This window comes from Cibotium barometz, chromosome 8 (genome assembly GCF_041138505.1).
Source record: "Cibotium barometz isolate CiBa-2024 chromosome 8, ASM4113850v1, whole genome shotgun sequence".
NCBI lineage: Eukaryota > Viridiplantae > Streptophyta > Polypodiopsida > Cyatheales > Cibotiaceae > Cibotium > Cibotium barometz.
In genome coordinates, this window is record NC_141053.1 from 58,191,295 (window position 1) to 58,297,331 (window position 106,037).

The 106,037-nt window shown below is 43.8% G+C and overlaps 1 protein-coding gene across 2 annotated transcripts; it reads right to left on the bottom strand.

Moving 5' to 3' along the window:
* Window positions 1-30,744: 30,744 nt before the first annotated feature.
* LOC147636475 (RAF-like serine/threonine-protein kinase PRAF) lies at window positions 30,745-105,518 on the bottom strand. 2 transcript variants are annotated; one of them, XM_086801919.1, is made up of 10 exons: window positions 104,891-105,518; window positions 104,086-104,525; window positions 100,688-103,975; window positions 100,493-100,600; window positions 67,401-67,553; window positions 67,121-67,284; window positions 66,874-67,021; window positions 31,533-31,655; window positions 31,333-31,420; window positions 30,745-31,209 (listed from the first exon to the last, which is right to left on the bottom strand). In XM_086801919.1, exons 2-10 carry the CDS (start codon window positions 104,470-104,472, stop codon window positions 31,007-31,009), a joined length of 4,662 nt encoding a protein of 1,553 aa, XP_086658045.1. In that variant the 5' UTR covers window positions 104,473-104,525; window positions 104,891-105,518; the 3' UTR covers window positions 30,745-31,006. The 2 variants fall into 2 exon arrangements, with proteins under 2 accessions (XP_086658045.1, XP_086658044.1); XM_086801918.1 differs by having other exon boundaries at window positions 104,910-105,514.
* Between the last annotated feature and the right edge of the window lie 519 nt (window positions 105,519-106,037).

The window sequence follows — 106,037 nt, forward strand, 5'->3', positions numbered from 1 at the left end:
CCATCCTTTGGAAATGACGCCTGATGCATTTTACCAAGAATACACCCCACATACATGTCTAGTAGGGGTCTCAAGAGTTGGCAACTCAGACACCATATCATGCCTTTGAAGGCATAACAAACTGCCATAATTTAGATGGCCTAATCGTGCATGCCATAATTCTCCATCACTTATAGCACGAGTAGAGACTGAGCAAGCATCATGCTGCAACTTCTCAAATACACCCATCTTATATAGGCCATGAAACAAGGTACCTGAGGTAATGATAGAATAACCATCATTTCTATCCTGAATTGTATATTTGTAATCCACAAATTTCAACGTCAAGAATGACAAGGCTAAGCCTGAAACTGACAACAAGTTCTTCTTAATGCCTGGCACATATAAAAATTTAGAAAGAGTAAATACGCCCCCATTTACAGCAAAAATGAGCACAACTTTACCAACTCCTTTGACAAGATATGAGGAGAAATTTGCACATGTGACGGTTCCTGCACCTGGGACAAATTCGAGAGATGAGAACAATTTTTTTTGTGAATTAATGTGTTTACTAGCACCACTATCAAAGTACCAACAAGCATCCGATTCTTCCACTGACATGCATACATCATGAATAGAAGGGTCATAACTGCAATAATGTACAGTCTATGCCCAATCATCTTGAGAAAACCTTATAGATTCCTTCTTCTCTGCACTTGGTGTAGATGCATCAGCCACCACAGCCATACCCGATTCTTTCTTTTTCTCCTTATCTAGCGTTTTCTTGCACTCATTTATGTAGTGCCCTAGTTTCCTACAGTAGTGACACTTGCCCTTCTTTTTTGGCTTATCACCTTCTTTCTCTGCATCCTTACTTGAGGATTCTGATTTTGGCTTATGGCCACCATGCGAAGAAGCTCTACCGTTATCTTGGCAACAAAATCTTGGTCACCAACTCACATAACAGATCTGTTTTGCCTAGACTACTCTTCTTGCAAGAGTACTGAAACCAGCTCATCAAATGTAAGGGCATTTGGATTTCCCTTCATCATGAGTCTAAGGATAGAGACAAAACTTTGATAAGAATCCGGCAATGCATTGAGAACTGTGGGCACCAATGTACTATTAGGATATATCTCATCCACACTAGCAAGCTGCTCCTTAAAATCTTTGATTTTGGTCAAGAAGTCGTCCATTGAGTCTCCCTCATTCATGTACTCAGACTCCACTTATTTGCGCAGATATGCAACACGTGCTTCATTGCGCACCTGGTATAATGCAGCAAGTGCGTTCCATGCCTGTTTTGAAGTCTTACACACGACCGAATATGAGAAAAAATGCTTCGCTTCACAGAAAGAGCAAGCAATGCATGTGACTTTGCACATCGCTTCCATCCCATCTCGTTTGAGCAGCAGTGGGAGGTACTGGTGGTGTATGTGGAGGAGTCACATCTGTATTAGATTCTACTTCAGATGTACCTATAGCACCTAGTTGCACTGGTAGTTGTGAAACAGGATGAGTTTCACTACCACTGACCACATTCCAAAGGCCTTTAGCAACTAGTACGTGCCTCATCATAGGGGACCACAATGGGTAGTTAGTCCCATCAAGTTTATCCTCAACAGATAACATGTTGAATACATCACTACTGCCAGCCATGACTTTCTACCAAATGTAAAATCTTTCAACACATTGCAAGTACTTAGTATATCACTGAATGCAACCGTGGATGGCTACCAACTGACTGAATCACCTGTAAAGTGTATGAAAGATAACACAGAGTAGAGAATAGAGTGTTGCTGGCAAAAGTATGATTGGCAAAAGTATGATTGGTGAATCACCTGTAAAGTGTATGAAAGATAACACAGAGTAGAGAATAGAGTGTTGCTGGCAAAAGTATGATTGGTCCATGTTGTTGAAGACACTGTAGATGCTGCTGCACACCAAATCTTTACCGCTACACTGCCTAAACACCCAAAATCAAGCAAAACCAATCCAAAATGATGCCTCTCCAGAACGTCTGCAAGAACCTTGCGATGCCCAAATCACGTCGCGGAACCAGAAAACGTTGTATACTTCGTATACATCACACTATAGTATATACCTTCTTCTCCTAATAGGGTATCTCAATCGGAGATAGAAAAACAGGGTCGTGAAGAGGGAGGCAGACTACAAGGTCAAGTGTCAAGGAAGCTAACTCTGATACCAATTGTTGGAATTAGGGTTAGGGTTGCAACAATGCACACACACAAGATAAAGAAGCTTGAGAGCACACAAACTCACTAGATTAGAATGAACAAATGAGTGCCAGCAGAGCAGATACAAAAGATAAGTACACATCCCAAGATGAGTAGATAAGAGAGTGTACATACGCACAAGGGAAAAAACCTCCTAGGCGAGGAAAAAAGTACCCCGGCGGTCCTAAGTGTGTTCACACACATCACTACCATATAATGTTACGCATACATACATACATACATACATACATACATATATACATACATACATATATATATATACATGCATACATACATACATATATACGTACATACATACATATACATATATACATATATATATATACATACATACATATATACATATATATACATACGTACATACATACATATATATATATATACGTACATACATACATATACATATATACATATATATATATACATACATACATATATATACATACATACATACATACATGCATACATACATACATACATACATATATATATATATATATGTGTGTGTGTGTGTGTGTGTGTGTGTGTGTGTGTGTGTGTATATGATATGTTTCCCTAAAATAAAAAATTAAAATAAATTTTTCAAGGTACATTAGGAATCAATTAAAAGTGATTTAAAAGACCTTAGCCTAAGGGTTAAGATTTTTAAAAAAAATTTGGATTATGGTCCAATTAAGGTTCCTATGGACCAATAAGATTAATCCAAGTGTTGGGATGAGATAAATCCAATGAATAAAAGAAAATACCCAAAAATGAGTAAATACCCGCATAAGATGAAGAGTTGACTGAGTACAAGATTTATTAGTTAAAAATTATGAAATATTATTTAAAAAATGAGAGATTTTAGAGTAATCATACAATTTTGACACCTTGGTAAGGGAAGGGGGAGCCTTCAAGGAGGCACCTATTTCACACATGTGAATGAGTTTTAAACTCAAAAATATTAAGATATTTTTATCTCTCCTCTCTCTTGGATCAAACACCAAATAAAAAAGGGAGCAAAACTGGTCCAAATTCAGCCAAACTAAAGCTGAAAAATTCTAGAACTTAGTTGGACTCAGTTAGTTGCCTCCCTCACCTATAAGTAGACCCTCATTCTTTTGTATTCTCATCTGTGAACTAGACCATGCTAATATTACATTAGATTAAGCATATTTTCTTTTATCCCCTAAAAATCCTCTACATTTTGGAGAGATCGGAGCTTCTCTCTCTCTTCAACCTTCCTTGGAGTTTTCCTCAACATACTAACCAATTGATTGGTTGGGGGCCTCTCCTAAGAATAGAGAATCAAGCAAAACAAGAGGTAAGATGTGACTTTATGGTTTTTTCTTAATCTTCTAAATGTTTTTCACTTCTCGACCCCTCTCAAGCTTGAGAAGTATTAAATTGAATGGTTTTTCAATGCAAATGAAGCTCTCTAATGAATTTTAATGATTAATCACATAAAGTTTACATTTATGCTTAATTTAGGATGTTTTTTATGTATATCTCTCTCTCCCCCAAGAATGGTCATTCCTATGACCAATTCTATATTCAAATGATGCTTCTCATGGAACAATTCCTAATTCTAAAAGCAAACTCTATGCTAGTCAAGCTAGAGGCCAAAGAAATGGCTTTTTAATGCTTTTATGTTACTTAAATTATGATAAACTTAGGAATTAAGTCCATAAATTGGATATTGGTTGAAATGATAGTTATTCTATCATAGTGTATTACTAAGTTTTATGCTTTTCAAAATTATTGAAAATTTTCAGTAATAGCAGCGAAGCTATGGTAATATTTTTAAAAATTAACACATAAATCATTTTTATGCATAATGTGAAAAGAGGACTTCCTACCATATTCTAGGATTAGTCATCCTATGTTAAATGAATAATTCTCATCATATCCATGAAAATTTATTTTTTAATATTTATGCATAAATAGTTAATTAGAGAAAAAGAGAAACTTTTAGTAATTTCATTTTTTATGATAAAAGAGAAATTCCCATGATAATGGAGATCCATGTATTCCAATGGAGAAAGAGAAAATTTGGAATACTAAAATAATGGATATTTTATTTAAAATTAAAGAAGAATTTTAGATAAATTATTTTTATGCATGAAAAAATTAAATGATGAAAGAGAAATTTCCATCATAATTGGAATTCAATCATTTAAATGGAAAAGTGAAATTCTTGTCATATTTGGATTAATGGATATTTTTATTCAATTTTAAGAGAAATTTTAATTAAATTTATTTTTATGCATAGAAAAAATTTAAATAATGAAAGAGGAATTTCCATCATATTTAGAATTCAATCATTTAAATGGAAAAAGTGGAATTCTTCTCATATTAGGATTAATGGATATTTTTATGTAATTTTTAAGAGAAATTTTAGTTAAAATTATTTTATGCATGAATAGATTTAAATGATGAAAGAGGAATTCTCATCATATTTGAAATTCAATCATTTAAATGGAAAAAGAAGAATTTTTGGTATATTTGGAATATTGAATATTTTTATTTAATTTAAAGAGAAATTTTAGATAGATTTAAGTTATGATAAAAGAGGAATTCCCATGACAATTGGATTGCACTCATTAAATGAGAAAAAGAGAAATTTCAAGCTTATTAAAAAAAATAGATATTGGTATTTAGTTAAAAGAAAATTTTTATGATATTTAAGAAAAGAAAGATTTGAATTAATTTTAGGTGTCAAAAGATGAATTTTCTCCATAATTCTACCTAGGGAATTAAGGTTGAGAAATTAAATGGTAGAAAGAATATCTTTAGATATTTTATGTGGCTAAATCACTAAATTGGTATTTACCCAAAAGTAGATGTTTATATGAAGAAAATCCTTGCTAGAACTAATCTGAATGATTAGACTACGAGAGGGATGGACAGTAAACCTACTTGTCCATCTCTCGATTTGAATCAAGCAAAAACTTCGTGACCAATTCCAGTTCCTAAATACAAAGAATAGACCACCTTTGAATTAAACTAGTTTTCCTTTGACCGAAATCAGCAAGAATCTAGTTGGACAATCAGTCAAACGATGGGTAGATTATCCTAATGTGAGAGATCAAGGATTAATCATCCTATGTTAAATGAATAATTCTCATCATATCCATGGAAGATTAATTTTTAATATTTATGCATAAATAGTTAATTAGAGAAAAAGATAAATTTTTAATAATTTTATTTTTATGATAAAAGAGAAATTTCCATGATAATGGAGATCCATGTATTCCAATGGAGAAAGAGAAAATTTAGAATACTAAAATAATAGATATTTTATTTAAAATTAAAGAAAAAAATTAGATAAATTATTTTTATGCATGAAAAAGCTAAATGATGAAAGAGAAATTTCCATCATAATTGGAATTCAATCATTTCAATGGAAAAAGTGGAATTCTTGTCATATTTTGATTAATGGATATTTTTATTCAATTTTAAGAGAAATTTTCATTAAATTTATTTTTATGCATAGGAAAAATTTAAATGATAAAAGAGGAATTCCCATCATATTTGGAATTCAATCATTTAAATGGAAAAAGTGAAATTCTTGTCATATTAGTAGTAATGGATATTTTTATGTAATTTTTAAAAGAAATTTTAGTTTAAATTATTTTATGCATGAATAGATTTAAATGATGAAAGAGGAATTCCCATCATATTTGGACTTCAATCATTTAAATGGAAAAAGAAGAATTTTCGGCATATTTGGAATATTAAATATTTTTATTTAATTTAAAGTGGAATTTTAGATAGATTTAAGTTATGATAAAAGAGGAATTCCCATGACAATTGGATTGCACTCATTAAATGAGAAAAATAGGAATTTCAAGCTTATTCAAAAAAAAAAGATATTGGTATTTAGTTAAAAGAAAATTTTTATGATGTTTAAGAAAAGAAAGATTTGAATTAATTTTAGGTGTCAAAAGATGAATTTTCTCCATAATTCTACCTAGGAAATTAAGGTTGAAAAATTAAATGGTAGAAAGAATATCTTTAGATATTTTATGTGGCTAAATCACTAAATTGGTATTTACCCAAAAGTAGATGTTTATATAAAGAAAATTCTTATTAGAACTAATCCGAATGATTAGACTACGAGAGGGATGGACAGTAAACCTACTTGTCCATCTCTCGATCTGAATCAAGCAAAAACTTTGTGACCAATTCCAGTTCTTGAATACAAAGAATAGACCACCATTGAATTAAACTAGTTTTCCTTTGACCGAAATCACCAAGAATCTAGTTGGACAATCAGTCAAATGATGGGTAGATTACCCTGATGAGAGATCAAGGATTCTCATTATGAAATTGGAAAATTAAGAAAAAAGGGGTTTTTGTGGAACCAATCTCAAATTGGAAATTTTACTTGCATAGAACCTCTGTTTTCATTTAAAGGATTGTTTTACGCCAGAATGGTAAAGGAAGCATTTGGCATGTGTTTTACTAAGAGGAGGTTCGTTGTGCAACAGCTGGCAAGGAGTCATCGAGGGACGTCGGTCGCGGCAAAGCCTGCCGAGGTCTTGACCAGCCTCGGTACGGTTAAAATGGTGCGCTTCCAGTATACGATGGACGAGGACCGACGAAGCAGTCCTTGAGTGAAGCGCTAGGACACCTAAGGAGGATCCTAGAGGGTTTTGACCAGGTGATGCTGCACGGGCTCGTGGTTGCTAGGACACCCATGCGTGCGTCGAGAAAGATTCGGATGGATTAAAAGAAAAGATTTTTGTGAATCAAATTTTGATACTAGATCTCGTTGGTTGGCCAGCTGGTCTTCAATGGAGAGTCCAAAGGACACATTTTGTAATACAATGGACTCAGAATTTTGGAGGATGATGATCAGTAATATTATGATTTCTATTGCAGGATTGTTTTAAAGCCAGCCGAATTTGTTATAAATGGCAATTTCATATTGGGTGTGTACATGGTATGCCTACCTTAATTTTTGCATGAATCGCCAGCTAGGGGACCTGGGAACTCTTTTCCTCGATACTCGGGCAAAACACAACCAAATCTTTATAAAGGAATCCCACCAATACAGCGGTCGGGTGGTTGGCTAACCCATATGGATCAGAGGATTCCTGCGAAACAATTAAGATGCGATTAGTTACGTTAGTTAGATTAAGTCTTGAGAAGACCTTGTTTTGTGGGAAGGAATCAATGGTTGTGCCTCATTAAAGGAGGAAAAAAGCGATGATTCCATGGACCAAGTACAAGTCTCTTCTTGATCTGACCATGTGACTTTAGGTTCGGTCAAATCAGTTTAGCTAGTTAAGACTTTGACGTTAGAGTAATTCCCCCGTTAAGAAGATTTTCCCATGGCGGAATCGCCCGTGCCTTCCGAGCAAGGGGAGTTTTTTCGAGCTCGGTTTTCAAAGGAACCGCCCGGGCTAGTCTCTCGTCCGGACATCCACGGGCGAGGCCCTGAGTGTGGATCCCCGCCCCGCGTGGGAGGTCGATGCTGCTTCCGTCGCGCCGGTGCCCCCACAGGGGGATCTCATATATATATATATATATATATATATATATATATATATATATATATATATATATATATATATATATATATATATTATATACATACATACATACATACATGTATGTATGTATGTATGTATATACATACATACAGATTTATATATATACATATATACATACAGATACATATATATGCATATATATATATATATATATATATATACAGATATATACATACATGCATACATGTATATATATATATATATATATATATATATATATATATATATATACAGATATATACATATATATATGTATGTATTTTTTGTATATATATATATATATATATAAACAGATATATACATACATACATACATATATATACATACATACATACATATATATACATGTGTGTGTGTGTGTGTGTGTGTGTGTGTGTGTGTGTGTGTGTGTGTATGTATATCTATGTATGTATGTATGTGTATATAAATATATCTATATATATAGTGACACACATAATCACACATAGTACATGACACGCACACACATACACAGACACACATGCACACATGCACACACACGCTTGAGCATGCACACACATACATGTGTATGCACATACACAAATACACACTCATACACTGCACACATGTACAGGCACACAAAGACATTCACACACCACATACGTATAGGTACACACATGTAGACATGCACACATAGATACGCGCACACAGAATTACACGCACATGCACACATGCACACATACATATAAAGATGCACACGTATGTACATGCAAAAGTGCATGACACGTGAATACAAAATTGACACACAGCCACGTGCATGTATGTACACACAGTGGTGCACATGCACATGAAAGGTGTGTATGCATGTGTTTGTGAGCGAGAGCGAGAGAGAGAGAGAGAGAGAGAGAGAGAGAGAGAGAGAGAGAGAGAGGTTTCTATGTGTGAGAGAGTGTGTGAGATGGGGTGCGAGAAGAGCAACAATGCATGTGCATGTGCATGTATGTGTGAGAGATGTGGTGCAAGAAGAGCAACAATGCATGTGCATGTGCATGTATGAGAGATGTGTGTGTGTGTGCAAGAGAGAGAGAGAGAGAGAGAGAGAGAGAGAGAGAGAGTTCATGTGCATGTGCATGTGTATGTGTTTGTGTTTGTGTGAGAAGAGAGAGAAGGTGCTTGCATGCGTGTGCATGAGAGATTGAGCGTATGTTTGTGAGAATGACACACATGTACACATTCACATACATGCATACACGTTGTAAGAGGAGCTTAGAGCTCAAAACAAACATGAATGTGGAAATATCTAATGTACATTAAGAGGGTGACCAGTGAATCCTAGGTGGTAGGGATAGCATGCCAAAACGAGGAGCATAAGCACAGGTGCCAAAAAAATAAGAATAGAAAGTGTATGGACGATTGAGGGAGCCGACACAATTGTTCCAAAAGGCGACGGGCAAAAAGGGGGTATTGAGATAATTTACGGGGATAGACAAGTTGACAGAGAGGAGAAGGAAGGGAAGCAGGAGTGAGCAAAGTGTGAAGGATCTACAAAGGAGAGACTAGCTCTGCAGACGGAGGGAATTCTAGTTTTCAAAAGTTGTAGAATTGGAGTGTAGGTGGAATTGGTTAAATTAGTGCAGTTGAGCTAGAATTGGGTAAATCAGTGCAGTTGAGGTGGAATTGGGTAAATCAGTGCAGTTGAGGTGGAATTGGGTAAATCAGAGCAGAGAAGGCGCAAAGGTCTAGAGAATCAGATAGGATATGTGTCCCTAATGATTTCTGTGAGGCAACTCTGTTAAAGACATGGTTTAGTTCAATTTATCTTCAATTATTGTTGCTATCAATTCATCTTCAATTGTTGCTGGTGTCAATCAACTATGTGCGGATTTGTGTCTGTTTGGGAAGGACACGTGGTTTGTAGTTGTAAATTCACCGCAGCTCGTATTCGTGAGATGAGTGAAGCTGATGATTGGGAGAGTAATAGCTGGAGCTTACCTATAAAAACCCCAAGTTTTTTTAGTGTGTTCATCTGATATATTTGAACCCATTGTCTTAGGGGTGTTGAGATAGTCTATCTTTGTTTTGGTGAAGAAATCATAGTGTTCAAAACTTTTATCTGTGTCGTGATTGATGAGAATTTGAGATATGAAGCTTGGTTTGAGTTTTTTCAATTGTCTTTGATGAGATAGAGTAATTATGAAGGTATGTCTAACGTCTAGGAAGTTAGTGCTATCTCATAATTGAAGCAGTCATCTTCTGTTAATAGAAAATAGTTAGATAGGGTCAATAGAGTTTCAGCTCTACAAGCAGCTATGTGTCTAGGGGGTCAGCTATTGAGGTAAAAGGGTTGTTTTGATCCTTTTGAATTCAAGAAAAGTTATTTTGAGTTGAGTGTGACAATGAGAAGCCAGATAGAAGTCAGATGGGTTTATGGGCAAATTAATCATTCTAGATCAGATGTGAGTTCATTGTGGTGGTCAGTTGGATGTCTATAGAGATGTATCTTTGTGTGATTTGAGTGTTTAGAGGTGTTAGAGGACTCAAAGCTAAGAAAGTTTGCTCCAATTGAGTCAGCCGTCAGCGATCAACAATCAGTGGTCAGATCAGCCAATAGTAAGTCATTTGTGGGTAGTAGCAGAAAGTCTTTGAAGTCATATCTTCATGCAATTAGGACAACCTAAAGGCTAGGAGAATTCGGTGGACATAAAAGAGAAAGTCCCTGATCCATGTAGGGCTTCTGAGTCGATTGGTTCTATATCCGAAAAGCAGAATCGGTAATAGTCAAGACCATTTGGATTAATGTCGGCAGAAGGCCCACATAGCATAAGGGGATGTTTAGCGTGGTTCTAGGGTTGAGAGATTGAGGCTAGCTAGGCCAGGAGGACAATAAGAGAGCAAGAAGGACGCATATTGGGATTTGATTTTGCGCCAGTCATCCAAGCTAGTTTACGGGTAGCTAGGGTAGTCTAGAGTTGATATGGTGTTAGCGAAGGAGAGTCGAAAGGTTCTAAGAAGTTCAAGATCAAGTGTTTGTATTTATTTGTCTCACTGGAGGATACTCTGGAGGTCATATAGATGTGTTTCTATTTGGAATCTACTACAGGAATCTGTTTTAAACTACAATTAGAATTTGATCATTTTTGAGCCAGACTTCTAAAGTAGTTTTCAGTCAGTTTTTCTATAAACAGGAGGTCAGAAAAGGATCAAGGAGGACTCACTTCGGACTGGAAACAAAAGGAGGATTTCGGAGGTAGTTTTCTGTCATTTCTGTATCAACTAAGGTGAATTCAGGTCGGCAAAGGAATGTTGACAAGTGTTATGGAGTTTTGAAGCTATTTTTTGAAGTGTGTTGATGTTGATGGATATTTTTTTGCCTGGGGTCATCAGTTAGTGTCTAATTCGGGAGACAGTCAATATCTGATCTGTCTGTTAGTTGTTGGGAGAGATTTAGGTCAGCTACTTGTTAGCTAGGGTTAGCTGAGGAATTTAGGCTAAAGATCAAAAGTCTTGGATGTTTGATCTGACCAGGGAGGACAATTGGAGGTAACATCCAAGTCAGACTGAAAGGGTAGAGGTGTTCATTTGTGTTAGCCAAAGGTCAAAGGATAGAGTCTAAGCTGATTGGGGTGCGTTTAGAGCTGGGATCCTAGTGTCTCCAAGTTCTGATCCTCTTACATTTTCTTCTTGTGTGTCTGTTGGTGGTGCTATAGAGGCTATCACCTAGCCACCACACATGCTTTGGTGCCCCCACTAAGGACCAGAAAGCTCTTGCTTAAGGCTTTAATTTGCAAGTTGGAGATCACTTGTAGATCAACTCAAGACTTATGGGTTGATCTTGCTTATGATGTTTTCAGAGGTGAGAGAGGGGAAGATGTTACCCAGCTCCTAAAAGGAGGGTTTGCTGACAGCATTGAGAAATAACAAAGATAATGAAGTGTATAAAGTTCGGATGATAGGATTGCTTCTCGAGGGGGCAACTAGATAATGGTATGAAGATGTGCTAACAGAGGAACAAAGGGGTAATTGGGATTATTTGAGAAATGCATTAAGGAGGAAGTATGGGTGGACCAAAAGTCCAGAGGAGCTTTAGAAGGAGCTCAGCAGGCTGTACCAAGGGGAGGAAGAGGAAATTGCTGCTTTTGTAAACAAATTTGAAGGAGTTTGGAGGAAAATAGTGAGGGTTTTGGGAGAGAATCAGATACCTCCCGATTTCTTGAAGAAGGATAGATTCATAGGACTGATGTACGGGGTTATCAAGGATAAAGTTGAACTGAGAGACCCCGATACCTATGCTGAGGAAGTCGGGCTTGCATCAAAACAATGGAAGAAGAGGGTGCAGAGGCAGGATCTGGCCCGTAAAGAAAGAGAGTCAGGTTTGTCAACATGGTACTTGTGGACATGCTGTTGAGCCATAGCCGGTTGAAGTTCATGTAGAAAGAGATCATTGTGCTGAGATTCCCAAGGCAGTAGAGGTCGGAGAAAGAGGTCAAGAAGGACTACATCAGGAAATCCAGAGGCTAATTGAGCAAATTGGGAATTTGGACCTTGTTGTGCAAGGTATTCATCAGAATCAGCTCCAGAGACCACAAGGAGAGACCACTAAGAAATAGAATGGAGAACTTCCAGTGTTTTAGCTGTGGGGAGAGGGGGCATATTGCTCCATAGTGTACCCAGCGAAGGAGGGAGCTAGGAGGAGTACACCCAATAATTCAAAGGCCTGAAGGAAACAGAGGAGTAGGAAATATGGAGATGAATAATGGGAACCAAGGGCTAGTACTACAAGGGCAGGTACCACCTCAAGGCCCTTTAGAAAATGTACATATGCTTGAGACCATTGAAGAAGAAGAGGAGGAAGATGAGGCTGACATGTTAGCTAACAAGAGAACAAGGTTGCAGAGATCTGAGTCAGAGGGAGTTGGTAAAGAAACAAGGGTAAAAAAAGAAAAGAGAAAAAGGGAAGGCACCCATGGAGAAGACAAATTCCAGTAATAAGCAAGGGAGAGTTAGAGCCAGGAGGAAAATTGGGATGGATGACTTTCAGCTAGGAGAAGGGGAATCCCCTTACATTCTCCTGTTAGATGTGAAGAATAAGAAGGTAGACATTACTTATGGTCAGCTTTTGCAGAAGGCAGTGGCATAAGTTGTCTAGTGTCAGAAGGGACACCCCAAGCTAATGTAGTTTAGCTGAGCAGAGTGTCTGACATTCTGCCTATAGTAGATGTCTCGATTTAGGACAAAAAAGTAAGCAAAATGTATATATATGGTGGAGCCCAGGTGTGTGTTATGACTGTAAGATTCCTCCTCAGCCTCAATAATGAATAAGCTTTTACCTCAATCCCCTGTAATCATTTCCTATTTAAGAATGCAAGAAAATATTATTTTTCCTTATTTTTGCCTAGAGAGAAGAAAAATTCTAGAGAGAGATAATTCAATATTGAGATATTTTTGGATATAAAAATTCTCCTAATGTCTAAAATATAATTCCTTGAAACAGAAATTCAAAATAAATTCTCTAATGTGCATTAGGAATCAATTAAAAATATGTATTAAAGACCTTAGCCTAAGGGTCCAGATTTTCAGAATTTTTTAAGGTTCCTATGGGCCAATAGGATTAATCCAAGTGTTGGGATGTCCAAATGTTGGGATGAGATAAATCCAAAGAATAAAAGAAAATACCCAAAAATGACTAAATGCTCACATAAGATGAAGAGTTGACTGAGTACAAGGTTTATTAGTTAAAAATTAAGAGATATTAGTTAAAAAATGAGATATTTAGAGGAAATGATGCATTTTTGACACCTCAGTAAGGAGAGAATGCCACATCAAGGAGGCACCTTTTTCTGATTACTTGAGTTTTTTAATCCAAAAAATAGTATATTTTTCTCTCTTCTCTCTCCTGGATTAAACTGGATCAAAAAGGGAGCCAAACTGGTCCAAATCTTGTCCAAATTGAGTCAAACTGAAGGTCGAAAGCTCTAGAACCTAGTTGAACTTGATTAGAGGCCTCCCTCACCTATAAATAGACCCTCATTCCTTTGTATTCTCATCTTTGAGCTATACCATGCTAGTATTACATTAAAATAATCATATTTTCTATTATCCCTTAAATTTCCTCTTCTTTTGGGGAGCTTGGAGCTTCTCTCTCTCTTCAACAACTCTTGGAGTTCTCTTCTCCTCTTGCTAACCAATTGATTGGTTAGGGGCTTCACTACTAAGGAAAGAATAAAGCCAATCTTAGAGGTAAGAATGATTTTTATGGTTTTTTCTAATTTTTTCTCAATGACTTTCTTCTTATCAACCCCTCTCAAGCTTGAGAAGCTTTCTAAATGATTGTTTTAATTCAAATCAAGCTTTCCCTAAGAGTCTTAATGTTTAATTAAGAGAAAGTTAATCTTTATGCTTACTTGTAATGCTTTCTTTAAACAAATCTCTCTCTCTCTCAAAAGAATAGTCATCTCTATGGCTAATCCTTTAACAAAAGAATGTTTCTCAAGGATAATCTCTTATTTCAAAACTAAACTCTAGGCTTGATGAGCTAGAGATTAAGAAAATGATATTTTCATGATTTTGTGCTATTAAAATAATGGTTAATTCTTTTAGATTGTTTATGAGTAGTTAAAAACTACTTTAACTCATTCTAAATGAGAAATGGATTATCCTAACAAATTGGGAAAAGAGGAATGTTGAAATTAGCTTAATCTAGTGAGATAATCATAATTATGTTTATAATTATGGTTAAAATCATGATTTAAATTCATAGTTTAAGTTTAATCTTAAAAGTAGAACTTCTATCATATTTTAATTACAAGCTTTTATTCTTTAGGAAATTTGAAAATTATCAAGAATATCAACGAAGCTATGGTAAAATTTTAAAAAAAATACATATCTTATTTTTATGCATAATACTAAAAGAGGAACTCCTACCATATTGTAGGTTTAGAAATTTTAAGTAAAAAGAATGATTTTGACCATATTTATGAAAGAATACTTTTTTGTATTTATGCATAATTATTTAATTAAAAAAAAGAGAAATTTATGATAAATTTATTTTATGCATAAGAATTTTTAAATGATAAAAGAGGAATTCCCATGACATTCAAAATTCAATCATTTAAATGCAAAAAGAGGAATTTTTGGCGTATTCGAAATAATGGATATTTTTATTTGATTTAAAAAGAGAAAATTTTGATAAATTTATTTTATGCATAAGAATTTTTAAATGATAAAAGAGAAATTCCCATGACATTCGGAATTCAATCATTTAAATGCAAAAAGGGGGGGGAGGGGAATTTTGGCATATTAAAAAAAAGAGATATTTGTAGTTAATTAAAAAGAGAAAATTTCATGGTATTTTAAGTAGAAAAAGGGTCTAAATTAATTTTGATAAAGAGAAAATTTCACCATGATTCCACCTAAAAAATTAGGGTATATTAATGTTGATAATTAAATTGGTGGAAATAATATTCTTAGATATTTTTATGTGGATAAATCACCAAATTGATATATATCCAAAATTGGATTAGTGGAATAAGAGTATTTTTATAAAAACCCGATATTCTCGTATAAGACTATTTCTTAATTCTATTGTGGTTTTAGGAAGGAATGAAATTCATAAAGTTAGAATTTTCCTAACGATTAGTTCAGTAGATTTTTATATGAAGAAAATCCTTAGGAATCAAAGTTAGAAGTAAACCGAATAATTTTGGTTAGACCACGACTGTGAGAATGGCGGCCAGTAAACTACTTGCCCATCTCTCGAATCTGAATCAAGCAAAAACCTCGTAACCAATTCCAAATCTTGACACAAAGAATAGAGTACCGTTGAATTAGTGTAGTTTTCCTTTAACTGAAATCACCAAGAATCAAGTTGGAAGTTCAGTCAAATGATGGGTAGATTACTCTCTGATGAGAGATCAATGATTCTCATTAAGAAAATTTGGATTATGGGAAAAGGGTTTTGTGGCATCAAACTTAAACTGAGAATACTACTTGCATAGAACCTTTATTTTTTTAAAGGATTGTTTTACGCCAGAATGCTAGAGGAAGCATTTGGTATGTGATTAACTAAGGAGAGACTCGTTGCAACAGTTGGCGGGGAGTCGTCCAGGGACGTCGCTTGCGCGGCAAAGCCTGCCGAGGTCTTGACCAGCCTCGGCATGGTTAAAATGGTGCGCTTCCGGTAGATGGGCAAGGACTAATGAAGCGGTCCCTAAGTGAAGTGCTAGGACACCTAAGTAGGATCCTAGAGGGTTCTGACTAGGTGATGCACGGGCTCGCGGTTGCTAGGACAACCATGCATACGTCGAGAAAGATACGAATGAACTGAAGGGAATTACTTTTGTGAAGTGAATTTTGATATTGAATCTCATTTGGTTGACCATATTAGGGGAATTTTGGACTCCACTTTGGGCCCTCTAAGAAGTGCCAACTAAGCTTAGAGAGAGATAATCTAAAAAGCCTAAAAAATAAGGTGAAATTAATTTTGGTGTATTTTCTCTTGGCATTTTCTTGAGATACAAAAGATATATTTATATTCTTAAATGCACATGAAAATGATAGAATATTGCCAGTTCTTGAAGTCTTCAATCTGTTCATGTACTATATGTACTACGTGAATTGGTCAATTCTCCAAGTTTAATAGCTTATATCTCAAAATCTCTACGTACAAGCCGAAATAGAATATTTCTTGAAATTTTAACCAAGGATCATCCAAAAATAGTTCGAGTTCCCTCCCTGCAAGAAATTTCACCTAAATTTTTGAAGGTTTTCGACTTCCCTCCCTGCAAGAAACTTTACCTCAAATTTCGAACGTTTTACATATCAAAGTTTGTAGGTATTGGTACCTTCAAAATCAAGGTTTTTCTTGCAAATTAGTTAGACTCTTTACTTCTTTTTACTATTTTGGCACCTTTCTCTTTCCATTCAGATTTTTATACTAATCAAGAGCAAGGAGGAACACAGAGAGAATCAAGAGGATGGCAGAGGGATCAAGAGCAAGGAGGAATACAGAGAAAAGAGACATTTACAACCTGCACATCGAGCTTGAACATGAATATGAACCTCTAAGTAAGAGAAATAAACCTAATACGTTGTGTACTGCTTCTAAAGAAATGTTAAGGATGCAAGGGAAGAAAAACATAAATTTATGGATTGATGGGAGGTTATATCCAAAAGACCCTTTTACAAACTCCACACCCCCATTTAGGAATACGACATCTTTGCTTAACTTTGTTGGAGATGGCTATAATGGGCAACTAGGATATACACATCATTTGGAAGCAACAAGCAATGTTCTTAAATTAGAAAGAGATTTGTTTGAGAAGGAGAACATTCATTTGAAGAAAACCATGGAGCATTGTGTGCAGAAGTTATTAAGCAATAAGGAAACCATTTCAGGGCTTGAAAAATAAATGTCTAAATTAAGACATAAGCAAACCTCATTAGGTCTCCGTAGATGACAAAAAAACTAAGGGATATTGAGCAAATGAAACTAGGAGGTGGCGGCATCAAGAAGAGAATACATGCAATCAAGTAAGCTCCTTTCTATTAACTGGTTTATTGTTTCTATTGTGATATTTTATGAATAGCAATCATTATTGCATATGTTCGTGTATATCAATTTTTGCATTTCAATATGATATCAGATCATTATTGCACCCTGATATAAAGAATCAACGACAGAACCTTCTGGTGCACATTTAAGTCTTCTTTTAGATCGCCAGTATGCAGAAGCACTGATGAACGAGAAGAAATATAAGAAGGTCTCAGAAAAGCAAATAGATGACTTTTTCAAAGAGAATCAACTCAATCCACATGACATCCAGGCAATACTTGATGAGGCTGGTATATCACACAGAGGGTACTCAGCCATTTATAAGACTTTGCAAGAAAAGATGAAGGATTCTAGTATGAAAGGATCATTATTGCCAAATCCTTCTTTGATAAAAAAAATGTGTAAACAAGTAAACGAAGAGGTACTGCAAGCACTAGGAACCCCATTTCATATGAAAGGATCATTATTGCCAAATCCTTCTTTGATAAAAAAAATGTGTAAACAAGTAAACGAAGAGGTACTGCAAGCACTAGGAACCCCATTTCATATTGAAGACACCTATGCTGCACCAACAGGAGATGTGGTCTACAATAGATATAATAATATTTTCTACAACTTGGAGGCCTTACAATCATATGCTGTTCAATTGTTTGAAGTTACTCCTGAAGAATGTGATGGTGTCCTCAAATTTGTGCTAAAGCTTGATGAGTGTCAAATTGTGAAGAAGAGAAAGTTAGAAAGGGTTACCATCACACTGATGAACAGGGCACTTGATATATCTATTCTAAAAGATGATCCTAGATGGTTTAGTGTTCAATCTGAAAACAATATATTATCGTTGGGATTGTTTGAGGTAAAATTTATTAGACTCAGATATGTTTGTGAAAAAAGAATTACATATAAAAAACACTAATGGGTGTTGCATTCCTATGTTTCTTATGTATTACAAGTAGAATCAAAGAATTTTGACGTGGAAACATCTCACCATTACACTATACCTTCAAGCAACAAAACCATATGGTTTCAAGCCATTATATTCTATGTTTTTCACCCCTAGTTTACTAGCCCTAGTTTACTGGCCTTAGTTTACTGGCCTTAGTTTACTTTATCCGACGGTCCAAAAAAGGTGTCGCGATTTTAATCAATGCCATCCATTGATATCACCTGACAAGGGTCTTTAAGACCCCGTGGCACTTAGTCCTGAGGCATCCTCACCCCAACTCATCCCTTGAATTACAGGAGCTAAAGGTACTCTTCATAACTGGGACGTTCGGGTCCAAAGCATCCAAAATTCCTCTTCAGTACCACATTTGTGACCCCCATGACTTCTCTGCTTTTGTGCGATGCCCTGTTGTGAGCATAAAGCAAGGAGAAATCTTGAACCATGTACCAAAGTATTGCCTTTTAACACTATCCTCCTCAAAGTTCATCCGGATTCTTAAGGTAGATTCAATGCACCATTTGCAGTATGTTGCATCAGGCCAAATCTATCTAGAAGGGCTATTGATTGAGGGTTGTTTTGGTAAGAGAACTCGATTCCCCACTACCAAAAACACCTTGCTAAACTTCAAAGAGTGGGATGGCTCCACTACCTCTAAACAAGCCTTGTCTGCTTCTTTGCCTTTTGCAGATCTGCCAAGGCCATGGATGGCTTGCCAAATTATGTAATTTCCCTCTTAGCCAGGTCCCTCTTAGCAATCAAGGATTGTTCACTACCTCTGAACAATCCTTGTCTGCTTCTTTGGAAGGTAGGGATGGACATCATTCCTCTAAGGGATGCGGCTGCTTGTGGAGCCACACATCCCCACCTCATGTACTTGGGGAAAATCCATCGAGTCTATGGTGTCCATAGCTCAAAAAGACTGGAAGCTTACAAAAAGGGCTCTGGTATATGGAGCCCAAAAATCAAGTCAAAAGACATGCTTGACGCTCTCTCTCTCTCTCTCTCTCTCTCTCTCTCTCTCTCTCTCTCTCTCTCTCTCTCTCTCTCTCTCTCTCTCTCTCTCTCTCTCTCTCTCTCACACACACACACACACACACACACACGCGCGCGCGCGCGCACGCACGCGGGTACGGTCAAAAAATAATATTTTTCTCTCTAGTGAAAAAAATAGCTAGTTTCTCTACTGGAAAATTAGCATCTTAAACCTGTCTTATAACTAAATTTTGTAAAATACTAAGTGGTGAATTCAAGGGTAGACAATGTTGGTCGCTTTTTTAAAATTCTAACTGGTTTTTAAACACTAATGGTCGGTTGTTTTCTAACACTGCACGCACATTAAAAAAACACTTTCTCTAATCAATGAAAAAAAGGAGAGAATTATCCTTGGCCAGGTTTCTCACTAGAAAATTAGAATCCTAACCAAGATTGTAATTAAAATTGGCCAGGTTTCTCACTAGAAAATTAGAATCCTAACCAAGATTGTAATTAAAATTGGTAAAATTCTAACCGATAATTTCAAGACTAGATTCAATGTTGGCCAGTTTTTGGAAATTTCAATGGACTTCTTTTCACTAAAGGTTGATTTTTTTAACTCCGACGCACACATTAATTAGGCCCCCATTCACACTTCTCTGGAGACCAAGAGGGTATTGAAGGTGGCCATCAAGGGGGGGTGGTGTTCACACAACCTCATAGCCAGCACATAAAGCTCTTAGCTTATAATTTTTTATGATTAGTCTAATGGTTCAAATAGTTGTAGCCTATAGGGGTCTCAACTCTCTATGCACGTTCAACACTCCCTTTAGCTCGCGCCTCGCCATATTTTATGTAGCATGTTCAGGACCCGGGTGTGTCTGACTTCGTGAGGCCAAAATGTTTTCTTGAAAATGTTGGTCGTCTATGTGTAAACAGAGCCAATCAATACATGCCATCTTAGCACATGACCCTTTTGGGAAGTTGGCTACCGCCTTGTGTGAACCGGGCCTTAGTTTTACCTAGTGCAAAAGCAACTTGAAGATTCTGAACAAAAATCTATTATAATGCTTGGATTTATATCTAAAGTGCCTTTTTTTCCCACAGGGGCAGTCCCAACTTAGTAGACATCGATAGTTGGTTGAGTCCCGAAGGGTTGGCAAATGAGTCCCTCCCGGGATTACCCCAAAGGGTCCACAGAGCAGTAGCCTAATAAATAGTTCGTACAGTTCTTCAAGGAGGAAATGAATCTAGGTTACTTCCCCACAAGCATTACAAACACATTACCACAAGGGGGTATCACCCTTTCTAATAATTAGCCAATTTGCGGGCACCATATCCGATCAGGCAAGAGCCACGTGGACCTATGCGCCTATGATGCTTCGACAAGAGCCTGCTGTGACAATAGCGTCACAGGGAGGAGTCACTTCACAGAGCAAGGGAAAGGGCAAGAGCCACAACCACTATGAACACCCCAAGGAGCATTGGCGTGTCCCTCACGAAGAGGCTAGATTGGACTTGGACTTACAAACTTTCGGTTGAGAGAAAGACTTTACCACCACACCAACTCCATGCGAGACAACCAAAAAAAAAAAGATGCCTTTTTTTTAGTTAGGATGAATTTCAAAAAAAGAAACTTTCTTTCATGTAAATTTCATCACTAGGATTCTAAAGGGCCTATTGCAACTTTCTGTAGTTCTTAAATTAATGGTTGTGATTTACAACTAAAATGCCCTTTTCAATCAAGTCCCTAGATTTTGGGGCAAGGCAACATCATGCATAGCCACTTCCTTTGCCTAGTTTCTAGCTATTAATCTTCTAACATGTAGCCGAGTATACAAAAAGGCCTCCAAAATGGCATCCCACCCTTTGAGCTACAAAGAACCTAAATTTGAGCTTACTCATGTTCAAAGTCTTTCAAAGAAGCTACAATCTATCTTCCCTTTGTACTAAGGTAAACTGCACCATCAACAAACTAGGAGGTGTCAAGTAGCACCCCCCATTGCCATTTGACAATTAATGTCATTCTCGTGTTGTTTTGGCCCTTCATTGCTTCTTACTTGGATTTTTAAATGGTTTGTTCTCCACAAAAGTATGGTACAACATCAAGGAGTCAAGGTGGATACACCAAAAGTTCATACACTCAAGATATGAAGCACGGTGTCCAAATCTATAACTTGGACGGGCGCTCGTAAATGGTCCGATGGAATACTTATGGCGATTTTCGCTTCAAGAGCGTGTGGTAGTAAGTTATGATGAAGTCCCAAGTGATGTACTTCATGGATATATTATGAGAGTGGTCATTGTAATAGCATTAGGCCTCTTATGAGACTAAAATGCTCGGCCGGCCACAGTTTAAATGAGTGTGAACACTTATGGCCATGTATATAAGTGAATATCTCTCATATACGAAGAACTCTCCCATTGTGCAATAGAGTCTTGCTCTTGTTAATCTCTCTCTAATGCATGCTAGTGAGTATGTGTTAGTGAAGGGAGGTGAGAGAGGAGGCGTAGTGCAACGCGGCGGTATGATAATGCCCGCAGGTGGCATAGTAGAATTGCTTCTCAAGGAGTTGTGGGAGCTTGGAGACCTCAAGGGTTACGAGCTCGCCCAATGGAAAGATCCTCACGACAGTGGTAATCTTCTTGTTGGATGTGTTTCAAGGGGGGTTTGGGTGAGCCATAACAATGGCTTTGCTCCTTGAACAATGGGAATAGGGTGTTTGACCACCTCCGGGTGGTACACCCATCATGTCAGTGTATTTCCAACAAGCAACACAGTCCTAGAACTCTGTGAGTAGGTCAATGAGGTCTTTTTCTTCTTTTGGAGATAGGTCTTGATGTATATCAAATTTGGATCTTCCTCAAGTCCCACTAGGTTGACCTCCTTAACTTCCCCCAATTGTCCACCGTAAGACATTCTAGGCTTCCCATTAGGGGTCCTCTTTGCCTTCTCAAAATGTAAAAAGCCGTCGTCGCCCACGTTATATGTTTTGAAGTGGTCCCATGTTTAGTTCTGTGGTGTTATTTGTGGTGGTTGAGCAAAAGGTCCACCACTCATGGAATGAGTTTTCCATGTTCATAGGTTTACCTTGAGGGTTTCATTGATCAGTGTCCCAATCATGGACCATTTTGGTTTCTCTCATTTATGTCTGGAGGGGGATCTATGTTCTCCTCTTTTGGGCCCTGACATAGTCATGTTGTCCCCTAGCAAGTTTCATCTCCCCATGGAGTCCCATTAATGTGTGGAGGGGTGCCAAGTTTCCCTCTTTCAAGGCCTAATGCCCCATAAAAACAAGAGCGGGGTCTGGCACCCTGCCATAGTCAAATAGGGTTCGATGAGTGTGAAACTAAAAATTTTGTGGTTTTGCATAATTTGTAGAGAATTTTGAAAATTGAAATATTTCTTGTGCTTAAAACATACCCTTTACCCTAATTTTGACTGGTCATATGCATATGTTCCTTTGATAGTAATAAAATTAGCAAAAATTAACTTTTGGGGGGGTTGTTTTGTTCTTCCAACATACAACACTTTCAAAGGCGTAATTTTTGCTCGGCACTGTGATTATAATATATCTACACCATCACAAAATGTTCAACATCCTCCATGCATTGGAATAAGAATTTCATTTTTGCTCGGCACTGTGATTATAATATATCTACACCATCACAAAATGTTCAACATCCTCCATGCATTGGAATAAGAATTTCATTTTTCCAACATCGACAATAAGTTGTTGTTTTGATTTGAAATTTGCATCTTGTCATGGACCACAAATGATGCCACTGACATTCTTCTTATAGTTTTTTGAGGTAACTCGACTTGTCAATTAAGATATTTTTTCTTAATTTTGTGTAATTATGGCTCAACAAGGGGATGCATATATTGTTTCAAATGTGCCAAGAACTAAACAAGCCAAGCAAGCACATAGAGGTTGCATCTTTACACTTCTTTCTTTGCCATTCAACATCAGGGCAATGAACATAAAACCTAGCCATCCAACCCTGTTTGAGTATGATGGGGTGCTAGACCCCCCTCTTTTCTACATCAGGGAAATGGGCCCTAGGGTGGTCCAAAAAGAGGGGAAGGTGGCACTCCTTTACACATCAACAAGACTTAAAGGGAGAGTTCATCATGCTCATGAACTTCTATGTCCATCCCAACATTCTCAACATTTATATAAGTTTAGGGGAGGTGCATCTCAAGATATTAGAGGTATTTTGTACCATCAAGGATACCTGTTGCATGGCACTGAAGGAACTTTGTACCATCAAGAAGGCCTTTTAAAGGTCTATTATCACTAGCAAGTTTCGTCTTGTTGTCCACTTGGTGGAATAAGGTGACCAAGGTAGGCTAGTTTTTGACCACCCAAAGGTATGAACATAATGGAACGGGTCCCAGAGTACGAATACAATGGCAAGAGGTCCTAGAGGAACGCATTTGTCCCTCTTGCCAAGTTTCATTACACTCGAACATTGGATGTGTGTGATGGTATGCCAAAGGTGTGAACACAATGGCTAGAGAAACCCATTATCACTCTTGCCAAGTTTCACTACACTCGAATGTAGATGTCTATGGTGGTGTTGTGCCAAAGAACCAACAAGACAAAGATCCCTTAGAACTATTGAAGCAAGAGCAGTATGGCGTGCCAAGGTGAGAAAACTTGTATTTTGATTGTCCTGAGCTAGGGCACCAAAGAGCTTATTGCCCTAAGTTAAAAGGCAAGGGCAAGGATGCTAAGAAGGATGGAAATCCTTAGAAGCAGGTGGACACAATATCTCTTTAGTTTGTAGCATTTATAGAGATTGCCACGTGCCACACTCTCACAGCATAAATGCCTGCCTGGTATTGTAAGCTATGTGTAGCCGACATTTAGATGCCATGGTTTGGTTCAAATGCATAGTTTGATCAATGATAAACATGTAGTTATCATTATTGATAATAGTGCCACACATAAACTACTTAAACTATCATTTAGTCAAGAAGCTATAGCTTCCCTAGACCTGTAGTTATCACCGTTATATGGTTTCATTAGCCAATGGGGTTATGATCAAATTATGAGGGACACAGTGGTCGAAGGAGTGCTCTTTGTCATGCAAGGATACAAGTCTAGGTTAGGTTTTCACATTATGCATCTCTTAAGAGCTAAAGGAAAGTTTGTTGTGGTTTTCCTATATGATATTCTGGTTTATACAAGTCTTGAAAAGAGCACCTCTAGCATTTGCACATGATTTTTGAGTCATTGAGAAAGAGCTCTCTGTTGTCTGCCAAGGAAAGAAAATACAAGTTCTTTACTCAAGAAATGCAATACTTAGGTCATATTGTGTGTGTTGTCAAATGGATCCAGATGGAACTTAAGAAAGTTGATGCTATTCTCAGATGGATTGAGCCTCACAACTTGAAAGTGTTGAATATATTTTCTTGGATTGTTGAAATTTTATCGCCAATACATCAAGGACTACACAAAGATTGCAATTCCTATGATAGAGAAGCTGAATCGGAAGGGAAAATGGTTTCGTTGGGAAGAACTTCAACGATGAAGCTTTGAACTACTTAAGGTAGTAATTATAGTTGCTTCTATACTAAAGATTGTGCATCCCAATTAGCCATTTTGTGGGTGAGGATGCGCTTTGGGGAGGTTTTAATGCAAAGGGGACGCCTTCTGTTGCATTCAAAAGAAAGAAGTCCAACTGTGTCCTAACTTGTTTATGAGTCTGAGTTATGATCATTCATGCTCTTATAAAGTGGAGACATTCCTTAGATGGTGCCCGCTTTGAGGTTTTAGCTAACCATAAAAGACTGTAATGGCTCTCTAGTCAGGCATAGTTGAAAGGTAGGAAAGCTCACGGAGCTAAGATGCTTCTAAAGTTTGACTTTCAATTGCAGTACCAAAGTGGAAAATATAACCTAGTGGTTGATGCATTGAGTCACTTGCCTATGATGAATGAGCTTAGTTTCACCAATTTTAAGAGTGAGTCACTATGCAGATTGTGTGAGCATGATCCTAGTTATTAGAAGGCATGATAGGCTACCAATCCCTTCTGATATGCCACATGAGACTTGTTTGAAGAGGTCAGGTGTGCTGATCTAGACAAGTAAGAGGATAGATCACATGATGTTAGGCATACCTTTTTATGATTTGAAGGGATCAATGCTTAGTCTAGAGCAACTACATAGGAATCTAGATGGTGTAGTTCTAATTCGAATTGATTAGAGGTAGACCCTTCACACTTTAGTGTCAGATAGAGATAGTAACTTCAACAGCCACTTCTGGAGGGAGGTCTTTAAAAAGTTGGATATTATCCAATGGCTAATCATCTGAAGAATGATGGTTAACAAAGACGGTCAATCATATTGTTGAATTTATGTTGGTAAGAAACAATCAGATTGGGAGGAGTACCTACCATATATGGAGTTTGCTTAGAATAATTCCAAACATTCAGCTATAGGGTTTAGTCCTTTTATGTTGATGTATGAATTTTAGCCTTGTTTTCCAATAGCGGTATTCTTGGAGAAGGAAATGATGAAATCTATGAAAGACTTTGCAAGATATGTAGGGTATACTCAAAGTTGCGAATAAATCCTCTAGGCATGTTTCCTTTGAAGAGGGAGATCAAGTGCACTTGAAAGTTCTAGCAAAGTCAAAAACTTTCAAGGTAGGAAAGTACCCAAAACTTTTGCCGTGATATTGTGGACCATTCACAATATTGCAAAAGATTGGTGGTGCAGCTCATGAGAGCTTGAGTTACTCCAGAGTTCTCAGATTCATCTTGACTTTCATGTTAGCAAACTTCAAAAGACAATAGGCAAGGAAGATAATTTTGTCACTCTCGATGTTTTAATTCAGCACATTAAGCCACCTTCCACTGCACCTAAACCTAAACATGTTTTGGATTTTTAGAACCATCACACGAGGTTCTATAACTGTCACACAAGGCATACTATATATAGAGAAGTTATAATAAAGTGGAAGGATAGGCCAAAGGAAGTTTCAACATGGGAAGGCTAAGCGCATTGAACAAAAATTTTGCCAAGTTTGTTTTCAAGTACAAAAAATCTCTTTGGGGGGGAGGGGGTAATGTCATGTAATCCTCTTGGCGCTTGAGGCTCTACCACCAAATGTGGCAAGCAAACCCTACTATTATATGACTGTGTCTAACCTCATTTCATCATTTAGGGATAGAAAAATGTTGAGAACATCTAGTATATCATTTGATGTCAGGTGATTTCCAGATTAAATGTGTAAACGATGTATTATTGCTTGAGGCCTATTATCTTGTGCTATATGTGTTACATCAAGGTAATGCAGGGGTGCCTACATGTTGTATGATGTAACACATATAGCACAAGATAATAGGCCTCGAGCAATAACAAATGGTTTACACATTTAATCTAGAAATCACCCAAGACATCAAATGATATAATAGATGTTCTCAACATTTAGGCATCCCCAAATGATGAACCAAGGTTAGACACATAGTTGCTACATGAGAGAGAGAGAGAGAGAGAGAGAGAGAGAGGCCTTATGCCATGGCTTAGCTAAGCTTATGATAAAAATTAAGGTGTGGCTTGGGCAACCAATAATTGGAAGTTTATATTTCCCCTTTGCCACCTAAATTCAAGGTCACATAGCCTTGTTGTAGTGCATTGGGCCTAAATTGAGGTGTGCCTTGGGCAACCAGTAATTGGATGTTGATACTTCCCCTTGCCGACTAAATTCAAGATTGTATATCCTAGCTATAGTGCATTGGGGTTGAATGACTAATGACATAAGGTGCTCTCCTAGACTATGATTTGCATATATATGGTTACCACCATGTGTTTAGCATTTCAACTCATAGAAGGAAGCCCAAGCCTATTGAAGGACATAAAAGATTGGATAGACGGAAGACTAAAAGCAGGCATAGAAGTTCAAGACTCCTCAGATGAGTTGAATAATGAGTTCACCAAGCTTCTTTGAAAGTACCGGCAAATAAGCTCGGCCACTACTCTAAGAGTGATGACATGAATGTTGTCCTTCCTATAAAATAAAAGGATAGTCAAGTCACAACCATCCTAGATGGAGGGGCTCAAGTTAGCATCATTACCAAGCAGTGCTTGGAGAAGTGGAGGCAACCTTCACTTGACACTACCAGCCTAATAGTCAAGCATGCTACTGATTGAGCAATACCAAAACCCATCTGGTTTTTGTAAAATCTCGGAATCAAGTTCACCTTTGGCCTAAGTTGTTTATGCCACTCTTTTACGGTGATGAACTTTTCTCAGTAGCCTAATTCCTATGACTACATCCTTATCAGACCCTACCATTGTTCCATCTTGCCAAGAGTTCACTCCATTGGACCACATTTTGGTATGGGGAGGTGCTAGACCCCTCTCTTTTTATACATTGGGACTATAGGCACCCTGTGGCCCAAAAGAGGAAAACCTAGCACGCATAAAAGGACTTGGTGAGGATGAAACTTGGGGAAGGGCATAATAGTATCTTGGCATCATGTGTCAAATTTCACCCCATCGGACCCCTTTGGAGTATGGTGAGACACTAGACCCTACCCTACTTTCTATGGAAGCAATAGGCCCCTGAAGAGGGGAACTTAGCACCCCTCCAAACATGAATGGAACTTGATGGGGATGAAACTTTCTAGGGGAGAGAATACTAGCCCCTTGGCCCCCTTGCCAAGTTTCACCCTACACATAGCATCCTTCTTGGATTCAAACCATAAAAAAGGGAAGCTGTCTCCCAGCAAATTTGCATTATAAAGAGTCATAAAGTTGCTAAAAAGACACTAACCTCTATTTGTAAGATAGAAGAATACTAATGCTTGCAGCATTAATGTGTTGAAAGCCATGAGTATTGGCTAAGTTTTAAGCCCCTTCTTCACCTTTTAAAGATGTGTCTTGCTAAAGTAGGGAAACACTTCTGTTAATGAAAAACTCTTGATTGTGGCTCACTTGAAGTCACCTTGTAATGTAAAATGTTGATGTAGTAGTCCTTCTCTTACCCTCTCAATACCTAAACGAGCTCATACACTGGGTGCCTACTAGTGATAACCCTAATATGGACCATATGAAGCCAACTTCAAAGCCAAAACCTTCTAGAAGTTCTCCATATGGCCACAAAGAGAATTTAACAAATAGCTTAAGAGACTTTAACAATACCATGTTAAAGCCAAAACCTTTCATAAGCCAACTTCAAAGCCAAAACCTTCTACCAGTGCTCCATATGGCCACAAAGAGACTTGAACAAATAGCTTAAGAGATTTTAATCATACCAACTTCAAGGGTTGATTGGGAAACTCAAGGAATAAGAGATTCATCAAGATTTGTCTGGGAGACAGTTGTGGATCTAGATGCTTCATATAGAGAGCTATAAATTGATGTACTCCCAAGCTCATTATAGAGTAAGGATTTCTACAATGAAATAGAAAGCCTTGGATTATCAAGGTTTAAACCTTATCAATGATTACTCTTTTACTTAACTAATGTATTTCAATCCTCCTTAAATCCAATTTTTTCACAAGTTCTGTGAGGGAGTAGAATAGAGTGTAGGTTGACAAACTGGTTCGAGGAAGCATTGAATTTAAAAAATAGAATTGTGAGTTTAGAAGCCTTGGTTGATGTCCATTATCGAATTTTAAACCTTATTGATGATTATTATTTTACTTAATTAATGTATTTCCATCCTCCTCAAACCCATTTTTTCACGAGTTTTGTGAGGGAGTAGAATAGAGTGCAGATTGACAAACTGGTTAGAGGAAGCATTGGATTTAAAAAATAGAATTGTGAGTTTAGAGGTACAAGTCCTAATGGGAAAGCAGTATCTTTTTTTTTTAATAGAATTGTTAGTTTAGAGGTACAAGTCCTAATGGGAAAGCAATATCTTTTTTTATATATAGAATTGTTAGTTTAGAGGCAAGAGTCCTGATGGGAAAGCAATATCTTATTGAGCATTCCATCAAGGTAGCATGGGAAGGCATTATGCATAAGAAAACATTTCCTTGGAGATGGATGCTTGGTAGGAGAGTAGAGTAGAAAGGACTCGATCCCAAAAACAACCGATTGGTTCCACATCGTCTACCCCACTAAAGCCTCCCACCGAGCTTCCCTCTTAATCTCCCAACAGAGTTTCTCAAGTCTTCCACTAAGTTCCTCGCAACTTACCAACCCTACATACCCCTTTTCTTCTATCACACTTAATTAAGCTCACAAAGGAATCCAAGAAATCAACAAGTCTTGTCTCATAGTCTATGAGGGCATGAATGTTTGTGTAGAAACATTCCCATGGACAAAAGAGCCCATAATTCATATTCATTACATTATCAAAGAATTCTCTCTCTCTCTCTCTCTCTCTCTCTCTCTCTCTCTCTCATGCCCTACCCCCTGCTAGACCCCACCCTGGCGTGACTCTAGACCGGGCCATGGCACTACAACGAGCCCGATGCCCTAGATTCCCTGGACCTCGCCAACAACACATACATCAACCTCAGCTTGAGGAGATCTTGGAGGCAGAGCCACCTTCCCATGCCCAACAGATTTGCAAAGCTTTCTATAGGCTAACCCCATGCTCCATATCCTTGACAGCCCCCTCCCCCTACAAAGGGGTTAGCTCCACGGGTTGTATGATGATGATCCCACTTTGTATCATATGGCTCGGATTTGATATTCTCAGCTCATAGCTCTCGTCTTTGTTTTCTTTTGAACCATGATGAGATTACACGGCCACTATTGTATCACTTTTGGTCTCATAGACCCACTGGATCTTTTGAAGTTAGAGAGAGAGAGAGAGAGAGAGAGAGAGAGAGAGAGAGAGAGAGCATGCATTACATCTTTTTAGCTATTTTTTCATCCACACTGGTTAAGGCAGCGCCAAATGCCTTTAAGAACGTGCCGGTGCCTTGCCTTTCATCCAAGTTTTTGCACAGGGTTCACACCTGATGTTTGTTCGACCCTTGCCCCATTGCCATCAAACGAAGAACACGACCTAGTCGAATTAAAAGTGCCATACAAGGTGTGGCATACATTCTACCCTAAGAAACTCTGTGAGAAAGTGTAGAAATGGGCCATGCCATGGTTTGTCAAGGAGCAGCGAGACTACCACCAAGTAGATCGTAGGAAGCCAGAGTGTTGACGACGAGGTTTAGGAAGGCAGGGTGGCCATAGGGACGAGGTGAGGGGGAAGTGAGGTGAGAGGGAAGCGAGGCTGGAATAAGAGCAGGCCGCCGCAGGCATGAAAGCTGCCATAAGGATGAAGAGGCTACATTGGGGAGAAGGGAGAGGGAGGCAGTTGTTCACTGGGAGAGGGGTGCTCAAGGGTCGTATAGACTTTTCTGAAAGGAGAAGTTCTAGGGCTCTTGTTTTAACCCCTCCCTCTCTCTCTCTCTCTCTAACAAGTGAGTGTGCACACATGCAACCTGAGGAAAGAAAGATTACAGCCTAATGTCAGCACAAGCATCCTCAAAACATATACATCACAGAGTACTTCGAGCCGATTGGCATTTCAAAATCCACACGTCAGCCCTCATTAATTATCCACAATACCACATCACTTGGGCTGAGAAAAACTCATTGAAACATTATATTCTCATTGATCAATCTTATGCTCTGCACCATGCCATCCTTGGCCTCACAAAATTTAAAGCACAAGCTTCCAGAAAGAACATGGAAATAATTCAACTCTACAAATTTCTGACGATCAACGAGATATACCTATAATAATGGTCAGATACTATACAAAACACACAGAAGCTGCCAGTTCAACCCGAGGTGTAGTAGCAAGTGAACAGGCGCATCGTGTCAAGGCTTGAAACTTCATTTGGTCGGGTCTCCAGCACTAGCCCCTGATGCCTGGCCCTGTGACCTTGAGTTTGCCATTGCCCTTAATTCTGCAGCAATCTCTAAAAAGGCAGGTCTCTCTCCTGGATCAGGTGCCCAGCACCGCTCCATCAAAGACTTCCATAAAGGGTCACACCAGCTTGGTATTGGTGGTCGTAAAGTGTTATTGACTATGCCCCCTAGCAGTATAAACAAAAACAGCATTAGAGAGAGCTCAAATAGACGTGTTCATACATATTCATTAGTCAAGTGACCTGCAAAAATACCATTATATCCCTTCAGCCAATCAGACTGTATCTTACCTATGATAGCACCATAATGCATATTGGCATAGGGTTCCTCCCCAGTAAGAAGCTCCCACATCACAATACCAAACGAAAACACATCTACCTGCAATACCATATGGCAGAGTAGGCAAAGTTGTAAATCTCAGCATCAGTTTCACACCGTAGCTGTTCGCACACAAATCCCTCTACAAAAAAACACCGTTAATGAAAAACACCTTTTCGGAAACCAAACCGCTTCTGCCATTCAGTAATTCTGGAGCCATCCATGGCAACGTGCCTCGCACACCACCTGATACCATTGTTTGATGCTTTACTTTTGACAACCCCAAATCACCTACCTGTGAACAAAAACATAAATTAAATGACAGGTGATCAGCTGAGCTCATCATGCTCCACAGAATATCCATCAGCTTCATCTATTACGTACGCTCCACCTATCAGCAAAAACACTGTACTTAACTCTTAAGGTCTCTAAAATGAAGAGCAACACAAGAAAGAACATTTGTTTGTTATTTTATTTTTGTGTGGAAAAAAAGGTAGCCCCATGTTCCTTAAAATTTAAAACTGGGCACATCACAACTACAATGCTCCCTTCATTTGTAGACGTTTTTATGCATACCTAGCCTAAAACACAAAAATATCTGACTACCACCATTGATCCTGTGGCTGGGCTTGTGTTGGTGTTAACCACTTCGCAGGTTAACATGGTTTCACCCACCCAACCTAACGTAAAGTGCTTCCTACCCGCATGTAGCCGCCATCTTTTGTAAGACGGTGATAGACTTTATAAAGCAACCTTACCCTGAGTTTAATGCTAAATGGGGAAGTAATAAAATTCGTGTATATAGTTGCTCAAGACTAGAACTAGTGCCAATGGACTATTTTTAAGTTTTGTCCAGCCTAGTGTGAAAGCTAGTCATTTGTATAAAAGTGAATTTTGACATTAAGCAATACACATTCATTCCCTTGCAATAGAATACTTGTAAGCTCTTCCACTTCTCTACTCTTGTGAGAGACCACCACCACAAAGGCCATTCTCTTCTTGCCCCTATCTAAGCAAAAAGAGCTCTTCCTTCATCCTTATAGCCATGGAGCATGTGACAGCGAGTGAAGACGCGATGGACAGGCTAGCACACCCACATTGGGAAATTGTACTTCCGGCTCGAAGGCAAGACCAAACACACTTGTTTTGGTATAGGCTAAGGTAAGCTCTTAACTTGAACATATTCAACGCTGCCGACAAGAACTAGCCTAGGGCTTGGTTCGGTTCTTACGTCCATTCCAATTTATAGGATCACCCAGTGTTGATTTAGGGGGTCACACTGAAAAACATATGGTTTACCCTAATTTCTTTGATGATTTGCATGAATTTGAAGCCCACAAGGCTTTAATGCATTGAATCAAGAAATAGCTTAGATTTGTGATTAGGAGTGTAATCCACTCCGAAAACATAAGCTTGATGTGGATTAGAGCGATGATTTTTGTTCATGCATTTCTAGAATTGGTATATATACCGTCATAAGGCCAAATGAATCTGAACTTATGAATAATTTTAAAAGAAAGAAGAGAATCACCTAAAACAAACAAAATTTAAATTTATAATAATAATAATAATAAATTAAATTAAATTGGTGGCTTAGCAACATCTAAAATCAACCAAAAACATTCAATCACATGCACAAACACCATTAATTAGGATTAGGAACCTTAATCACCTCCCATGTAACATGTAACCGGTATGATCGTGTAACCCACAGCAAGGCCTTCTTTATACCTTCATGTTAGTGAGCATGAAGCATCCACTTTAATCTTTATTTAAAGGAGATAGAGTTATAGAGAGAGAATGTAGGGACGACACCAAATTGGGTCCCAATCTACTTGTAGGATTATACATATGTGGTAGTGACCATGTGAATAGGGACTTACCAGGGACACTTTTTCCCTCTGCACATTATAGAGGTTTTTTTCCCATGGACATTTGGTGTGTCCGGACACCTATACTTTTACATTTCGGGTTTGTACTTCGGATACTTGTGGTTGTACACATCTCATCACTTCATTCTGGTATATCCACACTTCCAAACTCTCTATCGCTCCCTACTCTATGTTCTTGTTGTTTTCTGTGTATCTCTGCCGAACTCTTGGGTTTCTTAGAACCCAAGAGTGGTATCAGAGCTCCAAGTTGGTTTTGCCTTGAGCGTTAGCACCCCGTATAGTCGTGCTGCCTTGTACGTGACCATACATCATCGTGCCACCGCATACCTGTCTGAACGTCTGCATGAGCCCATACCCAACCGTGCGTCCTTGTGTTGTCACAAACGTGTTCGTTTCTTATCGCGCAACGTCCGTACAATCGTCATACTCGTATTGGTCGTACCATTAGTTGTTGCTTGTATTTGTACCTGCAACACTTGCAAATCTCAATTTTTGGGCTTTCTACAATTACAGCAAAAATTGGGGCATTCAACCTACAAGGTAACAAAATTTCTCGTCAATTCTGCTTTCAACTGTCAATTTCTCTCCCTACAAGGGAGTTTGCATTGTGTTGCATTTCCCAAGGGAAAGTTGACAAAAAGCATTTCAAAACTTGTGTGAATTGCTACCCGTGCGTTTGCGATTAGAAATGGCACAAAATGTTGGAGATGTATTGGAGTGTCATTCTACTGCAAGAAGCCACCGCATTATATTGATGAATGCAAAAAGAGGATAGCCAAAGAGAAGAAGAAAGAATCTGGTATGGTTGTTGGTGACTCTTCTACTACTCTTGCAAGTAAAGATGATGCATCAACAAATTACATGCGGGATGATTGGGCTTTTCTTGCATGCAATTACGATGCTTCTCAATAGGATATGTGTCTCAATGTGGATGAGTAACAAGTTGCGTGGCGATACATCACCTCCAAGAGGGATTTGTTCACAAAGCTAGGGGCTGCCCCAGAAGGTAAGAAGGTCTCATGTCAAATAATCATTCTTATCTTGTGAAAGGCATTGGTGAGATTGTACTCACAACAGCTGATGGTACAGATTTATGCTTACTAGATGTACTTTATGTGCCTGGGATTAAGAAGAATTTGTTGTCAATGTCCTCTTTTGCTCAAAGAGGGTTTGTTGTCAATTTCGAAGATGACAGATGCATGGTGAGAGACCAAGAAAAGGACTATGTGACACTATACCATGGACTATATCATCTTGATAGCATGATGCTTCTGTGGTTACTACATCTACTCCGGTCATGCAAGAGGTAAAGTTGTGGTATGCTAGGTTTGGACATGTGAATTATGGCAATCTGATGCTCTTGTAGAAGCAACAAATGGTGCATGACATGCCACATGTTGAACTACCTCCCAGACATGTATGTGAGGGATGCATTCTTGGCAAAATAAATCGTAATGCTTTCCCAAAGGATAGTTCGGTGAGAGCTGATAGGAAATTACAGCTCATACACAATGATGTATGTGGTCCTATGAGGACATCGTCACTTGGAAAGCATATGTACTTCAGAGCATTCATAGATGATTACTCTAGATTTACTTGAGTGTACCCTTTGAAAGCAAATCGGAGGTTTTTATGTGTTTTCAGCATTATGTCGCAAGGGCTGAAAATGAAATAGGTTGCAAAGTGCAAACGCTCTGTATAGATCGAGGGGGGGGGAGTATATGTCGGATGCTTTCAAAGCATACTTGGCTAAAAAAGGCATTAAGCACCAGTGTACCATGCCATACACACCACAACAGAATAGGTCCTTCATAGAGATGGCCAAATGTATGGTCAAGGTCAAGGGTTTGCCTCATAAATTATGGATGGTGGCAATCATGTGTGCTACACGTGTTTTGAACAGATGCTCTACAAAAGCATTAAAAACCATCACTCCATGAGGAGCCTAAAGTTGATTACTTGAGGGTTTTTGGTTGTCTTGCATATGCCCATGTGCCTCAACAAATGAGAAGCAAGCTCGATGACAAGGCAACAAAATGTATTTTTGTAGCCTTGTAGGGTACAACAATGGTAGCAAAGGCTACCATCTCTATAATCCACTCAACCATAGGATTTTTGAGAGTAGAGATGTGGTGTTTGCTGAAAATGTAAATCAGCCTATGGCTGAATTCGGTAGACAGCTATATGGGGGTCAACAAGACATGTTTGAAGGGCTACTTCCACTTGCAATTGTTGCAATTGATGGTGCGGCAGTACAATCTGCAGTGGAACATGTGTTGCAGCCGTATAGACATCATGTTATGCGTGATGATGCAGAAGAAGTTGTGACAAGAGCGGACAGCTCTACAGGAGGCAAGATCAGTTCCTACAGCCGCCTGCTGTCGCGATTGTGACTAACTCTCTTAATCTCTCCTTAATTACTCATTAATCCCTTATTAACTGAAAGGACACCTGTGAAGGGTCACACCCTTACACATGGGTCACTATCAAAGGACATCTCTATTCATTAAAAGGCACACCCCTAAGTCCAAAGGACATAACCGTTGACTCGAGCCACACCCCTTCCCAGGGATGTGTCTCTTCACTTGTACCCTTTCGGCCTCTATTTAAGAAAGGCCCCTGTCTCAATGCAAACATCTCAATCTTTCTATCATCATTTGTCTTATGTTTGTTAATTAAGTCTTAATCATGTTAATAAAGCTATAAAAGCTTTACAATGGTATCACAGCAAACTTTTTTCCGCCCTGTGAGATGTCCAAACCCTAACCCTAACCCTAAAATCAGTCCAAACCCTAACCCTAAAATCAGCCCGCCCAAACCCTAAAATTGGGTGTAGCAAGTGTTGAATGGAAGAGCAGGAGAGAATGCCCCATTTAATTTTACCCAATTTTGCCAATTTTGCTTGATTAAGCATTTTTCCCCAATTTCATCCCAAAAAAAAAACGATGGGAAGCAGAGACTCACATCAGGGTTCCATCTAAGTGCCTGTAGGCTGCCTGTACTCTACTGGAGGCCCTGATCGCATTCTGTTTGGGCTGAATCTCTCTCCGAGCAAGGGGCGCCACCCTTCGTTCTCTACAGCCATTTTCTTGGGTATACTTGGGTGTGATCTTTCCATTTTCTTGGGTATACACATCTCACATAAAGTGGAGTATTAACATATCAGCAGCCTGCCATTTCATTCCTTTGCGGGCCGGGGCCAATACCTTTTTTTTACGGGATCACGTGGACACAAACTACCTCTTCTCCGACGGCTTATGGCAAAGGAAACCTATGACTTCAGTTATTTACAGGATACACCCTCTCAGTCCATAGTGCCCTCTCCTACCCGTGTTTCTCTACCAGTCCCAGTCCCTGTTCCAGTGAGTGTGCCCTCCTATCTCCAGCCCACTCATTACCGCATACAGATAGCCACACTGACTTCTCACCTCCGAGAATTCGATGTGTGGGTTATCCGTGTTCGTACTTCTGCACAGGATCTGGATCATTATTGTTTTATGCTCAAGCATCATCCTTATCTGGGCGCTATCCTCCCCGAGTGTAGCATCATTTTTCATGAATATTGCACCTATTCTGAGGACATTCATCCATCTTCATTCACGGTGCGCCCCTCTACACCAGAGTATACACCCTTGACACCTGTAGCTGCCCCTACTCCTGTACCTTCTTCTCCAGTAGCAGACTCTCGTGCGAGCCCAGTCCCAGAGGATCGCCCTTACTATACTGGATGGTCTATAGCCGCTTCACCAGTACGTAGCCTCTCCTCTCGGGATTTACAGATGCCGCACCCTCCAGCCGATGGTTCTTACTAGAGCCCAGCGGCGTGATCAGCAGCAAAAACCCCCAGAGCCTCATCACCCTGAAGCCTCTACATCAACATCTCCTCTCATGGCAGAACCTGTTGACATACCAGTCCCTCCGGAATGGCAGTCAGCTTTGCAGCAACTCCAACAACAGTTCCAACAGCAACTCCAAGAGTCTATGGCATCCTTGGCCTCTCAGATCCAGCAGCTTCACACGGATCGCCACTCCAACACAAGTTATGTACCAGCAGCAGATGTTTCAGCAACAGTACCAGCAGACGAAGACGTCATTCCTTCCGAGGTAGAAGGTGACGACCTTAAAACTCTTTATCGTCTTTTACAAGCCAGTAAAACAAAGAAATTGGAAATTAAACCCCCTGACTCTTATGGTGGTCAGCGCAATAAGCGCATCTTAGACCAATGGCTCTACAAACTGCAGTTTTACTTTGAATCCATGACCCTTTCTGACTCCAAAAAAGTGACTTTTGCGGTATCCCTCCTCAAAGACACTGCTTTATTATGGCGGCAACGACGACAGCACTCTGAAAAAACGGTTACAACGTGGGAAAAATTCGAGCGGGTCCTCCGTAAGCAGTTCATACCTACCAATGCGGATTTCAAGCCCGTACTCGCTTACACCATTTGGACCAAACTGGTTCCTTGGCCTCTTATATCTCCCAGTTCACCAACTTGATACTAGAGATTGATTCTTTGTCCCCAGCGGACGAACTTCATGCCTTCGTTGAAGGGCTTAACCCCACACTACGTGCCGATGTCCAGAAATATAACCCTGTCGATCTTGCCGATGCCATACGATATGCCGAGCGTGTTGCAAACATTAATTCTCGAAATTCGGCCTCTTCCGATCGAACTAATGACTTTCAGAAAGCCAATGGATCCGTATGAGCCTAGACAGTCGCAGAGAGGACTATCTGGCTCTTCTACCTCCCGGCCTAATCCTCAATGGAATAATTCTCAACAACCTCGCCGAACAGAAGGATCATCCTCTTTTCGGTTCCGACGTCCTAACTCCTTCCAACCACGCAGTTCGGATCGTGGACAGGACCAAAGACGTGACCAATCTCGCAATCCTCGTCCTTCTACTGTTCTTTCTGGACGGGATCAACAAAAGACGGGATTGTGCACAATTTGTAATGGACCTCATCGTTGGTTTGAGTGCCCCAAAAGACCAACCCATCGACAGAATTCTAATGCTGAATCCCCCATTTATGCGGAGAAACCCCTAGTTGCTGACAAAGGAAAGCGTGCAGTTAATCACCATGCTTTTGCACATGCTTCAGTAATTACCGCTACCGCTACAGCACAACCTGCCTCTTCCCGTTGCCTCAGCGGTCTACTCAGGTTTTGGTTCTTCAAGGTTCTATTTCCAGTCACCCTATTCAGGTGCTCATTGACAATGGGTGTTCTCATAATTTTGTGGGAACCACCTTGACTCAGAGATTGAAGATTCGGACTTCTCCAAGTACTATTGTTTATGAAGTAGAGCTTGCCGATGGTTCCACATCCTCGTGTAACACCATTGTCAAACATCTCTCCTTTCGAATTCAGCACTGTCCTGACAAATTGGATTTCCAAGTCATGAATTTGGCACATTATGATATGATCCTTGGTCAAGAATGGTTGTATCAATATGATCCCCTGATCAGTTTCCGGAACCATTCTATACAATTTGCTCAAAATGGTATGCTTGTGGCTCTCGAAGGAATCAGAGACCAACCTTCTACACCAACCCTTTCAGCTCTTCAAGCAAACGGTGGGTCCGCAAGAGTGGTTGTTCCTCAGCACTTTTAATGGTCTATTCACTGAACGACCCTCCCGAGGACATAGATACAAAGGTGATGTATCTCAAGCAACCTTTCTTTGCTCCATACTTGGATCTTTTTCCTCAGGAGCTTCCTGCGGTCCTCCCACCTCGTCGACCAGTCGACCATGCTATTGATATTCTTCCTGGCAGTGCTCCACCTACTCGTGCTCCATATCGAGTTTCTTTTACGGAATCTCAGGAGATACAGCGACAACTTACTGAACTTTTGGAGAAAGGACATATTCGACCAAGTAAAAGCCCTTTTGGAGCTCCAGTGCTTTTGGTGAAAAAGAAGGATAAGTCTATGCGTCTTTCCAGCGACTATCGTGCCCTTAATAAGTTAACTATCAAGAATAAGTATCCTCTTCCACGCATTGATGAATTGTTTGATCAATTGCTCCATGCAAAGGTCTTCTCCAAAATTGATCTTAAGTCTGGATATCATCAAATTCCCATTCGCGAAGGTGATGAATATAAGACAGCTTTCCGCACAAAATATGGTCATTACGAGTACCTGGTCATGCCATTCGGGTTAACCAATGCCCCTGCAACATTTATGAGTCTGATGAATGATCTTTTTCGTCCTTTTTTGGACAAGTTCGTCATTATTTATCTTGACGACATCCTGGTGTTCAATCGTAATATGGAAGAACACAAGGCACATCTTAAGATCGTTTTCCAGGTGCTTCGAGACAATGCTCTTTATATTAATCCAGGCAAAAGTGAATTCTTCAAGACATCCTTGGAATACCTTGGACATGTTGTTTCAACAGACGGTATTTCCGTGGATCCAAAGAAAATACAGGTTATTGTCAATTGGCCAACTCCCACAAACATCCATGATGTTCGTTCTTTTTTGGGACTTGCCAACTTCTATCACACAAAGGTTCATCGATTTTCCGAAAAAGCTGCTCCTCTTACTGAACTTTTAAAGTCCGCTCCTGCATTCCAATGGACTGAAGCCGCAACAGAAGCTTTTGAAAATTTAAAGACAGCTTTGACAACAACTCCTGTCATGGCTATTCCAGACCCTACTCTTCCCTTTCATGTTTATACGGATGCTTCTGATATGGCCACTGGTGCCGTCTTAATGCAACAAGGACGTGCTATTGTGTTTGATAGTCATAAGCACTCTGCAATTCAAGGACGATACCCGGTAAATGACAAGGAATTTTTAGCTATTGTTCATGCCTATCGTGCATGGAAACATTATCTCCTTGGTGCAGATTCAGTGGTGAAAACAGATCATCATTCTTTGAAATATATCGTGGTGGTTGATAGATTCTCTAAAATGGCATATTTCATCCCATGCAAGAAAGCAGCCCAAGCTTCAGATATTGCAGTATTGTTTACAGTATATCTTCAAACTTCATGGATTGCCAAAATCTATAGTTTCGGATCGAGATCCAAAGTTTACAGAACATTTCTGGACTTCGATATTCAAGTCTCTTGGTACAAATTTACTCTTTAGCTCTGCTTATCATCCTCAGACAGATGGACAAACGGAACGAGTTGATCAAATTCTAGAAGAAATGCTGCGACATTATGTTCAGTCTCGATTAGCTTCATGGGAAGAATATTTATCGTTGGTAGAATTTGCTTATAATAATTCTTATCATTCAGCTATTGGAATGACACCTTTTCAAGCAGCTTATGGCCATACTCCCCTTATTCCTGCCAACTTTGTTCTTCAACATAAAGTGGCTTTAGCAGACCACCTCATTCAGGAAATGCAAGATATTCTATTACACAATAAGAATAAGATGATCAACGTCCAACAGCAATATCAACGCACAACTAATAAGCGTCGTCGTCACATTGAATTTCAGGAAGGAGACTTGGTATTATTATATATCGCCCCTCATCGATACAAGACAGTGAAATCAGTTTTTCCAAAGCTTCGCCCAAGATATTATGGACCCTTTCGTATTATTAAGAAGAACTCATCTCTCAGTTATAAGTTGGAGTTACCACCTTCTTGGGGTAGAATTCATCCAACTTTCCACATTTCTTGGCTCAAGAAGTTTGTGGATAGTGATTTTCCAGTTTTAGATCATGTGGATTATGTTCCAGAAATCGAAGATGAACACATACTCTTAATTCCAGAAATAATTCTTGATGTCAGACAGAAAGAAACACGACATAAACTCACTACAGAATTTTTGGTTAAATGGAGAGATCTTGATGATTCTGACTCTACTTGGCAAAGTGATAAAGACTTACAGGAATATCCAAAACTTCTTCGGGAATTCTTTCAAAGACAACCATCTCTTCTTAGCCGGAGTCTTATTTTAAGTGGGAGGGAATGTCACGATTGTGACTAACTCTCTTAATCTCTCCTTAATTACTCATTAATCCCTTATTAACTGAAAGGACACCTGTGAAGGGTCACACCCTTACACATGGGTCACTATCAAAGGACATGTCTTCATTAAAAGGCACACCCCTAAGTCCAAAGGACATAACCGTTGACTCAAGAGCCACACCCCTTCCCAGGGATGTGTCTCTTCACTTGTACTTAAGAAAGGCCCCTGTCTCAATGCAAACATCTCAATCTTTCTATCATCATTTGTCTTATGTTTGTTAATTAAGTCTTAATCATGTTAATAAAGCTATAAAAGCTTTACACCTGCAAGGGGAGGAGCGCAGCCGCCTGCAAGGGGTGCGCAGTCGCTTGTAGCCGCCTGCAAGGGGAGCGCAGCCACCTGTAGCCACCTGTGGAAGGGAAGCGCAGCCCCACGCAGCCGCCTGTAGAGGGGAGCGCAGCCGCCTGTAGAGGGGAGGAGCGCAACCGCCTGCTGTGGAGAGCGCAGCCGCCTGTGGAGGAGGGCGCAGCCGCCTATGGAGGGGAGGAGCGCAGCCGCCTGCTGTGGAGAGCGCAGCCGCCTGTAGAGGGAAGTGCAGCAACCTGAGGACAAGCGGAGAAGAGATGATCGCCTGGACAATCGTCCCCAAGCTAGTGAGGTGGTTGCTCCTATGTAGGTGTTGGAGAGGGCACACATCCAACAGCTGGCTCGCCTCCCCTAGCTTGCATGGAGGCGGCCAGTTCCAAGGTGGGGGGTGGGTAGGTGGCCATGCACCCACCCCCACACATAAGGGGTTCCCTTTACCCTTCATGACTCAAACGTGGGTGCCCACCCTACCAAGGACACCAAGTAAAGTTTGGGGAGAGTGTCCACTCATTAATGAGTGTGAACCTCCAACCTTATAAAAACAAAGGTTAAAAAGAATGCTATAAAATAAACAAGTGCAATACACTTACCACCTGTTCACACGCAACAAAACTCGTCAGAAGACAGAGCAAACTTCACGACTCACTGGCAGGCGTCCCCGCTCAGTAAGTGGCACGTCAAACAGGCAAACACAAGAATACAAGTCATGCGAAAACAGTTCCAAACATGCAAAACATGAATGCATGTGCAAACAGTATCATAGACATATCTCCCGTTCATGGAACAAGTACTAAACATCTGTCGGGCACAATGATGGCACGACAGAAAACATAAATCCCAGTCTTCCTATGGAGTGACAGTCCCATAGATAAGACACAGATCCAAGCACGAACCTCCCTATGGAGTGACAGTCCCATAGGCAAGACACGGCACAAATACTGGCTCTTCCATGGCGTGACAATCCCATGGATAGAACACAGTCCAGGTCATACACGGGTGGCACCAACCTGGCTCCCGTCCATACGACACCATCCTGCTAACACACGGGTGGCACCAGTCTGGCTCTCGTCCATGTTATGCAAAAAAAAATACTGGCCCCTTCACATGAGACACCGGCCTGGCCTCAAGTGAGCGAGACAAAAATCTGGAGATGGACCAAATGGTCGGCCAATTGGTGACATCCCCCCGGGCTTCTAAAGAGTTGTCCTCAACTGAAAAGCCTCAAGATATGCCTACAACAACTGTGGGTAGTCAACAAAATAATCCTCATTTACCCACTTTGCATCAATGGGCAAATAATTTTTGAACTTCACAAGGTATCTCCTGGAAAGCTTTCCTGCAGGTAGCTTTCTCTCCTTGTGAAAGACAATCTGTTCTGGCTGGAGGATCTCCTCAAGCTCATCAATCTCTGGCGGATCTTCTGTGACAGGCTCGTCAGGATCTGGCCCGACATATTTCCAGAAAAGACTCACATGAAATGCATTGCGAATCTTCCAATGACTAGGTAAAGCAAGCCTGTATGACACTTCATTGATCTTTTGAATCACCTTGAAGGGTCCATAATAGCGAGGAGAAAGCTTAGGATATGATCCTTCTCGTCCTGGCCTCTTCCGAAGCCTAGCTTTCTCAAATTTCAGCAAAACCCAATCACCTTCTTTGACTTGCATGTCCCTTCTATGCTTGTCAGCAGCCATTTTATGCTTATCTTGTGACCTTGCAATGGCTGTCCGTACCTGAGCAAAGACTACATCCAAGTCACGAACATACTCATCAGCTGCAAAAATCTCATCCTTTGTACGAAGGATGGGTGGCAATACCACTCTGTCATAAATAATCTCAAACGAGGCCTTTCCCGTGGAGGCATGGATCGTATTGTTTTAGACAAACTCATCAACAAGTGGAAGATACTTCTCCCATGCAGTCTTTTGATCTGCCACATAACACTTCAACAAATCCAACATGGCTGAATTTGCAGCTTCACTTTGGCCATCCGTCTAGGGATGATAAACTGATGAAAACTCAAGTTTAGTGCCCATGTTATCAAATAAAGCCCTCCAGAAGAGGCTCGTAGTCCTGGGATCTCTATCCCCAATGGATTTAGGCATACCATGATGTTTGAAAATATTAGCAAGAAAAAGCTTTACCATATGATCAACTTTAATGGTTTTCTTGACGGGCAAGAAATGAGCTTGCTTGCTAAACCTGTCCACAATGGTCCAAATAGCATCATTCCCATGCTGGGATCTAGGCAAGTCCATAATAAAATCCATAGTAATACTTTCCCAAGGTTGCGAGGAAAAAGGCAATGGTTGAAGCAAACCTGGAGGTTTTTGCCTGTCAAATTTCACTTTTTGGCAAGTAACACATGCACGTACATATGCCTCAATGTCTTTACGCATGCTTGGCCAAAAGAAATATCTCTCAATCATGCGTGTAGTGGGCATGATACCTCTATGACCAGCATAAGGTGGAGCGTGACATTCCTCCATAACCTTTGGACGCAAATCCTTCACCACACATAGACAGTTATCCTTCATAAGATAACCCTCGTTGATAACATAAAGAGGCATGTGAGTGACCAGCCATCAAATCAGTCCATATATGGCAAAAATCAGCATCCAAATGATACAAATCTCGCATAACAGATAAGTCCCCATGAGAGGCCACTGAAACTGCAACCATATAAGGCCTCCTGGACAATGCATCTGCCACCACATTTTTCTTCTATCCCCCTCTTGCTAGGAGGCAGTGTCCTTAACTCTTACAGCAGCCCTCAGCCCTTCTCCCCTTTAGCAAAACGTTTTTGTGTTAAGGACATCTCATAATCCCCCCCCCCCCAATTTGCGTGGACTTTAGTAAGAGGTTTTAGCCTTAAGAGAGGGTTCATGCGCTGTGGTCTTTTGCTCATACAGTGAGCAAACGATCTCAAAATTGAGATCTGACTGAAGCGTTTCGACCGCGACAGCGAGCCCTACAAGACGACGTCCAAGGCGGCCCCTTCCCGGAAACGTCAGAATATTGCCTCGGGAGGAGTGCGCAACAACGAGATTAGAGAAGATGCTCCCAATGCGGCTCCAACCCTCCCTTTACAAGCTTCTCAAGGAAATGGTGGCCAGGTTAGCTTGGTTATCTTTTAAAGAAGAGTTTTTTTTTATATTAGTGTTAATAAATGTGTATCTTTTCCTTTTAAAATAATGACATAAAATTGTATGAAGTTACGAATTGTGTGATGCTGTATTCAATAAATTGCATTGAAATTGTTATCTTTAAAGAGTGCAAGTTTTTCCTGGCTTCGACGCTAACTCCGTTCCGTGCCTGTGTAGCCGGGCGGCGTCGTTAACAAAGCCCGGGAATGGCCCAAGGTATCCCTCATACCATTGGGAGAATAAGGTTCGCCAATTGAGGTGAGAGATTATAATGCTGCCTAGTTCTGAGGGCCCAGGCTAGTGCGGTGAATAAGCCCACCCTAGTGTGCAGACATCCCTCTGAGGGGCGGGAGGATCGAGCGATGGAGCCCGAGAGAACGACAGGCCGGCTTTAGTCCTCGCCAGCGGCCGACGATGAGGTGTATGGTCCCATAGGGTTTTGCCCAGCATGTAGAGGCTGGAAGGCCGAATTCTAGATCATCGGCAGTATAAAGGAAAAGAATAAGAGAGCCGGTTTGACTTGTATGGAATTGAGTCATGTATAAACTTTTTTTTTATAAATCTTATCTTTGGCATTATTGTATTGTGGAAAAAGACTGTTTTAACAAACCTTGTGAAAAGGGTCTTAATTAAGGAACATGTTTATTTACGTCAAACAGTGTGGTAGGATTAATTAGAAAATAAATTGACGCGTGAGTAGGGTGGAAAGTGGGAGGATGGAATGCCTCGACGGCACCATCCTACGGACGGGTGGACCCAATTAGTCGGGTAGCTTTCCAACAGATTAAGTGAAAGCCCTACGCTAGATAAATAGGTTCTTGGGCAACTCTATTCTAGAAGACTAGGCCAGCGGCTGTGCCTTGTATGGATGAGGAAAAAAGCGTTGCCTCTAGAAATCAAGTCTAGTAGTTGCCCAATTTATGATCAATTACCCTATGGGTGATTTGATTTTTAGAAGATCACGCTCCCCCTGCGAGATAGAACTAGGTCTTACCTATGAATCGTATCCTTGAATCTCTACATGGTCAAGGTGTCGATGAATAGGAAATTTTCTCCAAGTTAAGACTTAGTGGACTATCTTAAGTGTTTCCCCTATTTTAGAAGGAGGGAACCTTACAATTGGTATCAGAGCCGATCTTAGCTCCTAGGAATTGCCATTTAAGGACTGTTTTGCAATGAATGTTTTACCTAACATAACATAATGCTAATTAATAAAAGCATCCTACAAAAAAAAAACAAGTTGAATTGATGTTTGAATGATTGTAGGAAGAGGAAGATGCCTACTCGAAGTTTCTAGTTTTCCAACGCATCTTCGAGACAACTAGTCACTCCTCAAATTTCGAGTTCCGTGACACCATGGTGCAGATACTAGAGAAGATGTCCCTCTCTCATTTCTCTCGTATTGAAAGAGGATGGGGTAGAGATTTCTGGAGTCGTGGACCGAGATATTTCTTCATCCGAGCAAATCGAATTGGGAACCTTACCACCAACCTAAAGCGGATTCGTTGGATTGAAAAGTTGAAGATGATCCGTTTATTTTGGTTCGTCGGTACCCCCAGGGCCGACACCTCTGTGACTATCGATGGGATTCGCATATCTCAGGATCGGTGGGTGTATGACCAAGTGATGCAGATCTTACCTGCTGATAGAGTAGCTGTGTTGGGACCTAGCCCAATCCAGAGTCTACCACCCTTACCATCAGTTTTTCCTCTATCCCCCTCTTGATGGTAAGGGTGGTAGACTCTAGATTGCGGTAGGTCCCAACACAGCTACTCTATCAGCAGGTAAGATCTGCATCACTTGGTCATACACCCACCGATCCTGAGGTATGCGAATCCCATCTATAGTCACAGAGGTGTTGGCCCTGGGAGTACCGACGAACAAAAATAAATGGATCATCTTTAACTTTTCAATCCAACGAATCCGCTTTAGGTCGGTGGTAAGGTTCCCAATTCGATCTGCTCGGATGCAGAAATATCTCGACCTACGACTCCAGAAATCTCTACCCCATCCTCTTTCAATACGAGAGAAATGAGGGAGGGACATCTTCTCTAGTATCTGCACCATGGTGTCACGGAACTCGAAATTTGAGGAGTGACTAGTTGTCTCGAAGATGCATTGGAAAACTAGAAACTTCGAGTAGGCATCTTCCTCTTCCTACAATCATTCAAACATCAATTCAACTTGTTTTTTTTGTAGGATGTTTTTATTAATTAGCATTATGTTATGTTAGGTAAAACATTCATTGCAAAACAGTCCTTAAATGGCAATTCCTAGGAGCTAAGATCGGCTCTGATACCAATTGTAAGGTTCCCCCCTTCTAAAATAGAGGAAACACTTAAGATAGTCCACTAAAACTTAACTTGGAGAAAATTTCCTATTCATTGACACTTTGACCATGTAGAGATTCAAGGATACGATTCATAGGTAAGACCTAGTCCTATCCCGCAGGGGGAGCGTGATCTTCTAGAAATCAAATCACCCATAGGGTAATTGATCATAAATTGGACAACTACTAGACTTGATTTCTAGAGGCAACGCTTTTTTCCTCATCCATGCAAGGCACAGCCGCTGGCCTAGTCTTCTAGAATAGAGTTGCCCAAGAACCTATTTACCCAACGTAGGGCTTTCACTTAATCTGTTGGAAAGCTACCCGACTAATCGGGTCCACCCGTCCGTAGGATGGTGCCGTCGGGGCATTCCATCCTCCCACTTTCCACCCTACTTACGCGTCAATTTATTTTCTAATTAATCCTACCACACTGTTTGACATAAATAAACATGTTCCTTAATTAAGGCCCTTTTCACAAGCTTTGTTAAAACAGTCTTTTTCCACAATACAATAATGCCGAAGACACGATTTATAAAAAAAAAAGTTTATACATGACTCAATTCCATACAAGCCAAACCGGCTCTCTTATTCTTTTCCTTCGAACTATCGATGATCTAGAATTCGGCCTTCCAGCCTCTACACGCTGGGCAAAACCCTACGGGACCATACACCTCATCGTCGGCCGCTGGCGAGGACTCAAACCGGCCTGTCGCCCTCTCAGGCTCCATCGCTCGATCCTCCCGCCCCTCAGAGGGATGTCTACACACTAGGATGGGCTTATTCACCGCACTAGCCTGGGCCCTCAGAACTAGGCAGCATCATAATCTCTCGCCTCAATCGGCGAACCTTATTCTCCCAATGGTATGAGGGATACCTTGGGCCATTCCCGAGCTTTGCTAACGACGCCGCCCGGCTACACAAGCACGGAACGGAGTTAGCGTCGAAGCCAGGAAAAACTTGCACTCTTTAAAGATAACAATTTCAATGCAATTTATTGAATACAGCATCACACAATTCGTAACTTCATACAATTTTATGTCATTATTTTAAAAGAAAAAGATACACATTTATTAACACTAATATATATAAAAAACTCTTCTTTAAAAGATAACCAAGCTAACCTGGCCACCATTTCCTTGAGAAGCTTGTAAAGGGAGGGTTGGAGCCACATTGGGAGCATCTTCTCTAATCTCGTTTTTGCGCGCTCCTCCCGAGGCAATATTCTGACGTTTCCGAGAAGGGGCCATCTTGGACGTCGTCTTGTAGGGCTCCCTGTCACGGTCGCGAAACGCTCCAGTCATATCTCAATTCTGAGATTGTTTGCTCACCGTATGAGCAAAGACCACAGCGCATGAACCCTCTCTTAAGGCTAAAACCTCTTACTAAAGTCCACGCAAATGGGGAGGGGGAGAGGGGGGAGGATTGTGAGATGTCCTTAACACAAAAACGTTTTGCTAAAGGGGAGAAGGGCTGAGGGCTACTGTAAGTCTCTTCACACGCGGGGGGGGAGGGGGGAGGGAGGGGGGGAGAGGGGAGAAGAGTTAAGGACACTGTCTCCTAGCAAGAGGGGAATAGAGGAAAATTGCCTTATCTGAAAAGAGGCAAATGAGGGAGTGTGAGAGGGGTGGCTGCAAGGGGCGGCTGTACTACAGCAAGTACACTGCACAGGGACGGACGGCGGCACAGTAGAGCATAGGCTACGCAAAAATGCGTGTTGCCCATGGAGCACCCCGGGGGTTTATATAACTGGGGGGTACGCGCTGCGCAAAGCAAGGACGAAAGGACGGTGTACCAGCACAGGCTGTAGATCAGTGGCCTGCATGGGTCTAGGAAAAAGGTACGGTGTCGGTTAACAGGGAAAGGAGTGGTACGCATGTACCTTATCTGATCAGGGGCAGCATGGGTGTCCACGTAGCGGTACATGTGGACCACACAGTGAGCGGCAATTTGGGACACCGACCTCGATTTGCATGTCGGGCCGCCCCGGGGAGACGAAAATTTTTTTTGTCCGAAAGGTTCTCCTGGTCGTTGGGGTACAGACCATCGTGCATTTATTAAGGTTTAAAGGTCGTCGCTTTTTAACTAAAAATGACTGAAATTTGCATATAAGCTTGATCCGGTGTCCGTTTTGGATGCTGTAAAATCCTATATTAGGGTAAAATCGCGCGCAAATTTCAAATTTGGGGTCAAAATTTGAAGATTCTAAGTAGAAATGACTCATTTAATAAAATCATTGATTTTTATACCATAAAAACTCATAAATTTATCTATTACATAGACATTTCTTTATTAGTGAAGATGGGTATGTTACACATGTCATACCCCATACTTACACAACATATCTAAGCCATATTGCCTTTGTAAACAACATGTCTAAGCCTGTCATACCCTATATTGCCATGTAAACAACAAAATGCCATAAGGTGATCTCACCACCTCTATACCAAGAAAATACCATAGCTCACCCATGTATTTTATCTCTCAAACTTTTGCTTCTACTCATCGGTGGTACCAACATCGAAATACGTTAACTCAGCTTGCAGAATTTACAAAAAGCAATCTCTACTCCTTTCAATACTTTTGCATTTCTTTCCCTTGCAATACTACCTTAAGTGCGCAACGAGGCTCGTGTGGCCTACTTGAAAAAGAAGCTAGATGGGTTTGGATGAGGGTAACTCTATGAATGAGAGTCTCACGAACGGTGAAAGACCTTCGAGAACAGCTAGCCAACATTGATGGGCTTAATCCAGATAGTTCACTTGTCACTACCATCCTCCATGCATTGCCTGACTCATACCACGGCTACGAACAAGTCAGGAATGATGTTTGGTGATCAAGCTTTTGCCACTCAAGGCAAAGGTAAAGGGAAGGCATCTAGTGCCAGTGGTTACAAGGCTAAAGGTGGGACAACTGCCTCTTCCGGCAAGGATGTAGACAAGGGTGACAGTGAGAAGCCCAAGAAGAAGGGTAAATGTAATTACTGTTGGAAGCCACGACACTACATAAATGAGTGCAAGAAAAGGCTAGCAAAAGAGAAGGAGAAGAGAGACTCTGGCATGTCTATGGCCGATGTGCTGACAAAAAGGATTCAACTAGCTATGCTCAAGGTGAATGGATATTCCAGGTACATTGCAGCTACGATCCTTTCTTACATGACGTATGCATGGCAGTTACAGATGCTGATGTATGGTATTTTGATAGTGGTGCTGGCAAGCACATCACATCACAGCGTCATCTCTTCTCTTCCTTGGAAGATGCTCCTCAAGGAGGCACAGTTACATGTGCAAACAACTCCAGTTATGTCATTAAAGAAGCTCACTACTGCAAATGGTGGGATGATCACTCTCTCTCATGTATTGTATGTACTAGGTATCAAGAAGTATTCTTGTCAGTTTCGACCATTGTTGTATCCAACCTAGTGGTCCGTTTTATGGATGACATATGCGCTGTACATAATTGCAGTGATATGGATATTATTGTTACATCCGGTACTTTATGTCATGGTCTTTACATACTTGTTGCATACGAGAGGTTTTCATGTGATGCACATGCATTGTCTAGTACATCTAGTGTAATAGATGCAGAGCTATGGCATGCTCAGTTTGGTCACCTCAACACTGCTAGTTTGCCACGCTTGCAAAGGCATGACATGGTCTCTGCATTGCCGCCACTTGATGCACTTGTCGAGCATGTCTCTGAGGGTTGCATTTTAGGCAAGATGCATCAGGCACCATTTCCCAAGGATGGTTGAGTAAGGGAAATACATAGTGATGTATGTGGTCCCATGAGGACATCATCCTAGAGGTTATCTCTACTTTGTTGCGTTCATTGATGACCTTTCCAGATCAGCTGGGTCTAAGCTATGAAGCAAAAGTCAGAGGTACTTACGTGCTTTAAGCACTTTCAACTCATGGCTGAAAATGTATATGGATGTAAGATTTAAACTTTACAGAGTTTAATGCATACTTGTTGGAAAGAGACATTCAATATCACTATACCGTACCTTATACACCTCAGCAAAATGGTGTTTCTGAGAGGAAAAATAGGTCTCTCACGGAGGTGACACGATATGTAAGATTCGAACTTTACATAGAGTTTAATGCATACTTGTTGGAAAGAGACATTCAACATCATTGTACCGTGCCTTATACACCTCAGCAAAATAGTGTTTTTGAGAGAAAAAATAGGTTTCTCATGGAGGTGGCACGATATATGGTCAAGGGCCAAAATTTGTTGTGTGTGCAGCATATGTGCTTAACACGTGTCCAGCAAAGGCTTTGCAGACCATCACTCCTTACAAAACTGGGCATGATAAGATTCCATCAGTGACTCATATGCCTGTCTTTGGATGCTTGGCTTATGCTCTTGTGCTATAGTGGTTGTGTACTTTAGGTACGGTGCGGTATGCGTACGAGTAGGTAGAGTGCACATCGGGATAAGTACTTTAAGTACGTTCACTTTTTTAAAATAATATATATATAATAATAAATATATATTATAAACCGTTCATAATTTAGCAACACCGATAAACAAAATTGCACAAAAAACAATTGAAATTCAAACATCTATACTCTCTAAATGTTAAATGAGCTGCGAGCATACAACATGAAGTCCTCCTCAAATCTGAAATCCTAGTACAAACGCCAATAGCCATATGGCTATCACAAAATGATATGACATCATACATGTTTGATCATAAATCATGAAAGTACAAGGCTAGCTGCTAGCAGCTAACAGCTACAAGCTGAATTTATGACTAATCAATGGTCACTATTGAAGTAAATACTGATATGCTAACCACTAACTAGTAAGAGCAACACTCATCACAAGACCATTGGCTAATAAATCAAGTCTCAGAAGTCACCACTCACTCATCATCATCCAAGCCTGAAGATGAGGATGATGAGTCTCCATCTGTGAGAAGATTCCCATCAAAATTATGCAGCGGCTCCCGCTCCACCACATCACTTGGTACATTAGTACTCGATATCTCCTCAACAATGGTAGAGGGTCCAAGTCTCTCCTCTAGAGGAGTCTGCATCTGGTGCTCTAGATTGCCTCTACAGATTGCTCTCGCAGCTCCCCCTCTCGAATGTGTACCACGAGTATACACCCTCGTGCCTTTAGAGGTGAAAGGACGACTCTACTAAGCTGAAGAAGTAAGGGAAGTGGTCGTGAGAGCTCGAGTGACTCGTCTATCAATGCCCTCAAGTTCTCTGTGAAGCTATCTATATATCTTCTCATGTTCATCACGTACTATGTCGCTCTCCTCGCCATGCTGCTGTTGGCAATGCTCGAGCTCCTAAACATCAACCTATATACCATGTATTCACTAGTCAGTTTAAACTTTTTTTTTAAGTACGGGTACGGAAAGCATGGTACCGGTACGGTACATATTGAAAGTACTGAACGGATGAGTACGAGTACGGAATGCAACTGTCTTCTGCCTGAGGAGCATCACACGAAGCTTGATGATATGGCATTGAAATGCATTTTTGTGGGCCCCTAACCCTAGAAGGCAAAGCGGAAGAAACAAATCTGGGTGCAGGCATACTCGCCACCCAACCATGACAACCATGAGCGAAGCTCACAATCTTGGCCACCAAGCCACGAGCTAGAGCATCATGCCCTCGCGAGTGTCCTGCCACCGTCCTCCTCCGGTGTCTCATACCACTAGGGGTTGCCCCCCCAAGGACGATAGCCTACTGTGCGGGGGAGCTCACACTCTGCACTCCTGATCTCCATCCTTCGGTGTCTGACCAACTGGTACCCCTCCCCCCAAGTAAAGAGGCGCGCTGCGGACCTCTGAGCCAAACGGAGACCGAGAGCACCAGGCTACCAGACTCCCAGACTATTTCAGAGGGAGATCACAAAGATACGGGCTCGACATCAGCACGATATCCAGGAGCGCTAGCTCACTTACACTCACACCCGGAGATCATGCTCCGAGGTATTTTTGCCTCGCCATCGCCTATGTATCACATATTACACCCCCATTATGGTACTGGTTGGAGCTAGACAGATCTGCATTGCATTCTTGTATACCCTGCGCATATAATTTGGATACTGAGCCTCTAGCAGTAGTGCTCCATCCATCACACCCCCCCACTAGCTTGGTACTTTCATAGTTTATTTCATGTTCATTTTGTCCTTTTATTTCTGGACATCCAGAGGACATTGACAGTTGTACATTGTTTGTCTCATAGGTCAAGTGCAGCCTCTAGTAGACGTTAATACAGCTGTCTTTCTTAATGTAACGTTTTAGACATTTGCCTCCTGGGAGGGCAAATCTTTTTGGTTAGTCCCATAGTTAGTGTTTGGAACATGGGAGGGTATTTTGGTATTCCTTCACACTTCTTGGACACTCTTGCCTTATTTTCAGGCCATGTTGAGGTCCAGGGAGGGTATTGGAATTTATGGCCCCTCTACATGGCTTTAGTAGTGGACCTTAGTAGATTATTTCTCTAAGGTTTAGTAGCTTGGCTTTAGATTTGGACCTTAGCAGATTATTTCTCTAAGGGTTAGTAGCTCCTTTTTGGATGGTCCTATTTTCAGCTTTTTTATATGCCTTAGTGGAGAATCTCTACTTCTTGCTCTCTACTCTAGGCTTTGGGTGCTCACTTCTAGACAAGTGATAAGCATCTTGATTAGGATTAGATCCTAATCTCCTCCTTAATCCTTTTGTACTTCAGCCTATTTAAAGGCTCCTCATCTAATGAAGAAAATACTTTAGTTTTTGCCTTATTCACATTGTCATTATACTCATATGATTTGTCTTTAGCTAATCTAGACATGCTTAAGCATAGTCTTGCTTCCTAGTTCTTAATCCTTGCTCTAATCATGTGCTCAATCCATCCTTAAGCAAAGAAATCATTACTTTGGTCAAAACAGAGATTAACTAATGATTTCTTTGCTTAATCAAGTGTTTAGGGTGATGATTATCATGTGGACACATTGCTATTGAAGCATGTTGAAGCTTTTTTGAAAATGTTTAGTGAAAGGCATCCATTCTTTCACTCCAAGATAGCCCAGTTTTTTGGTTTTTCAAAATAGTGAACTTAATCACTAATGAGTGATTAGTGGACATTAATCACTATTTTTTTTGTAAGCTCAACATGCCTTCTTCATGTGAGTCCAACAATGCAAAGTATGTCAAATATATTAAAGCCGTGAAGAAAGCCAAAGTCAAATCCATCAACAAAGTTCATGCCAAAAACAAACCCACTTCTCGGATTCCATCATCCTATCTTGAAGTATTACACTTATATGGGGAAGGCAACTTTGATTTCCCGTGCATATAATTTGTTTGAGTGAGTCGTTTTTCAGTATGTCAGAACACAAGGATAAAGGGCTTACTAGGTTTGCTGGCACTAATTTCTTTACTTGGTCAGTCAAGGCAAAATTCCTTCTCATAAAGAAGGGACTTTGGAATATTGTCAATGGTAAGAACAAATGTCCAAACGGCAGAGACAAAGAAGATGAGAAAGCAGAATGAATAACTAAAGATGAAAAGGCACTTGCCCTTCTAGTGCTTAGTATGGATGATAATTTCATTCATCATATTAGTGCATGCAACACCTCCAAAGTAGCATGGGATACATTGGAGGAGTTATTTGGAGCCAAAGGGAAAGGCACCTTAATGAACCTCATGATAGAATTTTTTGAGATAATGATGCAAGCTAATGAAAGTTTCTCAACTCATCTCAATAAGGCTAAAAGCCTTCTCTCTCAGCTTGCCGGTGAAAGAGAAGTTTTGAAAGATGAAATAGTCATTGCTGTTTTGCTTAAAAGTTTACCTTCCACTTACAGCACCTTGATCACCACTTTAAAAAATGTACCAGATCTAACCTTGAAAAAGGTAGAATCTTCTATCCTGGAAGAAGAAAGAAAGATGGGCAAAGAAGTTCTCTTTCAAGTTGACAATGCAATGGTACTAGGCAAATCAAAAGTATCATGCTCCCATTGTGGAAAGTCAGGACACAAAGTTGACACATGCAGATTGAAGATGATATGCAGTTTTTGTGGTCTTAAAGATCATTCAGAGAATTTTTGCTTTAAAAAGAAGGATAAAGCACACTTGGTTGAGGAAAAAGAAGTTTTAACAAAGGAAGAAGAAGCAAATTTTGCTTCTATTGATTCTGATTGTGCTTTTTGAAGTCTTTTTTGATGTATGTTACCTCTGAGCACCACATGATGTAGCTCATGTAACTTTCTTAGTAGTAGTAGTGGGACTTTTGTATGGTTACCTCTTAGCACCACATGATGTAGCTCATGTAACGTTTTAGACATTTGCCTCCTGGAAAGGAAAATCTTTTTGGTTAGTCCTATAGTTAGTGTTTGGAACATGGGAGGGTATTTTGGTATTCCTTCACACTTCTTGGACGCTCTTGCCTTATTTTCAGGCCATGTTGAGGTCCAGGGAGGGTATTGGAATTTACGGCCCCTCTACATGGCTTTAGTAGTGGACCTTAGTAGATTATTTCTCTAAGGTTTAGTAGCTTGGATTTATATTTAGACCTTAGCATATTATTTCTCTAAGGGTTAGTAGCTCCTTTTTGGATGGTCCTATTTTTAGCTTTTTTATATGCCTTAGTGGAGAATCTCTACTTCTTGCTCTCTACTCTAGGCTTTGGGTGCTCACTTCTACGCAAGTGATAAGCATCTTGATTAGGATTAGATCCTAATCTTCTCCTTAATCCTTTTGTACTTCAACCTATTTTGAAGAAGATACTTTAGTTTTTGCCTTATTCACATTGTCATTATGCTCATATGATTTGTCTTTAGCTAATCTAGCCATGCTTAAGCATAGTCTTGCTTCCTAGTTCTTAATCCTTACTCTAATCATGTGCTCAATCCATCCTTGAGCTCCCATGTTTTCTGAAATCAAAAAATTACCTTTATCCTAGTAAGCCCTTTATCCTTGTGTTCTGACATACCGAAAAACGACTCACTCAAACAAATTATATGCATGGAAGAGATTAAGTAATGCTTTCTTTGCTTAATCTCTGTTTTGACCAAAGTGCCTTCTGTAGTTGCCACAGTGCTAGAGGAGCTACAAGCAAACATTTTCAGCCAGATCTGATGCTACACGCGTGTTTGCCATGCCCAAAAACCCCCGGGGCTAAGAGGAATTAGATCAATTCGTGGTGATTGGCACAATTTTTACAAAAAACCAAAATTTTCCCTTCAGGATGGCGATGGCGATTCCGCCTGTTGTGAGCATCGTTTTGCTTCGAGCCTCCACATAGAGAGTTGCCTAGGGGTTAGCTTGAAGCCCCTAAGAGGACTTGATCATTGTTGAAGTGGTTTATGCACAGCAAGGCAATGTTCAACTGTGGGTGGAGATGGGCTATGGTGAGAAGAGGTAAAAGTGACTTAATTAATGAGGGATGATTAGCAAATAAGATTAGGGACTACACACAGCTTGAGGGTAACTTACACAGCTCTGATACCATGTTAGAAAACATGGGAGCTCAAGGATGGATTGAGCACATGATTAGAGCAAGGATTAAGAACTAGGAAGCAAGACTATGCTTAAGCATGGCTAGATTAGCTAAAGACAAATCATATGAGCATAATGACAATGTGAATAAGGCAAAAACTAAAGTATCTTCTTCATTAGATGAGGAGCCTTTAAATAGGTTGAAGTACAAAAGGATTAAGGAGGAGATTAGGATCTAATCCTAATCAAGATGCTTATCACTTGCCTAGAAGTGAGCACCCAAAGCCTAGAGTAGAGAGCAAGAAGTAGAGATTCTCCACTAAGGCATATAAAAAAGCTGAAAATAGGACCATCCAAAAAGAAGCTACTACCCCTTAGAGAAATAATCTGCTAAGGTCCAAATCTAAAGCCAAGCTACTAAACCTTAGAGAAATAATCTACTAAGGCCCACTACTAAAGCCATGTAGAGGGGCCATAAATTCCAATACTCTCCTTGGACCTCAACATGGCCTTAAAATAAGGCAAGAGCATCCAAGAAGTGTGAAGGAATACCAAAATACCCTCCCATGTTCCAAACACTAACTATGGGACTAACCAAAAAGATTTGCCCTCCCAGGAGACAAATGTCTAAAACGTTACATGAGCTACATCATGTGGTGCTCAAAGGTAACCGTACAAAAGTCCCACTACCACTAGTTACATGAGCTACATCATGTGGTGCTCAGAGGTAACATACATCAAAAAAGACTTCAAAAAGCACAATCAGAATCAATAGAAGCAAAATCTGCTTCTTCTTCCTTTGTCAAAACTTCTTTTTCCTCAACCAAGTGTGCTTTATCCTTCTTTTTAAAGCAAAAATTCTCTGAATGATCTTTAAGACCATAAAAACTGCATATCATCTTCAACCTGCATGGGTCAACTTTGTGTCCTGACTTTCCACAATGGGAGCATGATACTTTTAATTTGCCTAGTAACATTGCATTGTCAACTTGAAAGAGAACTTCTTTGCCCATCTTTCTTTCTTCTTTCAGGATAGAAGATTCTACCTTTTTCAAGGTTAGATCTGGTACATTTTTTAAAGTGGTGATCAAGGTGCTGTAAGTGGAAGGTAAACTTTTAAGCAAAACAGCAATGACTATTTCATCTTTCAAAACTTCTCTTTCACCGGCAAGCTGAGAGAGAAGGCTTTTAGCCTTATTGAGATGAGTTGAGAAACTTTCATTAGCTTGCATCATTATCCCAAAAAATTCTATCATGAGGTTCATTAAGGTGCCTTTCCCTTTGGCTCCAAATAACTCCTCCAATGTATCCCATGCTACTTTGGAGGTGTTGCATGCACTAATATGATGAATGAAATTATCATCCATACTAAGCACTAGAAGGGCAAGTGCCTTTTCATCTTTAGTTATCCATTCTGCTTTCTCATCTTCTTTGTCTCTGCCGTTTGGACATTTGTTCTTACCATTGACAATATTCCAAAGTCCCTTCTTTATGAGAAGGAATTTTGCCTTGACTGACCAAGTAAAGAAATTAGTGCCATCAAACCTAGTAAGCCCTTTATCCTTGTGTTTTGACATACCGAAAAACGACTCACTCAAACAAATTACATGCATGCACTAATATCATGAATGAAATTATCATCCATACTAAGCACTAGAAGGGCAAGTGCCTTTTCATCTTTAGTTATCCATTCTGCTTTCTCATCTTCTTTGTCTCTACCGTTTGGACATTTGTTCTTACCATTGACAATATTCCAAATTCCCTTTGAGAAGGAATTTTGCCTTGACTGACCAAGTAAAGAAATTAGTGCCATCGAACCTAGTAAGCCCTTCATCCTTGTGTTCTGACATACCGAAAAACGACTCACTCAAACAAATTACATGCATGGGAAATCAAAGTTGCCTTCCCCATATAAGTGTAATACTTCAAGATAGGATGATGGAATCCGAGAAGTGGGTTTGTTTTTGGCCTGAACTTTGTTGATGGATTTGACTTTGGCTTTCTTCACGGCTTTAATATATTTGACATACTTTGCATTGTTGGACTCACATGAAGAAGGCATGTTGAGCTTACAAAAGAAAATAGTGATTAATGTCCACTAATCACTCATTAGTGATTAAGTTCACTATTTTGAAAAACCAAAAAATTGGGCCACCTTGGAGTGAAAGAATGGATGCCTTTCACTAAATATTTTCAAAAAAGCTTCAACATGCTTCAATAGCAATGTGTCCACATGATAATCATCACCCTAAACACTTGATTAAGCAAAGAAATCATTACTTAATCTCTGTTTTGACCAAAGTGCCTTCTGTAGTTGCCACAGTGCTAGAGAAGCTACAAGCAAACATTTTCAGCCAGATCTGATGCTACACGCGTGTTTGCCATGCCCAAAAACCCCCGAGGCTAAGAGGAATTAGATCAATTCGTGGTGATTGACTCAATTTTTGCAAAAAACCAGAATTTTTCCTTCAGGATGGCGATGGCGATTCCGCCTGTTGTGAGCATCGTTTTGCTTCGAGCCTCCACATAGAGGGTTGCCTAGGGGTTAGCTTGAAGCCCCTAAGAGAGCTTGATCATTGTTGAAGTGGTTTGTGCACAGCAAGGCAATGTTCAGCTGTGGGTGCAGATGGGCTATGGTGAGAAGAGGTAAAAGTGACTTAATTAATGAGGGATGATTAGCAAATGAGATGGGACTACACACAGCTTGAGGGTGACTACACACAGCTTGAGGCCTCTAGTAGACGTTAATACAGCTGTCTTTCTTTCTTCAGCATATAGAGATGCATCTTGCCATAGCACTCCATCCACATCCCCACCCCCCCTTATATTGTTTGTATATGGGCTCCACCGATCCATGATGATTCACAGTTGGTTGGTATCCAAACACATGCACACTTTTTCTTTTCTTTCTTTTCTTCCGATGACCGGAAGAACACAGCTGTATTATTTTTTGTCTCATAGGCCGACTTTGGCCTCTCGTAGACGTTAATATCTCTCTCTCTCTCTCTCTCTCTCTCTCTCTCTCTCTCTCTTTCTCTTATGTGCTTGCGTTAATGTTCCTACATGGTGCTTAAGGGTTGTGATTAAGGCATGACAGCCTCCACACTGTCACATGACATGCTCATAACAAGGACTTGTGAAGAAGAAATTTCAGATTTCAAGGCTGATTTGAAAGCTGAATTTGATATGTCAGATTCGGGGCCTTTACACTACTATCTTGGCATTGAGTTTATGCACAGAGATGATGGCATTGTTATGCAGCAAGCTAAGTACATAAAGAGTTTGCTTAAAAGGTTTCATATGGAAGAGTGCAAGCCGCTTTCTACTCCAGTAGAACCAGGTTTACGGCTCAGCATGCACGACATTGGTGAAACTTTTGAAGCCGGCATTTACAGCCAGGGAGTGGGATGCCTCATTTACTTGTGTAACACGAGGCCTGACATAGGGGTGTCTCTGTTGAGCAAATTTATGCACAGCCCAAGCACAAAGCAATGGCAAGCTGTGAAATGCAATATGACTTTACCAAATCACGGGGAAACACTTATTCCTACACATTCACACATTCCTGAGTGCAACCATGTACTTCCTATGCTTGTTGGAGATAAAATTTTTGACATAAATATCTTAAGATATTCACGACTGTGAAACCAAACTAGTTTTTCACAACAAATCAAATTCTTGGGATCTTTTAACAATCATCTCCACTAATTTCAATACATCCTTGTAATATCATTTTGCATTATAGCACTAATCTATAGTTGACATGAAAGTCACGCGTGAAAAACCACCTTGAATCAGTCAACAATGGTCAAACACTTTGTATTCCTAGTTTCGATAGCTACTGGAATGAAGAGGACCTACATCGTCCATAAACTTGGAGAAGTAAAGTACTTCATACACCTTTGCTCCAATTCTGTGCCGCTCCATCCGTAGACTCTACTCAATATTCTCGTTCTTGATCTCCAAGCTCTCTGACTTTGTTCAAGTTCTCTAGCTCGATCGTTGGATCACATGTAGCCTCATTCTCCTCCCAGGATTCGAAAACTATCGGGTTGACCTCATCCTCCTCCAAACACAATTTGGAGAGATCCATCACCTCAGAAACTGTCCGGCTCACCTCTTCCTCCTCTAACAAGGTTTCAGAGAGATCCACCTACGGTATTCGAAGAGATCCATGTCCTCAATCTACCGTTTTTGGCTCTAGTATGGGTTCTGATTGAGCCAGTGCAAAATAGTGATATAGTGAGATAGCTAAGAGAGTTGGCAAAAGCATGCGAGAGTGAGCATGCAAGGGAGCAAAGAGCTCACAAAAGCATATAACTGCTCCTCTTGGAGTTGTTCAATCTCTTGTCTTCGTTGGGACGACTCCTTGTGAATCTCCTCCTCTCGTCGATACCTTTCCTTCATGTCTTCAAAGCTCTCCATCGGTAAGAGGTTTTTCTTGAGGGAGTTCCCGAATGAAGCCATTTCCTACCTAGGTTAGACCTAGGGTAAGACTTTATGCACATCCTACCCTACATGCAATCTAAGCTACATGCAAAAAATATGTTGAAACTCTACATACGAAAACCCTATTTTGATTTTTTCACTCTTCACACTAAATCTAGGATTGAAAACACTCTGATTTGGACAGTTTTTTTTATCTTATTGGGTTTGGTCCTATTGGTTGGATCAATGATTATAGCTTCAGATTTGGCTCCCGTACCACTTTCTTGTTATTTCCTAGATGAGGCAGACAAGTTGGATGGTGGTAACTTTCAGTCACGGAAGTTGCAAGTTACTTCTGTTCTCAGGAAGTATGGTTTGATGGAGTTTCTCTCATACAAGAATCAGTGCTTGCCGGACCTTGCCTCTACGGAGGATGTGTGTCGGTGGAGGAAGACTGACGGACAGATCTATGGCTTTCTCCTCCTGAATTGTCAAGATTCGGTTCTTGGACACTTCATCTATGCTCGTGATGATGCTTCTGCTTTCTATGTGTGGCAGTTGCTTTGTGACCTATATGGTGATGCCAGTGATCGGCAGATGGTTTCTGCTTCTGGGTGCTATGCAACCAGTGATCTTATGGATACTTCTTTTGGAGATGTTCCTGCAGCGAAGAATAGTGGGCTAGTTTTTCTCATTGCATCTGAGGAGTTTGTTTCTCCTGTTGCCTTGCCTTCAGTTTCTGTGCATACTTCTCCTTGCTAGGATGATATCTCTAGTAATGTTTTTGAGGAAGACAGTGGGCTATCTTTGCTCACAGCTACTGTGGGGGATTTGTCTCCTATTGCTTCGCCTCTGACTCTTTTTTCAACCACCAGTGACCAAGATGTGTTGCTGGTCCCTTTGCCTTCTATGGAGGAGCCTGCTTCTACGCTGTGTGATGCTATTGAGAAGGCTACTACTACTTCAGTTACCACTACTGTGAATGTTCCTATTTCCCTTTTACTGTGTGAGGATTCTGGATTGTAGTCAGGTGTGTCCGTGATCGTGCCTGGGGCACAGACTACAGTGGTACTCCCAAGGCTTGAAGGATTGGGATTTGGATTTGGTTGGGCCTATGGAGTCCCGACATCATTTTTCAGAGGGGGCAGTTGAGTTCTTACATCTGGCGATGCCGACCTTCGAGGAGGGTGCTATTGTACAGCATTTGACTACTCTTGGTAAAGAGTTGGAGCAGATGGACTCTATATTTCTTTTGAGGGTATTATCTTCTTGGAGCTATAGGCTTCTAGGGATTTCTCTGGCACTATGTTTGCATTTGGGTTTGGCATCGATATTTTGAGCAGCACGACGCAACCTACATGGTTGTTTTCTTCTAGAAGAGCAGTGTACTTGGCAGCTTGTTCTGTTGCTTTTGTAGCTAAGTTGCTTGTAACACACGGAAGCTCTGGGAGTCTTCTTTCAGCCCTAAACACTCCTAGCAACATGCTGATGCAAAAATGCAGACATAGAGAGAGAGTAGAGAGAGAGAGAGATGCTGGAAATTCAGTATATTGCTATAGTACAAAAAGGTACTCTTACACACAGCCCTAGGCTGCCTTGAAGAAAAGGTAATAACACCCAAAATTCTGTCCCCTATGGGACATCCTGGTGACCCAAACCCCTAGAGGGTTGAATGCTAGAACTATGAGCATCTTGGGCTATTTATAGGTCTTTGGCATGCTTGGGGAAACTGGCCGACTGCTGGCCTTGCCCCCTTTAATCCATAAATTTCAACGCTGCCCTCTGGTTGGCCAGCCGCCCACCTTTTGTAAGCAGCGGACTGTCCCTTTTCCCTTGTTTAGCTTCAGCCGACAGCGCATCTTTCCTTGCCATGCTCCAATACCACCAAACAGCACTCCTTGCTCCACTCCTGGTTCTTCAAAGTCTTTATCTGGCTGCCTATTCTGGATCAGCGTCTGAAGATTGTCCATGGCATTGACCATGCACATGACATCCCCCTCTGCTAAACTTGATAACGGGAATCCAACCTGCTCTTGGATGACTGTCATCATCCCAATCCTTTTCCCGAAGTTCCTCTGTCATCCATCCATCCCTGGCAAACCCTTTTCTCTGAAATCCCGGCCCGGTCTCCTAAACCACTCTGTCTTTGAATAAGATCTATGCATCTGTTCCATCTAGTCCACAATCCATTCCTGCCCTGACTCTGAACACTGTCTTGGTCTTTATTCCTGAGAAATGAGTATGGCACTCTCACATCACCCTTGGAGGATAAACCTCCCTTGGGACCGTTGCCCGAGAACCTATCCGACTCACAGGACTGCCATCCCCTCTGGCTTTGTGGAACACCACCAACAAACCTCTTGGGAGCTTTTCCCGATTCTGTGTTCCTTGCCTTGGGCTTCGTATCCATGTACTTTCCTGTACCTTGGACCTGTACACCATCATATGGGACTGATTCAGTGTTTAGCTTTGCTGAGCCTGATGCTCTGATACCAGTGTAACACGCGGAAGCTCTGGGAGTCTTCTTTCAACCATAAACACTCCTAGCAACATGCTGATGCAAAAATGCAGACATAGAGAGAGAGTAGAGAGAGAGAGGTATGCTGGAAATTCAGTATATTGCTATAGTACAAAAAGGTACTCTTACACAGCCCTAGGCTGCCTTGAAGAAAAGGTGATAACACCCAAAATTCTGTCCCCTATGGGACATCCTGGTGACCCAAACCCCTAGAGGGTTGAATGCTAGAACTATGAGCATCTTGGGCTATTTATAGGCCTTTGGCATGCTTGGGGGAACTGGCCGACTGTTGGTCGGCCAGCAGTCTTGCCCCCTTTAATCCATAAATTTTAACGCTGCCCTCTGGTTGGCCAGCCGCCCACCTTCTGTAAGCAGCCGACTGTCCCTTTTCCCTTGTTCAGCTTCAGCCGACAGCGCATCTTTCCTTGCCATGCTCCAATACCACTAAACAGCACTCCTTGCTCCACTTCTGGTTCTTCAAAGTCTTTATCTAGCTCCCTATTCTGGATCACCGTCTGAAGATTGTCCATGGCATTGACCATGCACATGACATTGCTGTGGAGATTGCTTGTGGAGCTTTCCTGGTACCTGTTGTTGCTGCATTCTTTTGTCTTTGAACAGAGGACGACTTCTTCGGCTTCTCAGAGTATGTTCAAGATCTGGTGCTGAGAGGGGTGGTTAGCACATTCATCCCCAATTTCTGCCCATGTTTGGTGTCCTTTTGGTCCCTTTTGCATGGCCCTTGATTGTGGGCTGGCCACGCTTATTTTATATATTTTTCTGGGATTTTTCCCATCCTGGATGCCTTTTTTGCCAGTCGGCCAGCTTCTGCATTTCCAGTCGGCCAGCTCTCCCCACCTATAAATAGGTGGGCTGGCCTCTCACTTTTGTATCTTGCCTAGTCTATCTTTTGCTCCCTCACTTATGAGACTACTTCTGTCTCTTGCTTGGGACTGTATCACCTCAGTATATTCAGCATAGTTGCTCCGGATCTCTCTCTCTCTCTTGCACTCTCTACTCAGCACACACTAGTGCTTATTTGCTTCCTCTTTGTGCACTCTTTCATCAGGTAGTAGCAGCCGACAGGCAAACTCGGACAGCACATGTGACACGTCACACTATGATGACAAGGCGGAAATTACGTGGCATTCATGATGTGGCAATCGGGTACACGTGGCCAACAGCAGTACCACTAGCCAACTAGGAACATTGGTGCATATATATACGTGGGTGGCCAAATCTTCATATTCGTCTACTTTCCTCAGTGTTGGACTTCACATAGCATTTCTCTGTGGGCCCGCTAGCCAAGAGTGGCACTAGGTCATAGGGTTGTGATTTGGCATCTTCCTTCTTAGCCACATCTTGTACTTGAATTTCAATTGTATCACTTCTTTCTTGTACATAATACAGAGCAACAGTTTAGGACTCTTGTGTGTGTTGTATGTGATTCCGCCGCACTCTTCTTTCTAGCTATGGAAAACCCTAGCACATAGGCGCAAGTGTTCTACAATTGGTATTAGAGCCTAGGGAACCTACAAATTTTTTTCTTTGTTGGCACCCGTGTGTGTTGTCTTTGTGGATAGGGTAGAGCACTTACATTCTAGGAGTGCACAAGTTGGGGTTTGGGACAAGTCAATATTTAGGTTCTCTTCATTGCACCTAGGTTAATTGGGATATAATCTGCGCATTGCACCTAGGTTAATTGGGATATAATGTGCATTGATTGCTTGGATAGAGTAGAGCACTTACATTCCAAGAGTGGACAAGTTCGGATTTGGGAAAAATGAATATTTGGGCTTACTTCATTGCACTTGGGTTAATTGAGGTATAATGTACGCAAACACAACCAAGGGGAGAATGTTGAAACTTATATCAACAAGTTTGCTGCAACCTCTCTCAAATTCACATCTCTGAATGAAATTCCTTCAAATATGGAGATAAGGAAGCTTATCCATGGTTTTCATCCAATGCTTGGACGGGCAGTCAAGATGACAAACCAGACACCTTGGTAGCAACTCAAGATACAACCATAGAAGCAAAAGGCATATGCCTTGGACAATTGGAAAGTCTTACAAAGAAGAGTCCCAAAAGAAGAAGGCTAAGGTGTTTGACCAAAAGAAGTCAGAGCAACAAGAGCAAAAGCCTCAAACCTATAAATTGGAGCACTCCCTCTTCATTTTTCAAGCACTTCTCATCAATTTCAAGGTTGCATACATGAGAATACACTTGGTGCACATTGTCAACAATGATCTCCAACGGCTGTCCAGGCCAGATTGCACCATATTTGGTGAAACCAAGGTGTGGCCAGAGAAGATATCTTGTTGCCTGATCTGTGCAGAAATTAGGGTTAGGATTTCCAAAACCCTAAAAATCAGAATTTTCAGATTTCAGTCCACTTTATTGGATGTACTCGGCTGTGAACATCTTTTCAGCTCTCATCTATTGTAAAGATTCAAGCACTTTGTGCCCGTGGTTTGATTCAATAAATTCCTGCAAAGGGGGAGGGGCCTGTTCCCCTCTCAGTGAGGTCTTGTTTCTCTTTTCTCTAAATCCTACTTTCTTTCATTATTTGTGATTGTTGATTAAGTGGGTTTGTTACAAGTAGTTCATCAATTTTGTTACTTTTTGTGTCCATGTGTTACACATTGCACTTGGGTTAATTGGGGTATAGTGTGTACCCTTGCCCCCACCCCCTTTCATTTTTTTTGTATATTGATTGCATTTTTTGGTGTTTGTACTCTGCCACTCTAGCAAGCTTTTTCTTTAACTAATGAAAGGATCTCCTCTTTTCTTTTCTTTTCTTTTTCCTTTTTTTTTTCTTTTGGGGGTGCGGGAGGGGGGGGGGGGGGGGGGGGGGGTGGACAAAGAGGTGAAAGAGAAAAGCAAGGAGACGAGAAAGAGGGGAGAGCTATCAAGAAGAGAAAGAGCACAGGCTGCAATCAAACGAGCATAGCAGGCTGCAGCCTGCAAAGAGAGGGACAACAACAAGCGCAGATGGGCTGCAAATTGGGTGCAAAGGGGCTGCAATTGGGCAGCTGCAATCACGGGTGAACACCTTGCAATCAGGGGCTAAATTGGCCAAATAGGGTGCCATGGGATGCAATCAAGGGTAGAAACAAAAGAGGGATACTGGTTTTTTATGCCTATAAAAAGCCCACTTGGGCGAAACAGTCCCAATACAAGTTCTGAAATCATTTTTCACATGCACATGACCATAATAAGCAACCATAGAATTTCTTACTTTAGCTGCTTCAACGGAAAATTATGTCAATCCAACATTGTATGCTGTTGTTGGTTCTAGGCAGCAACCGAACAAATCAAGACAGTACGGATGCTACAAATGCAACCTTTTAAGTAGCTAATGAAGAGCGATCAACAAGAAAAAATGCAAGCATCACCATATTCGAGCATTGATCACACAATGACAGCTACGCCAAGCACACACACACACACACCTTGCAGATGGGTCGTTGCGGATCTTTCATGTTGACAAGCAAGTTCTCACACTTCAAATCAAAGTGTATAATACTTTTCCCATGTAGATATTCCATGCCAAAAGCAGCATCCATTATGATCAACAATCGTTTTCGACGATCAATCGTTCTGCAGGAACCCAAAAAAAAAAAGGGCATGACTACAATATGAAGGACGTGCAAGTTCATCTCCTGGTGAGACTATTTCTTGACAATCACCAGTTGTTACCTATCTTTCTTCTGCAAGACCTGCTTAAGAGATCCATTGACCATGTACTCTGTAACTGTTGCCAAGGTTCCACCAGGTCCATCGGGAACAACTCCATAGAATGCTACCACATTTGGGTGATGCAGTTGCCCAAGAATGTACGCTTCTTTCCAAAACTCTGCAATCTACACAAACATGCAAACTCATAAAGAAAGTTTGAAAAAAGTTTTTGCTGGCACTCGTATTTCCTACTTAGGTGCATTAAGTTGTCTGGACGAAACAAACGTCATAAAGATCACACCATCCGTTCCCTTTCTGAGGGCCTTCCAGTAAAGCAACTTGATTTAATCCGCTTGATAGCCACATCAGTCCCTCTCCATTTGCCATAATAAACTGTGCCAAAAGTGCCAGTTCCCAACTCCCAGAGCTCTTCTAAGTCTGTATTTCTTATTGTCTGAAAAAGATAAGACCAAAAAAACACATTTATTGCCAATATAATGTAAGTTTGAGGCTGAAATTATTTTGGCCAGATTGTGTACACACTCTGCAAGTTTGCATTCATTTCTTCAGCATACCTTTACCCAGAGAGATGCCATTTTCAATGGTGATAGCAGAACCAATAACAAAACATTCCAAGTTCTGAAAGATCATACACTAACATGAGTAGGCCATGCATGAAGGAATTTTCTAGTTGCCATATACTTATGGGAATCAAAATAAGGTTTTGTGACACCAAGAGGCACTCATATTGGGGAATATTATTGCACGCACAGAAAAAATGCTAAATTTTGAGGAGAAGCATCAATACTTCCAGAGGACTCAAAAATATATATAAACTGTCCCCTGCAAGCTTATGCAGTCAGGAGAACTAGGACCAGCACATAGCATTCTAATTTTTAAGAAAATGAAGAAACGGTTGTCTTCAGGCCCCACATGTCACTTGCAAAGAGGTAGTGATTTGACACATCTGGTGCCTACCTTTCACCCATAAATATTTATGTACGCATGCATACATGCACCAATATGGCGTGCATAACAGTGACGTTCAACAAGAGGTCAAAGGTTTGGACCATGGTATCAATCAAACCTGATGTGCTTAAATGGTATTCCTAAATATAACAAGAGAAGAATTTCTCTTCAAGCACCCTGGCTTTGTTTTTCTTTCCTTTTTTTGGAGTTGTGGGTGGTGGGGGTTGGGGTTTTTTTTTGAGAGGAGGAGGAAGGAGGGGCGGGGGGGACCAAATCCCTACTTTCATGATAACACCTCTCACCGCTCTCACATGATGTGTTCTGAAAAGCAAGTAAAATGTGGATTGATCACACATTGCTCCTCTCTGATCATTTGCCGGTATGGCTTGGCCTGTACTTTGGCAGGCTGACAATGACTGTCATTACCTGATAGAAGGCTACTTATGATTAACAACAGTTACTAGTCACATGCTCATTTCCTTGATTTGGTACGTTCAGTTGCACATCCCCTTGTGATGCATATGTAAGAGGATATAGATATTGCTTGGTTCAGTTTTGAACAGTGAATGCAAGCTGTGATACAAGACTATGACAAATGGTATATGGTATATGGGGGAGAATAGAAGACAACTAGAACAAGCCAAATTGCAATGCAAGCATAGTTCCAAGGGTTTTTTGAAATGCGTTTCAAGAACTTTTCTTTCAAATCCCAGACGTTTCAAAAGCGTTTCATACAAGAGGGGTGGTACAAGCCCCAAAATTTATATATAAGTTCATAATATGCAAAAAAAAAAATGTTGCCTTGCCTACAAAACAACATTAAACATGCATCATTTACACATTAAAACATGTTTACAAGTTAAAACTAAAGATTTCGGGTGACCCAGTTACGATGGGCACCCACCCAACCAATTGCAATAAATAAACTAGCAACATCAAGAATCAAGATCTGAATTCCATCATCAATAATGGCAATTGCTCAAAACTCAAGAAACAATATATAAAGCAAGCAAGAGTGACATAGTCCACTGAGCACTCAAAGTACTCACAAAAAGTCTAGATCCTGAGCTGATACAAAAAAACAAAACTAAAGTCTGAATACACAAAGTAAAGCATGTTGATAGATGGTGTTAGCAATCATCTCTTGTCTGTACCATATTACTCGGTAGGGAGTGAGGGCCATTGTTGTGGGTGTGCTAGCCCGTTTAGGAGCTTTCTCCATTTTTTCCCACTGTCCATGTTTTTTCCTTGTTTTGTTGGTCGTGGGGGGCTGTTTCTGCTAGCCGACTTGTTCTGTCACTAGCCGACTGATGATCTGCTAGCCGACCCGATCTTGTGCTTGGCCGACTGCCTTCTATGCTGGCCGACTAGATGTTATCCAATCGTGGGCCCATTCTGGGGCTGTCGGCCAAGTTGCTACTGGCCAACTGGCTGCCCCCGTTAGTATATATTGCATGTCATCCCCCCACACCATTTTGTACTGGATTCTGGTGTATATAGTAGAGTCTATACCACCCTCTCCTCTCTTTCATTTCAATGCTTCTGCTCTCAGTACTTTGTCTCATTTCCTCTGCCCATTTTGACAGTTCTCATTCAAGGAGCCGGAGGTGACAGATTCTCCCTTTCTCGCTCGATTCGGCAGGGCTGCACCATATCTCTTTCTATTTGTTGCTAAGGCCATGAGTGGTTCTCTCTCAGCTCAGGAGACTGGGCTCCAAGGATTGCGTCTCCCCATCCGTGTACAGGAGGAGCTGCTAGACTCAAAGTTCACAAATGACACAGCAACATACTTATCGAGAGACATGGAGAATCTTCAAAGATTTGCCAAGGCGATAGAGATCTTCTATCGCGCATCAAGAGCGCAGATCAACTGACACAAGTCGTGTGGATTTTGGGTTGGCTCTCCGCCCGTCCCGACTTGGCATCTAGTTGAGTCTTTCTAGTGGATCCGAAGGGGCACTCTAGTCCGTTCTCTTGGATGCCAGGTGGGCATCGATATCTCCCCAGAGCAACAGTTAGCCCCTCTTCTTCTGAGCATTCAGAAGAAGCTTCTACACTAGAGTCAAGCGAGGCTTTCCTTAGCCAGCCAAGTGGTGGTGGCAAACCAAGTTCTTCTTGCCACCATGTGGTATATTACTTCTTGCTTGGCCTTCTCACAGGCTTGCATTGGTCAGGTTCAGCAGTTGATCTGCAACTTTTTGTGGACTGGCAACAACGGGAGGCCTAGTGTTTTTGGATTTGGGAGGGCCGACCCATCACGCAGCTCCAATGGGACCTAGGGGGGTGGACTTCATGTGGTCCTGCAAACAAGCAGGAGACTCCAAGTACCCCGTTTTTTGCATACACCGCACAGCTTGGCCGTAGGATTCAGATGTCCAAGGTCGAGGGCACTCCAGCATCAGCAAGACACTGGCAGTCTCAGGGCCTCTCACCGCGCTTTCTCTCAAATTTTTAGAAGAGGCTCTGGGACAATTTTCGACCTCAGAAGATCACACTCTTTTTGTGGTTGCTAGCACATAAGAGTTTGGCTGTTGGCACATGGTTGGCCATTGGAGGTAGAAACGCAGCATGTCCGAGATGTGGCCATCCACAAGAGTCTCAGCAACATTGTCTTTGGGATTGTCCGAAGTCTCAATAGGTTTGGTAGCGGATTCTCTGCATCTTCACTCTGGAAAGGGCCTCTTCGCGTACTATTACATGGGGCACTATCGCTGGGGCCACTAAGGCCAAGGTTGTCATGGCTTATGAGGAGGAAGGTGAAGGGCTAGCCCTTCCGGTCTCTCACCTTCGCATCTCTACAGTGCCACTCCGAGCCCCATCTATTGGTCACTGGGTTCTTCGTTCGAGTCAAAAATGGGAGATTTGTAGCAGCATTGCCACATGGCACATTAGGAGAGCTCAATGCAACGAAGGCACCCACACTCCACCTGCGGAGTCCATCAGGAGCATCTAGCTCGACATCATTCATGCCAGTGGGGAAAGCTTCAAGGTGGTTCTGACCGTATGTGGAAGCGTCGGGAAGCCTTCCTGAGACTCTGGTGACCTAGTCCTTTTCTCACAGATAGAAGTGGTGAGCCCACTTGGCACTAAAGACCACCTATGTGGTTATTCCCTCCCCCACCCCTTGTATGAGATAGCCTTCTCCTCATAGAGCGGCCAGTCGGAGGAGAAGTACATCCTTCCCCCCCTTTTTGCTCTTTGATCCTCGCTCCGTACATGGAGGCGAGTTTGTATCTAGCCTTTTGAGGCTGTGTTTTTTGTTAACTAATAGAAGGATCTTGTTTCTGGGAGAAAAAAAAGGAAGGCCACTATTCTACCTGATTTTATAAAGCAAGTGAAGCCATGGGCACGTATGTTCGCCCAAAATACATGGAGGGCTCAATGTCCTTAATTATCATATACTGGCAAGGAGGGCCACTCTTCTACCTGATTTTATAGAGCAGGTGAAGCCATGGGCACGTATGTTGGGAACTATGTGTATTAACATGCGTACAGATGCATATAGACATTGGATTATCAATTAAGATGATATAGTCTTTGGGCATTTCACTAGCCGTATTCTGGGCTCTCCATATGTGACTACTCTTATTCAAGATTGGCAAGCTATCCTATGCCATCTACAATGGTCCAGTAGGCCTCCGAATCAAGGTAACTCAATGTTGCTGCAGAGTATTCATGGAGAAGGGTATTTGATCGACCACTTGCTTTGTCTCATCCAAGAAAGGCCTACAATCTATCTACATTGGGGATTCGTCACATATCTGATATCATGGATATAAATCGTAATGTTTTCGCTTTTCCACAAGCCGTCAGGCAATGTAATTTGGGGATGGATCACAGGCCAATCTTGACAGTCATTTCGGAAATGATCCAACCTTTTCAGCCAGTCCCAATGTTAGAGGAGGCAGGGAGACTCCGAGATTGAAGTTTTGATAGGCACCTTTCAGGATATACTCATGTGTCTTTTTACCAATTGTCTCCGACCAAGCCTTACAAGTTGCGCTTACAGCTCCCATGGATTGAGAACCATGCAAATCGCCTTGGGCATATGTTGAAATCTCTTGCTTGGTAGAAAGCTGCATTGAAAAGAATTTGGAGGAGCAGATTGCCCCTCAAGCAACAACTGTCTCTATGGAGATGTGTGGTTGGGGTATTCCTAGTGGGAACTCTTTCGCAAAGAAACATTGCGACTGCATCTTGTAGGCGGTGCTCCCATCCTAGAGAGACAATGACTCACCTTCTTTGGTATTGCTTGCTCTCTCGGGGTTTTCTTGATAACCTATCCGGACACCTCCACGCTCGTTTTCTTGGGAGGCATTTCAAGTGAATGTTTTGGCTTTTTGGTTGTCTTTCTCCTCCACTACCAGCTTATTCAGACTTCCTTGACTGGACTAGATTTTGGGCATTGTGGACTATCTACCATGCTCGGAATCAGCTGCTTTTCACTAGAGATTCGTTTCAGCTTTTTACTTACTTCCAATGAGCCCTTTTACAATCCCTCAGAGATTCTCATGAAGACCTTTCCTTTCAGCAAACTAGAAGTGTTTTCCCACTGTTTCCGAACTAAGTAGTAGCTGCCCCACTCTGGGACATCTATGAATGTACATTTTTCCTTCGAATGAGACAGTGGTTTCACGAAAAAAAAAAGTGTGTGTGTGATTTCTTTGGGTCAAAAGGTAAGACTGCACGTCTATAAAAGCATTGTACTTGGTGAAGGTTAACATATCAAGCTAATGAGGTGATAGCTCAAGTGGTATTATGTTTGTTCTAGCATGTTTTTCTTTTCAACAAATAAAAGACACTAGACAAGCTCCAGTTGGTCTTCAACCACTTCCTGTACCGAATTGTTAGCACATTCATCCCCAGTTTCTGCCCATATTTGGTGTCCCTTTTGGTCCCTTTTTATGGCCCTTGATTGTGGGCTGGCCACCCCTTTTTATATATTTTTCCCAGCCTGGATGTATTTTCCCCAGTTGGCCAGCTACATCATAGTCAGCCAGTTTATCATGTCCAGTCGGCCAACCCCTCTTACCTATAAATAGGTGGGCTGGCCTCTCACTTTTCCATCTTGCCTAGTCTTTCTTTTGCTCCCTCACTTATGAGACACTTTCTGTCTCTTGCTTGGGACTATATCACTTCAGTATATTCAGCATAGTTGCTCTCTCTCTCTCTCTCTCTCTCTCTCTCTCTCTCTCTCTCTCTCTCTCTCTCTCTCTCTCGCTCTCTCACTGCCCCCTTCGCTCTTCGCTTTTCGCTCTCCCCTCCCGCTGCCTGCCTGCGCCCCCATCTCTCTCTCTCTCTCTCTCTCTCTCTCCGCTCCGCTCCGCCTGTTCGCTCACATCTCCGACCCTTCCTCAGGCCCCCAAGGCAGCAACATAACTCCTTCTCTGTTGAATCTCTTCTCTCTTCTCTCTTTCCCCTACATGGCTTGACCCCCCCCCTCTCTCTCCCTACTGCTGTTTCGCGCTTGTGTCATGGATTAATTTCCAATCCATTGGCTGTGGGAAGTTTTGCAAAAAGTCATGGCCAAGACCGGGTTTAAAGAGGAGCTCGTGAAAGTGGAGGACAAGCTCGGCACAATTATCAAAGAAAACAAGAAGATGGTCGACTCTTCCATTACCGCAATCATAAACCGCCTCTCCAAACTCGAGAAGGGATTTGACAAAATCCAAGAGCTCGAGTTGAGAACATCCAAGCAAGAGGCTGAGATTTCAGCCTTAAAGGAGGAACTAGTGGAGGCCAAACTGCATGCTAAAAGTCAAGCGGCTGAAATCTCAGCCCTCAAAAAGGAGTTGGAAGCCACTTCAAAAAGCAAGCTTGAGGATGGAGAATTTCAGCCCTCCTTTATTGAAGAGCTGAATACCATCAAGGAACAAATGAGGATCATTCGAGAGGAGGAGGAGCAACATAAAGAGAAGACATCTTCATGGGTGGAGGTGATCACAAAGACACAAAAGAAGATGGACGAGGCCGAGAAATGGATCGAGGTCGCCAAGAAAGGGAAAGGTAAAGAATCGCCACCCATCCCCACTCCCACCATCATCAACATGACCCTTGAAGAGGAGCAAAGGAGGAAGACCCGGGCCTTACATGTAAGAGTGTCCGGTCTAAAAGACCGTGATGATGCGGAAGGGGAAACCAAGGAGCTCTTCTCTATGATGGGCATTGAAGCCACGCACACAAAGGCATGGAGAGTGGGAAAGAAGAGAGAAGGTAGTGGCGAATATTCTAAGGAGAGAGCATTTATCGTTCGTTTCCCCTCCATGGAAGCGAAGAAGGACTTCTTGAAGAGACGTCCTACACTCAAGAAGACGGGAATATTTCTTGGAGATGACCTCACACTCTCGCAACTTGCCCACATGAAAGAAGTTATGCCCGAGATAAGGGCAGCCCGAGAGAAAGGGAAAGTGGCCTTCTATACAGATGGTAGAGTGGTGATTATGGAGAGGCGCTCTTCATGACGGCGCGAGACCTATGGGACTACACTCAAAGTTGCTACTTGGAATTGTAATGGATCTCTACGCCTTGATGTAGGGGCTTTTGAGGATAGTTTCACTGGGAGGGACATCATCTTCTACTATGAGACGCATCAGGCTCCTGGAGAGTCCATGCCACATGTTAGTGGATACCGATGGGAGACAGCTTGTAGACAGGAGACTCGTTCAAAGCATAGAGGACGGGGCTCAGGAGGAGTGGCAGTATTGTTTAGAGAGGAGCTACAGCCACAGATACATATAGTCCGCAGAGATGAGCAGGCTAGGTACATGTGGGTTAGACTGAGGGCAGAGACGGGCAAATATCTCTACATTGCTATATGCTATTTTGCTCCTAGTACATCAGTGTATGCATCACCTAGCGGGCAGTCTCCCTTTTCTATTTTGGATGATGACATTTGGGAGTTCTCCAGGGATGGTGACATCATTCTCTTGGGGGACTTCAATGCCAGGACCGCCCATAACCAGACAGTATTTTATGATACCTCAGAGGAGATGTTGAGGGAGCTTGATGTTAGGGATATGGGCCTATCTAGACTCTCACAGGATGAGGAACATACAGTGTATGGGCGGTATTTGCTAGACATGGGGACTGCACATGGATTGGCAATCCTGAATGGCCTACAGAGATTCCCGACATCAGGCGGTTTCACTAGCTTTCCACATCGGCATGGTGCTAGTACAGTGGACTATGTTATGGCTCAGCCCAGTCTCATTCCCTCTTTTCAGGATTTTATGGCAGGCACTAGGCCGGTTGGAATAGCAGTGGATCATGCTATCTTGTCCTTCACTCTCACATTTCAGTTCAGCACCGCTCCATTGGGACAGGTCTCCACACACACTCGTTATACCTTTACGAGGGAGACTGACACCGTGTACACGGATGAGATATGCAGACGCTTATGTGCCGAGGAGCCGGGACGGCCATTAGATGAGCTCACTCAGATATTGATAGAGATGCTTCATGCTGCAGCATCAGAGGCATATCCCCATAGTCAACCTACACGGAGACGATCTGGGAACATGCCCCAGAACAGTTGGTATGATGAGGAGTGCAGAGAGATGAGGATCAGATTACAGAGAGAGGTGCTCATGGGTGTTACCACTCACAGACAGTCACGGATTACCTTCCGGCACCTAGTGCGACGGAAGAAGAGGGCTTATCTTGCTCAGTTAGAGAGGGATTTGTACCAGTTATTTATGAGTCAGGACTCAGGCGAGGCAGGGAGACTATTCCATGAGCATTCACCATCACCAGCCATTACCTCCACAGAGATTTGGGGTGAGTATGCAGCATCCCTGTACACAGCACCAGGACAGCCGCCCCTGCCAGACCCATCGGAGCCATGCCCAGAGACATGTGCTTTCTTTACTGCTGAGATGGTAAGGAAAGCTATTGACAGAACCAAGAAGGCCATGCTACGGCTTATGAATGTCAACGACAACAAGGAAGCATATGCATTATCTCGGAGACCCTTGAGCCATGCGGTTTCTTTGGGTTACTATATGGACTTCACTTTGATGAAGGATCTTTATGCTACCAAAGAGGATTTCAAACATGTGTTGGAAAAGGTTGCAAAATAGAGATTTGGTGACTTTTCTTATGATGCAAACCCAAGATCAGTACGACACAAGATTAAAACTGTTGGCAGACTAAACCAACCACGAAAGAAGGATTGCTAGCACTCGTGATCTGCGCCTGCGAGCTCCGCCTCTCCCCCTCCCGCTGCTTCTCGCCGTCGCGCCCCCCTCTCCCCCCCGCCTTCTCCTCCGTCCTCTCCCCCGCCTCCTTCCTCGCACCCTTCCTCGCCATCTCTCCCCCGCCTTCTGCCTCGCATCCTCCCCCGCCATCGCTCACTCGCCTTCTTCCTCGCATCCCCCCCCGCCTCCTTCTTCGCATCCTCCCCCGCCTTCTTTCCCCCCCCCCGCCTTCTCCTCCTCCGCCTCCTTCCACGTTCCCCCCCCCCCCCCCCCCGCCTTCTTCCTCGCTTCCTTCCCCCGCCATCTTTTCCCCCGCCTCTCTTCCCCCCAAGCCTCCTTCTCCTCCGCCTCGCTTCTCCCCCCCGCCATCTCTACCCCCTCCGCCTTCTCCTCCGCTGCGCGGCTCTTCCCCCCCGCCTTCTCCCTCTCCTCCCCTTCCGTCTCGCCCCTCCCCCCACCGCTAGCTCCCCCGCCTCAGCTCCCCCCTCCCCCCCCCCCCCCCGCCCCGCCCCCGCTATCCTGTAACCTTCCGCCTCTCCTTTTCCTCGCAGGGCTGTGTCCCTCCCGTTGGTGACCCCGGTTTCTGGCCTTTTCCCTCTGGAGGACTCCATGGAAGCCGCTCCGACTACCCCTGCCGATTCCGGTCTCCGTCTGGAGTTCACAGCTGAAGATCATCAGTTGTTTGTTTCCACAGTATCCGCTCTTGAGGCCTCCTCCTTGGTCTACAAGATAGTGGGTAGCCGTCCGATGCGGAGAGAGCTTCGCGACCTTCTGCAAGGCAGCCTTGTTGGCGTGCCTGCCAAGATCGTCAGCGTAGATTTTTTGGGACGTGGCTACTACCAGGTGGATTTCGAGTCCCCCCAGGCAGCTCAGATGGTGCTGGCTCGGAGCCCCATTGCCCTCCGCTCATCCCGGGCGTTCCTGGCGCGATGGACTCACGGTTTCGACCCCGCTTCTGACCCGCTAGCAGGCGCGACAGGTTTTCCCGTCACTATCTGCTTTCCTGGACTCCGTAGGGAGTACTTGCCCCTCTTGTCATCCATTGGCAAGGCGTTCGGGCAGGTGGTGGAGACGCCTCAGACAGCGGCTTCAGTGATAGCTCGGGCAGCAGGACTCCCGGCCATTCGTGTTGTGGTTCCGTCACCGGAGTCCCTCCCGAAGACGATCCTCCTCCCTTGTCTTTCTGGAGGACATCTGATACAGCGCGTGGAGTATTCGGGCCTCCCCGGCCAGTGCTACACCTGTCGGGAGATGGGCCATCTCGCACCGCCTGTCCCCGCAAGGGGGTTCATCCTTCACGCTATGCCGCCTCTGGACCCCCTGCAGGAGACCCGAGGGGTGGCCATCCACCTCAGAGACCGGACATCCCTGGCTTGCCTCAGCAGGCGCCATCATCTGACGAGCAGGCCCCGGCGGAGGATGCCGCGCAGACCCAGGAGGCTGGCGGATGGCAGGAGGTTCACCGGCGGAAACGCCCGGCCCGCAGGGACCGTCGCAGACGCCAGCAGGCAGCACAGGTTGGCGGACAGGCGACTCCGGCTGGCGTCCAGGCACCTACCCGCACTTATGCTCCAGTCAGGGATAGGCGGCCAGCAGGTCCCACCCCGATGGACGAGGATTCAGACTCAGTGCCCGTTGAGGCCGTCGGTGGAGCCTCCCACGTGGAGACCCCGCTCCCGCCTCCCCCGCGGGGGGCCCCGCCCGCTCCATGGAGCAGATTCCTGAGGATCCCGGGCCGCACTCTGCGACCCCCGGCTCCTCTTCCCCTCACCCGGAGAGCACTCCTTCCACCCCCCCTCTCCCCCCCAGCCCCCCCCTCCCGCCTCCCCCGGCGGCCCCCCCTGACACCTATCCTCTGGCAGATGCCTCTCCATCCTCTCCTCGCTCTCCCCCCTCCTCTCCGCGAGCCCCCATCCCTCCCTCGGCCTCTCCAGGATACTTCGCCAGACCACCCACTGCCCCAGGGCAACGCAGCTGGGTAGGCCAGAGTTCAGTCCAGCGGCATCTCCACCGCCACTCCGGGCCGGTGGAGATGGCGATCCTAGCTTCGCCCGCCACAGAGTTCTCTCCAGCCTCCCCTGGGGGGGCCCCGCGAGTGATGGGGCTCCCAGTGGATTACGGTTTTTTCAGGTGCCTCCAGCTGGATGCTGGCCCGTTCGAGACACTGGTCGCGCCCTTGCGAGTTTGCGTGGTGTGCCATCCCTCTCGTTCTCCTTCAGTGGTGAGCAGCATGGTGGCCTTCTCCTTTCCTCTCAGTGTTGCCCCAGACACAGCATGGGATTGCAACTCTGTAGAGGAAGTTTTGCGTGATCAGATACTGGAGTTTTCTCACCACTTCAGTGACTTGGGGCTCACGGACCTATTGCAGACCCGATTACACTCAGCCTGCATGAGCTTGTTTGGTATAGGAGATTGGCGGGCGGATCCGGTCCACACCTCAGTTGAGGCGGTGCTACTGATTCTCCTCCATGCCGCCCCGAGGGTGCAGCCTACCTTTAGATACATATATGCAGAGGATTGGTCTCACGCCTATGCCCTGGACAGGGCGAAGGCGGAGTGGGGCTGGACACAGAGACAGGTCACCCTCTTTTTGGAGAGACTCCGCACCCGGACAGACAGCGACTATTCTCCCTCCAAGCCGGCGCCCGAGACTCACAGAGTGGAGGGCAGATCATCCGGGCCGGCTGAGAGGGGTGAGCCAGTGGCGGCTGCTTCACTTGCCATAGCTCATCCATGAGGATCCTCTCATGGAACATCCAGGGTCTCGGTGGACATCGCTGCTACATTGGTCGGGGCAGACTTCGCCAGGAGATCCAGAGGGCTCTCGTTGGAGGACCCATAGATATACTTTTCATCCAGGAGCACCACCTTTCTGCCGAGCGTACCCGCACCTGCGGGAAGATCTTGCCAGGCAGGAGTCACACTTTTTGGTCACCGGCATATGGCTCCCAGGGGAACCAGGGTGGAGTATGCATCTCAGTCAGCGAGCAGCTTCTATCCGAGGTTGTGGATTCTGGCACTCTGGTCCAGGGTCGAGCGCAGTAGATCATCCTTCGGGTTGGGGAAGACCGCATTGGCTTCCTCAACTTCTACGCCCCTAATGGGGCGACCGGGAGAGCCGAAATCTGGAGCACCATTAGGCAGTCCCTCCCCTTGGCAGACCACTGGTGCCTAGGGGGGGGATTGCAACATGCTGGAGGATGCAGAGGACAGGATGGGGGGCAGCCAGGAGACCATTCATGGGCCGGAGCTCGCTGCCTGGGAGGAACTAGTGCTACAGGTGAGAGGCCAGGATCCGTGGACTCTCCCGGAGTTTGGCAGGTTGCAGGGGAGTTTATCTTTCTCGCGCTCGGATAGACGGGCCACAGGAGTTAACCTTTCCCGCATCGACAGGTTTTACATTGATGAGTGGGCTTGTGATAGAGGTGGCACTGTGGGCATACTTGCAGGCTCCTCGTTTTCAGACCACTTTCCAGTGCTTCTCCAGATCGAGGACCCTACGAGAGGAGAGCGAGGCCAGAGCGTCCGGATTCCAGATTGTCTCATAGAGGAGCCCGAGATTGCGACCAGAGTTGAGCACGTCTGGCAGGAGCTGCAGTTCAGGAGAGGATCGGCAGCCAGCGATCTTGCCAGGGGCTTGCAGGAGATTAGTCGGATGCTCAGACAGGCTGCCCTGGACCGTCTGGAGGCCTTCAGAGAGCAGGAGAGGAGCCTGCGGAGGAGTCTAGCGTCCCTTCAGAGACTCCAGGAGAGGGACCCTACGAGCCCTTGGATCTCAGAGCAGATGGAGTCAGCTCGCACAGAGATCAGATCCATCGAGGAGAGGAGGGTGGAGTTCCGATTCCATGCTCGGGCTTCTTTTTGGACACAGGCTGGAGACAGAGTGACTCGAGATTTCTTTGAGGCGACAGGGCCTCGCTTCAGACGAGAGGGTCTCAGGCGTCTTCGGCAGGCTGATGGCCAGGTTGTGGTGGATCCCCCCAGGGTTCGGGCGATAGCCACAGATTTTTACAAGGATCTGCTCTCTGCTGAGCCAACAGATGACAGGGTGAGAGAGGCTCGGGAGGCAGTCTGGAGCTTCACGAGATCGGTTGTGCCGGCCCATTTGCAGCACTCCCTTCTCTCCCCCTTCTCGGATACGGAACTGGAGGAGGCTCTTCAGGCACTTCCTCGGGGCAAATGCCCAGGAGAGGACGGTCTCTCAGTGGCTTTCTTCCAAAGGTACTGGGGTCTCTTACATAGGGGTTTCAGATTGGCATTCCAGGAGATTATGGAGTCGGGAGTCATGCCGGACAGCATGGCAGAGGGGTTGATTCACTTGATCCCCAAAGAGGGAGGAGACAGACTGGAGATTAGACAGTGGAGACCGATCACCTTGCTAGGCACGGCCTACAAGGTCCTAGCTAAGGCGATCAGCAGGCGGCTTCAGCCTCACCTTCCGGACATCATCCACTCCACGCAGACAGGCTTCATCCAGGATAGGAGCATCCTGGATAACATCTTCTCTTTCTGGGAGGCTACGGCTTTGGCTAGATTTCGGCAGGAGGATCTGGCAGTGCTCCTTCTCGACTTCGAGAAGGCATATGATCGGGTGGACTGGGCCTTCTTGGAAGGCACTATGGAGAGGATGGGCTTCCCCCCTCAGTGGATCCGTGGGGTCTCTGCACTCTACACATCGGCTCATAGCCAGGTGCTGATACAGGGCGTGCGCGGAGAGAGGTTCCAGCTCTCGCGCTCGGTGCGGCAGGGGTGCCCCTTGGCGCCCTTTCTTTTTCTTTTTGTGGCGGAGGCCATGAGCACTTTTTTGACGGCACAGGATACAGGTTTGCGGGGCCTCCAGCTCCCCATCTGCACCTCGGAGGAGCTCCTAGACTCGGAGTTTGCGGATGACACTGCTGTCTATCTTCAGGGAGGAGAGGAGAACCTCCGCCGCTTCGCCTCAGCCATGGACAGGTTTTGCAGAGCTTCGGGCACTTTGATCAACTGGCACAAGTCGTGTGGGTTGTGGGTCAGTTCTATGCCCCCCCCGACTTGGAGGCCAGTTGATGGTTTTCAGTGGCTGCCCCCCGGCACTACAGTGCGCTATTTGGGATGCTATGTGGGCATTGACATATCTCCGGAGCAGCAGATAGCCCCCCTTCTTCTGAGCATTCGGAAGAAGCTTCTGTATTGGAGTACCGCTCGTTTATCTCTGGCTGGCCGAGTAGTTGTGGCCAACCAGGTTCTACTTGCTACCATGTGGTACATCACTTCTTGCTGGGCCTTCTCTCGGGCGTGCATTGGCCAGGTGCAGAGGCTCATCAGGAACTTTCTTTGGTCCGGTGGCGACAGGCGGCCCACCAGGGCCAAGGTGGCATGGGCTATGATCACTCGGCCGAGGGAGAGAGGCGGCCTGGGCATTGTTGATCCTATTTGCCAAAGCCGAGCCTTGCTTGGCAAGTTGGTGGTTCGTGGCCTCCTACCAGGCGCTGAGCCGTGGAAGGAGTTTCTTGTTTCCAGGATGCTCAGCCGCACTCCTTCTCTTAGCGGCCCCTAGACCCCCAGCATCAGGTGGATCTTTACAGAGCAGCGATCCAGAGGAGTGAGCCTTGGCTTCGAGGAGCGTTTTGCAGCTAGCCTTCTGAGGGCCTGGGCGCATCTGAGGCCATCACTCTTCCAGACTCCCCCGGGCACCGATGAGGAGTGCCTGAGGCAACCATTGATCTGGAACCCCTTGATCCGACTTCCCAGTGGCCATATGGTTGGATCGCGGTCTCACGTGTCGTGGGGCCCGTTGAGTTCCGGCCCAGCCCAGTCCCTAGACGACTGGATATGTTTTCAGCAGCTGCCTCTAGAGGCTCAGGAGAGGAGACTCAGTGGGATGAGGGGCAGAGAGTTGATGAGACAGGACATTGAGGCGGCCATCCCCCGGGAGTGGCGGACCCCAGTACAGGACCCTCCACCTCCACAGTGGATGGGCGTCTTTACTCGGCATGAGATCCTTCTAGCGGTCTGCGGCACAGCGGAGAGAGTCGCCCCACTCACTTTCGAGGTGGGAGAGGGTGGTCAGCTTCAGAGGACACGACTAGATTTGGATGAGCTCCAGGGTTGTATTTTTCAGAGGGTGCGGGTGGTCGGCTTTCATCAGAGACAGTGGCATGTAGACCCCTCACCGGCCTCGATAGGGGAGGACTGTTCTTGGAGATTATGGGCTTGGGACAGCAGGCCTCTTATTCACCTTCAGTGGGATCCAGGTGAGTGGTTTTGGCGAGATCCCTACTCGGCCCCTACCAGCCCAGGCATCCCCCTTTTTCAGTACACAGCGAGGCTGAGGCGGCGGATTCAGAGGCACAGGATAGCGAGCACCCCGGCGGTGGCCAAGCATTGGCGGCGACAGGGGCTCTCCCCTGCCTTTCTTAGGGACTTCTGGCAGCGCCTTTGGGCCAGCTTCCGGCCCCGGAAGGTGACGCTTTTTCTCTGGCTCACAGCGCATAGAGCACTGGCTGTGGGGGCCTGGCTAGCTCTTGGCAGACACCCAGCGTCCTGCCCTCGGTGCGGCCATGCACAGGAGTCGCAGCGGCACTGCTTATGGGATTGCCCACAGGCACAGCAGGTCTGGCAGCGCGCTCTCAGGATGGTTTTTGCAGGCTCGCCAGGTGAGATGCTGGTGACGCGGGGTGCGGTGGCTTGGGCCACGGACAGCGGCCCGGCCCTTGGATATGAGGACGTCCCTGGCAGTGCGACCATCCAGGTCTCTAACAGGGCGATGGCGGTGGTTCCGACGCCAGACTTCTCTTCGGCAGTCCCTCAGGAGGGGGTCGGGCACAGATGGGAGATGATCAGCAGCATGACGGCTTGGCACATATGGAGAGCCCGATGCAGGGAGGCCATTGACCGCCAGGCGACTCCACCGGCGGAGGTCATACAGGCCCTCTGGGTGGACATCATTCACACCTTGAGTAGACACTGGGGGAAACTTCAGGGCGACTCGGATCGCATGAGAGGTCACCGCAAGGCTTTCCTCCGCACTTGGCAGCCTGGCCGTTTCCTCATCGCCAGGGGCGAGGATGTCACTTGGCACTATAGGCCTCCAGTTTGGCTTTTCTCACCTCCCACATGTACTACTAGGTAGCCCCCCCCAGAGAGCGGCCAGCCACGGGGGTGGAGCTCAGGTGTTCACTGTGTGTTTTTTTATCCCTCCTTGTGAGGTGAGCTTTGTAGCCTTATGGCGTTTTCTCATTAACTAATAGAAGGATCGTTTTTCAGGGGGGAAAAAAAAAAAGGAAAGCTATTGACAGGATGAGGACTGGGAGAGCATATGATCATGATGGTTTGGTAGCAGAGCACTTTATTCATGCCAGAGATATGCTTGCAGAGCTTATTGCTATGATGTTTAACCGAGCCATGTGTGAGGGTTTTCCTCACACTTGGAATATGTCCACGATTGTGCCTATCTTCAAGTCAGGGGATCCCATGCTTCCTGGGAATTATCGTACCATCATGATTGGTCACACATTGGCTAGATTATATGCATCTATTCTTGAGCAGGAGTTGAGTAGATGGGCAGAGAGAGAGGGCATACGTGCATCAGGGCAGGCAGGGTTCAGGAGAGGTTTCTCCACTCTTGACCATATCTTGACACTGAGAGCTATTATTGAGGAGGGCAGATTATATGGCAGGAGGATTTATTGTTGCTTTGTGGATTTCCGCAAAGCTTTTGACACAGTACCGAGAGCCAGACTGATGCGCAGACTACAGGAGATGGGAGTGTCCACAGAGCTGATTTGGGGAATCATGGCTTTATACAGGACAGTTGTGGGGCAGGTACGTACTACTCAAGGTATATCTGAGATGGTTCACTCCACTATTGGGGTGAAACAAGGCTGCCCCCTTTCTCCCACCTTATTTGGGATGTATGTGGATGAGGTTTCGGACTATGTAGAGCGCGAGGAGGACAGAGGAGCACAGCTAGCAGGGACATGGATTCCGCTATTATTGTATGCTGATGATATTGTGCTGATCTCAGATTCTCCAGAGGGGATGCAGCGTCATTTGGATGCATTGCACACGTTTGCACAGGACAGTGGATTGTCTGTTAACCTTGGTAAAACCAAGGTGATGGTGTTTAACACCACAGCACAGAGGTTAGGAGGTCAATACCCACCTTTACATATGGTCAGGAGACAGTGGAGTATACAGATGCATATACTTACCTTGGTGTGGTTTTTAGTGGCCCACTATTTTCCTTGAGGAGAGCAGCGGAGACCAGATTGACCAGAGCTTATGCAGCATTGGGGAGACTAGAGAGGATGTGTTCGCAGGTTCAGTTTCAGGAACCTCGAACAAAGCTCTGGCTCTTTGACACTTTGGTCACTTCAGCCATGCTGTATGGAGTGGAGATATGGGGACCCTCAGTGGATCACCACAGCCGAGCTGGTAGCACTGATGGATGGAGACGTATGGAGAGGTCCTTGGTTTCTATGATTTCCCGGATGATTAGGGCCAAGGCCTCCGTACCACATGATATTATCCGTGCAGACATGGCTGCCCCCCCATTGGTAGTAGAGGCACTCACTCGATCAGTCTCCTTTATACATAGCACTTGGGCTCTCCCTAGAGACAGATATGCTCGCTTAGCCCTGGAGTCTTCACGACAGTTGGCATCACAGGGAGACGGATCATGTTGGTATGCACAGATGACAGCTTGGTTCCAGCTGCATGGCTTTAGTATGGACAGGCTACCTCCATTTCAGTACTCCCTAGATGCACCCTCCCTCTCTCTCACATGGGCAGAGATTACCAGACTTATCAAGCAGGACTTGACTCAGCTGGACACTAGGAGGACATTGATACAGCCGACACACGAGCTTGGTACGAAGATGGCTTTCTATAGAGATCATCTTCTCCAGCTCATGGAGGATGGGTTTGTGATTAGACCCAGCTACATGGATACTCATCTTTCTCATGGGGTACGGTGTGCTATTGGTCAGATGCGCACATCCTCACACCAGCTAGAGATTGAGACTGGCAGATTCAGAGGAGTACCAGCTGAGGCCAGGATTTGTCAGCTGTGCCAGATGGAGCCAGAGACAGAGTTACATTACATATGTCACTGTCCAGTATATTATGAGATACGAGGCCGTTTTCACTGCCTGTTCAGAGAGGGCTTCGGACCACTTTCTAGAGTCATCAGATACTAGGATCAGAGATGCCTCGGATTGTACTTGCTGGAGCTGCGTAGACATAGAGAGGGTCTCCTGAGAGGGAGGGGATCAAAGAGGGAGAGACACCTACAGAGGCAGATTACAGACTTCTTTCGACCAGAGATTGAGCAGTCAGGCCAGCAAGCATTGCAACTAGCCCCAGAGTACAGCCGCACCAGAGGTACACTGATTGATCGGGCTATAGAGCTGGGGCGGTCCAGGCGCCCCAAGATGAGAGGCCCATCTCGACACCGGCGGAGACTACAACAGAGGATCAGGACCATACTAGCACGGCATGGGAGACGTCCAGTCAGAGTACTCACCATGGAGGACATTGAGGATATCCGCCATCGACCGATGAGAGACATCTTTGGATAGTGATGTGTATGATGCTTACCTTTGTTGCTGGAGTTTTCCTCCCAGATGTTATCCATTAGGAGCTCCTAGTACCGTACTTTTCCTCAGTGTTGTTTCAGTTTTAGTTAGTTGTTTAGTTGTTTTTAGCTTTCCTTACACAGACATTGTATCAGATCCACCAATTGTTGTAACCTTTTTGGTCTCATAGGTCATTTTGGCCTTCTGAAGACGTTAATATATCATTTCGTTTCTCTCTCTCTCTCTCTCTCTCTCTCTCTCTCTCTCTCTCTCTCTTGCACTCTCTGCTCAACACACTAGTGTGCTTATTTGCTTCCACTCTACGCACTCATTCACAAATGACCAATGGAAAAGTATCAGTATGGATTTCATTACTTCTTTACCTTCGAAAGATAATACACAATAATGGTAGTAGTATCAGATAGTCCAAGATGGCACATTTTATACCATGCAAGAAGACAGCTCAAGCTCCAAATATTGCTTTCTTATTTCTTTAGTATATTTTCAACATGGATTGCCAAAGTCCATTATTTCATATCAAGAATATAAGCTCACGTGACATTTTTGGAGTTCACTTTTCAAGTCACCTCGTATAAATTTACTATTTACTTCAACATATCATCCACTTGATGACAAACTGAAAGAGTTAATCAAACTCTTGAACAAATGCTCAGGGATTTCATGTCTCGCTTAGCATCTTGGGAAGATTACCTACTGTTGGTGGAATTTGCTTATACCAGTTCTTACCATACAGCAATTGGTATGACTCCTTTTCAAGCAACTTATGGTCATACACCACTTGTATCATCAAACTTTGTTCTTCAACACAAAGTGGCATTAGCAGATCAATTAGTTCAAGAAATGCAAGACATTATTCTTCAAGTTTTGAGGTTAGATGATTCAAGTTAACGAACAATATCAGTGAACAACTAGAAGACATTGCCGATATATGAATTTCAAAGAAAGAGAGATGATTCTTTTGGTTTTTTATTTTATCCAGCAAAAAGATCCTTCTATTAGTTATATGAAAACCTGCCAGTAGGCTGAATTACAAACACAAAACCTCTGAAAGAGTACAAAAAAAAAACCCAAGGAGGATAGGCCCCTCCATGGCTAGCCAATTGCGGAGGAAGGAAAATAGCCAAACGCGTGGCCTATAGTGTCAACTGCGTCTCCTCCACTATCCGAGAGGATAGTTAACAAAAGTGTTGCCCTCATGAATTTGTTTCCCTGAAACTCTCGAATGCCTGAGAGAACCAAGAGAGGAGCAAGAGGAAGCTCTCGTAACCCAAAATCACGAACTGTCTGAAAACACCATCCAAGCACAGATCTCCTCAAACTCGCTAAAGGAGGAGCAAAGTCATCATCATCATGTGACTGAGAATCCACAATTGGAGGTGTAACAGAGGCGGGGGGAGGAGGAGGAGAAGGAGAAGGTGGAGGAAGAAGAAGCTCACCACCCCCCTCAGAAGATGCACGAGTCTCAGCGAACACCACATCACAGCTCACAACAACTTTGCCGGCCTACTGATCATATAGACGATATGCCTTGGACACAGAACTATATCTGAGAAAAGTCATGCGCTGAGACTTCGAGTCCAACTTGGAGCGATGCTCCTTAGGCACATGTGCATACGTCGAACAACCAAATACCCGCAAATGAACAACAGAGGGCTTCTCACCATGGAAAGTCTCATATGGAGTTTTATCTGGAAGAGCAGCAGTAGGAGACCTGTTTTGAAGATAGACAGCAGTAGAAGCCGCCTCATCCCAGAAACGTCGAGGTGCTCAAGCATAGCACGGGCCATTTCCATGATGGTCCTATTCTTGCTTTCTGCAACTCCATTCTGTGACGGAGTATTTGTTGTAGTAAGCTGTCTCCAAATGCCATGATCCCTACAATATTGTTTAAACTCTTGGAACGTAAACTCACCCCCTCTGTCGGTCCTAAGAACCCTGACTGAAGAACCGGTCTCTTTTTCCACCTCAACCCTCCAATCACAAAAGTGGTGAAAGGCCTCATCCTTGGACTTAAAAAGAAGACCCAAGTATATCTGAAGAAGTCATCCACCATCACGAGCATGTACAACGCCTTACTCAAAGACGCGGTACTCATAGGACCACATAAGTCTTGCATGAATAAGAGCAAGTGATGTCGAAGATCTATGCATCGCCTCCTTTGGAAAGATGGCTTGGTATTGCTTCCCTTGTAAACAAGGGGAACAAACAGAAGATGGAGCCTTGATGGTCGGTAAACCCTCAACCAACCCATCCTTTGAAGCTCGTTGTAGAAGCTGATAGCTCAAATGGCCAAACCGAGCATGCCAAAGAGCTGAAGAAGAACCAGTAGAAAGCAAAGCGGTCAACTTGTACAAGCCACTATCCTGGACTCCCTGAGCCAAGATGCTACCAGTCTCCTTATCACGAATAGTAATCTCATAATGAGAGAAGATCACCTCCGCACCCTGAGCTATAAGAGCACTCACTGACAAAAGGTTAATGCCAAATCTGGAATGTACAGAACGTCAGAGAAGTATCTCTTGTCCTCAGAGAAGCGGAAGATGGGGATGGTGCCATGTCCATGAACTGGCACGAAAGAAGAATCACCCAAAGTGATATCACCTGTCCTGGCAATAAAGTCCTCGAACCAATCCTGATAAGGTGTCATGTGAGCATTAGCACCGCTATCCACAATCCAAGACCGCGACTAAGAAGTCACAAGAGCAAGTACACGACGAGTACCTGCTAATAGAAGAATAACACCATCCTTCTTGGTCTGGGACACCGTTGTAGAGGTAGAGTCCTTTGCTTCTTCATCCCGCTTCTTCTTGTGACATTAAGGCGATTTATGACCCTTCTTGCCACAGTAGTGACACTCAATGTCCTTATTTTTAGAAGATTTGTTTTTGTCTTTGTCTTTATCCTTAAGGGTCTTTATCCTTGTCGTTATCCTTGGAGATCTTGTCAGAACCCCGCTTCCCTTTCTTCTGTCGATTCTTCCCTGTATCTGTGCAACCAAAGCTCCATCAGAACCACCAGAGGTGCCAGTCCGCTCCTCAAAGCGAGACTCAATCTGCATGATGGAGGGGAGAACTTCCTCCCAAGTAACTGGAACAAGACGAGGAGAAAAAACAAGAGACTGAAAGTAAGCATCAAATCTCTCTGGAAGCTTGGAGAGAAGCCGAATAGCCATACCCTCTGTAGAGATATCCTTGCCACTAACAACAAGCTCATCCCGGAGATCTTTCATCTTTGAGATGAAAGTAGATAAAGATGGAAAGGCAAAAACTGACAAATTCATAAGCTGCTTTTCCAAAACCAAAATCCAACCCGGAGACTTAATCTCATAAAGATTTGCAAATGCCTTTCAAACTTCATGTGCAACATTTGCTGTACACACGAATAGAATCTTGACAATTCAACAAAAAAAACGAGAAAACACGACGATCATTTGCCTTCCAAATATCAATCTATGTCTGAGTCACACCAACGGTAGCAAGGGTGGGAGGGGTGGCATTGGCAGTTGTAACAAGCCAATCCCAGAGATCCACTCCACACAAGGTTGATTTCACCTTCACCTTCCACAAAGTGTAATTGGAGCCATACAACTTTGCAGACTCAGAGAACATATGAAGAGTAGTCGGGGCAGCCATCACAAAAGCTCGGGCTCAATCTTAGAAGAACAACCCACAAACTCGGAAGAAGTGTCCACCACAAGTACCGGATGCCACCAATCCTTAAATCAGAACACCAACAACTACAAGAAACACCTGTAGAGGAAAAAAACACAGCACGAGAAGTGTTGCGATACAAAGTAGCCAACAGGTGTACAGGGGGTTTCAAGGGTCAAATCCGATGATGGATGACCACAAGCTGCAGTGGAGAAGCGCCAAGAAGAGGCCAGCCAAGTAGCAACAGAGCTGAGAAGAAAAACGCAAAGATGAAGGTGCCGAAAACTAAGGAGAAACTCGGGTAGCAGAGTCACTCTAAACCTAGAGCGATGATACAATGAAAGACTGCACATAGCGGAAGCATACAAGCACTAGAGTGTGCTGAGAGAGAGTACAAGAGAGAGAGAGAGAGAGAGAGAGAGAGAGAGAGAAATATGAAGTAACTATACTGAATATACTGCAATGAAACAACCCCGAGCAAGAGACATAAAACGTCTCATCAACGAGAGATACAATCAAGACTACAAGATGAAAAGTGAGGAGGCAAGCCCGCCTATAAATAGGGCATGAAAGGGACTGGCCGACTGGAGAAAAGAACCTGGCCGAATGGGGACATGGAGCTGGCCGACTGGATATCAATCACCCGACCTGGGAAAAATGCGAGAAAAATATGGAAAAATAGGGGTGGCCAGCCCACAACCAAGGGCCATCAAAGGGACCAAAAGGGAACTCCAAACATGAGTAGAAACTGGGGATGAATGTGCTAACACCATGAACTCGTCTTCAAGTCACTCAAGGTAATGGGGTGGTAGAAACCACCGCTTAAGATCTAAGACGAATTCGTCCTAGACATAATCTGCCACACCGAAGCTGGTGTGGGCATGAGCCCATTGAGTCCACCATGGGATGACCTCACCCTCTAAATACCAACTAGCCAAGATCACTCTGTCAGTATCATTCTTCTTAACAGCAGCAAAATAAGCTTCGAATTGATGAAACCAAGAACAAAGGGTCGTGGGGTCGTGTTTACCATTATATTTACTGAAGTTCATCCTCTCGAGAGGATGATTTGAGAAACAAGCTGGTGTCGCTCTTGCATATAAAACCACAAGAAATCTTTCGTGCTCCACGCGTCGTCTGGCATCTTCTTGTGTGGCAACACAGGATGTTGCCACACGGTCTTCCATCAAAATCGGATCTCCAATGCTCGCATCTACAACTCGAGTGGAGAACTCGACTACAGTAGTAATCCTTCAGGAGGGTTACTTGGACGAGAATCTACTAACGGTTTCCGGGAAAGAGAGGGAGAGAGAGAAGGAGATGGAGAAAAAGGGACTGGTGTACAAGTTCTTTCTTCCAGGGCCAAGATCTGCGCCTTCTGCACTTCCAACTTGGTGTTCTGGTTTGCGAGTGCTCACATCATAGTCTAGAACATCTCGTGCACACTCATGTCTATCGTTCCCAAAGGACTACCTGGTGCTTCTTGTTCCAGATTTCTTTGTTCTCTCTCTTCCTCGAAGTTCACCATAGTGGGAATATGCACGTCCTTTCCGGACCGAAACAAAACCATCCACTATGCATGTGGGAGACTTTCTAGAGGCTTCCAGAGAATAAAAAACAACTGTCCTTCAAGGGATAGGACTCACACCAAAAGGGGTGGTCCTCCGAGTTTAGAAACAAACCACACAAGCGCACCCCTCCCCCCAAAAAAAAAAACAAAAAAAAAACAAAAAAAAACTATCTTTTTTTCTGGCTGAATCTTCACACTTCAAGAAGAAGGCTTTGATACCAATGTAACATGAGGAAGCTTGATGAATAGAATCGATACTTCAGTGGACAGAATTCAGCAATCTTTTGTGACAAAGATAACGCACAAGATAGAGAGATATGTGCAGAAATAGAGAGCGAGTGAGTCGAACATAGTATTGGGCCCCGAATACCCTATGTAGGGCTCCCACCACAGATGGTGTATTTGCTTTATTAGAATGATGAACAAATAACACAAATTCTGTAGACCTTCTTACCCTTGACCTTCAACCTTCACCTTGGCTGTAGAATTTTCCTTGGCTGTCCTAGCTCTTGGAATGCTCCAGCCCTTTGTGAATTATGAGATGCCTCAAATGAATTGTTAGCCATGCTTTTATAGTCACTTTAGAACTAGTTGGTGGATGCATTCAGGCTCTCGTCCTGTTTTTTCTTTTTTTTTCTAGGGAAAAGATCCTTCAATTAGTTAAAGAGAAAACAGCCACAAAGGGCTAAGTTACCGTCGGCCTGTTTATTTGTCCTCCATGATCTGTAATTGATGTTGACTGGCCGCCTTTTGTTGTATGTTATGTCTGCCTCTACTATAATGTCCAGCCAGCGCATGGTTGCCCATGGGCTACCCAACAGTCTGGCCAAGCCATAAGGCTGGCCGGCTTGCTGTCCAAACCCCCCAGGGCTAGCCGACTGTAGGGCATTGGCCATGCGCCTCCGTGGCCCCTAGATTGGCCCACAAGGAGTATCCCCTTGCTAATGAAGGGCTACAAGCCCTTTTTTGGGGTAGCCCTTCTCCTATATGCAACTACATGATTCCTACTCAGATGCATCGTATCTGGCTACTACAAACAGAACACCTGTCGGCTAGAGAGCCCAAGAACCTTATTTCTAAGTTTGTCCGCCCAAATGGTGTGAACCCTAGAAATAAAGGAGGGAAGGCAAAAGAAAAGCCAACCTCTCATTATCTTGTATTCTCTTATACTAATTCAATAGAGTGATTTTCTTCTCTACTCTCATGTACTATTGCTTTCTTCGTTGCCTCCTGCTTGTTTGAGCTCTTATGTGTGCTTGCTTGCATGTGTGTGAGATTGAATGGTAAGGAGGATCAAGCTTCCACTGGTGTGCGGCAACAACGAGGAGATTGAGCTCTGGAGTGCTTTTTCCGCGACGCTACCTATGAGAGGATTGGCAAGCTGTAAGCATTCACGAAATGAATGACACACCCCGACTGTTGTCAGAATACGCAGCGGAGATGATGACCAGATCTGGGAACACGAGCAAAAAAAACGCATGCAGAAAAAACAGCACAAGAGAGAGAGAGATGTAGGCATGTAACTATGCTCTGATATACACAAGAAGATCCCGAATATGATACACAATGGAATGGGGGGCTGGGGGCCTATTTATATGCCCCCACATGTGCAGTCGGCTGCCTACAGCAGGCCGACTGGCCCTGAGAACTCCACAACCAGATCAACAGCAGTCGGCCACCTCCCAAATGCAGTCGTGGACCAGTTCCGCAGTCGGCCAGCACATGGGCTGCCTCCCAAGCCACAGAAAAATGGGAAAAAATAAGGGAAAAATGCGGGGAGTGAGGAAAAATGATAAAACACCTGATACGGGCGGGCACACCCACAACAAAGGCCCTGGTGTATAAATCTAGACAGGAGATGACTTCTAACACCCCCTCTCAGCTCCTGGCTGTGAAACCAACCACTGGGAGCTGGGGTGCCGCCTGAGCAAATCCTGAGATAGCGACTTCGTGAAGAGGTCCACCGTACTGTCCTCCGTCGAACAGAACTCTAGCAAGATGTCATCAGCAACGATCTGTTCACGAACAAAGTGCCTCTGGATGACCATGGGTTCCTCCAGTGGAAGCCCAAACCTGCAATGTAACCTCCTCCTGCTCCGTAAAACTGCTCCTGGGCCTGAAGTAGATCCCCTCGTGTCCGGATCTCCTCCCCAAACCGAGTCACTCCAACCGTGGAGTCGGACTCCATCAAACAATCCCCATCCTGTGTACAAGAGTCCCTGATCCTTCGCATGCCGCAGAAACCACAGGAAACGCAATCCTGCCTCCCAAAGAGACATCTGCAACCATGAGCTCAACCGCCTCATCAGGAAGCTCCCGTCCAATCTGGTGTCCATCAACCAGATCAATGAACCATACAACTTCTGAGTCACAGAGACATCACACTGCTCACAAGGATCAACACCTGTTACGGTGCACAAACAAGTCCTGGAAACCTTCTGAAGACCACGCAAGGCCTTCTGAACCCCGTCAACCACCCCCTCTGAATCCGGAACCACAAAGCCTGGGGAAACCACCTCCTTCTCCAAGTAATCACCTGCCACCTGCCTGGCTTTCCGAAAGGTCCCCGTGGAAAGAACATCCTCAACTACTGGAAGTTCTATGTCCCGAACACTACGAGACATCAGGGCATAAGTGACCTGTTCAGCTTCCTCTGACTGACGAACACAAGAACTACCAACATCAGTACTGGAAAGTTCCTGCCAACTGCTGCCATCTACTGGTAAGCTATCCACCGTCTGGTCTCGGAAAGCCTGTACCTGCAGCGTATCCACACACAAGTGGCCATTACCAGACTGCCACTCATCACAAACCTGAGGACCTGGGCCTGTAAACTCCATTCTCCACTCCGCCTTCCCAAACCACTTGGCCTGTTGCTTTGTCCCAGAGAGCAACAAAATGCTCATCAAACTCCACCCGTACGCCAGTCTTGCAAACCTGATGCACTGACAACAGATGAAAACCAAGTGCCGGAACATACAACACCTGGGAGGAATGCTTCCCCTCTCTGCCATCGGGAACTATCTCCATCCTGCCCTCACTGTGAACTGGGATAGTGGACGTATCCCCAGTAAGAATATGACCAGAAAGCCTGCAGAGATCCTGTAAACCGGAACGGGAAGGAGTCATGCGCCTGGAAGCACCACTATCGAGAATCCACTCCCGAGTATCCGTTGCGGAGAGTCCTCCAATCTCCTCCCTGCCTGAAGAAAATGAAGCATAAGTGTCCATCACCTCCAGGTGCACAAAAGCCGGAGTCTTCATGATTGCTGCGGAGGAGTCTTCACCCTTCTCGGTCTTCCGCTTGGGACACTGCCTCCAATAGTGGTCTTTCTCGCCACAATCATTACGGGTCCTCTCTGCCTTCAGCTTCTCGCGGTCAGCGCCGGACTTCTTCTCAGAAGACTTCTCCGATGAAGCCTTCCCTTTGCCCGAGTTACGGCCTTTCGACCGTTGGCCAGTTAAGGCCTCCGAACCTCCACCCTGAGGAGGGTTCGTGAATCGTTCCTCCTGGTCCAGGACCATGGGCACAAGCTCCTCCCACGTGATGGTGCTGAGCCTGCCACTGGTAATCAAAGAGAAGTAAAATGCTGAGTACGAAGAGGGCAAATGTGACAGCAACGTGATGGCCATGTCCTCTGACGATATCTCCTTCCCAGCCTGAAGAACTTCCTGCTAAGGAGCCTGCAGCTTGTTAATATGCTCCCGCATCGTCGACAACTTTGCAGGGCTCATAACCCGCATCTGTACTTCCAAGGAAATCCTCTTCATGGGTGATACCCTGTTGTAAAGTGAGGCCAAATGCTGCCATATACCTCGGGCCAGCGTCATATGCTTTACATGGTTGATTACCTATGGTGTGCAATTGAGAAAGATAAACGAACGAACCCTGGCGTTGACACGATCCCACATCTGTGTCTTGGCCTCCCGGTCCTTTCGGGTTGACGGTAACTCCCCTTCCTCTACTTCCGACCGTGGAACACCAACAACAACGAAATCGGCGAGGTCATAAGACTCCAAAACAAATTCCATCATCACCTTCCATATGCCGTAGTTGCTCCCGTCCAACTGACGGTCCACCAGGAACGTGGGGAGTGTCGGGATCTTCACATGTCTCTCGGCCATCTCAAACAGATCTGCCATAGCGGGGATGTACTCTGAAAAGGGGTGGGTGGGTGGGAACAAAGAAGAACTAAAACCTGCAAGTGGCTGTCCAGCAAATCAGCCCGCCGTCCTCTTGCTTCTCCTCTTCCCGAACAGTCCAAAACAGTCCACCAATCAGCCACAAAACAGTCCCCTCTTGCTCACACAAATCCCAAGAACTATCTAGAGCCTAGGGCTCTGATACCATGTCAGAATACGCAGCGGAGATGATGACCAGATCTGGGAACACGAGCAAAAAAAACGCATGCAGAAAAAACAGCACAAGAGAGAGAGAGATGTAGGCATGTAACTCTGCTCTGATATACACAAGAAGATCCCGAATATGATACACAATGGAATGGGGGGCTGGGGCCCTATTTATATGCCCCCACATGTGCAGTCGGCTGCCTACAGCAGGCCGACTGGCCCTGAGAACTCCACGACCAGATCAACAGCAATCGGCCACCTCCCAGATGCAGTCATGGACCAGTTCAGCAGTCGGCCAGCACATGGGCTGCCTCCCAAGCCACAGAAAAATGGGAAAAAATAGGGGAAAAATGTGGGGAGTGAGGAAAAATGATAAAACACCTCATACGGGCGGGCACACCCACAACAAAGGCCCTGGTGTATAAATCTAGACAGGAGATGACTTCTAACAACTGTTGTGTCAGACCATGGCATATTGGTAGCTTCCACGTGCTCTTGAGGACGGTGAGACAAGGCCCCACAACAAGAGTAGTTTCCTACGCCCTTCCCATGGCGCAAGGAGTTACCATCATGCCACTTCAAAACTCAAAAAGAAACAATACATGTGTCATATGGTGTTGTTTCAGTACTATTGCTTTCTTGATCATTTATGAAAACTAAAAAAAGTTGCCCTTTTTTGTGCAACGTATGCAAATCAATAAGCAAAAATCCAACTGTGACATGTGGGGAATTGATCATAGTAAAACAACCTTAGGCTTAACTAAACTTCACTTAATTATACTTAAGAGAGAGACAATGGTGTCAATGCAATGCAACTATATTAAATACAATGGTTACAAAGAAGATCTATGCCTGTCCTAGATGAATATCTATCTCGGGAAGAGAGAGATGCTAATGCTGACTGAATGTTCCCTTCTCCAATGCTGAGGTCCACCCTTTGGCTGATGGCTTTCCTCTATGTAGGAGGCAAGAGGATGATGCTGTCAGAATACGCAGCAGAGATGATGACCAGATCTGGGAACACAAGAGCAAAAGGCAATGCAGAAAATAACAGCACAAGAGAGAGAGAGAGAGAGAGAGAGAGAGGCATGTAACTCTGCTGTATATACACAAAAAGAATCCCGGAATGATACAAAACTGGCAAGGGGTGTGGGGCCATTTTATATGGCCCCCATAGTGCAGTCGGCCTGCTCTAGGACAGCCGACAGGACACCAGAGGAGCCCATGACCTGCAAACAGCAGTCGGCCCAGCATAAAAGGTCAACGACCTGTCTAGACCAATCGGCCAGCTCCATGATGTGAACACAAACGTGCTGATGCAGTCGGCCAGCAACTGGGTCCTCACGCCATCACAGGGCAGCTACCCATGCCAAAGAAAATAGGGAAAATGGAAAAAAAATACGAGGAAAAATGATAAGACACCTACAAAAGGCGAGCACACCCACAACAAAGGCCCTGGTGTATATATATAGACACGAGATGACTTCTAACACCACCTCTCAGCTCCTGGCTGTGAAACCAACCACAAGGAGCTGGGATGCCACCTCAACAAATCCTGAGATAGCGACTTCGTGAAGAGGTCCACCGTGTTGTCCTCCATCGAACAGAACTCTAGCAAGATGTCATCAGCAACGATCTGTTCATGAACAAAGTGCCTCTGGATGACCATGGGTTCCTCTAGTAGAAGCCCAATCCTGCAATGCAACCTCTGCAACCTCACCACCTCACAAGCAGCATCACAAGCAGCCCAGTACTCTGCCTCTGTCGACAAGGCAAAAGATGACTGCCTCTTACTGTTCCGGCTCCTGGGCCTGAAGTAGATCTCCTTGTGTCCGGATCTCCTCCCCAAACTAAGTCACTCCAACCGTGGAGTCAGACTCCATCAATCAATCCCCCTCCTGTGTAAAAGAGTCCATGATCCTTCGCATGTCGCAAAAAACACAGGATACGCAATCCTGCCTCCCAAAGAGTCATCTGCAACCATGAGCTCAACTGCCTCATCAGGAAGCTCCTGTCCAATCTGGTGTCCATCAACCAGATCAATGAACCATTCTGCTTCTAAGTAAAAGAGGCATCACACTGCTCACAAGGATCAACACCTGTTACGGTGCAAAGCCAAGTCCTGGAAACCTGCTGAAGACCACGGAAGGCCTTCTGAAACCTGTCAACCACCCCCTCTGAATCCGGAACCACAAAGCCTGGAGTATGCACCTCCTTCTGCAAGTAATCAACTGCCACCTGCCTGGCTTTCCCAAAGGTCCCCGTGGAAAGAACATCCTCATCTACAAGAGTTTCTTTGTCCCGAATACTACGAGACATCAGAGCATAAGTTACCTGTTCAATTTCCTCTGACTGACGAACACAAGAACCACCAACATCAGTACCGGAAAGTTCCTGCCAACTGCTGCCATCAACTGGCAAGCTATCCACCATCTGGTCCCAGAAAGCCTGCAGTTGCAGCGTATCCACACTTAAGTGGCCATTACCAAACTGCCACTCATCACAAACCTGAGGACTTGGGAGAGAGAGTGCGGAAAGCTTGTAAACTCTATTCTCCACTCCGCCTTCCCAAACCACCTGGCCTATTGCTTTGTCCCGGAGAGCAACAAAATGCTCATCAAACTCCACCCGTACGCCAATCTTGCAAACCTGATGCACTGACAACAGATGAAAACCAAGTGACGGAACATACAACACCTGGGAGGAATGCTTCCCCCCTCTGCCATCGGGAACTATCTCTAACCTGCCCTCACTGTGAACTGGGATAGTGAATGTATCCCAAGTAAGAATGTGACCAGAATACCTGCAGAGATCCTGTAAATCTGAACGGGAAGGAGTCATGTGCCTGGAAGCACCACTGTCTAGAATCCACTCCCGAGTATCCGTTGCGGAGAATCCTCCAATCTCCTCCCTACCTGAAGAAAATGAAACATCGGTGTCCATCACCTCTAGGTGCACAAAAGCTGAAGTCTTCATGATTGCTACTGAGAAATCTTCACCCTTCTCGGTCTTCCGCTTGGGACACTGCCTCCAATAGTTTCCTTTCTTGCCACAATCATTACAGGTCCTCTCTGCCTTTAGTTTCTCGTGGTCAGTAACGGACTTCTTCTCAGAAGACTTCTCCAATGAAGCCTTCCCTTTGCCCATGTTATGGCCGTTGGCCAGTTAAGGCCTCCGAACCTCCACCCTGAGGAGGGTTCGTGAATCGTTCCTCCTGGTCCAAGACCATGGGCACAAGCTCCTCCCACGTGATGGTGCTGAGCCTGCCACTAGTAATCAAAGACGAGTAAAATGCTGAGTACTGAGAGGGCAAATGCGACAGCAACGTTATGGGCATGTCCTCGCAACGTTATGGCCATGTCCTCTAACGATATCTCCTTCCCAGCCTGAAGAACTTCCTGCTGAAGAGCCAGTAGCTTGTTAATATGCTCCCGCATCGTCGACAACTTTGCAGGGCTCATAACCCGCATTTGTACTTCCAAGGAAATCCTCTTCATGGGCGATACCCTGTTGTAAAGAGAGGCCAAACGCTACCATATACCTTTGGCCAGCGTCATATGCTTTACATGATTGATTACCTGCGGTGTGCAGTTGAGGAAGATAAACGAACGGACCCTAGCGTTGACACGATCCCACATCTGTGCCTGTGCCTCCCGGTCCCTTCGGATCGACGGTAACTCCCCTTCCTCTACTTCCGACCGTGGAACCCCAACAACGACGAAATCAGCGAGGTGGTAAGACTCCAGAACAGATTCCATCATAACCTTCCATATGCCGTAGTTGTTTCCGTCCGACTGACGATCCACCGGGAACGTGGGGAGTGTCGGGATCTTCACATGCCTCTCGGCCATCTCTAACAAATCTACCATTGCGGGGATGTTCTCTGAAAAAGGGTGGGTGGGTGGGAACAAAGAAGAACTTACACCTGCAAGTGGCTGTCCAGCAAATCAGCCCGCCGTCCTCGTGCTTCTCCTCTTTCCAAACAGTCCCGAACTGTCCACCAATCAGCAACACAACAATCCCCCTCTTGCTCACACAAATCCCAAGAACTATCTAGAGCCTAGTCTCTGATACCATGTCAGAATCCGCAGCGGAGATGATGACCAGATCTGGGAACACGAGAGCAAAATGCAATGCAGAAAATAACAGCACGAGAGAGAGAGAGAGATAGAGGCGTGTAACTCTGCTCTATATACACAAAAAGAATCCCGGAATGATATAAAACTGGCAAGGGGTGTGGGGCCATTTTATATGGCCCCCATAGTGCAGTCGGCCTGCTCTAGGACAGCCGACAGGACACCAGAGGAGCCCACGACCTGCAAACAGCAGTCGGCCAGCATAAAAGGTCCACGACCTGTCCAGACCAGTCGGCCAGCTCCATGATGTGAACACAAACGTGCTGATGCAGTCGGCCAGCAACTGGGTCCTCCTGCCATCACAGGGCAGCCACCCATGCCAAAGAAAATAGGGAAAAATACGGGGAGTGAGGAAAAATGATAAGACACCTACAAAGGGCGGGCACACCCACAACAGAGGCCCTGGTGTATATATATAGACACAAGATGACTTCTAACAGGTGCACTGCTGTCTACTGACTGTATGCTGAATATGCTGAATGCTGAACTGTTGACTCCCCTTGCTCCCTAGGAAGGAAACGCTGAGAGGATGCAAGATGATCTGAATGAATGATGCGCCTTTGCTTATATATGATAGGCTGCTGCTGGTCGGGCCAGGTCTCCACGACTCATAAATGCTGGAAAAAGCCCCATTAAATGCTGTCGGCTGATTCACCTGCTGTCAGCCGGTTCCCAGGCCACGACCTGATGTGATAAATGCTCTAAATGCTATTAAATGTTTTATGTACCTGCTGTAGGTGTTGTACCAGCCCCTTACACTGCACATGCTGTGATCTACTGCTGTAAATGCTGGATTAATGCCATGCTTAATGCTTATGAGTGCTAAGAATGCCATGTCACTTGTACACCTACTGGGTGTGACGTGACAACAATGGCTTGAAACCCAAACTGTTGCCAGGCAAGTTTCATACAACCATACAATGACAAAAACTAAAGTAACGATACCTGCAAACCACGAGAAATAGCCTCTGCTTCAGCAACCGCTGCAGGATTCGTATGCGTGTTTGCCTTGTTTTCATCCGTGTAATCTGATTCACCTCCTATCGTCATTTCCTGAAGTTAAATTTCAGGTAAGTCTGGAAAGCAAGCAGTTGCAAGTTTTTAACATGAACTCTTTGCAATAAGTGAAATTTCTCTCACCAGAACTTCCCTCTCCACAACATCCAGTTTCACCTCATCTGGCCTATCCTTGTCAAGCACATGTAGCACTACTTTATCAGGCATATCCTTGTCAAGCAGGCTTTCCTTTGTAATTTGCTCTTCCAACCTTGCCGTTGCCAAAGTTTCTGCCCAATTTTGCATAGATAAAGTGGGAGCTGTATAAAGAGTTGGTGGAAGTACTGTTGCTTCTGCATTCTTTGACATGGGGTCCATATTATTGCCTCTGATGTCTTCATGACTGGTTTCTTGCACAGAATCTGAATCAAATACAGGAAAATCTCCCTTTCCTTCCACAACATTTGAAAACTGTTCTGAATTCATTAAACTCACATCTTCTGCCTTGAGAAAACTGTCATTATCAGAAGTGGCTATCTCTGCTCTCATAGATTCCAAATCGTCCCTTGGAATAGATGACACAAAATCCCCATGGTCAAAATCCTTAAAAACTTCTGTCAAATAGCTGGAAGCTGTAAATGTCTCCACTGAAAGGGAGGGGGGGGGACTACCCATTGGTGAATTACCAGCTGGGATGCGGAGAGATAAAGGTGAAGTTTCCAGACCACTTATTTCAACGGGATAAGAGGTGCATACTGCCGTGGTAGTTTGCATATGAGCATATGGAGCATTGATCAAATTTCTTTTGCTGACTATCATGTTCACACCATCGACAAAAGGTGACCCCAATGTCTCATCTCGAGATGAATTTTTACTATCACTGGCAGGCTTACTCACCCCGTCACTCAAAAAGGGATTGGCTGTGATTTCAAAATTGTCCTCAATCAAATGATTTCCAGAATCATTCATCATTCCAGCATCAGCTTCAGAACCTTTAATCCATTGACCCTCTTCCAACTTACCTACAAAAAAAGACTTGAAGCTGCAAGCATTTGTACATGTGTTGGAGGAAAAGGGAGCTGATGTCTGTACCTGGTCATCTGTCCTTCGGTAGGTAGGCATCAAAAGAGGATTTGTGAATGGTGTTTCACTCGAGGAGGGTGGGTATGTGGATGCACCCAAAGCCTTGGCTCCACCCAGGGTCTGCGGAGGGCCTGTAACAGCAGAGGGCATCAAACTAGTCTTTAGGGGAACATGTGGGTTAAAGTGAGCAGAATCAGTTGCTACTGGATTCACAAAAGATGATTCCAAGATATGTAGAATAGGACTATTCTCAGCAACTTTTCTTGGACCGAAGTCTGAACTTATTTCCTCCCTCATATCCACCTGACCCAAACGAGTCCATCCCATGCTCATTTTCTCATTGTGTGGCTTCTTCATAGTCCAATCAACACCTTCTTGGTATTGAGAATAAACAACAAACCCATCCTCATTTTGCACCTGTTCATGTCCCTCCCCTCTTATAACTTGGCGATCTGCAAATGGTGTCAACCTCTCACGGTAGGGACTACCCCCAGGAAGAGGTGGTGTGGGCTGTGTCAATCCATCTGTATAATAGCTTTGCAAATTATCTCCCTCGTGCTTCTTAAAAGCGCCCGAGTTATCCTGAGGTTTCTCCAGCTTTAGCAGTGGCTTTGGAAGCTGCTGCCTTGGAGCCTGTTCATCAGTGTAGGGAAGCTGCTCTCGAGAATCAACATGTGGGTTAAGAGGCTTCAAGCCTCTGAGAGGAGGTTCATTGTGAGGCTGTACTGCCATCCGAGCATAAGAGTGTTCCATGTAACCTCCAGTAAGACCTCCCTGGCTTGGCAGATACTGCTGAATTCCACCACAATTTAGATTGTTGTCTTGAAATGCTACACGAGGTGAGTGTGGAGCTGATCCTGGGTGCAATGCTGAAATAGAGACTACCCCTGTGCCAGGTGGGTGGATGGTAGTTTGTACAGCAAGGGGCTTCTGAGGCAACCACCCAGTCACAACATCCGGAGACCAATCCAACTGGTTGAATGCTGCCACCTCATGGCCTGATGTAACAGCAGGAGAGTAGAGCTTTGAAACAAACTGCTGCTGGGGTGCTACTGCTATACCTTGCAGGTTTTCTGGTGCAGAGTATTGGACTGGATCCATCCTTTGAAAACCCTCCCATCTAGCTTCCAAAGGATTTTGCCAAGGTGCCTGGGATAAAAGCCCTTGTTCCTGAGTAACAAGAGACTGAAGATCCAAGGGCGAATGTAACATCTCAGGCAAATGATTCTCCGCCAGTATGTCAGCAGCTAAAGGTGGTGTCTCAATTTCCAGTTGCTGTTGTTGAAGAGGCATCAAATTACTATGAGAACCTACTCTAGGCATTCTGCCATAGGAATCAACACGAGGCATGATACTACTTGTACTTACTTTGGGCAACATGGCATCTGCCAGGAGCATTTGCTCCGGACGATAAGAATACTCTATCATGTTCTCATGCTGAGCCTCCGTTGGTGAATTGGTCAATCCTTTTGATTCAAGAGGTCGAGGAGAAACATCATGCTGTAAATTGAGGGAAGAGATTCCTGATCTGACACCTTCCACATCCTGGTAGCGTGCATCCAACCGCTGCAGTTCATGCAGATGAACTAGAGGACCTCTGGTCGATTGGTCAGCATAAAAATGATTGGAGATATCTGGCTGTCTGACCTGAGACAGTTGGGACGAAATTGTAGGAGATGAGGGAGATGGTGAGATTCTTGACAGGAGCTGCTTATTGAGTTGAAGCATTCCCAGAGGTATGGATTGCACTAAAGATGGCGCAATACCCTGGGAAATTGGAACAACCGGCAATGCAAGAGATGAGTTTTTTGAGATCCGAGGAGTATTCCAGGTGTCAGATACCTCAAGCCCTGTCAGATTATTCGAGCTGCTGACAGGTACCGTGTCAATGTGCTTTACTAACCGTGATTCTGGCATCCCATTTATCGCATCCATGTAAATTTGATCCGTGTTTCTTGTGTCGGCTGTATCATTCACATGGACCCCATCGTACTCTGCCGGAGAAAAAAGAAAGATGCGTAACCTAGAGGAGCCCTCACTGGCTTGCAGCCTGTCATATTCCTCCATCATGTTTTCCACGTCTTCATCACAGGAAACAGAGATGAGTGCATCAAGGTCTTCATTTGGTAACTGGTACTTTAACAAAACAGGCTGTCCATAGAGCTGCCTCATCTTACGCACAAAATCACTGTATTTTGTGTGGCGATCAAATGAGACTATTCTTGTATCACCTCCTGCATAGCGAAGCTTTCCATCACCGGGTCTGGGAAGGATCCTTCCACCAAAACTGCACATGAATTTGAGGCGTGGTCCATAATGTTCCCCTGACGAGCTATTTCCAGAGCAGATCTAAACAGACAGTGTGAAGCATACCTGTCAGTAAAGCTACAAAATCTCTAAGCACAAGCAAAAAACATGGAGCTCACAACAAAAAGCCAATTATAAAATTGGATTCCAACCTTTTCTGAAGCTGTCAATGCTGGCACATCCGACAAACTTCCTGATGCTGCGCTATCTCCCAATATACCGGCAAAATCTTCATATTGAAGATAATCACCACCACCACCAACATAACGAGCTGTGGGCTGTTGTGCTGGTTGTACCATGTTTTGAGGAAGAAACCTGGGAGAATTATCAAGCACTAAAACATCTTCTCTCGGCACTGGCTCCCCTGGCCAAAGTCCAGAAGCTGCAGGCACCTTGAAAAGAAGAGGCCGGAGGGGATGACGTGGTTCCAAAGCAGGAGGGGAGACAACAGCCTCCATGACAAGACCTTGAGGGGCAGAGACCACACCAACAGCAGCCTCCGAGACTACTGCAAAGTTTTGCTGTCCCCGGGAGGCCATTAGTTCTAATCACACCTTCTTGCCTTTTAGGTACAGATCTTTAAGAGTTGCAGCTGCAGAGAAAAAACATTAACTTGAGCAGTCTTTACTTAACAAGGCATCTGTGACGCACCGTGGCTGAAGGTGGGTAGAAATATTCAACTGGATCCATGATCAAACTTGCATCTAGAAAAAATGCAAACTTCACCTGATTCAATCTAGCAAGTAAACTAAATCGCAAGCAAGCTGTGAAAACTCATTTCAGGAAAGCGAAATGAGTTTCTTGCTTTTCATTCACAAATCTTTGCTGACAAAAGACAATGCATTAATTATGTTCAGAAGTGCAAAATGCAATCTGTTGTAAGTGCTTAAACAGGTCATGAAGGCCAAGGTATAGATTCAATCTGATCAATATGAGCAGTAGAAAACAAGCTCTAACCTAGTTTGTGATGGCCCACCTCCTTCAGTTTATCGTGCCAGCAGCAACTTGTGTGCCGACTCAAGGGTAACAACAGAAAACCTGAGGAAGCCCTAAACTCCATGGGATCATGGACGGCGCCATCGCAAGGAAGCCCTGGCCTCCATAGATCATAGGCAAGAAAAGAAGCACGCTGTTCCAAAATCAAGCAGTAATGGCCCATTCTGCCGCCATAGCCAGACAGCTTTTCCCTCTATAAAACTTGAGTCTACAAAGCTCTAGACCATACTATTTGTCGCTGCGACCATGGATTGCTTCCACGGCATGCATTTCCTTCCAAACAAAAGAAAACTACTCTGCAGTTCTGCTTTTTCTGCTTCCGGAATCAATCTTTGACTGGTGCAAAAAAAGAGCAATGGGTAGCTTCAGAAGGAAGCTATTTTTCAACCTCCGAGCCGTTCTGCAAGAAGACTGTGCGAAAGAGCGAATAGGGTAGAACACACAGTTTCAAAGTGGAGCTTTTCCAGGGCAACCTCCTTCTTGATCCGCCTGTTAGTGGTGGTGGTGTGTTGTTAACTGTGTGTGTTGGCAGGCAGCACAATGTGGATCCTCTTTGTTGGGGACTCAAACCGCCGCTCTCACAATGATGCTACAACACGTCCTCTTCAGCTATGAATAGTTCCATGTGTCAATAACGCAAAACAATTTTGCCTATGTGGCTTCAATTCACACCGGGCAGTCTTCACCCCTCACTCGGTCGGACACTGCACTCACACACACACACACTCACTCACTCACTCACTCTGTAAACTCATTGCACCACTAGGTACAATGTGTAATGCCCATTACCAATACTAGTAAATGACCCACCGCTCTGCTCGCTTTTTGAAAGTTCCCTCCTCCTGTTTCTTCGTCTCCTAAACCTGCCACGTGTAATTTTTCCTCTCCTCCAAACGCCACGTGTAAGGCATGGGAATAGTGAAAACGAAGAATAGATATAGATAACCCACCCATTCTTGCTATTAGAGTATCTCACATGGACAAGCGGGACAATTGCTTTTGGTGGACGAACGATCGAATTATAAAACCCGCCCTTATTCGGCCACTCTCGTGTTCTATAAAGGCCCTGAGTAGTTTGTGTGTGGCTGATGGCATGGCACGCATGCAT

Excerpts from the sequence above, each read along its gene's own strand:
- LOC147636475 (XM_086801919.1), bottom strand. The coding sequence starts at position 104,472 with ATGGCCTCCCGGGGACAGCAAAACTTTGCAGTAGTCTCGGAGGCTGCT. Across the intron at positions 67,554-100,492 it reads CTATTTCTCGTGGTTTGCAG|ACAATAAGAAATACAGACTT; the intron begins GTATCGTTACTT and ends TATCTTTTTCAG. Across the intron at positions 31,656-66,873 it reads CGCAACGACCCATCTGCAAG|GTAGGTGATTTGGGGTTGTC; the intron begins GTGTGTGTGTGT and ends TTTTGTTCACAG.